The following is a 144,179-nucleotide window of genomic DNA, read 5'->3' on the forward strand; positions in this document are numbered from 1 at the left end:
CTTTTGGGATCAGGAGTGCTTTTACAAAACTGTAGCAGGGAGAGAGAGCTCCACACACATGCAGCTGTTCCTTCCAGACTGAAATACTAAAACCTTTCTACCTCTAGAAAACCATATCATTTTGCAACATGAAGCCTTAACCAGTGCATACCTAGCTTTGCCTTGCTAATTGTGGGGCTTGCTTTCAAAAGAACGATCACGAGCCTTAGAAAACTTGGTAATACTTCCAGTACACTTCAGGATCCTTGATGAAAATAAGATTTGTAGTCTACATGATAATTGTCAGTATTTCTGCTTACTTTGTGACACTTTCAAAGCCACTCCCAACCTAGCCAGTTGTTTTGAGTTAGTGATGAAGACCTAGACTAACACAGGTTGCCTCACTTGTGGGTCTCAATCCAAGCACAGCATTGGGTTCCCTTACCTACTTCTACCTTTTTAAGACCTGGCAAACAGGCATTGAAGGCAGGTTTGATGACCATATATTTGACCATTGCAGACATACCCGTCACATGCTTAAAGGCTTCATTTCAAAACCATGAATCAACTGAAGATAAGAAATGGGAAGAGTTACAAGAAGGAAGACTTTCATACACAAGCTGTGAAAAATGTGGGCTTCTCAGGACTGCACACATGCCATAGAACATGCCAAAATTGTTCATTAAAAACCAAAATTTGCTTCTGGTGTTGTTCAACTCAGCCCATCTGCCTCCCACAATGATTCAATTCTTAGTGCAGTTTCCATAACAGATACTCCCAATAACTTTAGCTAAGCATTTTAAAATAACCTCTTTTCGTGGGGTAACCAACAGGTCTTTGTGTACAGTAGTGACCAAAGAAAACAATTATAAAGCCTTCTATGACTCCTGGCTAACAGGACTAGCCCTGGAATATCTTCCTGTTGTCACCTAGCCTGCTACGTTTGTAACCCTGATGAATCCTTAACATTCCTAGCCACTGTCTGTAGGACTAATATTATTTGTTACAGAATTGATCCAGAGACCAGTGGAAATTTTCCCACTTAATAATGCCAAACAACTTCAGACCAAGCCCATGTAAACTTACAGTTCACTTGTAGATTGTGCATGCTCTAGTCTGGAAGCGTTACATCACATCTTCGTCCTTTCCTGCACTCTGAATAAGTGGAATTTTGGCATTTCATTTTTGGTGGGGTTTTTTTTGGTTGTTTTTTTTTTTTTAGTTTAAACTTCTGAGCAACTTATGAATAAAAGTGGCAAACAACACCGCATGTGAAACAAACCAGATATGAGGGGGAAAAAACCCACCCCAAATATTTAACTGGAGAAACATCACAAAATATCTGGTTTAAGATGAATTATAAGAAGCTGTTCGCTGTTGACACATGAAAATCTAACAAACAGTAACAAGTAGAAAAGGAAAAAAAGGAGAAAAGGCAAAGCTGTTACTAAGAGATCTACACAATTCTAAAAAAATCTGAGAGAAACAAGGTCACATCATGCATTACAACACCATAATTTAGAAACTTCAATTTTCCTGAAGAGCAAGCTGCCAGTTGCTCTTTATTTTCCAGTATTCCACTTCAGACAAGGACTTCACCATGTGTAGCTCTTCACAAGATGTGGACCCTTTTCCAAAGGGCCTTCAGCCTTAGAAAACTGTTAATTATCCATCTCATCCATCAACTCAAAGCACCAAATTCAAAATGCCAAAATGTTTTGGGATGCCACTTTAAATTGTCAAATGGGAAAGCAGGGTAGGTAGGCAATGGCTATTACCTGTTCCCTCATCCCGACTGCTTGCAAAGAAAGCTTTGATGTCTTAACATTGAACAAATGGCCTAAATAGTGAGCAGACAACTGCACTGCAGTGATGGGCATGACTGTCCTCAGGCCTCCCTTGAGGGGAGGCATGTTCACACCTGGTATGTGAAGAAGCAGGGGCAGCAATGTTTTTGAATTGTGTTGAACAGCCCAGCTACTTGCTACCCAGTTATTTTGATGATATCTTTGTGTTTGCTCCAGCAAATACTCACCCACATAAGCTCTGCTGAGGACACTAGCAAATATTGGATTATGAGGTTTATAGCTAAATTTGGAGATAATCTATTCACTCTTTACTGCTGATACATGACTGAATTCTCTCTAGCTGGCATCGCCAGTTTCTGCATATCCCATGAGAAGTTTTCAGTACAATAGGCCCACAAGAATCTTTTGGCAGAAAAAAACCTGTCTAGAAATCAAGAACAGTATAAGCAAATTAATAACCACATTCAATCCCAAAGATACATCCAATCAGGGTAACTATCTCTCTGGGGAAGAGAAAGGGGTCGTTTCCAAGATTAGAACAGAGTATTTCTTGTGACACTTTGATGAGAGGTATGCTTCATATCTCTGAGGAAAATCCGAAGGCCTGAGGAACCAAACCATTCGTGTGCTAAGGAAAATCCTAGACATTTACCTTCTTTCTTAACTTTTGTGTCTTTCATAACATCAGAGAGGAAATATACCTTCTAAATGCAGAACCTGCTGCTGAGTTTGCACTCAGCAAGGCGTTAGGCTCTGTTAATTAACCCTTACAGGAGCTTTTCATCACACTCTCACAGTTTAAAGTCAACAAATATATTTCAGAATTCAGCTGCATAATTCTGGCATTGTTCCCTCAATAGAGCAAAGAGCATAAAAACATCCACAAACTGATCAGTCATTTACATGATCTCAAGACCAGCCCTTGGGTGCCCTGCAAGGAAAACATGCAACAATCACTTATCAATATGTATTTCATTAACAACAAAATCTTATGCAATGGTGGTTAAAGCTAGCCAAATTCTAGAGGGTTGCACCAAGGAGAAGACTTGACTACTTTTTTTTCAGTCTTCCTACCTGGATTTAAAAACACTAGGTTACCCAAGGGCTCTCTACCTTCAAAGAATCAGCTGAAAGAGGTTGAGGGTTATTTTGTGAGATTGTTCAGCCATCAGGACAGAATAGCTGCCCTGCTGAGAAAGCTACAAAAGGCAAGGATTTATATCATGTGTTCTGACTGCACGCATTTGGCTATGTATTACAAACAACACATTAACAAAATAAATCATATACAGGACTTGTTAATTAAAATTAGTGCATCATTCACATACATCAAGAAATCATTATTTGCCCTAAGGAGCACAAAGGACGACAGAACAGACAACAGATGCCAGGCAGCTCTCAGATTCATAAAACAATTCCTTTGGCCATACTTACAGGATCAGTTAGTAGTCAACATTTGCCCCTCTTTTTCTTGTTAAAAGTGAAAAAGCAGCAACATTGCTTTGTACTGTTCCTTTTAGTGCTGATGGGAAGAAAGCCCTTGGCAGGGACCAGAGCCTCTGTTATCTTGCACATCAGATTCCCTCACCCATGTCCTCTGCACCCACAAACTCACACTCCCTCTGCTGCAGGGCAAGGCAGGTGCATCTCACGTAGTGCTGCTTATGCAAGTGCCCGGACAACCACAAGAGCCCAAGCAAGGCCTAACGCTCAGAAAGCACCGTCTCCTTTGCCTTGAAGCCTCCCCATTATCTGTTCCACCTGCCCCTGTAAGGTGGAAAGAGGCATCAATGAAAAAGCCACAGCAGTGCTTAAAGTTGTTCCCTGATTGAGCTATGTGCTGGTGGATTGGGACCGTTCCTTTCATCACCTAATTTCCTGCTCAGGTCCCTATTTCCTGATTGCTAGTAAATTGTTTTGCACCAAGCCATGCACTGATAGAATTCACCCACTTGCGTATCAGTCAGAAGAAAGCTGCTTTTTGTTTTTCCATGGGCAAGGAGTTCTCCAGCACTTGTTTGTTATTTAGGAGCAGGAGACATTCCAACCTGACCTAGCTATGGTGGCTAGTAATGCTCATGATTTATAGATACTTTCAAGTTTGGTGAGCAAGTAAAATAATTCTGATAAATGTAATGTAAAGTTCATATTTGCATTATTGAGATGTACAGAAGGGAAAGGGAATTGTTACAGAAACAGATGAGGGAAAGAAGCAATGACTGTTTAACATCAGTCCATGCAGTTTATCCACATCCTCATAATTAAAGGTTGTGCAGTAGTTTGAAGATGGTAGAAGTATCAGACTTAGGGGCTTCTGGCATACTCCAGATAGGAGCCAGTCTGGAAAAAAATATGATGCTGATTTTTCTTTTTTTGCAAGTGTTTTCAATCCTGTCTCCAACTCAGAAACACCTTCAGTAACACTTGTTTTAATATAACTTCTTCTGTATATTCACCAGAAGGCTGTGGTCAAAACTAACATAAGGCACAGAAACAGATGTTTAAAATGGATTACCCTGCATTGGGAGCGATACTGCTGGTCAGCAGGAACTGGAAACTCCTAGCAAAGAAATGAGGGCTCCATGGCAGAAGCCACTCTTGAAGTGCTGACGAGCTCTTTCTAACAACTAATTCCATTAACAGACTGGATTAATGCACCATGGTAATGCCCTAAAATAACATCATCTTGCAGCAATGTTGCAGTTGCCACAAGTCTCCAGGTTCACAGGGGGCAATAAAATCAGCCACTATGCAAGTGGAAATTACACAAAAATTTGTCTATGAGAAACTATCTATGAAATATGAAATGTTTAGAAAGATGTGAAAACATAGTATCTTTGGCTTGTAAGTCTTAAACAATTAAAACAAATAATTACCTTTTAAAATAGGATCTGCTTTGTATCAAGTTTTTTGGTTGATTCTAGGATGCTTTTCTTGTAAGAGCTTCCTGTAAATGTAGTTATGGGAATACCATGCCCTGCTTGGGGAAAAGTTTAACTCATTTATCTTGAATTGAAGCTGTTAAATAATGCGGGTGTGTTACATATTCCTTACCAGAAAAGTTCAACTGATGTCTGAAGTCCAAAGCAGAGTTAGAATTCATCAAGAAGGGAAAGGCTCCTGATTTTCTTCAGGGTGGTGGGGGCAGGCAGGGGTAAGATGAGAATTCAGTACTTTAGTAAAAACAAAGCCAATGAACCAAAAGGATGGACAGTGTCCCTTGAGACATATGCAGCACAGTTTGGGGACCATTCCCCCAGGAAATAAGGTTCAAGTGAAAACTGGGGTTGAGACTTTCAGAGAGGTAGAGATCCAATCGTTAAACCAGCACTTCTGTCCAGAGAGCCTCTCTTTTCAGCCTTATAAATAAGCAATGACAGTTAATATATCTAATTCTGTTATTTGACAAATTATTACATGTTGAAGGAAGCAAATGCTTTCAAAAATAAGTATTTTCCTATATAACAAAATTGACCTTTCTTTTCCTCCAGTGACCAAAGCAAAGCAGCAGTTATTTCCACGGTCTTCCTTAGGAGGAAAATTGAGTACCTCAGGAAAGCAAGTTTTTCCAACAGCTGCTGACTTTAGATTGTGCTGTCTGTACACCACTCTTGCTACTCCACAGACAGTACACAAATGGGTGCACAGTCAAAGGTGCCTGTTCGGTCAGTAATTCTTCATCTTTTAAACAGGAGTACTGCAGGCACAGCAGAGAGCTAACTGCCTGCTACTCAGGAGAAAGCCACCAACTAACAAGATGACCCCCCGTGCTTCTTCCCTAACAAATACCTGCAAGATCCTGCTACCTCCAACCTAAAGCAAGCCCCCAGCACCCAGGGTAAGCCCCTTGCCTCCAGACTGATGGTGAGCTGCTTCTCTGTGCCCTTTTGCCAGGATGGTGACAGCAGGGGAGGTTGACAAGACCCTGGAGGTGCACAGTCCTGCAGCCACAGCAAGCTCATTGCCCCTTCCCTGGCTGGCAGCAGACTCTCTGCCCTGTGATTGCAGATCAGACTTCTGGACGTCTCTTCTGGGTGTCTACACAGTGCTGGGACAGAAACACTCACCAGCATCAGGTCACCTCCCAAGGGCCTTACTCACAACCTGCTCATGAATCCATACTTCCAGAGGCACTGCCCTCTTTCAGAAAGGGAAGAGACTTAGTGTGCCATCTGCGCATGTCACCAACCCCACAGGGGTCAACATTTTGAAGCTGCACACTTGGTAGGTCGGCATGATCTCCTGCCCCCCTTCCTCCTTTTCTGAGTGAGGGTTTATCAAGGTTAGGTCATTTGGAGCGTGATGGAGGAAGGGCAATCAAGCATTTGCAGTCAGAGCTACAATGAGCAGGTTCTCTTTGATTGATTTTAGCTTCTCTTCCTCCTCATTCCTGCAAAACATCTGCAGTCTCATGAATTATCTCCAGCCATAATCTATCTGTGGAAGCGAATTATCCCTACGGCCTGTCTGCTTGTTTAATTCGGAATTTACTGGCTGCCTTCAATGAGAGTTTTGCTTGGGTATTAGTTGCACACTCTTAGATCCCGTAACACGGCTAACAGGACTGCAGTCCCCGCTCTCGGGAGAGGTGATGGCCCAAGACAATGCCACCCAGCCAGAAGGGCCCAGAGAGACAGCCCCCACCCGACAGGAGCACTGTGCGAGGTGCCTGTGCCCATGTCATGGCCTCACAAAAGTAACTCAGCAGCAAACACGCAGCTCATCATTAGCTCTCTTTGCAGGAAAGCTTTATCTTCTGAGCATGTATAAACAGAAAATAAACATTAAAACATGAGAGGGTAAAACTATCCAGTTCACAGTACCACCTTCTACAGATTTCAATTTAAAAAAAAAAAAAAAAGAAAAACAAAAAACAAACCAGACACATTTCTTCTTCAGGCAGCTCCTGTCCTACCCTGCCCTTGACACTGTCCATGTCATTCTTGCTGGGGTCACGGCCAAGCAAGGCCCCACTATCGCTTTTTCCCCAATGCTAAAGCATGTGATACTTTCCCCCTAACTAGTTTTAAGTTGCCGCCCAAGAAAACTTACTCTTCCCGCTAAAAATTAACTAGCAACAAAAGAGAAGCCCAGACAAATTGAGCAAATGTCTTGCAAAAATGTTTCTGACCGTGTTGCAGTGCTTCAGCAGACGGCATCCACGGGCAGGCTGAGTGCGGACCCAGCACCGGCCCAGAGCAGCTGCGGTCCTGGCTGTATCAACAAAAGCCTCATCCCTTTTGCAGGACTAATGCGAATTCAGAAACCCACCTCATTGCTTCCCTGCAAGTTTTGATTCAGAGAAGGTCAGATTTCCTTTTCTAAAGTATGTCCTGTTTTGTTACGATTTTACAAAGCAAATTGAAATTGTTTTTTGGATGAAGAGCATTTTACCCAGGTGGTATTACAGTCGGACATGCAGGTACCTCTCCTGTGTTTTTGTTTTCTTTTCCAGGGCACTATCTTATTATATGTAGAAAAAGTATGCCTCTTAATCATGGAAGATGGGGGAAGTAAGTCTTTGCTCTCACACTGGAGGACACCAGAACTCGGGCGCTGCAGTGCTCTAACACAGCACCTCTGCCTGCTTCACTGCTGTTATCACAGGGTGGCACCCAGCGTCAGGTCTGACTCTGAGACCTATAGGCAGGATCATACGCAAAGCAACCCCTATGGTTTTATGCTGTCAGCCTTGCCGAGCTGTCAAAACCTGACACAACAGTCTAATATACCCTTTCTGCTTTCTTTGAGACCATTGCAACGTTCTACGTAGACTGCCTGGTGTTGTAGCAACAGGGGAGAAAATATTAACATCCTGCAGCACTTAATTAGAAAACATGACATCATCTGACACAGAACAGCATCTTCTATTACACAAGAAGGAACATAAAACGCAGGGACTGGCAGCTGTGCCCGTGAAGAGCCACCCAGTCAGATTTATTGGCTGCCTAGTGCGTGATCTCCCATGTTGCAGCAGCTCTTCCTTTTGCAGGTTCGTTCTGAACAATTAATTGGAGTTTTTAGCCTGTTGAGGCCAGAAATTAAGAAAGCATAATGAGAAAGGGAATCAGTGGCATTTTGAAGTGTTGGGTTCACTTTGGCTTTTTTTTTGATAGGCCACGGCACTCAGTCTGAGTAGTATTTCCTACTGCTGCAGTGCTGCGGTGCCAGGAAAAACCTGGTCCAAAGGCAGGGAACTATCACAGTTAAAATGTGACATAGCTGGGAATGCAAGAGACAGTGGAGATTGTGTCCAGCTGTGTTTTTCAACTGAAAATACAAGTCAACATTTACCCACAGATACCACAGTGGGAAAATGAATCATACCCAGTAAAGAGTATGCAAAAAATCTGTCCTAGGACAAATATTTCATAAACAAATGTTGACTTTTTCTTGGCATCTCCACGATAAAACAAAATTAATTACAGCTTAAATACTGACATCTCCAGTTTAAAAATGAATACACAGCAAACCTTAAATTTACACAGTATGAGGACAAACGAGAAAACGTTTGTTGGCAATCTGAGACACTCGATCATTTGACTTGGAGCTCCAGTGTTCCCTCCTGTCCCTAGCTGAATCCTTCCCTGCCAGTAATTGTGCTCCCAAGATGGCTCATACATTTTGTGTTAAATAGAAAAGGACTGCAGGGAGAAGGACTCAAGAGTAATTACCCAAACCCCACACAGTGCCTTCATCAGGATTACTGCAGGATTATGGTACTTGTTGTACAGGCCTCATACGAGTGTCTTTTTTGCTGGACACAGGCCAAGCTGCAAGCAAAGAAGAAAGGCGGCCTACACATGTATCTATATTTGTGTGTGTATTTATAAAACCTGAGGGGTAGGATGATGTGGGAAAGGAAGGCTTTGTGAAAAGGCATGTATCTTCACTTTGTGAGCAAGTTTCTTATCCTCCAGATCATTACGTAATTGCCCACAAACACACCCATATCGTGGCAGAAGGCAACACTTTGGTTTCTGGTACAGGCTGTTAAATCTCGGAATGATTCACTATGCCCCCTGTGGAAAAAGGATATTTACTCTTCAGCCTCCTAGCACAGTTGTTTGTTTTTTTTTAAATCAGATTGTTTCTGAATGCTTTGCATATGAAAATCACCATTTGACTCGCACAAAACATCTGAAAGTAAGAGGACATAATCTGCTTTCTTTTCTTTCCAGCAACCTTACACACAGTGTTTAGGACTTGTGAGAATTAGATGTGCATTTCTTCGCAATTAGTACATTGCATATTTCAGTAAGATTTATGAAGGTGGTTTGATTTTTCACTCAGTTCATCACAACACTATGCTCATACTGACACAGGGGCTGATGCCAGCAACAGAGGTTTATTTCTTACCTGAAAACTATGGCCGTGTAGTTTCAGTGGGGATATTTTGTTGTTTGGTTTTTATTTTTAAACAAAGGCTCAAGGACTTAATTGGTGTCCAGCTCAGGATTATGATTAACACCAGCTAGGAACTGCGAACACTTTCAGTCTTTTGTCTGCACTCAGCTAAATTCTGTCCTTTTAATCACAAGTCAGTTGTTTGAGCACTAGGCAGGATACCCAGCTTATCAAAGTGTAAAATCACCTCTGGAAGGCTAGAATGACCCCGAGAACCTGGGATATAAAAACCACGCGGGCTTTAGGCCAGAGGTGTCCAGGATATGAACAGAGAAAAACAAATGTGTGCTAGCATTGGCTGACCGCTGCAAATTCACAGACCCTCATCACACAAAATTGCTTCTCTTGAAAAGTACAATTGTATTGTACCACAGAATTTGTACCAGATGCTATTTATATATTGAAATTCTCATAATAATCTCTTAAAAAAAAACCCCAAAACCAGTAACAAAGGCAATGTCTAACTTTTCAGAAACATACATGGAGCTAAAACCAGCAGTATTCCACCTCTGCTCTTCCTATGTATTGAAGTTAAGCCAGTTTTGACAGAATTCCACATGGGGCAGGTCAATGAAAACATCAGCATCTAAAAATATGGGCCACATTATCAAATGGCCTCATTGGTTGTGGAAGTCTTTATAATGTAACTTCTAAAGATTGACAGTGTGCACTTAATAAGCTTGTCTCAAGATTTACTGAAGCCTGTGAGAGTCCTTCTGCTGCTTTTCAAGCCTCGTATTAGGGGAAAAAAAAAAAAAAAAAGAAAAAGTGTATTATCCAAGAAACATTAGCAACAATCCAACTACTCAGCCTGGCACTATGAAAGCCAACCACAGTTGTATTAGAGTAGCAGAGTTCCCTGCATGGCTACAGCCTCACTTAACAATGCACAGAAATCCAAATTCTTTTGAGTATCTGAATTCGAAGGAAAGCATACACTCCAGGAGATTACAAACAGCTAAGCATTCCATAATTTGCAATTTCATTGCTGCTTTCCCCTTTCTTCTCTTTGTTTCAACTTTTTTTTACAAAAAATACTAAAATAAACCAGATGCACTTGTAAACAGACTTTGGTAATTACTCTGCCTCATGTTTCTGCTAGAGAGCTGCTATTGAAAAAATAGATCACTGCAGTTAAATAGAAGAGGCGACAGAGCACACACAAAAGAACTAAACAGAACTGCATAAGGTTTTACTGTTATCTGAGAATAATATTTAACCAAAGTATAGTTTTAGTAGCTGCAAGTGGCATTTAAGTGAAGACCAGTTCTAGTAATAAAAATGGTGAAGTGCCTAAATCATACTGGTTTCCTTGAAGTAAAAAGCTCTTATATGAACACAATATATGAGCTATTATTTTAGTGCTTTAAGAAATTGGTTATGTTACAAAGTAGCTTAACAGGAGGTTTAACAGTCTGAAATGATCAAGAAGGTAAAATATAAACTCAATTTTCTGGCATGCCATCTTCCATCATGAAGCATAATACAGAAACTTCAGTTACTTCACAGCCATTTGCATGAATTATGTCAATGCACAACTACAGCTGTCACAAACCCCACGCCTTTAGAAGTCACCATGAAAGTTTTGGTAAGCTCGATCAACTTCAAGTGCAAATTGCTGTTGTGTACCTATTAGAGTGAGGGCAATCTCTCATGGAGAGCTGGGACGTGTTGCTGTCCGACAGTGAGGCGATGGAAAGGAACGCATGTGGCTTCCCATCTTCATTTCCCATTCCTAAAGCTTTGGTTGGTAATGTACATCCTGCTCAAAGTGGATGCCTAATAATTTTTGATTGTTAGATACTGTCCAGTCCAAGAGTTTCAAGGGAATGTATACATTTTTGTGAACTTGTCTACTATTTTCACAGCATTAATCTACACATTTTGAACACTCCTTTAATCTCAGGATGCAAGCCATTAATCTGAATGTGGTAGACTCTTAGATATTTGCAAAAATTAGAACAATTACTTGATAAATTATTTAAACTTGGACTTCAAATTATGGACTGGAGAACCATACTTGTTTTGTATCAAACAATAAAATACAGCTTTCACCAAAAAGAAAATCCAAGATTTCCGTAAGTCAGTGGAAAAAATAATTTATTGCAATTTCTTTTGCACATTAACATGAAACATTTACACATATATATTCTGTGCTGATAAGGTATACTAGATATAGACAATTTTTATACACAAAGTAATTGCACTATCCTATTTTATAATGCAAATATTCAGAAATTATCAGTCAGGTAAGAACAGATATTATTCACATAAAAATGCACTGTATGTTGAAGTTATGGAAAGTCTATGCATCTGAAACCTTGTCCACTTCTACTAACTGTACCAGCTGATAAAAGATACTATGTTCCCTTACAAGCTTTACATCCCTTAATTATGCCAGGAGACCTAGAATATTATCAGGTCCTCCCAAGGCATAAAATAGTATCATTTCTGAAAATTAGAGAAATCAAATCAAAAGGCAACCATGACAACCACATCTCGGCAGCACACCTTTCAATTCTGGGGACTCCATCACAAAAGAATCAAAGCACTACAGGTGGTTGAAAATTGTCCAGCAATCTGTTATTAACGTGACAATTTAGTTAATATAAATCAATGAGAAATACATTCCAAGTGAACAGCATTTCAGTAGAAGGACATTGGCACATGCTTCAAACGGCAGTATCAGACAAACTGCCCCTTTTCAATACAGCAAATGTTTACATAGTGTCTACAAAGGGAAAATGCAGGATGATATCAAAAGAGGAACCTTTTAAAGTGTTATTCACAAAATGAATGGGAGACATGGTAATAGCAGGGCTAAATCTGATAAACAACATTTATACAGTAATTTTCATAATGCTGCTTCAGATATTATTTTTAAAAATAGTTCTTTAGGTTCATTACTCTGCCCAACAACCAAAATACCTATCTTTCCAGAAATGCCACTGATTCACATAACCACTATACTTCAGAGATGAAGATGAAGATGTGAAGCATCAGATCAAAGTGGTTAGTTGTGGCGTGCATACTACAAAATTTTATTCATTATCTGGTGGTAGGAAGGGCTACATGTACATGACTGACGTGCAAAAATGCATATCAAAAAAAAGGAAAGCTTGAAATACATGCTCACAGCAGAGATAACACCACCAAACATTAAGGGGAAAAAATAGCAAGCAAGCCTGGAGGAAAATGTTGAGTATGATTTCAGGAGTAGGGCAAAAAACAATGGTACTGCACACAGCAATGGGAGGTATGACGTGAAATAGCATCCATAACTCAACCTTACTGCCTGGCACCCTATTTGGAGACAGTACTGCGCCCTATCCAGCGTCCTCTTCCTCTTCCCTCAGCTCAGAAAGCATCTTGCTTTGTTTCCTTGAGTGCATGCAAGTAGAATTTGAGAAGTAAGGTATTTTCTTTGAAGAAACAACATGGTGGGTCAACGCAGTGACAAAATACATTTTACAACTTGCAACCAGTATCAGTAAATAATAGAAATAATAAAACACAGCATAGGTAACGCACATATTTCTTCTGTATTTGTGGTATGTAGGAACATAACAATTCCTACATTCCCTGATGAACTACTTGCTCTGACCAAGATATTTTAACATGTTCCCATCAGTAATGTGGGGACATGGCAGAAGAGAAAGGTATTTGGAAGTGGGGAATGATGGAAGTTGCAGTCAGACACATGAGGGTCTCTGCAAGCTTTATTTTTTAAAACAAATCTGTTTTCAAGAGAGGAGCTACAGCTGAACCTCTGTTAAAATAATAATGATAGTAATAATTAATCTTGTGCAAACAACTGGATGCAAAATGAGTAACAGGTCACAGTTGCTTTTGTTCTATGTATATTTCTGATGCAATCCTTATTTTTGGTGTAGTGATATCATGGAAGAGATATTTTAACTTGAAAAAAGTAAAGCAGCAGCACTCCAAACACCACGGACTCTTGTAAATCAGGTCTTTCTCAGAAGTAACTGCTGCTCATGGTGACTGATATTAGACATGCCAACTCAGGAACCAAGTTTGAGGCATACTGAGCTGCCCCAACCCTATCATTTTCTAGCCTAGCAGAGAGACGGCATATTTTAAGCCTTGGTTTCACATCTCTATGCCAGCTGTAAATATTTCGTCCTCTTTCCTCACCATGTATTAATTACCGGGCTTCAGGGTAAAATATTATGCTGACAGATTTGCAAATGCTGAGCTAATCATTCCCTGAGGGATATAATGAGAAGGAGAATATATCACTAACGTGAATCCATCCCAGATTTAAAGATACTGGAGACAGAAAACTTCACAGTAAAAGAATAATCAGCAGAAGTATCTGCAGGATGATTTAAGAAGTATTTTCGTGTTTACTTCTATAAGCCACTTCTTGCAATATTCTGGAGTGACCTTTCAGGAAATTTACCATACAGTTTCTGAATATATGTTAACATGCCATACTCATTGTTATGAACAGTGCCCTTGAAATTAACAGCACTGCAATTAGCATGGGTATGTGTTTGAAAGGTCAGAGAAAATAAGATTTTGCAAAAAAACCCCCAAGACTACACCTTTGCCTAAAGCAAAGCGAATACTCTAAGGTAATCAAACATAAAAGATTGGTTATCCGATTTCCGCTTTCGATTACAGCTATTATGTACAGCCTATAAAGTGCCAGAAGTAACATGAAGAGTACCTTTACGAGACAAAGAGAAACTTCAGTCAAGTTCAGAAAATCTAAAGGAGTAAAACTCAGTGCATTTTTGTGTATGGACAGGCGAAATTATGCAGAGAGTGAAAAAGAATTAAAAGATTAGAGGATTATATTCTTTCACTTTTCATAATCACCCCTGACCAAATGACAGTTCCAATCACCACATGAATGTATCTTTCTAGTCTCCTCCCAAACTTGGTACAATTTAGAAGAAATACCTGTGAAGGGACAAGTCCTTCTAGCTATAAGAATTACATGTATATCTGATTTTCAGAATCAGCAAAAAATAAACACACACACATTTTGAGTGTGCTTAAACTGTGAGTCTTAAGTTCTCTTGAAAATCAGGCTGACAGTATTTGTGTCAGGTTTATTCCTACCCCCTAGTCCCTCTACACAAAGCCTGATTACTAGATAACAGTATCAGCAAGTACCTCTCAGGACTGCTGTGAGGATTAAGACAACCCACTGTTGTACAAGATCTCTAAAAGGAAAGTGCAATATTTAAAATTCTAAACTATCTGAACCCTATATTCATATTAAACGGGTGACGGTGAAACAAGGAAAATACCCACCTGACTCGGTACCCCTCTGAAATTTTACATTTAAAATTACAATGTGCCCTGCTACAAATGATAGGACATAATTTATAACGCAAAAAAAAGTGAAAGGTGTTTAATTAAAATACATTTTAAATACAACTATAGATTTGAAAGAATGGTAGCTGTGTGAACTTGTAGGTAATCTTGACACAGAATAAAAATAGAAAAGTATTATCAAAATTTATTACCAGAATATGTAAGTAATACATACTACGATACAGATTTTAGCAGAGTTCAAGTACAGGCTCTCCCCTGAAGTTTAATACTGGGAGTTACCATTAAAAAGTCAGTATTCATATACTTGGGTACCAGTGGTAATAAATCTGGATTAGATCTCCTAAAGAGCCCAAACAGTTTAACAGCCCAAATTTCATTTCAGAAGCACGTGAGTATTCAGATGCATAATTAGTTTCCTGTGACTTAGAAAAATTATCTCAGCCAACGTAACTGATGACATTATTTTAGTCAGTATATTTTTAAGATTAAACCTCATTAGCTTAAACCTCTTCCATTTTATATTACTTCAGGACAAAAGTCAAGCTATGTAAATTATTTTTAGCCTTTTTTCTCCCTGTTGGCAATGGTGTAATGTATGCACCTGCTCAACTATAGCAAATCAGCTGGCATACTGTAATCTGATTCAGTGTCTGAGTTTGTAGCACACTCGTGAGTCTAGATCTCACTGGCTTTTAATGGGATTTTGGTTAATACATGCCCAGACTTCTGAAATTGATGCATAAGCTTAAAGACTCACTCAGTGCTTGAAGAGCTTTACCCTACATCATTTTGAGAAGAGGATTTAGGCCTATTTGTCAATTAGAAGAATCAGTTTTCACCCTGTATATTTCTAAAGCAACACCTCTATCATGCAGCAGTCTCCAAAGAAGCAGATCCATCTGGGGTTAACGGACCACCACACATATCAGGTGTGAACCTGTCTGCAAGTAGTTGCTGGACTACTGCCTAACTATCTGAAGGCACATTCATCCACCCACTGTAAGAAAGCACATGATGAATTCTGAAGTGCTGATAACTCGACATATCAGCTAAACAGAAACAGCCATTATATTGCAAAATCTACTACAGTGGAGAAATACGTAAGAAAAGGGAGATATAAATATTTAAACACTTGGCATTCCCTCAAGCACTTTTTAAAATACAAAAGTGTTCTTTCAGGGACTGCAAAAACTGTAAAGACAAATAATCAAGGACTTTAACGTGCTGTCAAGATAATAAATGCATTAATGAAATAGTGTTGTACAAAACTTCATTTTTTCTAGGGAACGTTTAGTTTTCCAAATGCAAATGGATCTCAGTGGTTTAGATAAAATTTGTCATGTTTATACCTTGTTTAAAAGAAAAATTACACTCTGGTTAGTCATACCTCTGTCTCTGTACTCTTTCTGGACAAAAACCAAACCTGCATTGGTTCTTTTTTACCCTTCATAGAAACTGGACCTCTGTACTCCAGGTGGAACTGAGGATCTGAATTTTCTGGTGTCATAAGACACCTGAAATTGAAAAAGAAACATGTAAATTTATGTACTATGCATGCATGCCACACATTATATAAAATATTAAAGATGCTACAGATATGTGAGCAAATTACAAAAGTCAAATCTATCTCTTTATCTTTATTATATTTGCATAACAATAACAGTATATCATAATGCAGTCTGCCATACATTTTCTTGAGGATTCGCGTACTTAAATAATGTGTTGCAGGAGTCCTGTCACTTTCAACTCCCAACGACACTTTCACATTATGCTGACAAAGTGATTTCTTGTAAGATGTCAACACCAATAAAACACTTCATCACTCACCTGTAAGTATATTCAGAGACATTGATCTTTCCCTTTTCTCCAGTAGTTTCTGTTCTGCTTGTTAAATTGACAGTATTTCCAAAGAGACAGTAACGCGGCATCCTTTGGCCTATAACACCTGTGACTACCTCACCAGTGTGGATTCCTATTGTTATCTTGAGAGAGAAAAAAAAATAAAGTTTGAGTATTCAAAATCAATGTAACTAATCTGATGCCTCTGACTAAATACAGATATTACACCATTCCTATCTACTAGAGTTTTATTTTTTCAGTGTGCACTCCTGCTTCTTCAAAACCTTGCCTTTTGTGTTTCATGTTACTGGTTTTTTTTATTGTAGTGCAGTGTCATGACTCTCCCTCCCCCATGAAAGAATAAACTCCATATTTTTCCCGCATGCATCATGCCATGCTGCTATTACATACTGTGAAATTAAAAAAAAGGGGAAAGAGGCATACTCTGCAGGTCTGTGTTTAATGAGTGCTCAGAAGATGCAGAAATGGATAGTTTAGGTCAAGGAAAAAAGGCATTTCTCAAAGGAAACGTCATGGTATTTTACATTTAAAAACTCAGAGATTGGACAGGGGTTTGGGGAAGCTCATTCCTACAGTTACTGTAACGCTCCAAATCAAACCTTCTTGCTTCTTTGCCCAGTGACAAAGTCCAGAGCTCTAAGCTAGGTGTCAGACCAGTAACATTCATGTAAATAGAAATATGCATCACACTCATTACTTATTTTGCTCTCATAGCCTTCTGACGAGGACAGGTCAATGCAGCCTCCCCAGTTCTGTATTAATGCCCCAACATCTTCATAAAATCCCGCAATGAGTGAACTTCCACTAATACACATTTTTGCCAGTAATCACTGCCATAACCGCTTATTTTTATATCTTTTTAATGCAATATTTTCTTGTGCTGACATGAGGATCTGAAGCGTCATCAAAAATATCAGTGAGGGAATATTATTGTTCTTTTCACTGAGATGAAGAAGGCTCAACAAATTGTACTTGATGCACAATGGGAATTTGTTGATTAGATTGAAATGATTGGAAAACAGACATAAATGATGTGGACCTAATTTAATCCTTTAAAAGGTTAAACACTAATTAGATTTTAAGGTCTGAGAACTGTACATGTCACATCTACATGTGACTTCATTTTTGCAGATATCAATCTCAAAATCTAACAATAACAAAGCTTGCAAGGACTAGGACATGAACATAACCATATTTCAAAGCATTACCATTTTATCATGTCAAAGAATGGGCTCTTCATTCAAGCCCACACATTCACTAACCTGTACAGGCTCACCATCCACTTGAACTTGGCCTGCTATTTCCATCATATCCAAAGCCAGGTGGCAGATAGAACGTGCATGATGAATGCAAGGCTCTGGTAGACCACTCACGGTCATATACTTGTCCCCAACTGTTTCCACCTATCAAGATACACATTTTTCAATTACTTTATTATCACAGGCTTTAGAGTACAAGAATGGAAGTAGTGCTTCTTTCAAGACTGCTTGTCTTTTCAAATAGTTTCCCTTCACTTTCATTCAAATCACCTTAATTCCCGTCACATCTGTTTGTTACTGAAAAGAATGTATTTTATGTCCAAAACGTAACAAATCAAAATGACACTGTGAGTGTGTGAACTGGAGCCCTCTCTTCTGGGGTCTTCCAAATTTCTGTAGAAACTGAGCACTATGTTTGTCTTGGCTCAGACCCTTGATTCAATTGGCACAGGACATAAAACTGATTTCTATTAAAAGCTAGGAATGAATCTTAAACATATAAACACAGAAGAATTCACCTGTCTATATATATGGGATATATATATCTATCTCTTTCTACCTATCTACCTGCTACCAGCCACGTCTGCAACTACACCTCATTCCTAATGAAGGAATGAAATGCATGTTGAGTAACTGAACAGTAAATTAAAATTTACAACCAGGACAACCCAGGTATATGACTGAAAAACTTAAAACACAGGGTCAGCAGAACCACAAACTGCTTGTGTAAGTGTTCGTATCTGCTAAATATGGAAGTAGACACATATATCCACCTAACGGGTGACTGTGCAGAAATCCTGCTGAGAACTAAAGCCCTTTGTGTTCCTTCATGCATTTAGAAATAAACAACATACTCTTCTTCAGCTAAGTATTATCAAGTAACACAGTTCAGACTGAGAACAGAACTAGTGTTTTAAAAAAGCCTAAAATACAAAAGATGGAAAAGAGTGACATGATAGTAAATTATAAAAAAGTCACAGCTTAAATACTTTTAAAATCTTCTGCTTACCTTATAAACAAATGGATTTCTTCGTGAATCAGTCAGAATATCAAATCTTGTGTAAAGATCATTTAAAAGATTAACAATCTTCATGGCTCCCTCTCCAGAGGCATGTTTACTACAGAAGGCATTGAATCCAACAATGCCACTGAAAAGAATGGTCACATTGTCATACCGCTTCGCTGGAACGGGACGCTTGTGTCTCAGCTCATTTGCCACGGATGGTGGTAGAACAGAGTACAGTAATCTAAATGTGTAAGAAAAGAAAGGCACAAGAACGTGGAAAAGGTCTTTACACCAGCACTCTTCAAATATTTACTTGGTATCTCCTATAGGGTTTATAACACACTCACATCATCAAAGAGCAATATGCAAGATGTTTACTGAAAAGTGTATTATGTGGGACACAGGAACTGATCTACATCAGTGTACCTAAAGCCACGACATTTCAAACACGTATTAATGCAGATAAGATGCCAACAAAATGAGGTAAATATTACTAATTCTTCTGACGTGATCTGTTACTTGCTTGGATCATTTTTTTTTTATTATTGCTTAAGTATTTCTGTCCTATCCTCAGTTCATATAATCTGGTTTTGCTCACAAAACCATAAAAAATACAAAAAAGGCAACAAAGGCATCGGTTTCCCACCTTTGATCAATTCATGTGTTGCTAAATGCTTCCTTTTCTGTTGAGAATGTTGCTTTTAGGGTTTATTGCATGTTTTTTTTAATAATAGACTACATGACATATTAACATTTGCTCATATTACAAATTATGCAGATAAAATCCAAATCACTCACACAGAGTTTTCACCCTATTCTTATGTGTATTCCTTCAACTTTCTAATGGCCATCTTAAGGTGCATTTCCCTCCTTACACAGCAAAGATTCACAAAAATTGAGCATCATTTGGTACACAGCCTCCTGCACAAATCCTCATTAGTTGCATTTTTGGCAAGTTCACTACTGCATGAGTTATAATTAGTGAATACTTTCGGCACATGACACAGCAATTGACACTGTTCCAGTGGCTGCCAAGAAGGCTAGAATTCCTGAAGATAAAATGATTTCTACAAAACAAGTCAATAAGAATGAACAGAAAAATATTTTTAGACTCCTTGTCTCTCTGACTCTTCTGTCCATCCCTTTCAAGTCTTTTTACAACAATTTCCATTACTCTACTACAGGAAAAATAATCTGTCAATAGAATTCACAGCACAACAAATGTTAATTCTACTACTACAGAAGTATAATCCACAAGAAAAATCTATTACAGTGATGGGAACTATGTTTTATAAAGGAGAGTCAGCCACCATTCCTCCCCTCTACTCCACTCTCAAGAGACCCCACCTGGACTACTACTTCCAGCGCTGGGGCCCCCAGTATAAAAAGGACATGGACCTGTTGGAGGAGTCCAGAGGAGGACCATGAAGATGATCTCCTACGAAGACGGGCTGAGAGAGCTGGGGGGGTCAGCCTGGAGGAGAAGGCTCCGGGGAGACCTTCTAGCAGCTGCCAGTGCCTGAAGGGGCTACAGGAAAGCTGGGGAGGGACGTTGTACAGGGGCCTGCAGTGATGGGACAAGGGGGAACGGCTTTAAACTGAAAGAGAGGAGATTTAGACTAGAGACTAGGAAAAAATTCTTCCCTGTGAGGGTGCTGAGGCACTGGAACAGGTTGCCCAGAGCAGCTGTGGCTGCCCCATCCCTGGCAGTGCTCAAGGCCAGGCTGGACGGGGCTGGTGGAAGGTGTCCCTGCCCATGGCAGGGGGGTTGGGACTAGTGATCTTTAAGGTCCCTTCCAACCCAAACCATTCTATTGTTCTATTCTATGACTCTATGATCAACCTCACGCTGCTTGTCACACAAAGTTTTGTTTAATTTATTTGCCAGTAGTCCTAGAGCTCAGCTATATAGAGACTAATATATATATGTATTATATAGACAGATAATATAAAACTATATATACACTAATGCTATGAATTTGATTTTATAGTTACCTGTAGAAATGGATTTGGGGCTATCTAGATAATATTACTATCTAGATATAAGTACAATAATAAACTGTGTGCATTGGGCCCCAAATCGATTTCTACAGGTAACTATAAAACCAATTTCATAACATTAGCCTATTGCAAAACATCACCACTACACAGACTATTTTCAAGGCTTACAGGGTATGTTTTTCTGTTCTATTAACCTGTGAGCATGGTAGATGTAAGAAAGTCTGCAACACTACTGTTTTAGGTAATTCAAAAAGTAAAAAGGATTGTCAGTTTACTTCTCATAACTTTCCTTGTCAGGGAGGGAGCCACTAAAACACCTGTGCATGTAACAGCCTAGACTGCAGATGACATTTGACAATCTAAATAAAGAAATACCCTCTCAGGCGTTAAAGTGTTCCTTCTTGACTCCAAAATTATCGACCCTGAATATCTCCTCCCAAGATTCTGTTATTTTTTTAAGAAGGTAGCTATAAATAATATATCGCTGTGGCTGCTTCAGATCAAAATCAGGATTTGGTTCTTACGTGTCTGTCTTTTTCTTTTCATCTTCCAGTGCACGCAGTGTGTGCTGCAGTCTGTCAGTGAGGATCTCAAGCTCCTGAGTCAGTTTATATTCCTCTCTGAACTGTTCTCCCAAAAGAACCAGATCACGGGTCGCATCATGCAATGGAATATCACTCAAATATAAACCTCTTCTGGTTAAATCATCCAGGTTCATCACACTGCAACGTGGAGAAATAAATAATAACATGGGTACAATTAAACTTGCCAAAGGAGCATTTAAAACTCAAATGAAGCTGCTGAATAACAGAAGGATTATGCTTCTGAACTTGTGATGAGCTCTACAACATGACCATTCTATGAACTACCTCATTTGTGTTCATTCATGTTAACACATGGCTCTTGATTTTGCATTTAAATATAGACTTCACACTGATAAGTTCCATGAACGTACCGAATGTACATACTTCAGTACACACAGAAAAGTGAGATTACGTTAAATTAGCCTCTTCCCCTTCTGCCTTCATCCACTCTCTCCCTTTTACACAGGAGATTAACATAACTGTGTAATCTGATGTGTTAGCTCAACATGCTCTCAGCTAAAGCAGCCCTCCACTCAGCCCCCATTCCAGCCACTTCTTTATAATCATCACTGCTCTGTTACATTAAGACTACTGCAAAAATGTATGAATCTGCATAGGAAATCAAATCATTGTGACATTTCTTAGCACTCTCACAGTAAGAAACAAAGGACAAAACTTGCCAAAAATAGTGGAATCGGGAGAAATTCCCATTTGTACAAAGTGGGCCAGAGCATCCCAATGTTTACATTGAATTACTTAATAATCAGTCAAGTTCTGATGTTTAAATGCTTCTCCTTCTTTTAGTATAAACACATCAAAATCAATGAAGTCAATACTTGAACCAATTAATCGCTGTAGCACTACTGTCGCAAAGTGTTCTTAAAATCAGTAATTGTAAAATAAAAATCAGTATTATAGAAGTCTTCAGGTTTCAAGTACCTTGGCGAACAAAGAAAGAGAATGCTGTCTGCTTCAGGCAAGTAGATCATTTGCCCTTTCAGGCGTAAGCAGCTGATTTCTGTGCCAGTCAGCTCATCTTCACACTCCAGCTTTTCCACATCCAACAGCCCCTCCTGGTGATGAAAAGTCACAATTATATAAGGGCAACAGTACATGTGTTACACACCAGGCCATGTACTAAGAGCCTTTACTACGAAGGCAGTCAGAATGTTTAATTGGAGTTACAGCCTACATTAAAACTTGATTAATTTCTCAGTTGAACATCATATACTACCCTTATTTTAATACTATGATTTGCTGCCTCAGAGATATAAAGCATAGTCACATTCTTGTTCATAACTGCTTGTTTTTTTCCGTGTCATTTCTTAACAGTAGTCTGACCAAAGTATTGCCTATTGCCTATTCTATGACGTTCTATCTATGCCTGGCAGCACCTCTAATAAATCTTATTAATTATTTATTTATTATGGTTTCTCTCAGGTAAAGTCTTCAATAAATAAACAGGCTCCTTGACACAGTAGGTGCTATTCTACATGCTGCATTCGTTCATCACCTGCCTCCTCTCCTGCCCTCTCTAGAGAAAAGGAGACAGAACTATGCATGAACACAGGGGTTCAAGCAAGAACACATTTCAGTTTTGTCTCCCATATCGTTATGAAACAAAAGTAAATGTATGAAAATACAAAAATTACTTTTGTACAAGTATATAATGGGTTGGCCCCTTACAAAGAAAGCATCAGACATGAAGTATCTGTACTTCACCATTCCCATGTAGCATTCTACTTAACCGCTCCACATGAATTCACACCTGTGAGTTTTTCTTGGCTCATGACTCAAAAGGGATACCGAGCATACTACTGAATTGTCTCTGAAGATTTCTGAGCTTTCAGCACTTCTTATTTCTCCAAAGCATACTTACTTAAAGAAAAGCCAGGTGAATATTGTCTGTTTACCTTGGTTCTCAGCACAAAGACTGTATTGATATGTGAAAGGATCCCATGGAAACTAATATCTATATGAGGCCGGACCAAGGAGAAGACTGACAACAGACTGCAATTTCCTGGCTGCAGCTAGAATAAAAAAAGAAAACAAAACAAAACAACAACAAAACCACAAAAAAGAAAAACAAAAGATTGTTATGTTTTATAATAAAATAAAAATATACAAGGAGTAATTACATTCAGTTTGCTTAGATGACAGTACTGAATGGAAGAGAATATATACTTTATGCATTTCTCCGTTAACACACATGGCTTTTAAATCAAGGATTTCACAACAGAAGTATATTGACTTTAAAATGCAATTCCAGTCTGCAAGATGACTTTGTAAAATTGTGTTGGACTATCACATTTGTTATCTGTCAAACCATTCTCACGCTACAGCAAAAAAAAAGCTTTCCAGTGTTTTCCTCCCAAGTGACCTCCTTCAAACTCCCTTCTCAATAAGCCAAGTTCTCTAAAGCATCAACTTTGATAGTCAGGATTCTGATAGCCATCCTCAGGAGGCTGAATCAGTTCAGCGAATGCCCTTGGGAACATTCTGACAGTTACTTACTCTTTTTTCAAACCTTTCTGCAAAATTCAGGAGAGAAATCACCAAAAACAAATTGCAGGAAAAAGCTAACATAAAACTGCATTTTGAAAGTATGTCAACGATTCAGAAACAACATGGTATGTGCAACATCAGCCTACATAATTGTAATAATGATTTGATGTCTTCACCATCTTTTTTTTTTGCCTCTCTCATTACTGCTTTTCCCTGTTTGTTGCTTATTTTTAGAAACACTGTCAGCTCTTTCAGGCAAGAACTGAGGTATCCTGTTCATATACACAATACGTGACATTAAACAGACCTCTGAGTACCTTTTCACTGTAAATAACTTAATGCAGCAGCTGCATTAAGTTCAGAAGTCATATACATATATATATCTCACATAGTTTGGGTCATCTGAGTTAATACTGATGCTTTTGATGTACAAGCCGAGAGAGAATGCTACAATTTGTGTTATTCTGCTCTTCAGTTATTATGCATCTGACAGCATTACTGTCAGGTAACAGATACAGACTACGTACCTGCTGCTACACTATATAGTAGTATGGGCAAGACCATTTCCTGAACGGCAGGCCAAGCTGCACTGATGGTTTCACACCCACTTTACAGAGTTATCTGCCACTTGCATAGCAAATGTATCTTGGAGAAAGAACCAGGTATCAAGCCAACACCTGAATTGAAGGGGGTGATCAGATTTTCTCTGCTCAAGCTTATTCTCTTTGTGGACATGACCATAAGGAACAAAGCTGTTGCAGAATTAGGGCTGTTTTCACAGTCCTTTTTCAAACAAGAGGAGTAATGTAGTAATAATTATGTAATAATTACATAATGTAGTAAGTATTATACAGTTACATAGGAATGCTGTTTGGACAGAGAATCCTAAATCTGTTTTATTGATCTTTAAAATAAAACTGTGAAACATCAACTATTAGGAATCTCTACGACTATTCATGCATCAGCATCATCTAACCTGTGGAAGGACTCTGTAGATAGCATTGCCACACTGCGTGACCACCAGATCTCTGTCAAATATTATGTGGAAAGGAAAGGCCTTGCAGAAAGTATAGGGACTGATGCGAGATTCTTGGGTACCGTTTTCTTCAAATCTGTCAAGGTCTTCATAGTAGTCCTCTTCTTTAGATTCTTTCTCCTCAATTAAAAATTGAATGTGGTCGCATTCCTCATTTCTCTGCTGAATAACCTAGAAAAATGAAGGAAAAAAATGAAAAACAGAGAACTCTGCTACTCAATAACTGGAATGCTACTATGAAGATGGGAGTACATTTACATTAGAAAGATGAATTCAAGAATGGTACCTGCATCTTGAAAAATACTAAAGTATTTCTGATTTTAGAGAGTCTTTATAATTCCAGGTGAATAATTATGTCTTTGCTTAGCCACAGTTGCTCTTTGAAGATCATCCAAATATAATTTATAAAGCTTGAGTGAAATGCACATCCTGAAATCAGGGGTCAGGGTTCAGGTTATGCTTGCTTGTACTGGTACTTGCCAGAAGACAGGACACAGAATTCTCTCCCCTTGAATGAACCCGAGGCAAGTCTTGAATTACAAAGACCACTTGAATCCTTATTTTGATGAAAGCTGTTTGCAAAGTCTATTAACACAACAGCAAACAGTGCTGAGGAGAGGATAGGCGTGGCACAACCAGCCAGGTGGATCAAGCTGATGTTTGAACATACAGCCTTTACACGTTCAAGCAGATTACAAGACTAGGACCAACAGATAAAACTAAATGCAATGACAATCTTCTCCGAGCTGCATTCCATATTAAATGAAATCACAGCAAAACCAGCGTCGTCTACATCAGTGGAATCTCAAGTAAGTGTCTTGAATATAGCATTTCACACTTCAGTAATCTTACTCAAAGTTAGTAAAAAAACCCCAAAATTAGTAGGGATTACTTTATTTGCAGTGAGAGTCATGTATTGCGGTGTAATTAAAGCTAATAACTAACAGAATAACATAATTTACCTTGAGAGGCCAAATTCACCTTTTCTCAAGCTTAGTTAGATTTAATGACTGGAACAGAACAATTCTATTTACACAGTATTGTTTAGTGGCAACTTTCTGGAACATGTTGCACCTGATTCTACTTTCATTTAGTCTGATCCTAAAGCCACTGAAACAAAAAAAGACTTCTTAAAATCTCTAATGCTTCCTGATTCTGCCCTTTACACACAGTCTAACCACAGACATTAAGAGTTTCCATAAGAAAACAGACGGATATGCACAAACACTGCACTCGATTCCTAAGATGTTTAATTTATTAAATATTTCTCCACCACAGCTGTCAGCCATACTAGCTGATGGCTTGGGGATGCTGATAACTTTATTTAGCTCCTATACTAATGGAGAAGTTTAAAACAACAAAACAGTATTTTATTGTTAAACAATGCCTAATTAAGAAGGTAGTGTTCCTTTACCTCCTATTTGACTATTCATTGAAAGGAGAGAGGCTTCTCTGGAGGACAGTTCAGAGCAGGAGCCTGATTTAGGTGCTCTATACCATGTGCTGCATTAATTTTCTCTTTCTGTTGCATAAGTAGGTAACTTAGAGACAGATCAGCCTACTAAATTTACCAACTAATGTAGGTACCTAAAGCTGGATGTATGAACAAGTTCAAATATTAATAGTGATAAACCCTAATTTCCTCAAGAAGCTGTGTTGCTAACCCATATGGCAGCATGTGACAAAGAGAAATGGGCAATTATGAGTTAAAACCAGAGGTAAACCTTGGAAAGAGTATGCGGCAGTCATTTGAGGAAAACAAGTGATGTGCGTTTGTCTAGGAAAATGGAATGTAGTAGATGGAAACCCAGCTTCCCTCTGAATTCAGGGTTTAAAGGTTCTGCATGTCTTCCTCATCTTTTAACCATAATCTCTGAAATTGTGAGAAACTGTGGCCATGCTGAGGATTAAAAGAACACAGCTGGAGTCTAGGTTCTTACTTCCTACCACTCATGCACACTCCCACAGGTTTTGTTTTATTGCTACTAATATTGTGGCCAGGGATAGTTGAGATTATACACAGTAACCTTTTCCAAATTGTGCAGAATTATCACTAGAATTGATCTATGCTTCCAGATCATTTCCAGTCTTGGATCTTACTTCAAAGTAACTTGCTGCAACTGGAAAAAAAAAATGCCTGCTTTGGATGAAAAGCTTTTATTTTGGCAAAGCAGTCCTAAAATTCATCTTTGAAGATCTAATAATTTTTAAGGAAATGTTCATATTGACAGCACATCACCTTCCAGAGATATTAATATTATTAACTAATGACCGTCTTCGTCACTACATACTAGTATTCTGTAGACCAACCTGCACCTGTACTTACATGATTTTTTCCTGCTACCATGCAGCACCTAACAGGTTTTTCATCACTTCCCATTTTGTTCCATGTATTAGAAATGAATCCATAGAAAAAACCTCAAGTGTTGGTTAAAAAAAACCCCAACCACCCTATAAAAACAGGACTCTACATGCTTCAAGACATTAAGCTAAGTTTGAAACATGACACCACAGATCCTACAACCTTGCACACTGATGAAGTCAGTCATCGCACACAATGTGCTATTTTCTTAACTTTATAGATTAGAACTGTGTCAGTAACGGTGCACAGCTGCAAATTTCCCAGGCATCTTCAAGTTCATTTGCAAAACTATTTTTGACCAGACTCCAGGGCATCTAGAAAAGTTTGCTGTATTAGTGCACCACATTAGTGCAGAAAATGAAAGACAGGCCAAACACATGGAAATGCGTCAGATCTACAAGATAGCCACAACATCAGCTGCACAATCCTGGTAAATCTGATATGCCGTGGACGTAGCTGGTTTACTGAATTTGATTCCCATCGTTCATGCACAGACCCTTATTAGCTAACCCCTCTCCACATTAAGCAAGATACCAATTCATCCTTAAATAGCTTTTCATTGGATATATAAGTTCATGATGTCTTTTCTGCTTACATCATTTATGCACTATCTTCCTATCTCATGATTACACCCATCTTGTCAGCAAATTTAAAATGAGAGCTTACGGCCATTAATATAATATGTTAAATTCTGTCCCTTCATGCTTGGTACCTACAGATCCAAACTAATTGGCCAGATACTTCTCTGGCATAAAGACCTGCCCTAGATACTCTGTAGTAAGCTTAACTAGAACAGAATTTACCTATTATTTCACTCTGCATGTGAATGTTTGTGAAATGTGAAAGTGAAGTCTGCAAGTCACAGAATTTCAGTATCATTTAAACATTGTTGAAGAAGTCTCTGTTAAATGCTTGATAAATGAAAGTTCAGTGACAGAAGCAACAAAGCCAGGAATCAAGTCTAATTCTTCCTCCCCCTGCGGTCTTAGCTGGTGAAGTGACATCAGTTCATCAGATCTACGAGTTCAATCACCATAGTAACTGCAGTTAAAAACTGAAGGGAAAAAAAATCACTCTCCTGGTTTCAAAGAGAATTTATAACATCTAACTGCTAACCTGCCTGTGCTTTCCAGAAGATGTATCTTCAGAGTCAAGTGAAAAGTCATACCAGTATTTCAGGGAAGGACAACGCCAAGAACAGTTATTTCAAAATTACTTTGGTGAGCTCCACACAAGATATTAAATCAAGTGGTATCACTGTGATACAGCATGTGTAACAAACACAAGCTGTTAAGTTTTCACTGATGTATCGACAAGAATCAGCCCTTTAGATATGAGCATGTCCCCAAAATACACTCATATCTCAGCATCAGGGAGGGACACAATGTCCTTGGATAGGGATCTTCATCCATCAGATCCTGAAGGTTAACACAAAGTCAGGTTTTTGCCATTTAAAGTTTTTGGTCGGAAGAGATCAAGAATTTAAATGGCAAAAAACCAACTGTGCAATGCTACTTGACAAATTTCACTGCAGCTGTTTCAGGGTGATCCTGAGGCAAATCAGTTCACTGTGGGAATGATACCACTCTTAGCTTTGCACACCCAAAGTTACAACTGTGAGGGTGTTTCCACCTGGTAGCTGGTTTCAAGGCAGATTGTCTCACTGCACCAAACCTCCAAGCCTGAAGATAGTGAAGTTTACGGCTGCCCTTGTGTCAGAATTAGAGGCTGATCACGCTGTACGATTGACTTATCTTCACACACAGATATCATTTTACCGTGTGGATCAGTACTGCTCGTCCTCCATGACTACTGCCTAAAGTAGTTTTTAGGTCAGCTCTTCAGCTGGTCACATTCTGGCTTCGTTTTTTATATTGCCATCAGAGAGACATCAGACAGTCTGAAATTACCATCTTGTCAAGGATTTCCCCTGGTCTTTTCTCATTTTATATTGTGAACCATCTTCCCTGTGAAAAAGAAAGGTTTTGATAGTCTGCTCTCAGATATTAGAAGCCCGTTTTCCCAACAGATTTTTGGGCTTCATAGGGTTGTACAACATTCTTCATCGACCTGTACCATTTGGAGCCTTGACGGAATCCCTGTCCTGACTTCACCTTCACAGGTTCCCCCTCATTTATACGTAACCAACCTCTGACATCCCTAGAGATAGCTGAAAGCTGTCGGAACACTGTCCAGAGCAAGTGACTGTAGGTGGCCCAGCTTGAGCAGGGGGGGAGTCGGACAAAATGACCTCCAGAGGTCCCTTCCAACCTCAGTCATTCTGTGGTTCTGTGTAACCCATGAAACAAAATCTAACTACTTAATGAAATAAAAACAGTAGCATTGTAAACAATTAGTATCTGCTACCACCTTCACAGGAACTGGTAATATGTAAGAAAAATTCAAGCAAAATTTCATGAAAATACAATCTTAGAAGCTTGCATTCTCTCAAGCAGATTTATGTACGTATTTGTTCTAAACAGCCAGGGAAGAAAAGTGGATAATAAAGTATTAAACAGCTAAATGCAGATATCAACTTTACAGTAATATGAAGAGGGCTGCAGAACTTAACAATCCAGCACAGGACTGTTTTAGTATGTAAATACTTTGGATAAAGAGATTTGGAAGGGCAACTCAGGAATCTCAGCTCTGTTCTTGCAAGTCAGAAGGCAACTCTCATAATATCATCAGGAACTTCGAGCTAGGCACTGAGGCTCTTATCAGTTCCAAAAAAAAAGTCTTCCTTAAGCAAAATTCTAACTGAAGTCCAAACTAAAAATTTTAACAGAAGAGACATTGGTTGGTCCACAAAAACTGAGGGGATGAAAAGCAGCTCCATTGTTTTTCTGTGCTGTGCTATTTCAAACAGTGTATTACTAATGAAACACGAAAGCATTCATTTACTAAATGATGAAGCAAGGGATTAAGATGAAATAAGTCAGACAATTTTTTCTCCTCATCTTTTGAACAGTATAAAACTAGCCAGGTACCACAATGGCAGACTTACTTTACTTTAAAACCCTCCCTCTGTACCATTAATGATTAATAGTTGACCTGTGGAGTAATGGAGGGACACTGCCATTGTCTGTGTAGACAAGCCACAATTTTTGGCACTCTCACCTTAGAGAAACAAGTAGCTGATTATTCTCTGCTTATCTACTACTGAAGTTTGTGAGTATGTGGAGGAAAACACTATTTCAGGTCATTAAAGGTGTCAAAGGCTATGCTTTATTAACCAGCAAAGACAAGAAAAAGTTCAGGATTGAGGGCACATGACTAATAGGGACAAGGGAAAAAACGGGGTAACAGACAAAATAAAATACAGACAATATGCACTTTGTTCAGTTTAGAAGTAATACCAATTTTTAGGCATCTATGTGCTTTTGGCTTAGATGGTCTAGAAGAATAGTTTGGGTTAAATTAAACTTTGTGCTCATTTACAATGGGTTTGACCAATATTATTACATTTCTATTTAATTACAGTAGAATAAAATTTCCAGAAAAACCTAATGAAGTGAAATAAAAATGAGAAGTAAATTTATAATCAATATTTAAAAGTCTTTGGAAGATATATTATTTGTCAGAAGTCCTACATGGGTATCAGTACTGTCCAATACAATCTTCTCAATGAAGTAAGATTCAGACTGGGGACACAGTTTGTCAAAAGTATGTTCTGGTAGCTGCTTTGCACGACCCAGGTTTCTCCTCTGCCACACTGATCACTTTTGTCTCTGCATGACCCCTTGGCTATGCTGGCAGAACTCACTCTGATAGAACATCAAACTACATAACAGAACAGATGCAAGTAAAAATAGCCCAGAAGAAAACCTGCTATTTTTAACCTAGTTAATTTCCTCAGTATAATTAATTTTATAGCTTGACAACAGCCAGAGAGAGACATCTGAAGAAGCTGTCATAGGACAGGCTTGAGCAGTAAGAGAAGGGGGACTGAATAAACTGCCTGTGCTACCACAAGAAATGCTTGTCAAGTCACAGCTTCAGCACTCTTGCAGCCAACTTGCCAACATGGTCCTCCTTGTCTGTCTCAACACTTGGAATAAACAAGGACCTAAGAGCAGGATTGCTTTGATTCTGTTGCACCCTTCCGTATCTGATTACTAATACCTGCTGTAAAAGTTTGAACTATGGATATCTAAACAAGGACACCAAGTATACCACCATCGCTATGCAGAACTAGCCGCTCACTATAATCCTGAGCTAGCTTGTAACAAGAAACCTAAAAGGCAAATACTTCATTATAGCTGTACAAATACCTTTGTCGTTGGATTGCTTGTAAATCTTTTACCTGAGCAAGATCATGTTTTTGTGATATGCTCATGAAACTAGAACTGATTTTCTGTGCCAGTACACAATGAACCTGTGATAGAAACGTAATACGACTAGGAAATAGTTAAAAAAAAACAAAAATGCTTGCTGTACCTGCTTAGATTCTTTTCTACTTCATGAAAAGTATTTTATAACAGTTGCAATATTTCTAACACCAAAAAGCTTTTATTTGCTGTTTTTCCCCAGATATATCTGCACCTGGGATCAAGCTCTGATTTTATACTATTACATAGGCAAGGCCTTATCAATTAAATCATTCTGTTGGTCTGTATGGACACAAACTAGAAGCTTCTTTCCCATTTCACAAGTGACTTAGCACACACGACACTACGTAAACTCTGTGACTGAGGAACATTTTTCCACTTCTGAGGCTGTAGGCGTCTGAGACCCACAAACACATCCTGGTTCTGGGAAGGACCCGGCATGCGGACTGGGAGGAAAACACTACGCGCCAGCCAGGCCCCATCAATGCACATCAGCCTCCCAATCTGCACACAGATGAAGAATCTAGGACACAAAGACAAAATGCCCGTGTTCTCACAGAACAAAGTAGACAGTAAGCAATATATGCCAAATATAAAATAAAGTGGAAAAAAGCACCCCAAATAACCCAGTATCTAACTTCTGTACATCTTGTCTCCTTTGAATAAAGGGATATTGTTCTGAACTGTTCCCAATTGGGTCTGTTTGCAAATTCTTACGGGACTTCTCAGCACACAGCTGACGTGTCCTTAAAGCAACACAAATGATCATGGGTCTCCCCGAGTCAGTGCTGATGCCACTGCTTCACAAAGGACAGCAACAATGGAAAATGATTGCTTGCCATCACTTCATTTTTTATTTTCGTGATTTTGCCCTAATGACACAAACTTCCAATGTGTACATCCCTTCAGATATTACCTTCATATCTATTTCTGTACCGTGGATCTGCTGAGCTACAGTTTTGATGATTCCAATGACAATATCCTGGAGACCTTCTCTTTCCGAATAGTAATGCAGAATGAGTCCCTTCCCCTTCTCCGCATCAGTGCATCTAAAGGAAGGGGCTCGCATACCTGGGTAAATAGTAGCAAGGTGGTCATGCAAAGCATCCAGGTTCTGGAAGAAGAAATTAAAAACACTGTTATAAGACATTTACTTATTAGTTCTGAAGAAAATTAGCATATATTCTGTCTAATCTGAACATCCCCTTTCTCCTACTGCTCACATTCACTGTGCAATTGCCTTATTATTTGTAGAACTGCCATCATAGCAGGCTTTTCAGGTAGCTTGCAATGTTCTTTCCATCTACTGTGGCAATATGTGGACAATGAACGGAATCAAAATTAGCACTATTAAAAATTACCCCAGATAGTAAGAATTCATGCTTGAATATGTTGTATTTTGAAACACTGATAATTTAAAGACCTTGTGTGTGTTTCTTAATCCTGTAATCTCATTCACTTTCATCCTTTCCAATTCTAGTCCCTATAATCTCTTCAGATGTGAATTTAGGTGTGAAATACAAATAAGCATGCTGAATAAACATGTATCTTTTTCCTTATTCTCAATGAAACAGCCTAGTTCTGACATCATAACAGTCAACCCAAGTTTACAGGGCCTGACAACACTTCAGATTTTAAAGTAAAGTTTTAAATGACTGAAAGATCAACCTTAAATACATATTTTCTTTGAGAATACTTTTAAAAATCCACAGAATACATAGAATTTATGACACAGAATTTATGACACAGAATTTATCACATCTGCTGTAATAATGTTTCAGAAAAGGTTATTTAGGAAAGGGAAGAGGTCGCCTATTTTCCTGGACATCTCATATATTTCACCTTAAATCCTGACCAGACAAATTGCTTTCTGAAGAGGAAAGCTAAATGATAAATTGATAGGCTATCTAATAAGGACATTAAAGAGAACAGTGAGATCAAAATCACACTTAGAACACAACACTAGCCTCTACTTCGATTGTGATGCCATTATCAAGGCTCCAGGTTGCTATTTACTGTATTTTTAATACAGAAAGAGCAACCTAGTTTGCTGGATAGTGTTGCAACCCACGTAATTATATACCTGTGGTGTAAAATTCATACAGCTCCTTTACTTCTTAAGTTCAGACCACTACTGCATATTTTAAACGTTGTTCTCTCACCCCCACAAGTAACTGCTACCACCAGGCTTTGCATATTGTTTTCTGCCAGCCCAAGGTGAAGTGAGGTGAAAATATTTGCAATGTCCTGTCTGGGCCATTCTCTACCTTTCAAGAGCATCTGTCGATCATCAGATTTGTGGAAGCATAATGAACTTGATTTCATGTGAGCTGTGAAGTGCTCAAACAGCTGCCTCTTCTCCTGGGAGGCCTCCAGAGGAAATGAGACTCTTGGAGATGAATTATGCAGGATGCATTCAGCCTGAAACTTCCTCCTTCAGTTTTTCAGTTTGTTTCAAATTCATGTTTCTGTTGCTATACCAACACCTCCAAATTAAAACTTGAAGAAGCAACAATCTAGGAGTCAATTCATTCCAGCTGTTAGCGGGCATTCAACTGCAAAAAAGTATAATGCTTCAAGGCAAATTCTGTAAGATCTTTGCAAGGTTCAAGACAATGAAATTGGGAAAGACTGCTTTGAATGAGCGTGGATGAGAAAAAAGAGCTGACTGGCTCGGAGCGAGTGCCCCACAATCTCCTTGATTGGGTGCAAAACTGCTGTTTCAGTACACATGCCTCAGAAACAGCTGGGATATATCGACCTTTTGGAAAAAACTCTTTAAGGAGATACATGGGAAAAGACAATCTTCCAGTTACAGAGTCATCAACACTCGAAGAATTTCAAAAGGACTTACGAGAAATGGCCAATGTCAAGGACAGAAGTTTTTGTAAGATGCTTGTTTAATTATTAACATTTAAGTGTGACGTTAAGTGTTGCTAACAACTGACAGCAGCTCCATTCTGCAAGACCACTTTGCCACCCTGCTACCCCATTACTGCTGACTTTGTCCAAGCAGCATCACAGGTGAGCCCATGTGACATGCCCTTCACTCTTTACTCTCGAATCATCCAGAGTGGGGGACTTGCCCAGGATGTATTGCAGCTGCTTTCCAGTCCCCAACGTGTCTCTTCTCCCTATGCAGACCGATTATGGGGCGAGCAAAGAGTTTATTGTACTCAGAACCTTGCTCCTACACATAGTCAAGAGTAGAGATGGGCTTCCAGATCAAGGAGCTGAAATTACTCCCCGATCCTGCCATTTATACATTGTCACTCCCACTTCTATTTTTTGTTGTGTTTGATCCATTCTAAACTGATATTGCAGCTTCTGGAAGAATGAATGTGTCTGCTGGGACCAGAGACACTAAGTCTAGAGCTTCAGAGAGCAGTGATCAGCTCCATGGTGAAACACAAAGGGATCACTAGGCAAGAACAAGAAGCAAACTAAATCAGGCAGATTCTGGCCTGTCTAAAAGCAAAAGAGTTTTTTTGCGATTGGCACCTGAAATACAAAGATATACTGCTCAGCCCTGTGTAGTACAGAACATCTGGAGACTTTTCTAAAGAGGCATTAGTCCCCTGAAATTTATTGTACTGCAGTTATAAACAACTAAATAGCCATGTAAATGATTCCCTAAATGACAACTAGCCACTACTCTAGCGTTCGATTTTCATTCAGTAGAAAGGTACTGAACACAACATAAAACCACACTTGGAGTTTCTCAGGGGGTACCTTTTTTCACCCTGCTTCTCTGGCGCAGTGTCTTTCAATACGATTTGCCATTTATCCAGGCCTCTTTTTCACAGAAAGTATAAACATTAGATTAAGTTGCAGGATCTTTTTCCTGTTTCATGAAGCTTGAAATACCTGTGTTTCATCTACGAATAAACTAAACTCTCTCTGAGATGTCACAGGAAACAGAATATAAATGAGATTTATTTTCATATGCTTTAAAAAGCTGCAGCCCTCAATTATTTCGTATATCCTGGACTCAGTACAGATTTGAAGAAGTGCCTCTTATGTATTTTAAGAATCTGAAAAAAGTTTAGTACATTAAACCAAATCTGCACCTATTTTTGTAATAGGTATATAAATCAGTTCCTGACCTAATCCAACTGCTGGAAGATCCAAAAATAATAAATCATGGATAATGTTGATTTTCCATCATAATAAAAAGCTAAAAAGTACAATTCTGGCATGGCTACTCATACATTAGTCCTGTTAAAATCTGCAGAAGTGTATAATAGCCAATGTCATCTGTTAACACCGAAATTCAAACAAAGCAGCTTAAAATACTGTCATTAGAAGAATATAAATGAAAGCTGTTTACACTTTTATAGATGGTTGGTGTGCCCTACTAACGTGTCCAGTCTTTTAATCATCACACATGGTAAGGAATGGAAAGAGAAGTATACTATATGTAAAAGGGCATGAGGGAAAGGAATAGGGAAGCACTGGCCCATCCACGTGTACCCAAAGTGACGAAGCAACGGGCCAGCTACACTTTTTTTTTCCTCCTCCCCTATTTTTGCTCAACCCTAACCACAACTTCAGTACGAGTCATCTTTAAAAATTACCTTTACCTGAAGGCTTGCTTTGAGGACAGCCTGTGAATGAAGCTATGAAATTTAAAGGATGTCACATCCCATAGACAGACAACAGTAAACAGATCACTCATGGTATGCACATGTTGGAGCATATACATACCGCCGGTGTCTGCCCAGCAATTGCAGTCCATGGGATTTGTACAAAAAGTCTGGGCTGACCATATCTGAGATGCTCTGGAATAATCCAGGTTTTGGGGCAGGTAGTGAAACACAGAAGTCAATATTCTAATTATCCAGCAAACGATACACTCTGCTCTTTTCACTTACTACTGCTGGAGAGATTTTAAGGAAACAGATGACAAGAGGCTACTCAATTTCCAGTGAAAAATCAATAAAGATATGACACTCAGCTTTTGGGCAATCTTCCGTGAAATCTTGATCAGTTCAGTGCTTTTAAGCTTATTACAGCACACAGTTCTCTCCAAGAGTGATATATATCACAAATCTTAAATCCAAGGTGGTTTTTGAAGTGACAAATTTTCAAGTGACAAAAAAGGAAAGCCCATTTTTTCTACACTTCGAAACCACACTTTAAAGAAGTCACTATGTTTCTTCCATGCTATTGAAAAATTGTTTTCATATTGTTTTGTTTCACAGTGCAGTATCACACAGTTCTGCAGTCAGGAAAGCAAAGAAGTTGACTTAAACGCTGCTGTTCTATCCCACCCTCAGCTCATGAATGAAGGATAATGTCTTAGGGACAAGCTGTGTATGAGTCCCAGCTCTGTACATAACATACAATTAGAATTAACCAGTATATATAAGTCAAAGATAACTTATGAGAAGAAATACCCTACAAATCTGAAGACCACATTTTCTGTTAGTATAAACAAGGTAAATCTTTTTACTCTAACACATGCAGACAATTTGAACTGATGGGTTTTTTCATGTCTCTTGTACTCCATACTTTTGTTACGCTGTTGAACTCCTGTTCAAAACTTCTCTTTGGAATTTCAAAGGACATTTCAGATTTATGAATACCTCTGCAACCCCAGGTTACCTGCCTTCTCAATCCTTATTTATGAAATTGAAGAGTCAAGGATGTTTGACAAGGGGAAATTATTACTCTACTGAATAATATATGAACTGAGAGGGAAAGAGAGCAACAATGCCAGAACTGCTGAGCAGTGGAAAGCTCGATAGAATACAAATACCAAGGAAGAAAGTTTCCAGACAACTCTCCACAAATAACTGGGAGATTATACAGTACAACCTATATCTCCAAATCTCAATCTAATCTGTTGACTAGACCGTAAATTCTGTCTGGTATCTGAAATAATTCAGCACAAAATTCTTACCTGCAAAAATTCTCTGACATTTGAGCCCAAGACACGTAGAATTGTATCATAACCCGATTCTTGACAAAACACAAAAAACATCTTTCCAAACATTTGAAGAATTTCCCCGGCATTCAGATCTAGTTAAAACAGGAAAATATGATTCAGTCCAAACTGCATTTGACGCACTTTGCTTACTATTTTAGTCTCGTATTCATAAACGAGAAAGACAGTTACCTAAACCCTACCCAGATCCAGTAGGTCAAGAATATGAGAAAAGCAAGATTCAGGGTCCACACAGCAAATTGTAAGTATTCAATACATGAATTTCATTAGGATTTACCAATTACCATTATGACCTTGCTGCATTGTGCATTTTACGCATGTATAGCATTTCAGATTTTCATACAGGTAAGAAATTACTCACTACCTGAAAAGAAAGGAACTTGGTCGTTAGTAGTGCTGACCTCAGGGAAGTCACTTCTGGTTTACAATAGCATGAAGCTACATCTGCTGCTTCAAATCAACATTACTATAGTCATCATAGTCTTATGGGTTCTTGGCTAATTACTGATTCAGAACAAATTCATACCACACTTGGGTCTGCAGATAAAATCACGCTGATAGGTATAATTCTACCTTTTAAATTCCAGACCAGAGCTGCACTGATTGACAATGAATGCAACCCAGATCAATGGCTGATGTGAATGAGATGTGCCCATGCCACAAACATTTCTGTAGCTCGGCATGCTTGGTCAGCAAAGAGGTCAAGGACTCATCCATGGGCTGCTCTTGCAGCAGTGGTTGAAACCTGGGTGTACCGGCAAGGCAGTATATATTGTTATTTCATGCCTGCTTGTAACACTGACCATGCTCTATGCACCCATGACATGGAATACTTTGGAAGTAATAAAAATCACTTCAAGGAATAAAAGGAATAAAAATATCATAGATAAAGAACAAAAAAATCTTTCTTCTGAGATTTTTTAAAAATTCTCTCTTTGATCAATACCTTGTTTTCACTTCCTCTGTGCTATATCCTCTTTCTCTCTCTACACAGATTTTTTGGGGGGGGGGGATTATCCTTTTTGTGATCAATGGACCTGTATTACTTACTAAGGACCTTGCTTGCAGCTGCAACCAGATCATAGGTTTTGGAGTCATCATAAATTATTCTGACCAGAAACTGTCCTTCTTCATCCAGCTGTGCCTCCTTCCTAAAAAGGAAATAGAATAAAATCTTCTTGGTTGAGGGAGAAGCACGATATTGATAAATTCATATACCTTGCTTGGTACTAGTCTTTTAAATATTTAAATACAATAAGTTTGTAGGTTCTATCTTTAAGAAGTTATTTAAGAAAATTAGAAATAAATCTGTTCCATATCTTAGAGTCATACTAAGGTACAATGCAAATATTTCAGACCATGTGTGTTCTGAAAATAATAATTAGCTGTGAGAAAATAAACATATTTTTTCAGTACACAAAGAAACCTCCCGAAGAAGTTGCTGTACTAATAAAGAAAGAAGTTGCATTTTAAAACAGGGGAATATCCAAGGCCAAGATGGGCTCTTTAAACACTTTTTAAGCAAGTATTTTCATTCCTTCCAATTTTGATTACACTTAATCCACAAAAGGCATGGCATGCTTTTAACAACCATTGCACATATCTTCAAAGAGGAATCTAAAATCCAGATATAGGTACCTAATCAAATCCTTTTTTCAGAATTCTGCACATGTTCAGTAGATAGGAAAATAAAAGGATGCTAGGATTTAAGGCCTTGTTTTTGCATTGCACACCAGTTCTTCATGACTGAAGTGTCACCATTTAGCTAAAGCACAATAAAAATACACATTTCTTCACTACGGGAAACAATTCTCACATGTCACATACATACTTACTACTGGTGGTAAGTAAAAAATCAAGACAAAATTACTCCTTTGCTTTTCAGGACCATTTATTATCTCTTCAGCTTGAACTGCTGAAGTCGTCAGCATCTTGTGGAAAAGGCAGCACAACTCTGTAAGCTATTTTTTTTTTTCCTGATGAAAACAAGTTGATAGTCCTAGGCAATGAACTGTTGTGCCTTCCAAGCCTTGCATTTGACACAAGTGAGTTACTAGGGAGAGCCCACAAGTGCCTTCCTCCCTGTTTTACCCCATGTGCTTAACACAGGAGCCAGGCCACTGGTGCTGCAGTGCTGGCTGAGTCCCAGCTCCTGGGAGAAGGACAAGGAGCACCTTCACGGCCAGACAGACCCCAGGACCCCAAAGGGCCACTGCCCCGTGTTGCTGGTGCTGCCGCGCACAGAGCATCCCAACGGACACAACCCAGACTCTGCCCTGTTGCAAGTGCAAGTCACATTCTGTATTTGCTCCTCATCCCCTGGCACGTTCTCCTTCAGCAGAGAGAGGGGGACGTGCAGGGGGGCACACTATGGTCCCTGATGAAGCCATGCTCTGTTTGTTGAAGTCCTCATCTGGCAAAAGAGCAGTCTCCTTTCTCAGAACATTTTTTATATTCACCTTCTGCAGTCTAGCCTACAATGACTCTTTACAGAGACAATGTGCTTTGCAGAAATAGTGACAAAAGGGGAGGCATTTGTAGGTACTCATACTCTAACTTACGTGCTTAGAATGTATATTGGCTCAGCAAAGCTAATATGATCATGGCATCAATAACACCTGTGCAAGTGAAGGGTCACAGCTACCTCATTAAAAAGAAAAGACACTGTTTCATCTAAACACAGCTCCATGCTGCAGAACATCTCAGAAAGACAAAAGAAAGGCAAAGAGGTAGGAAAGCCTAAACGAGAATGACTGAATCACACCCTCTTATGTCACAAGAAAAAAAAATTAGTACAGGGAGTTGTTCTTCTGAAAAAGCCTTAGAATTAGTAAAAATATCAAGACAGACAATGAGGCAGTTCTGTATAAAAAACTAAGCACGTCATGCAAATCAAGACATTCATCAACTCAGGACTGAAATAATTATTTTTCTAATGTACAAATGGAAAAGAACCATGATTAAAAACTTATTTACTAGCACCATGACAATGAAGGGCTTTTACCAGAGTAGGATAGAAATGCTCCTTGAAATAAGGTTCAAACACAGTTTAAGAGCCAATATTTCTAACTGCTCTAAATTTCTAATGGTCATCAGAGAAACTATAAACCTATAAGAAGTAGATTATAAAACTACTATGTAAAATCCTACATCCCCTTTTATATCAAAATCTTTGCTCCATCATCATAACATGATCAACCATCAATCAAAACAGAAGTCTTTGACCAAAAATCAAATTCTAATTTTCTAGAGCAGGCAGAATTTATTTTAAAAATTAAATAATAAAAAATAAGAAATAAAGCCTGCACAACAATTCAAGCATTTACAAGTGTAGTAGAATTATCCAGCCATACAAACAAACATCTTCCGAGTTATTCAAAGGGGAGAGAGGTCTGAGAATTGAGTACTCTTGTTCATCTTAAAACTGGTAGATGGCAAATGGTACTGCTGCTAAGGCCTGATTGCAATCTCATATGGTAGTATTCTATTGACCTAAAATAAATTGTCATTTAACTCTCTAATTAATAAACATCAGTCTTTGATAGTCTGTTCATTTATGAAATGGAAGTCTGGAAACCGTATTTCTTTTCCCCTCTTAATCTTACTTTAATCTTGCTCATTCTTACTGCTGACCAAAAATTATACTACATTGGTTTTATTTTTAAAAAATATATGTACTTTTTTTATTAATTAATGAAGTCTTGTAACTGCTACTTGAAATATACATTTTTATACTCCATCTAAGAATGAGCATAATGAGCTAAAAACAAGCTAAGCAATTTTCCTAAAGTAATATGACAAGGCTACAGAGGAGGTAAGACTAAACATCTTACATAATGTTTTTCATTCATAATGATGTTCCCTTTATGTAGAATTAATTAACTTAATGGAGGTATTTATTTTCATATTCCAAAATATTTTCATACTCCAAAATAGTACTTCTGAAGCTTTTGGAGAATGGCTGGGGAAGAGGACCAGATCAGCCTGCAGGATATCAAGTCTCATTGAATCCTGAAAACACAAATTCCTTCTTTCCTTCTTTTCCTAACTAGGAGGAGAGCTGGAGTTATTAGTGGGAAACATCGTCTTGAAGCATATGAGATCACTGAGAAACAAGAAGGTAGAGTCCACATTTCTTAAGAACTGAAATTAATATGAGAAAAGAAAACCATCTCGGTTATTTGATTCTCATAATATGATACATAACTGGAAGTCAGATACAGTTTGGAAGGAAGCTTTGCAAAGCGTGAACAAACTTTCCCACATCTCTGATACACACTGTGCTTTTAGTCTCTGTTCTCAGCCAAACCACAAGGATAACACAAACATCTGGAAAAGCAACAAACATCCTCAAAACTACTGCATACTTGCACAATCCAGTAGATACAATATGTGTGTGTGAGAGTTTTCTCTTAAAAATTGACCCAGTTTGATGATGCTGGTATCTCTTTCAAAACTTCTTACATTTCTTTCCAACTACATTGACTGGAACTTTTCCTGTTTCCTTCTATGTGCCAAGCCATGCTTCCTTTTTTTTTTTTTTTTTTTTAATTTGTCTTTAGTTTACTTTCTCAAAGTTTTTCTTCAATGCCTGCAGTTTCTCTAAGCCACCTCTTTTTAAAATCATCACTGGTTATTTCAATGCCTATTCCATTTAGATTATTGTAGCTATTTTGTTCTTCTCCAGTTTTCTCTAGATCCTTTGGGTCACTTAGTAACCATGTCCTCTGTAGCCTTGATGATGTATTTCCCATTAAAATAACTTCATTGATAAAGTTAGACAACAAATAGTTCTATTACCAGTCACATTGCATTCCCTGAATAAAATTTTTTGGGGTGAAACTCACTGCTCTAAGGCTTCTCTTCCTCAGTATTAGCAGTCTTGCTGGGGATTCCAGCAGTACGGGAAAAGGAACCAGTGCTTGTATTGCAGGCTAATACACCACCACCACAAAGTAGTCCTAGCTTTTAGTTATTTTTATTTTAGTAGAGACAGAGAAAAATATATTTTAAAAAAAATGTAATCCAACAAAAGCTAATCTTATTTGGGGAATTTTTTTCTAGAAAATTTGTCAATTCAAATATTTACTCGTGCAGAGGATTACACTCCTCACTCAAAAATATGTGGACAAAAATTTCTTTGCTTGTCCTACAAATATGGCAAATCCCATGACAATGTCTGATCTAAACCTGCATCAAAAGGTAAAAGGCACTTTTAAAGCTTGCACTTGAAATTCCAGAACACTCTTCTTCCTTTCCAGGAAAACTCCATCCCCATACCTCTAGGCTCTGTTGTGTTGGTCCATCCCAACCGTTCAGCTAGATGCTGAGCTGAAATATAATTCAGTTAGATACTCGGTTTTCTGGGTTTTTTTTTTTTTTTCTGGGTGGATCTCCCTCTCTGCTTCATCCCCTGGTCACAGAAGTTGCTGGGTGTACAGAATGTGTAGCCAGAGAGAGTGGCAGAGGACAGGACAGACGGTTCAGTGCAGGCAGCTGAAGCCTGTCCCCTGCCTCCAGGGAGCTGGGATGCACCTTCTGAGGCCTTTCTGCCTCCCCCAGTAATCTGGCAGCAGTGAGAACCATCCAAAAGTCCTTCTCTCTGAAATACTTCAATAGACTTAAGACTGAACGTGATGGCGAAATGCTGCTGTGAGCTTATCCAAAATGGCCAATGCAATGTGAAAACAACTGGGTTTACAGAGGCACCTGTCCTTCCGCAAGTCTACAAAACGGCAAGTCCTCTAACAATCTTGTTTCAGAGAGCATAGCATCACTGCTGTCAGCACCAGAACGGCTGACCATGTCATGACCACCAGCAGTCTAGGAAACAGGACAAAGTCATTGAAACGTTCATTCAGGTGAATGGGCAGTCTCTAAATTGTTTCCTCATGGCTGCAGTTTCCTCATCTCATTAGCTGACACCTACCTGATCCACCAAAGCTGCCGGCATTTACACGAAGGAACAGGTTCTACAGCTAGGCTGATATGAAGAAATACATGAGAGTGCTATGAAAATATTTACAACTAATACTAAAAGTGAGGCTGCTTTGTCAGCTTTGTGGAGCTGCTCTTGGCTGGCTGTCCATCAACAGCAATTCCTCCGGTGTGACATAGCTGTTCTTAACTCCATAATCTACAAGTACCACGTATGAAAGCAAACCTGCCGGTGTGGGACAATAAGGTATGGCTACAAACCTGAGTATGTGAAATTTAAAAGACCAGAAAACCACACCTGTTCTCACCTTCCCTCTCCTGGTTGAGAGACTGTTCACGAGCTGGGATTAGAACTGCAATATAACATGGCATCCTTAGATGCAAGGAATTTACATCTGGCTAACCATATTTCATGGAAAACTTCATAATCCATAGCTTTATGAAAAACTGTGGCATTTCCCTTGAAATGTTTTGCTGCAGTCTTTATTCCCAGTTTTTTACCAAATAAAATTATGGCAGTAAATCAGCATAGCTCTAATGTTTTCTCCAGACCACAGTGTTTGATCACAAAGGTATTAACAGCAATAACATGTTGGTGACTTTCTTAAGGGCTTGACTGGAAATGACCCAAAAGCAACAAGCTCTGGCAAACTTCCAAGCCCTAGTTAGCTCTGTAGTGAAGGAACAGCACTACAGTAGCAAACTTTTAACTTTTGTACAGCCTTTCTTTCAAAACAACTACTTAGTCAAACGTAACAGAATTTACAATTTATGTCTCATTCACATTTCTAGAGAGAAAAGAAGGGTTTACTTTGCTCCCCAGTAAGCTTACATTTAAAACTTTTTAAAAACCAGGATTTTAATGCTCTTGCCCAAACCGACTCCTAAACCGACTCCTGTTGTCAGCATACAGGATGTGGTATTTTGTGGTTCAAAACTTACATCCTATGTTATGCCTGTCCTAACTGCTATGGTCTGGCAGCCCTTTCTATTTACTCTAATTCTGAATGATTACAGAGCTATTCAAATTGTGGGAAACAAAGACTCTAGCCCAGACTTTTCTAAAATACCTTTGTTTTCCTCCGGAATGTTTGTATTATCCAGGTTAATGTGAGGAAGTTTACATGGGAAAAAAAAGAACCTCAACCATTGCACAATGGAAAATAGCACAGCTATATAGAGGCCATTTTTCACATACAGGTTTGACCTTGAAATCAATGGAAAAATTCCTATTGAGTAGATCAAAGCAGGATCAAGTATTTAAGTGGACTTTCCTCCATCAGTCATGCTAGCAGCCCCCAGACTGCTGTTGGTCTACCAGCACAGCACAGTGTTACAGGTGATACTACACGTGTACAATGGGCCCTTTCAAAGTCTTTCCCATTGTGAAACTAGTTTAGTATGCGAAAACACACTACTAACGCTCAAAGGTGATGTTAATAATTCACAGAGATGGCTGAAATATCAAGTGTGAACAAACATTCTGACAAAAAAACATTCTTAAAATCAAAATGCATCTTGCACTGCAGATTTTTAAGCCACAGACCGCATACATTTGTATTTCATATAGACGAAAAAAGTTTCTCTATTTTGATGTAGTAAGGACCTCCTCTACCATCTTTAGAGATTTTACAGACACAGTTGAACAAGATGTCACATCAGGTTGGTTTTACTTATATAGCCCGATCTGCATAACATGGATTTTGCAGTCAGATTGTAGCATTTAAAGGGAATTTGAATAAATCAGAATCAAGAAGGTTGGCTGCTGCTGTCTGAACTTGTTTATTCCTGTGAAGCAGTGCTTGCTATCCTGTCTCTGTAGTAAATCATAAAGCTGTAATAAAATAAAAAAAGAAATTCTTACAGAAAAAGAACCCTTCCCATTTCAGAACTTAGCACATGGTAAATATTGCAAAACGTAATGGATATAAACAGGAAAAAAAGATGGTACAAGACTGCATGGAACAATTACTTTGTACCCTGAAGATGCACAGGCTTCTCTGTGATATAACATTATTATTTAGAACCTGTTGGTGTCACTTTAACAGACCATCTAGTGTCCCCAAAGTACAATTGGATCTCTTCCTATCAAAATTCCAGTATGAAGTGCATGCCCTGGGTGTGTCACCTTGAACACACCACAACAACAGCTAGTTCCAAGACCACCTCTAGGACTTCTTCCATGACAGGTATTGTTTCTGTTGGGACTTTTGCCACCATTGTACTTAACTGTTCTTGGTGTACCATGGATGGAAAAAGTGCTCGTTAAACTGAAGAGACCAGTCAAAACAATCTAATAACAAAATAACACTGCTGCACTTAGGAACCCAGCATGGTTCTGATCTCACTGATAGGAGCATGTCAAGTTTAATTCAGTTCCAAGAGTAACACTATTAAACAGAATTACATTTGTCAGAACTAAAGATGGTATCAGTGAAACCAAAATCATTGTCTTTGCATCTCTTTAAAATGGCAAACTCACTGCTCCTTATATAAATTCACAGGTGGTTTGTGTTTTCAAAATACTTCTCATCTTTTTTTCATGTATTTCACAAAGATGCTTTGCTAAAAATTATTAAAAATATTGAACTGCTCTTCTCACTCCTCCCAAAAGGAAAAAAAAAAACAAAAAAACAAAAACAAAAACCAACCTAAGACTTCTAGATGTTGTGGATGGGCCAGAGATATTTCAAAACACCCAGCTGGGAAAAACATAAATTATATTAAGTTACAAGATTAAATAAAAATGGGAATCTGTCCAGGAAAATGATGTTCTGGGTAAAGTAAATAGGCGTATTTATAGACTTCAGAGTTCTGAGCTATTTCCCAGTTTCACAGGCTGGATATGAGAGTGTTTAATGTAAGTTTTCATAACAAGATAATCCTAGAAGATACAGTTAACAAACGTACAAGTTCTTTGCTACTACTCAAAATACTAAAAATATTATTAAAAATATAAAGCTAGTATTATATGTAATACTTCTTCTACGTAAGTGGACTAAAAGGAACAGTATTTACAAAATATTCTTTAAAGTGTTTCATTTATAAGAGTGAGTGATATGTTTACAACACCTGGTATCCTGGCAAGTCTAAAAGCACTTCCCGGTTCTGGGAAAACTGCAAAGTACCTGAGAGATACTGCAATAACACTGACAACGTGTCTCACAACATGCCACTACTTCCTTTTAGCCAAGTCTTTCCCAAACAAATTAAAGAATTTGACATCCACACAGTTTAAACTCCTGACCTCCAAGCAGGTCCCTCCACTGTGAGGAATTGAAGGAACAGAAGTGCAGTGTCCTGACCCTACAAGTCTTGTGAAATTAACCTCCAGGCCCATGAAGAATCATCTATTCAGCACCAGTTTTAATAAAACTTTAAAAATACTGCTTCGAATTTTGGAATAATATGAAATAAGGACTTAGAAACATAAACAACAACAAATGTTCCTGCTTAACTCCAGTTGCTAGATAAACACTCATTATTTAGATGTTATACTGTACTAATGGTTCTCCAAAGTCTCTTTCTGACATCTATTTATAAGTAATCTGCATTTTTTTCAGAACTGTTATGAGATAGATTGAACAGAACACTCCATCTTCAGCACTAGGTAAACCCACACAGTACTAAGGAGAGAGTGAAAAATCAATTTTCATGTTTTTTCACAGACCACTGCAATTAACAGGGTACTACACAACCCAAAAAAAGTATGAACTTCCAATCTAAAACTCTAGTGAATCATCTGGTTTTTCGTCAGTGTTCATGGTGAGAAAACAATTAAGATAATTAACACAGTATGTCTGCAACATTTTTGAGCACAAAAGAATCGGTAACTTTAGATGAACTGTAAAGCAAGCATTCTTTATAATAAATTAGTTGTGGGCTGGGAAAGGGCAATACCGAGCAAGCTCACAGCAGTTCAGTGAAGTGGGAGAGACAATTCACATGGGACTGATTTCCACCACTGCCATCCACAGCTATACGTGCCTGTGTGGTAAAATCCATAAGCCACTTGTTAGCCACCTGGACTTTTCTGCAGTTCCTGAGAAAAGAAGTACGTCAGAAAGGAACAGGAGAGCCAGGAAACTGATGGGAGAAACCCCAAATATGTTAACAGGATCAAAGACCCCTGAAGTCCTAGCATGTCCAAGCCTACACTTAGATGTGTAAAAGGAGTCTGGCACCAAGGTTCCCTTGCAACTCAGACCTTGTTGAAACATACCACAAATAACTGGAAAGCTTTTCTCTCACTTCAGCTACACTTGATAACTAACCGAAATCCCAGATCTCACATTTTGTACAGATCTTTGATTCTTATCTCCTGTTCAGTCTGCATTTTTATTGCCCAGGCCACATTGTGGTTACGTAGATATAACATGCGTACACACAGGCGCACACACACATGTACACATAAATATTTATATGCATATGTATCTACATATACAAATATAATTTCTCCAAAAACATTACATTCTAAGCTGATGATTATCCATCTTCTCTCCCAGCAGAAGTGACACTTTTAATACTGTAGACAGATTGGCATAGACTATGATACTGGTTTACATGCTTTGTAAAGGGTTGTCCTATATATAGAAGCTAAGGTCAACTGAAAACTTAGAAAACATGCCATTTTCCAGAATGATTATGAAGAAATAAAATTAGTGTCTCATAAAGAGCCACAAGCATTTGACGAGGGATTTTTGTTGCTTTGTGAAAGCATGAAAGATGGACTTCGGTACCGCTTGTAACAACATCAGTGAAGTCTGCTCCAAGCCATGTTCCCCTGCCTCCCCCCAAGGCTGAATGACACAACCTGGCAGTCACCCCCATGAGCCCACAGAACTTGTTCCTTTTCCTCCAGGCTACCGATTATTTCAGTACTGAGGCCAGATCCTACTCACTTAATGCACAATTATTGCATATTTTATTTTATCCCGTTCATTGATATATAACCTCAGGCTTGATTTACAACACAGGTTTCCAATCCAGCTCTGAAGACAGAATTATTCCTTTCTAGCAAGACTTCCTGTGGAATTGATCCCTATATTATTTGCATGCACAACCATTAATTAGCTCTCTAACAAGGTCATGAGGCCAGTTATACCATTTCCATTCAAAGTGGCAAGACTACCACAGATCAAACAGGTTTCATTGATTTTGGGTGCTTGCTTTGAGACAGGTGGACCTGTTTTTTCAAGGTACTCAGCACTTCTTGTGCTCGAAACCCACCTTCCATGGACTTTACATGCCACCAACATCAGACCTACACATTATCTGAATTCCAACACCTCTTAAGAGTTTACTGTTGCAAGTGTAACAATAGTCTTTTATTACAGCTTTTGTGCATATTTTTCTAAGTTTCTGAAAAGGCAAACTATACTACAGTATGAATTGTTATTATTTCTAAACATTGTCCTAAGCAACAGTAATAGGCCAAAACCTTGATTTTATAGGATCTGTCATCAAAAGTAAATTGTGTTTTGCCATATTAGTAAGAAGAAAAATAGATTTTTGACAAGATGACATTCTGTACTTGTTATTCAGACACAGTAAGTCAAGCTAGTACCTTTATTCTGCTACAAAATGGTTTTTATTACTTGCTTTGTTTAAGAAGCATAACAATGAGCAGGTTTTACTATCAAGAAAGTCCCAGGAAACAATGCACATTTTTTAAAAATGGAGTTATTTCCCCTGTAAAAAAAACTGTAATATATATTCTTAAAGGCAGAGTTGAGTACATTTGCTATTATTTGATTTTATATTATTTACTACTTTGGAATATAACTGCAAATAAAATTAATCAGAACATCATATCCTGTCAGTGAGTTCCTAAGTATCTAAATTCTAGTGAAAATCAGTGGAGGACATCATTAAATGCATAAATGAATAAAAGCATCTACCTCTCCTGACTTAACTAGACAACCCGCAACAACACGAGTGCCTTTGAAAAGTTACCCAACAAACAGGTATTCTTAGATCATCTACATTTTACTGCAAAAGCCTCACTGAGTATCTAAAGTCTGACCTACGTTAACTTCTACCGATATGATGCAGTAGTTTGTGTCTGTTTAGTTTTGTTAAAGCAAACGATAGCCCTGCAGTTCATTTCACTCCCGCAAATTGTAGAGTGTTCTCTACCACTTAAGTCAAACCCAATTTGAAACTGAGGAGAGAAGCCTTCCCCTTATATTGCACCAGAATAATTTCTCAACCCTCAGGGTTTCACCATTTTAACCCTAACAGTACAGTTACAGAAAACAAATTCTGATCACTCAACTAGCCTGAGGCCTTGGTAGGTGAGAATGTGTAAAGTCTGGGGGAGAACAACAATAATTTCCTTCCACATAGGACTAGCAATTGACTTTCACTCCTCCTTTGTGTGCACTTCGAGAGCATTGGGGCCATGTAACGTTTGTGCTACCCTGCAGGCTCCCTGGATTCTTGACATTTAAGAGCCTGTGTGGACAGTACGTGCCAGCTTTAACCCACAAAAGCAGGACAAATAAAGGGCAAAGGCAGGGTGATGCCTTAATTCTACACTAAGCATTGAGCACCAGGAAAACAAAGACAATTACTTGCTTTCTGCATCCACGCTAATGTACAGCCAGCAAAGGATACATGGGTCTTGAGGCACAAAATGCCTGTTTTGCTACTGTGCAAGTTTCGACACAGATATTATTTTCTAGAATCAATTAAAAAGTAGTTTGACCTCCAGATAGTTACTTTTTGCAAACACAGAATTCCTGTTCTAGTTTGCCCATGCTCATCAGGCTACACATGTTCTTGTGGGAACATCTACCATAGAAACAGAAGGAAGATGAAGACTGCAGTTGACTGACTGCCATTTCATTTCCCAAAATTTTATCTTTCACATACCTCTGTGGGAAAAATACTAATTTATTCTACAGTCTTGCAATGAAGCATTTTAATGCATTTCTTAATGAAATATTTGAGATCTCATTCCTTTTCTTGGCAATTTATTTGAAAGTGCCACAGTTTGAACATCTATCCTGGCCTAAATTCAGATTTAGGAGCCCATGGGAAAACCCTGTATTCATTTAATCAAACACAGAGGGATACTGTTGGGAAAGAGAGGATAAATGACTATTTACATACTTCCTGCTGACAACATTGCTCTAGCTCCCAAATATTATCCTGGAGATGTTTCAAGAAGACATCCTTGTTAACATTCGTTACAGAATTAAACTTTTCAAGCTGCTGAATGGAGTGCTCAGATTTTCACATATATTGGCTGTTCAGCTCAGCCAAGTGTGACACCTGTTGCAGAAGAGCTCAGATTTTATCATGATAGAAGTCCCTTTTGAAAATACGTAAGCACACACCTATTTAAATATGCTCACCACAAAAACACACCAGAGAAGACAGAACTTCATAAGTCTTGGATTTTTCTTTTTTTTTTTTTAAATGTGGGTAGTCTCTCTTGTTTTGGACAGGTACATAGACAGTAATTCCATGCATACTACCTAAAAGAAACAAATTTTGGGGAATTTATGGCTGAGAAAATTAATAAAGGCTCCATAAATCAAGATTACTTTTCACCACTCGTATGCCAGCTTTCTTCACCTTATTTTGAATGCAGCCTATTTGGGATCAACAGTGTTGTTTCAGAAATACATGGCCTTGAACTGTTTAGGGTTTAAGCACTTTAATTCTAGTTCTTCAGGAAAACGAAGACCTATTTCCATCGAGCTGACAAAAATTATATTCAGTAAAATTTCAAAGTACATACTTTAATTTTTCCATGAGCTTAGTGCCTCATTGTAAAGGTTGCCTGATGTGTAAAAAAGAAGTCTGTTGTTTAGTTACATTCTGTTTTAAAAATTGATGAAAAAACCATGGCGTCTAACTTTCCCAGAATACCACTCTGGGACATTTGAAAACAAAATCAGTATGTATATTTTTCAGATAGATCGGATTTTCACAAGAATGTTGAAAAATGAATGAAATAGCAGAAACAGATACTTGAAATCATCACCCTGACTCAGGTAAGAGTAAGTGATGGCAATGAAAACACCACTCTCATAAAAGTATAAAATTCAACTATCTGGTCTCTCAAATTCTGTATTTAAGAATTTCACACAGTGTCACTTTTGACTGAAGAAGCCAGAGAAGACAAGAGTCTTCATGCTGCAAATGAAGCATACCCTTTCAGTTCAGTATTTAACTTTTCTGAACATACTTTTTTGAAGAATGACCTGGTTTCATTATTTTGGATTATTCAGTTCTATGTTTTCTTTTCACTTCTATAAACATTAACTCCAAGTTCAGCCACTAGCATTTGGGAATCACTCAGCAATCACAATCCAGAGGTCTGCAATGCTGATTTACATCTTCTGCAATGACTTCAGGGAGAACAGAACAGCTGTATGTGATCATCTCAACATGCAAAAAAAAAAACCAAAGCAGAGGCTTTCCTGCTTCACAGAAATGCTTAAGTTGTTGCAAATTCAACCACACAGTGCAAAGCGCCTCTCGCTTTTTTTTAAACAGCCAAAGACTGTTGACTTCAACAATTACTCCTCCAAAACAATCACGGGTGATTCAACTGATTCAACCCACCATGCCACAACACTGGTCTGTATCTTCCCATGTTTTCCTAAACGATTAACAGTTCTAACAAAGCCTTCGAAAGAAGTCTGTATTTGCTTACATAAGGTAAAATATCTAACCTCTTCCGTATCTCTGTAGGTGCACCATAGGAACTTAAAAGTGCCAAAAAGAATAAGCATTTAGTGGCTCTCAGTTGACCCTGTAGCAACTCCTAAATCAGCACCACTATATCTATGTTCCACTGAGATATACAGGAGTTTGTTTGCTGGTTTCTAAACTCTATAATATGCTACTTTTAAAGAAAAATCCTGCTGAATAAATACCCTGTTGCAAACACTTTTTGCATAAGGAGCTATGGCAGCTGTTGCGTACATTTTGGCTCTTTCTTGCAGATCATGTTCCCCTCTTCTTCCACTCTTGGGTGGTGGTGTGGTAGTATCCTTTCAGAAAGCCATCTTCTCTGTGAATTAATAGCAGAGCCTAGCTGTTGGGCTACTACAAGAAAGAAATGTCTCTCAGCTGAGAAACAGAAACAGGATGTAGCAGCTTCTTGAAGCTTCACAGCTGACCTTAGCAAAGTATTTTGTATCTTTCCATTAAATTTCCCAAAAATGTTAAATGAGTAATACTCCTCATCGGTTTTAGTTACCTTCAGTATACTAATAGGTGTGCATCAAATCTTAAGAGATAGGATGCATCAGGGATTATGGCCGGGTTCTCACTGTCTGCAGTATGATTGTGTACTAGAAGAAACTTTGTATCTTCTCAGATGGATTAATCTTAAATAGAAATTCTGTTAAGTGGGTAATCTGGACAAAAACGGACCATAATACTCAAAGACAACTTGGTAAGGGTTGGCACACCAGGAAAGAGTGAACATTCTGTATTATATTCATATATATATTTTATTATAATTTTCATGGAAAATGACCAATGTGTTTAAATAAGGTATGTAAGAAAAATAAACTTGTATAACTCACAACTTACGGTACAAAACTATGTGGCATTCACTGAAGACTCACCTATGCAATCCACAGAACTGCATTTGCAAAGCATAATTTATAAAGTAACTGTCAGGAATCACTGGAACAGTGAATGTCTGTTGAACCAGAACTGTGGACTCTCCGTCTCTGGTGATTTTAAAGACTCAGCTAGACAAAAGTCACAGCTGAACCTTGATCTAGTGCTGGTAACCTGGTTAGAACAAAGACTGGACTAGATGACCTCCAGAGGTCCCTTCCTACCAATGTTTCCATGATTCTCTGATTTCACGGTACTGTGTAAGATTACCACATTTTCAATGAATGGATTAATGAAAAAAACTGTCACGGTCACAAAAATTTCACTGTCAAGTGAAGTCCTTTAACTCCAAAAACTGTATTAGGACAATGGCAAGACAGCTATAGTGACATATTAAAATTGGCCCAAAATAAATGGGAGAGTAGTGTAAAAGAAGGCATCCCACTGAAAGATGACTACCTTCTCCAAACTGGATAATACAGTTCTCCCTTAAAACATACAATATCAAGAGATTATATTAAACCCTTTCTTCTGACTACATAGTTACACAAAGCCCTACAAAGTAAGCTTACAACTCTGTAAGCATTTATGGCTTTTAAAATATATTTCTTGTAGTTCTGCCCAAGTATCCAACCCACCATATTTATGGTAAATAGAATATTGTTTGCACTACCCATTTCAAACTTTTTGTGCTATCTCACAATTAATCAGTTTAAAGTGAAGACAGTCATCTCCTTGGAAAAATGTTATACTGCCAGACAAGCAAGGGCTGGACACAAGAAGTCAGGTTCAACAGCCCAAAATCATTCTTATACGTACTTTCTTATATGCATCTCTCTATAGCCGTGACTTTTAATTGCAAGCTGCGTACATTACCAAAACCTTACACTCATTTTAGACAGTTTACTAGGTAAAAACTGTATTGCAGTTCCTCAGGAGCGCACAGAGAGTGAACTGTCGCATGGTTCACCTGGTGGTCTGGCCCAAGGAAGGGCTCCCCTGGTTTCTGGGACGTTTTGCCTGCAGATGATTTCTGCCGCACGCGCTGTATAACGGAGGGGGCCGCAGGGACGGATGCCACCCCCGCTGCAGCTCCGGGAATCGGTGAGAGCGAGCAAGGCGGCTCTCTGCGGCGTGACAGGCCCCGTGCGGGACGAAAGGCGGGGAGGGCCGTGGTAAGGGCCGTGGTAAGGGCCGTGCCCCGGCCGAGAGCCGCCTCCCGCAGACCGCTGCCACCAGCCACGGCTACACATGCCGGGCGGCCCCGCGGCGGCCATCGGGGCGCGCCAGGCTGTGCCCGCCCTGCCCGGTCCCCGCAGGCGGCGGCCCCCGGCCCCGCGGAGGGACACGCACAGGCACACGCACTTACTTGATGTCCTCCCAGACGGCGGGGCCGTAGTTGCGGATGACGAGCAGCTCCAGGGCGTGATTGACGAAGCCGTACTGCGGGCAGGGCGCGGCGGCGGCACGGTCAGGCACCGGGTGGGGGAGCCCCTTCCACCGCCCCACAGCACCCCACGCCTCCCCACCGTCCCGCTCTCACCCCGGTGCCGCTCACCCCGGCGGGAGCAACCGTCGCCTCACACCTCCCCCATCTCCCCCCAAACCAGCGGGCCGGGACCCGGCTCCCCTTAGGGCTCCCTCTGCCTAAGCGGGTTCAGCCCCTTCCCTTCCCTCCCTCCATGGACCCGGACCCGGACCCGGACCCGGCCAGCCCGGCCCGGACCAGACGCCCTCCATCAGCCCCGCTCCCCCGTGTAGGGAGGGCGGCCCGGCGGAGCTCACCATGATGCCGCCGCCGCCGCGGAGCAGCAGATGGGTCCCGGTTGCCTCACCACCTCCCCCAGCCGCCACCGCCCGAGTAGCATCCACCGACAGCCAATGGCGAGCGCGGCCGCCACTCCAGTATCCAATGGGGGTCGCCGTCGCCACGCTTTCCTCCAATCGGAGGCGGAGGCGGGACTGCGGGTGGCCGGGGCATGCGGGGGCTGGGAACGCGGCCGTGGGAGCGGCGGGCGCGGGGGCCGGGGACAACCGCGCCCGCGGAGCGGCCTGGGCGGCGCTGCCTGCGCCCCGCCGGGAGCGGGGGCCGGGGGCGGGCTGGGCTGCGCTGCCCTGGGGGCTCCGGGAGCGGGCTGGGCTCCCTGCGCGTACCGGCGGCTGGCCCTGCCCCTCCTCCTCAGGTGCTGAGACGGTGGCCGGCGGGATAACGGTGTCTGCTGCCGCCCCAGGCCAGCGTGCGTTGGGGGCGGGCAGGCCGGGGGAACGCACACAGCCCCCTCGGGGTGGTTTGTTCCCGCTGCTCGCCGTAGCCGGTAACCCTTTGAACCTCTTACAGTTTCCCACGCATCGGATGGGATTTTCCAGATGCTTCTCTCCAGCTGGAGTCGCTTGGGACTGGCCTGACACGGGTTGGGAGGTGAATCGAGGTGCGCGGCGGGCCCCGGGGCTGGGCAGGCCCCGGCGTGGGCCTTGTGTGCCCCGGCGCCGGTGCCTTCGCTGGAACAGAAAGGCTTCCTCGGTTGTTTCGTGTCCCAGTGGAGCCGCTTAGCTTTTAGGACTATAAATACCCCCTAAAAATTGAATAATCTGAGGGACAGCGCAGTCACAGACATTTTGGTCACTGCGCATTCATCGTTCAAAGGCTAGTGAAGTTAAAAGTGTAACAATGCTTGCAGTAATTCTGTGTGTGGTGTTGGGGGCCTTGTCACCAGCCAAGGTGAATAAACACTGCACTGTATCAGTAACCTGCTACATACGGATTCTTAAAGACTTCTCCAAGTAAGGTATGACCCTTACAACGGGAGTTTTGGGCAGATGGCTGCTGACAGCGTGCCAAGGACAGCTGAGAAAGGACTGTTGCGTGGTCTCATCGCATACCTATAAAGTAGTTTTGAGGATACAAAATGTCAAGGAAGTCCTGACTCCCCATCCCAGGCAGGAAACAAGAAGACTGTATTGAAAGTCAGCCTTAACAGCATCCCCATTCTTCGTAAATTTCAAGGGAGTCCACTCACCCTGTGTGTGGGGTAAACCCTCATGCTCATAACATGATACTAGAGAGATTACATAACATTATTTTTGGATAACGGTTTTTGGAAAGTAGATTATCCTGGCAATTTTGTGTACCTGAGTGACACTTTTTCAAAAGCACTGATATGTACAAAGGTCAAAATTGCTTTTTTCTGATTTGGTTCAGGTTTGGTAGGTTGCATTTGCAGGCTGTTCTTGCATTTAAGCCGTCGTAACGCAAGCAGAAGCTCTAGCATCTGAAGTGAGGTTTGTAAAATATGAACTGAAAACAGCATGAGCACAGTTAAAGCAGACAATGATTGATTTACTTTTCTAAAACAGGTATCCTCTTTTAAAAATTTGGAAGATTTATATAATTCAACAAAGTGATTTGCTGAGAGGGATCAGTGACAAAGTATGTGTTAGACTAAGCTGTTAATACTGGGCTATGTTTTCAAAGCCTAACCCCTCAGCATCGGGACTGTTAGATCACATGCATTGTGCACATCACACCTATTTGGACTGTAACTGATACACTTCCATAAAGCCTGCAGCTTCCTCACTATAGCACACAGTCTCATCCCCATCTGGGAACCCTCATGCACGAGGTGCAGCTCATGACCTGCTGCCCAGCTGTTTTTTGGTATTCTGGAGTGGAAGTGAAGCTGTAGCACTAGCCACAACTGGGATGTATATAGAATGCTGGTGTGAAAAGAGCTTTTTAGAAAGCATTTTCTGTAGCTGAAATCGTACAAGGCAGCTTCTCCACTTTGCGTCCCCCCAAACATGTTTCTCAGGAGGACTTTCCTGCACTGGCCATCAGAAAGCCAGAAGAGTTGCAGTCAGTGATTAAAGGAGAAAAAGTACTGCTGTACCTTTTAAGGGCATGTTTCTTCCTGACTTGAGATGCTAACTTCATCTGGCAATTCTTGTTGAGATCCATGAAAGCAAAAAGTATCATAGGATCCTTTTATGCTGTATGAAAGGACAGTTGCTGAGACAATAATTTTGGGAAAACCACTAGCTAGCCAAGAACATCTACATTCAGTTCAGTATGGTTTGTTTTAATACACGAGCACTATAAACCAAAGTATTTTAATAAGTTGCATTTTTTACTTTTGACAGTTTATATTGTTACGGTAATCCTGATTAAAAATACTGCCTTATATGGTATTGCTGGGTTTTACTTGCTGAAGGTGGAGTTGCTTTCCTGACATCAAACGGAATTTTGGGTATTTTCTAGTTACCTGTTCCAAATCATAATGGTCTTGATTGGAAAACTTGACATTTGGGATTGACATAATAGTACTCCTCAGGGGCAGAAATACGCTCTTTAAGATCACTTCAGCAAGAATCATTATTACTACTCTACCACTATACACTATTGGTGTTGACAAGCTATGACTAAAACAGCCCTCAATATGTCAGTGCTGTTCTGTAATGCAATAACCTGTGTGAATTTGAGAAATTCTGTGGTGTCTCTTGCATCCTTCTGTAAGGGGAATATAAACTTAGCAATGCAGAAAAAAACTAATCGTGTGTCCAAATCTTCCCTACAGCTTCCGCTATCAGTGGAAAGACTCCTGCTGATTTTTGTAGGGTTCTAGTCCAAAGCCCCTGGGAATGTTATTGTCCTCAATATTTCTTTAGCAGGTTTTGTTTGGTCTGAAAAAAATCGAAAAAGTGGACGTGTAGCTATGACTTAATCTGCCGCTTTTCGTATCCTCGGGACGTTGCTGAATGTTTTCCTCCAGGTTATTTCCCATTACACGCTGTATGTGCAGGATACTCATATAAACATGGCATTTCTTGGTGTAGTGGCACAAGAATTTGTGACTTTGTACTTCTCAGAAGACAGGAAACAATTTCAGCACAGATCTTCAAAGGAAGACTTGTAATGGAGCTGCAAAGCAATGTGCTCGTTTCTATTTATATTAGGAAACCACTGGCTCAACTTTACTGTTAGCATCAAAAATCTACTGAAGCTGATGAGACACACAACTTTAAAAGGTTGTTTATTTTGTTTTTGATTCTTTCTGTTTATTATTTCTTTGACTGGCTCTCCAGCTTCATGTTCCAGCCTAACTGCGTATTTAACATTCAGATCCTACTGTTTGTGCTCAGAGGAGTACATATCTTAAACTGTTGTGTCTCGACGTAGCAGAGGTTCCAGAACCACTGATTGCCTTCCATCTTTTATTTGTGCTTCAGTACCAGAGCAATGCTGAGTACAACAGGGAGTTTTATGCTCTCCCTTTGCTCTACAGAAAAGGACTGTCAGTGAACTCATGCAAATGGGATTGGAAAATCAATCAAACAAACAAGCAAAACAAAACAAACAACAAAACCCCTTATATCTGATTATTTCCTTCCTATGCAGTTGTAAGCAGCCATAACATCAGAGGTGGTTTTATAGGTCTCTAAAGACACTTGTGGCACCCATCTTGAAGATTTTAGAGGTGGAAAAGTCCTACCTTTCATTTCAGAAACAGCCTCAGAGTTAAATTCAGCTCCTGCCAAGCTGGCTTGATAAACTGGAGCAGGGCCTTGAAAGCAACACAGTCCCTTGAACGCTATATGGCAAGTAGCCACAAAAATTATTGCTGTCACAGGAAGCAAAAACTCCCCTTCCACTGCTTTTGCAGAACAATAAGCAGGCATAAAAAATGGTAGCAGCTAGAATGGTCTGCTAGATTATAAGATGGGTGGGGTTTGTAAAAGGGTCCTCTTGCCAAGAGTCAAGAGAAGTTCCCCTTAATTCTGATAGCTTTCAGCTGGAAATATTGAGTTTGCCTCCCGTACTATCTGTTGCAGCTGTTTCTGCAGAGAATGCAGAAGAAAATGATGGGAGAAATAAACTGGGTTTGAGGGAGATCTGGATTTTTCCTTTGTAAGACTTCACAAGAAAAAGTAGATCTGTCCTGGGGCTCTGTTATCTGTTCACTGTTTTGCCAGTTTCTGTGAGTTCGTTTCCTTTGTTTTTGCGCAGTAAGTAGTTCAGAGAAAGAATCATCTCCATACTAATTGCACTTCCTCTGACTCCAGCAACGAGACTTCTTTTCCAGCATCTCCCTGAAATCTTACCAGGTCTTGCCTGAATGAAATAAAATCAGTGGAAGTCTTTTGCTATAGCTTTCACTTTAGCTATGTCAGTTCAAAGGACTCACTTTTTATTTATTTCAAGGGCCATTTACACCTCTTTGGCAAAGAAATTGCAGTGTGATAAAAATGTATCTTCCATCACATAGTGTAAATGTGAACAGGAATCAGCCCCACAGAATTTTCGTGAAATAATAATATAAAAATTCACATAATAACAAAACTGTTTCTGGTCATACTACTGAAGTATTTGTATATTTATATAGATAGCATTGCATGGTCTCTAAACACTTTCACAATATCATACAACATAATACTATACAAGACATCAGCTTAAAAACAACTGTTTTATTTCCTTGCAAAATCTCCCAGTATTATATCAGTTAAACTTCCTTCCTTGTGTTTATCTCAACAATTTGCATATTGGATTTCTGCTTCCTTTTTTTCCATTAGCTTTATTTTAAGTGAAAAGATTAGTTAAAAAGTGAAAAAACTATTTAAAGTCCAAATGAAAAGATTAATTAAAAATAATTGTCCCTTTTTAAATACACATTCATTCAGCAAAAAAACTTAAAACAGAGGAACAGCTTCAGTGAGACCTAAATTACTAAGTTATGCTCAAAGCTAAATGTAGACTCGTGGGTTTTTCTGCAGAACACGTCTGAAAACAAGTACATTTTAAAGTACCTTCTTGAATCATTGTCTTAAAATGTGTGCCTAAATCCCATTTATTCCTCTGAGATTCAAGTGTATTTCTTTATGAACTAAAGCTGAAGTAGACGTGGGAACATTTTGAAATTTTCAGGCAAAAAATTAGTGAAATAAGAATTCTACAGCAATTCTATCCTAGCTGGTAATGTAGCTTAGGGTGTATTATAAAAAGAAAATAAAAGAGTTCTAAAAAGCAATATTGGAAGATCAATTTGATCTGTGATAAGAACTTTGGCCTAGGGTGTGTTTTATTTCACAGAGATACACTTAGGAACGTGTCAGGAACTGCCACGATGAACATCCATGACAGATTTGTATGAAATCTGGCTTTGAGAATGGTCATCATCCAGTCCAGCAATAGTTCTTTCCTAGGGATAAAAGGAAATTCACTCCTAAGAATCTTTCCCATTGCACAGAGAGGGAAAAAGAAATCCTTTTTACTTAAAAGCCTTTTTTAAAAATTTTTATTTTATTATAACATTCAACAGATAACAAGGATGGATAGATTCCTACTGACTTCAGTCATTACTGGCTTAATATCATGAGTCTACTGAGGAGTCAGTAGTCAAATACTCCACAGTTTTAAATGCAGGAGCACCCACATGGGACTGCTACTAGCCCCTGGGTATTTATGTCAATTGAAGAGAATTTTCCAACCAACATAATATTACAAAGATCAGTGGCCAAGTTTCACATAGTCCTTGTTTCCTTGAAACACTGCTGTTAAAAATGTTACAAGTACATATGCTTGCATATGTGCGTGTGTATATATGGCACATGCAAGAGAGAGATGTGTGTAACATGTGGGAAGAATTTCAGGTGCCATTTTTGTGACACAATTATTTCTAAGCATCTTGGATGGATATTGGAGATCTCAAGCAATAGCAGGATTCAATATTTCAAGTTTTGTTCAAATGCTGCTAACAGGAAATCTGCATTCAAATATGCTTTTAAAACGTTCTTAGAACTAGTCCCTTATGAGAATTTTCTCAAGGCTCTGACGGTACATGTTCTGTATGAGTTTCTACTGCAAAATAGGAGGATAAAACAGCATACACAGCTGCTGAATGAACCAGTCAAGTTCAGAAAACGAATGGCACCTCGGTCTAATGTAATTGCTCCCTGTAAATATTGAGAGAGCAAAATCCAATTCAGTGGCAAGTAGCCTGAAGAAAGACTTTTATGGCTTGATGTGCTGAACCCCAAGAGTTTCAGAGGTTAGGATAATAACCAATACTGCGTGACACTACTGGAAATATTTGTACGTATGTAAGCAGTGCAGTTCTCTCAGCCTGCATTTGGGATCAAACTGTGTGGCACAGAGAAATTTCTGTGCAGATGGATCTAGTTGGAGAGGCAGAATCCTAACCACAGGATTTACTATAACTCGTAACTATATTCTGCCAGTTCTAGAGGCAGACCACTCACGTTTCACCATCCACAATAGAAAAGCTGGTACTGTAGTAACGTTAATACTGCGTATATGTGTTTGTACGTTGTGAAGCATTTCTGTTCACCTGTAGATTCCTTTGGCAACTTTAAAGTGAGTATACCATAGGCATTTCACCAACATGTCCTACCCACGTTGCTGTCCCTGAATAAGGATCACAGCTTTAAACTGGTGTGCTTCTGTTCCTGTTTTATACAGTCTGACTGGAATTTCCTTTGGAGCAAACACTTCAAAGCATGTTTTATTACAGTTCTTTTAAAACATTTCAGATTTAAATGACAACAAAAAGAAAACATTTATTGCTCTAATACATAATAGCAAGTGGATATTACTGTTTTTGTAAAGTATTTAAAAAAAAACAAGAACTTGATTATTGTTTGATGATTACAGAGACTTTAGCATGTGATTATACAGTGCTTTAATCTGTATTTGTTTTATACACAAAATAAAGTACATGAAAGAGTAAGCAGCAAACTCTGCTACGTTTATGTGCATTAGCTACAACTAACAGCCTGATCCAGAAGATGCTGAGCACCCTCAACACACTGACTCCAGTCAGTGTTGTTAGCAAATGGTCAGCAGCTTCTAGGATGGGGCCCAAAGGATGTACTGGAAGGAGTATGAGATAGCGATGACGATATTTTAATGGATATTTTCTTATGGAATCACTAAGAAAATATTTTTAATAGTCATTGATAAGCACCAGCTCACAACACTGCATGTGGCTGCATCACTTGCACATTACATTTCCTGACACACGACATGTAAAATACATCTAGAATCCTCAGCACACAGAGAACCGAGAGAGTAGTTACATAGCACTTACAAATCACCACAAGGAAAATGTAATTTTTAGTAGCATTTTCAACAGTGAAGTTGCAACACTGTTTTAGTGCCTATGTTCCTTATGCAAAGGAAAAATAAAAAGTAGTCAGTGACATACTTCCTGAAATTTTAATACTGGCTTTCAGGTGTTAACAATCTAAAGTGCTTTCATGTTTCATACATTTTTAAAAATTTCCCATTTATACAAAAAACTCAGAATATTTATAAATTTATTCTATACACTTGTGAATGTACAGTTTAGTCTATTCCTGATTCCTCACCCAAAAAATTGGCATTGCCATCTCCCAAATCTCTCTTTTGAAACCAAGTCTGTGAGTTTGTTCCTTGAATATAAGCATCCAGAAAATAGCAAATTCCAGGGATATCACTGGGAAAATTTGGTGGAAGCTCTTCTCTTGAGCGAGGTGTGAACACAAAACCTGGATACTCCTTTAACAACCTAGAACAAAAATGAATCATCTTGATTAAAAATGAATCAGTCACTAATTGTTACTACAAGTACAGACATTCAATGATTCTTCAGGCCCAGCAGGGCAGAATCTAATGTAATATTTATGTTATTTACTTAAAATATAAAAGAAATACTGTTCATTTGGTAACCTTGATAACTTGTGCACCAGTGCACACAAGATTATTGCCTCTCTTTTTTTTTGTCATGTCAATGTTTTGCATGTAGGTGCTATGTTTATTGTAAATGTTTTCAAAAATCATTTAGTACTGAAAGCTAGCTCACACTAGCACATGAAACCGTAATTAACGTTCTAATTAATGAAATACCAAAAAGCTTATTAACTGAACTATTCAGATCCTCTTACCAATTCTAATAATTTGCTTTTTCACACATGTGTTCACTAAACTCAGTGGTCTTCTGTATCTGAAACACAGATTACTAATCTGTAGGGATAAATACAGATGACTGGCACCTAAGCTTCCAAACAATTACCGCAATATACAGGAATTCTGTAAGGTGCCATAACATTATCAATATGTGTTTAGAATTGGTGTATGCATTAAAAAGAAAAAAAACACTAAACAAAAAGGAGATTAATACATCATTCACTCAGGGGAAAAAAAGCAAACATACAACAATAATAATAATAGTTTACCCTTTAACCAAATTGCCTATTTTATAGGCACTCAGAGAATTAACTCTTTTTTTTCCCCAGCAGTATAGTCATTTCAAATATTCTCTTGAGATGAATACACAGACATGCAGAAACCTACTTACGCCACAGGTTATGAGCAAGTCTCGTGTGGACGAAGTGTCTAATGGTTTTAAGAAAGGACTGTAGTCAGTATCATTCAAAATTATTTTCCATATGGATATGGAAAAAAAAATATCACTGTTCTTCTGACATACATAAGCCCTGGTGATGCCAGTGCTATCCCTGTATTTGTATAGAGCGCATGATCAAAAAGGTTATTACTGCGTGCCCTAATACCTGTGCTACTTTTCTCTAAAACACCTCTATGGGACAATCTAAAGCGTGGCACCCTGTGGATCGCAGAGTGCAGTCTGCAGGGGCTGTCAGGATCCTGTCCCACATCCTCTGGCTGACCTTGGATGCAGAACCTTGCCCCAGGGCAGTATCAGACACACGGCAGTGGGTACAAGCCGAGTAGGAACAACTGACCGTCCAGGCTACGCTGAGGGTAGCAAAGCTTCCTTGAAAGGAAAAAAAAAAATTATATCCATATTTCTGGTTATTTTACCTAGCCAGCCATACCACTTTCTACGAGTAGGTTCACGCTCTACAGTTCATTCTTATAAAACTTTTGGCCACTGTGGGAGAAACAATAGTCACTGTCAGCTCCGTGGCATCAAATTCAGTCAAGCTGGAGTTCAGATGTAGACTGAATTGTTACCATCAAATTCAAAATGGTTTCCTATTATTTTTCCTGGCACCTAAAAGCACTATACTTGGCCATGAACATGTTGCAAGGTGAATTTTAAGTACAATTACACAAATAATACAAAGAGAGGATCGGGTTCAGAGGACAAATGAGAGATATTGTATTTCCTGTAGGAGAGACTGCTTGCAAGCTGTCTGCAAAATTATGTCGTACACATCACCAAAAATGTGCCCCGAGTGGATAAATAGTACAGCCTGTGTTTCATACTAAAAGGTTTAAACCGAGTTGGGATCAAGATCTATATAAATTAAACAGCTGGTGTGGTTGGTTGATTGCAACCTATTCATTCATCTCCCCTAACCAAAAGAGAACAAAGATGTACATAGGGTGAGGTTTAACCATTCTGCAGATAGTTAGGTTGCTATTTTCAATGGTACCTGCAGCCAGTTTGGCATCCATTCACACTGAAAACCACACAGCTCCAAGAGGAGCCAACTATATGAGGGAGAAAAACAAACAAACAAAAACCCCAGACAAACAAGAGGTATACAACTGCAGGACAAGAAGAAAAACTGGTCCAGACAGTCCATTTATTTTAAATGTAACATCTGAAAAATAAATAGCAGCTGTTCTGTTTGGCCCTTTTTTCTTGCTGCTGCTGCTGGTTGCATTCTGACTAAAAATAACCACCAGCAGTCAGATAAAAAGAGAACGAGGAAAATAAACAGCCGTACTTCAGACGGGGAAAAAAAACCAAACAGGAAGATAATGAACTATTACAGTAACTACTTCAGGTAGACATTGTATAGATATGAAGCACTGTACCTGTAAGTTGTTGGGCTGACATTTATTTTTCTAGGTATACTGCAAGATTCAAACTTATTGGCAAGGGTTACATTATTTCCAAAAAGGCAATAACGAGGCATTTTAACCCCAACAACTCCAGCAAAGACAGATCCAGAATGAAGGCCAATACGCATCTTCAAATAAAAGATAGAAAACAGCATTATTAGGTTAGTCAGTTTTACAAATTCTTCCTCTGTTAAAAAAAATGAAATAATGAGCTACTAATCTAAATTGAGTTAGTACAGTCTCCTTAAAATGTCTGTGTTCTGGTCATCACTGCTTGCAGAGAGGAAATAGCTGAAGTTTACCCTGCTTTGCATTTATAGTAATTCTTCATCTGCTATGACTGTGATAATTCTGGTCCCTGTGGCAGTAAATTGATCTAGAAACATCAGCAGGAGTTACTATGACACTTGGATACTTTCCTGAGAGGAATTACATGACACAACGTTGTTAAGACTGGTGACAGTCAATGAACACTACTTGCTTTGCTGTTAAGGTCAGAAGACAAGTCTTAGTGAATAGCAAAGACAATATGTATATGCTGTAGTTCCAACTGAACCATATTGACGAGGTCACAGAGTAAATCCCAATCCCAGAAATTTATAATTGATCAAAGAATGCAGCAGTTGAAACATTTTGATACCTCTTCTTTGTTACTCGTACTCAAATTTTTGAGTTTTGCTTAGCTAGTGCTGCTTTCTATGTTCCTTCCCCCCCCCTTTTTTTTTTTATTTGAGATGTGTTCTTTTTCTTATGTGCATTATTATACATACATAGACATGTTTTCTTCAGAATAGCACTCTGGCACAATAATGGGATGGTGCTGGGAAGCTAGCATCTCTACTATGTGTGCTACTCTTCACGTACCAAGAGAATATCCTATCATTACAAAGAAGTCACCATTTCTAATGTTGAGTGGAAAAGCAGAAAAGCCTGCAACAAAAGAAAAATCCACCCACACAGCAAAGATGGCTAAAATATGAACATCAATACACAAGTCTGATTTAAAATGGTTTGCAGTCACATCTTTTTCTTTGACAATCAATATATAAAATGACAGTAGACTGTGTGACGTATTTGTTGCTTTGCAAAACAGCCAATGCTTTCACGAAGAATTTCATTAAAATAGAAGCAAGCTTTCATTAAAAATAGATTGTTTTCTTCTAAGAAGCTTCTAGCTCATACTTATACAAGTTTTTTCTCTCTGCTTTAAAATTACTTTTTAAAATGTAATAGCGTTCTTCATTCAAAATCATAGAGGCAGCATTTGTGTGGAAATTATAAACATGTTATAATACTGTCAAGATGTATCCAGATTTTTTAAGTGTAATTTAATTTGATATTGTGAAATATAAAAAGTATAACATTTATTTGTAATATAATACTGCTGTTCTCTGTGATAGATGTGGAGCATGTAATCCTCTTAATAACCATTTTCTTTTTCTTGGAATACAAATATTCCTTAATCTAAAATCAAAGAACTCTGAAGTTTTCTAAAGGACCAGATGAACAGATACCTGTTAAAAATGAGCAAATGAAAGACATAATGAACTGAGACACCTATATTAAAAATAAAAGGACCCCATTCCAAGACATCTGAACTTAGCAGAAGGTCTACATCATTTGTCACGCACACAGGCCTTTCTCTTTTTTTTCTCAGCGGGAGGTAAACCTGCATGAATAGTTCAGTACATGTACAAGTCCTCACTGAAAGGAAGCCATAAATATAACTACCACTGAATCTAACAGTGGCTTTGACAGCTTTAACACCATTATCTTCTGGTAGTGATTCAGTATCTGACTGTAAGACAAGAACAGCAACAATCATCTAAAGATGTGTGGAGTACTGCAATCAGAATGTGTCTTTGATGATTTGTATTTATACCTGTTACCTCAAAAGACTTAGATGTTCTCACTGGGTTTAATTTTGAGAGAGGATTAGTCTCCTTATTAGAAAACATTAACAGAATATTCCACGCTACTGTTAAATGTATTGCTACTGAGACAAAAACTGTGGCATGTCAGTGCACACATGTTGATTTGACGGCATTTCAGTCTTTTGGGTTGACTTTCAGATCTCTTTCATCTTTACCTCTCTACAAAACTCTCATTCATAGCACTACAAAGGTCAGCTTCTCCAGCCATACAAACTTGACTTCCCCAACTTGCCTGAGTTAATGCAACGATGCAAGATTTTCTTGAGACAAAAGCCCCAAGGGCAAAACAAACAGAAACACCCACTTTAACCATATAAAATACAATAAAATATATGACCTTGATAGGCTCTCCATGGGGAGACACCACCTCATCTGACAGCTCCATCATCTTCAGGGCCATCAATGCTATTTGAACAGCATGCGTTTCGCTTTCTTTGTGTAAACCTCCAGCGACACAGTAGGCATCTCCAATAGTCTCAACCTAAAACAGGCATATTTGTTCCTTACTGTTAAGACTGTTTGACATACAAAAGGATAGTTTGTGAGTATAGTAAGAACTGTACCGACATATTGACTGAATCTTATCTGTCCTGCTAAATTATTTAAGTCCTGGGCAAATCCTGCAGTATCATTCAAAAGGAAAAATTGCACTTTATTTATGGCTGGGCATGATGCTAAAATACTTTTCCCCGCCCACCTACCATCAGGCACTCATAGCTACATTGAACACCTATTTACTACAGATTCACAACACGGTCATTGAAATTAATTTTTAAAATTAACTCTTAAGTTTTGGTGGGCTTCTCCCTTGGCTGAATGAATGGCTGATTCTGTTGATCTTTTTTTTGTTTGTTTTTTGATTTACTTTAATATGTCTTTCTTATAATGAAGATTTAGGGCAAAATAATTTTTAGACTTCTATTATCCTCGGTCCCATTTAGTCTTCAATTCCATTCCTGCTCCAGAACCCCACAGAAATGCAATAAATTGTGTACCTTGTAGACATCTAGCTCTCCACATTGGTAATCAAAGCGAGTATAAAGCTCATTAAGCATGGTGATAACCTGCATAGGTGAGCATTGGGAACAGATGGCAGTGAATCCAACAATGTCAGAGAAAAGCATTGTGACATTATTAAATTTCTTGGCTTGCACAACTTGTCCCTGCCACAGCTGCTGAGCAACCTCTCCAGGAAAAATGGAAAACAGAAGATCTACGGTCTTCTTCTTTTCTTCTTCAAGTGCTTGATGGGCCTGCTCGAGGGTTGCTTTTAGCTTTCCTAACCTCTTCTTCAGTCCATCCTGAGCTCTGGCCTGCTCTCCTATCAGGACAACATCTCTCAAGGCATTGTGAATGGGAATATCTGAGAGGTACAACCCACGTCCTGTAAAATCTTCTAGTCTATCCACACAAGGAGATCCCAAGAACAGGATGGCACTGGACTCAAAAATGTAGATCATCTGGCCTTTAAGGTCCATCACCTGAAACAGTTAAAGAAGCAAGAATTCATGCAAAACCTGCATGGGGATGATTTAGAAGCCAGAAGTTTTAGAGGAAATAAATTCTGCTGAAACACAGGAAAATCAGATCAGTCCACAGTCTCTTCATTTTCATTTAGTAGCCTAAGAGAAAACATGGGGTGCTAAAACATAGAGCCACCAAATAAGTTTATTTGGCTTGAGCCTTCTGGTACAAAAGTTAGACCACAACTTAAGGATAAACTAATGATGTTTGAGTATCAGGATCAGTTTTAGCTTAGGAAGAAATGAATTTTCTGCATTTTCATCTATTGATAAAATGTTACTGACAATAGTGGCCTATGAACTTCTGCTAATAACTCTAGTGTTTAGTTCATGCACCACTTTCTAAAATAAAGTGATAAAATCTGCTTAAATTTTATCATAGGATGTCCAGTACTCACTGCAATTTAAAATTAAAGGCATAAATGGAAGAAATATCCCATTTTAATAATTAAAAAAAGCAAAGTATTTTGTATGAAGTATTTTTATGTCCCTTCTGAATTCACTTGTGCAACGTGCAAGGTGCTGCAGTGCTCCGCTTAACATTGCTTTGAAAGACCATTTTTTAAAGAAAACCTGTTACTTGCAAATAGAGATTCGTGTATGTTAAGTATGTGCAAAAAGCAAAGCGCAGTCTACTACCCCTTGTAATCATTAAACTGTTGCCTAGCGCAGAAACAGCTCTGAGATGAAGTAGCTAATCAGTGCTACACTTTTTCACACTTCATTATTAACTAGGCAAAACCTTTATTGAAGTTCTTGGAGCGCTGAGTCTGAACTGGTGATTTATCCTGGAGTGCCCCAGGTGTACATAAACTGGACTTCAGCTAGAGCTAGTGATGAATAAAAGCAATCATTGGATATTCCATGTTTTTTACTGTCCCGGGCCATTTGCCACACACCCCAGCAAAGGTAGTGAGTAATCCCATCAGCTAAAACTATGTGCAACCTTTGGCAATTGCATTTGATGAAAACATCAGAATATCAAAGATACCAAAACATCAAAGAAAGGAAAGGCTGAATGAGCATAAGGAATGGCTACTTCTTTCCCCAAATCCCAGAGCTGTTGTTCCCATATGACTGAGGGGTACTTTAGTAAAGCTTTCCCTGCCACTGTCCTTGTGTTGGAGACGCCCTTATTCTCAACAGCATGGCATGTCATTGGCTTTATCTCAGTTTACTGAGTTTATCTCAATATTTCAAACTTTTTTTTTTAATAAAATCAAGTTAACAGTCGGGTTTTACTTGTGTAGAAGTCCTAAAGCAGAATATTGCCTGAATATTGGCTTCAGAATCTGAACTACATGAGTGCCTTCAATAAATCATTATTATTCAGTTGTATTATTAGATGTTGAAAGGTAGACCATGAAAAGTGCACCATGTTTTGTAGCTATTTTAACTCTAACAAATTCCTCACAGAAGTAATGATTATAGAAAGTCTCTTACCATGGATGATTTCATATCAGTATTATCCCATCTTCTGACTCGTACAGTAAACTGCATATTGAGCATTGTCATTATTCCACTAAAAGTGCAGCTTACTTTGGGGGTAAGAATCTCAAAATACTCTTCAAAATTGGGCTTCGCTTGAAATTCTCTCCTGGTCAAAAGTCTTCTTATCCCATTTCCAATTTGAAGAACTGACATATCCTTGTCAAACATAAAATGAAATGGGAAAGTCTTACAGAACACAGAGGCAGGAATCACAAGTGAAGACTGTGGTTTACATGGAGATAAGGAAGGTTTTGCACTTTTGACTTGTATAGAGTACAGCAAATAAGGCTGGTTTGCAAACTCAGTGCAGTCATTATGGAAACAAGGAGGCATGAGCATCACTTCCACCTCGGTTTCATACAAAATATGAGCTGCTGCTTTAATAATGCCAGATAGAATAAGACTTGTGATTTTCTGCGGAAAGAAATAATACACATTTAAGAAGTCCTGATCTTTCTCAAGGCATAATATGGAAGCATCTTCAAGTCTGTCCTTCTTTCCTGCTTCTTGGCTGTGGCCACTCTGCCTCAGCAGAGTAGTGAAACTGTTCAAGAAGTCCTTAAGGGTTCCTCCAATAACCCCTAATATGTGTTCATCCTCTTCATAGCATATTTTGAATAGCTCTTCACCAAGAGATTCCTGTAGAGACTCCACGGGAACACCTGCATGGAACCACATTTTAGTCAGAACTGCACTCATCACACAGAGGCTAACCTCCGCTTTCTTTTTATCCTAGACCAATCTGAATTATCAATATCCTTCCCTGACCCAGCCCTGACACCTGAAGGCCCTCTCCTACAAGAGTCTTGCTGTAACCAAAGGCATATTCGTGGTGCCTGGAAAACAGGCAGACAATAGGTTGCAGTCTGGAAAGATCCCAGAATCAGTGTTCTTTGTAGAGATGGAGCCAGAATGAATGCACGTTTTGGCACAGGATTTAATCCAATTCCTCTAGCTTGATATAAAGAAATAAAAGAAGAATTTTAAAACTTAAAATAAGAATACAAGGTAAGAATAGAACAGGATCTGTGCACACATGCAGATACAACTGCTATGCCTGATCCAGTAAATTCAATGGCCCTAGGAATATTCTGGGATGCCAAGGCCAACTGGCACAGAACAGCTCGTATCTTTGCTAGTAGATTTGTTTTAACAGGACAGCTGCAAGCAGACTGTTGGGTATGTTCCAGCTCTCCAACCATTACTGCGAATAATTTGGAAAAGTGTTATCTGTCACAGGTGAGCTGTGTGCCAGGACCAGCTTAACAGTTCAAGTGCACAGAAGACCATGTTTCAGGTCCTGGAAATGTTAATTTGCTATTATAGATGTAGCCAGAGAGTTCTGTATTGCAAGTTATAGCAGTTCTCTTCAGACAGACTACAGTCCTTCAGAAGATGACAAGGAGCAAACTGTTTTTCATGAGTATAAAACTGTACCTCACTACATAATGTATGTTAGAACTCCCTCTAGATGTTGGATCTTAGGGGTGGGTGATTCTATGGCAGCTCAGGCTTGAGAAACTCTTCTCTTTAGCTCAAATTTTGACACTCTGAACTGTTAGTGTCAGAGATCACTGTTTAGCCTCTGGTCAGCATCACTGCAGCCCTTGCATGGGGAAAATATTTTTTAGTAACTAGATTAATTTATATATACATACATTAGCTTATATATATAACTTAGAAATACTTTAAATATATATTATTAAGCAAGTTTACCTGCTGCATTAGCATGATCACTGATTATTTTTTCAAAATCTTCTCTATCCCCAGCTTTTCTGTAAAGAACATAAAAATATAAATAAAACCCCTGAAAAATCAAGATAAGCATGGCAAAAATAGTAACTAACAGAAGTTACCTACCCTATCTTTAATGTGTACAGACCAAGTTTTGCTGATCAAATAGGCAGTTTTCATTAACTCAAAAGAGGGTCTTGGTAGGATCTTACGTTATCTTGTGCATTTGCGCTAAATTAAAGTTTTAGTGGTCTGAGCTCAGATTATGGATTGAGGCCAAATGCTATTGCCTGTCATTGATTAAAAACTCTTATGTTGCAACAGTTCCATTTTTGTTTGGTCTGAGTCTTTTGCTTGAAGCCATAACTGAATTTCATAATGTATAATAACTGTATAATATAACTGTATAATATAATTGGACTTTATATTCAAGCATTTATTGGAATTACGTTGCATTAAATTCAAAAGAGGTGAGAAAGTATTTCTGTTTTGAGAGGAAATACCGATAAGAAATAGTGACTTCAAAATCACTTGTTTCTCAGTAGTAATCCAGATTCTGTGACACAAAACTGCAGCCCTCTGAGTTCTCTGAGGTCAATAAATGTCAACCTGAATGTCCAGCCCAAAATGATGAGAAAGACACGTAGCTTAGATTAAATTCCATATAAGCAATAAGCTTTTGATACATGCTTTCTGAATTTCTTCATTTGAAATACTTAGATGTATTTACATACAAAAGCAATACATTTAGATTTGGCTTACATTTGCATTATTACATCATTCAGAATATGATAATTTTTTGTTTCAAACTAATATGCCAGGATGCAACACATAATTAAAGATAAGGAAAATATTCATATCAATAAGCCAGTCAGCAGTTGCAACGCACATCTGACTAGCTATCTTTGGTTCGGTCGATGCTGCTTTGAAATTATCAAGTATCATTTAAAAGATACATTGCAATTATCTATTCTTATCATGGTGAGCAACAGTGTAGTTTCCAACTTCATTATTTTTCTCCACTGTTGAAAGAAGATCTAAAATAAGGGGCATATTTTTTCAGATGCATTCAATAAATCGAATCCTCATTGTACAATGAGATGCTAAGAAATCCTCGCTCCCTACAAGGGTCAAATGATTAATATTGTGTTAGTACTAAAGAATGATGAAAATCAAGCTGAGTTCCTTGGAAACAGAAAGCAGAAGCCAAGCGAGCCCAAGACAACACGTATGTCAGTATCTGTAGTGTATGATCATCCACTGTACCAAAAGCCAGATTATTTTGTATAATACTAACCCTTTGCATCTTAAAAACACCAGGCTATATCCATGTACAATTATATCTACCTTTCTAGCTATGCCTGAGTACTCTCTGAGTTCCTCCAAAAGACTTGCTCATTTTAAACAAAGTCCTTGCCTGTTTCCCCGCACAAACAGCTAAATTTGCCCACTAAGTCAACTTCGTGATTTAAATATTTGCAGATATGTTAAAATAAACTAAATCATTATTAACTTACGTTACCTTAAATGTTACACACCAATTTGACAAAGATAATTGAAAACAGATTCCAGAAGTCCCGATTCTCAATCACCACCCCAGTCCTTATGAACTGTCTGCAAAGCATTTTTGCTGAGAAGTTAGTTGCAAACCCATTACACATACGTACCTGGCTTCTTTTATTCTGTATTTTGCAAGTGTTCTCTGAACTGCCAGATTTAGCCTTTCAAACTGGGGAAGGAAAAAAAGGTATATTGATTAAAATGTCATTGCTGAACATTTAATCATGAGAAGAAAATTTTTATACAGAGAATTACTTTGCTGTCCTTGGGACTTTTTTCAAGATGATGTAGTTGTTAGAAACAGCATGTCATTTCTGTGTTTGGGATTTAGTTTATGTTGATGTCTTCAGCTCCAGTACCACTACATTTAAGCCCCGTAGCTCATGTGTGCCAGCGGTTGTGCATTTTAAATATAGTGATGTGCGTTACCTCCAGTTTTTCAGAAGGCAATAAAGCCAGTGCTGCTAAGAGATAACTAATCCAACTTCCTATTATTACCCATCCCCTCCCCCTAAAAAACACCCTGCCATGGATACAAAATGTAGAAAGAAATCTTTTCAGTTTAAAATACATTCTCCTAACAGAAAAAGCCAGTTATATTATGTATTATGCATAGAACAAACGAGTATAAAGTGGCTCTTCTGCCAAGTAACTTTTCTTGGATATTAAGACTTAATTTTTTTTTTCCAGACAATTTTCAGAAGTGTCAAGATTGAAACTGCAAAAGGTAACAGAGTTTCAAATGCAGCTATGAAAGAATCCATATAGCATTCCGTGCTTCGGATTACCTCTTTTTCTGTTTTCAAGACTACAGCATTTCAAGACAATGTTAAAACCATTTATTTTTTATTTGTAGAAAAAGAAGAATTTTGGCTATGTGTGCTGCAAACCCAAAATCCCCTCTAGATGAAAATCTAGCACTGTAGATAAGCTGTGTAAAAGGACTCCATAATAAAATAAACTATCATAAAGATTTACCTCCATTTACCTCAATCCTGTGGTTCCATATCCTTTCTGTAGTTCCTAATTGGAACAATTACACTTTCCAAACAAGCATATTTCAGACTGTTGGGGCCAGTAAAGCTCCCTTAGGTATATAGACTGATCATTTGAAACCCAAACGTCCCAAAAAGAACAGTGCTAAACTGCTATGACGGAATTTGGCTGTGGGGCTTGCTGTGGTCTGCCTTGTCTTTGGTTCTCACTCCTTGAAGAAACCAGCATTTTCTGTGGCATCTTTTACTTTTTTTATTCGCAAAAGGAAATTTTGCACACCCAAAGAAAATATCAGGTGAAAGAAAGGCGATACATTCTGGAGACTTTTTCCAAGCAAAAATCTAAATTGAGGAACTGTTTACGTATATGAACACAATGTAAATTACACCTGTGTATAAACTGGTACAGGAAGTGGAACACAATCCAATTCATTACTTATCTCCAAACAATGTCCTGTATGTTGCTGTAAACACCCAAAGAAGCAAATAAAACAATCACTACATTATATCTCAAATTTAATCAGAAGTTTTTTCTGGATGCACTATGTCCTGGACTTCCATGCAAAACTCACTCTTTTCATGAGGAGCTCATGAAGCAGTCGGGGTCACGATGCAGCCCGCTGTTTTGGAGTTTCCAATTTGAAAGAAGATGGTGGTATAATTGCTGATGGTTAAGTAAGGCACTATCAAGTATCTGAGCAATGTGAAATACATTTTTAAGCAAGCAAAACCTTTCTAAGGAGAACGAGGATTGGGAATATGCTTAGGTCTGGACCCCAAATTAGCATGAGAACAGACTATTATACCTTGGACAAAGCTCCAATGAATATTACTTGAATAACTGTAAATAATAGTGGAAAAAAACCTGGAATTTCAGTAGCTCCTGGGGTACCTGGTCATAATATCCTTGATGGTACCAAGTTTTTGCCCCAGCTGATGAACTAGCCTATCATGATTACATAATAGGCAGCTGCATACATTTATACCACTCTTTAGAGAAAAACCGTACCAGTTATCTATTTAAAAATCCCTCCAACAGCTATACACTAGTGACTTCACGACACCATAGAAAGGGTGCTTTGCCAGATCATTCTTGAGTTAAAAGACCTTTCCTTTATATATTTGAAGATCAGTTTAAAGGGATGATTTTTTTCTGTGTAATGCAGCAGAGGTAAAAAGGGGGTCTATCAAAACCGCAGAATTTTAGCAAAAGGGTAATAGATGAAGAGTTGTGAAAACAGATCTGCAAATAGATTTAACAAAACTCTAGCTCTTTTAGTAAAGTACACTGAATGTCCAAGTAGTAGAACTGTAATGAAATGACTACACAGAGTTGGCCATTTGCCATTTGTAGTCTCAATATATACCAGCCAGTTCGTTCACATTTCCCACAGAATTTGAAGCAAGCCCAAGTGTTGAATGTTATGGAGCTGCATTTTTCATGGTTTTTTTTACAGAGATAAACCATGGTATTCACCTCCAGCAAAGCAAACCACTGTGAATGCCCTGTACCTGTTTTCACTTGAGTTAAGCACAGACATAAGAACACCTTTGCGGTAAATGCAGACAGTAATGTTTTCTAAAATAGTGTGGCAGAGGGTTAGCATCACAGCAGATGAGAATAGCTATTTTAATTTTTTTGTGATAATGAGTAATGCACTTGGCAATATGGATTCAGTTAGGTGAACTGATGAGATGACCACATTATTTACACAACTAGGTAACAAGGCAGAGTTGCTCTAATTGTATCTTTATGTAAAAAATACGTACAGAAATACAGGGATTTAAAAGGAACATTTAAAATGATCAGTGGGAGGCTGCAAATACAAAACAAAAACATCAATCCAGAAAGAATGGAAGAGGATGAAATGAGGATTTAAACTATACAGAACTATGTAAGAACACAAACTTTGAAGTTTAAAGGCGCACATCCAAAGGCTGGCATAAAATGTTTTTTAATATTTATAATTAAATGCTATTAAAGTATTATTATGCAGTATCTGTTTACCTCAGGAAAGATTAGTTTGCAGATGCTTTCAGTCAACGTGTGCAGGTACACTCTACTTCTGCTCGTTTTCCTTTGTGGCAGGTTTCCTTGAGCATCTTTTTCATGGACTTCTTTGCAGATGGGCAAAGCCGCTCTAGAGCTGTTTTCTGTGCAATCCTTGTCATGTTCCTCAGGGATGTGACTTGGAGTCAGTAAGGAGAAAGGACATTCCCCTGTGATCTTCAAGTCTTTCAGTTTTGTACAGAACATACTGTACAAAGTTTCCCTCTTGAGAATAAGAGTACTTGGCTGTGAGTTTAATAGTTCTTTTCTGTTTATTAGCAAGAGCAGAAGATGCCAGAATAGTAGACAGGGCAACCACTGTGGAAGATTACTGGTAGCTATAAATCACCACAGGAACAAATATGTGCCCCTACAAAACAAGAAGAAAGATAAAATAATTTAAAATATTTAAATAATAATTTATTTTCTCTTTTAAATTCCTGTGACATGCCAGGTTTATCATATGTGCATTAAAATAATGGCTTTTCTAGGACTTTGCTCCGGAAAGCATATGTGCCATTTTAAGCATGTAATCCCTACTGACTTCAGTGCTTCAGGTAATTAAAAGTTACATGCATGGTTAAGTTCTTGGCTAAATTGGGGCTCTAGTGATTAAAGCAGAGGCGTTGTTTTATCTGGTATGTCTTTGGTCACATTGATGGATGAGGTTTCTGAAAAAGTAGAAAGCAGAATTCTAATCAGAAAACCTTTTTACTCTTCATAAGCAGCTATTAAAAGCCACCTGATACAGCACAATGAACCTGACTTGTTACGGATACTTGCATCTCAATTTACTTGATGATCCCTTTTGTGACAGAGAGGTATATGACTGAAGTTACTACTCGCCCTCCTGGAACAGCAGACCACCCGAGACCAAAGGTCCATGCCTTGTGTATGAGCTACTGGCTGGTGACAACTAAGATCGTGGCATTTTGACCACTGACTTATATCTGTTGTATATATATATGTGTGTATATATATATAAGACCATAACTGAACTTGCTTGGAAACACCAAGGGATTTTTATGCTTTTAAAGGGGATATCTTTCAAACAACAGATTTAAAAAAAAAAAAAAAAAGGGGGGGGGGCTGAACTTTTCATTTTAATAATCATTCCATTTGTTACATTTATTTCAGTCAGACAAACTGAAAAAGGCTTTTCCCTTAAGGGCTTCATTTTCTATTGACTGTATCTCATTGCATTGGATCCTCTTATCCTCATAATAATACTTTAAACCAAGGTAAACCTTGAGAGCTTTTGGTGACTCTGGAAGCAGCTGAAGTATCACATTTGTCTCTCTGGAGATACAGGACAATAACGATTTCCTTCAGGCATACTACGGCTTTAATCAGCCTGTGTAGCACACCGCTTATTTCTGCCCCTGGGACACCCAAAGGGCTTTTAGGGTCACACAGCAACTGTACCAGGGTTAAAAATAACTAATTCCTTGATACAGGCTATCAGCCGCTTCTTTTTGAAACTGCTGGAATGAATGGCACAGCAGGGCAGCGCTGCAGACCCAGCACACGTGGCGTGGCTGAGAGGAGAAACGGGCTGGCCTGGCTGCTGCTGGGAAAAAAAAATATATTTGGCAGAAAAGGCCCTTTCAAAGTATGCTGTAATACCGATGTGTCAGACCAGCTTCTAGGAGACATCTATCAAAATTATTAAAGCATTATTTTAAGAATCAAAAACCACAATGCTAAGAACAAAAGGCTGAAGAATGTTTACATAACATTCTATATTTCAGTTTTTACATAGAAACTCATTTGTTTCTACTGCCTGGACATCAGTAACGCTTTATGTTTTATTGCTGAATACTGTTGTGTAGCAAATGAGGCGGTGAAAAACTTCAAGCAAGAACCACACTCTCAGTACAGAAATATACTTAATAATTTTCTTTATAATGTCAGCATTTTTACATACATGTACAAGTATTTTTATTCAGGAGTCGTTATATAACCTTGCATTACTTTACAAAAAATGCAGAAAATAAATACCTTTTCTGTAGTTAGACTGATCTGTGTACTGAAATAAACTGTTAAGAAAAATAGTAAAATTAATATATATGTGCACCACTACCAAAGGATAAAAAAATTTACGGCTTTGGCATATATTACATATATACTCACATGCTTTGCTGAATTTGTCCCTTAAATTTCACGATAAATCTTGAAATTATAGAATAGTAATACTAAAACATTTTAAATCAAGTATACCAGCATTTTGGAAAGAAAAAAAACCTCTGAAATATTTTTGTGAAAAAAATGTGTAATAAAACATTTAAAACATCTCCCAGTGAATGTAATAATGCATTTATATGTGCTGCTATTTAAAAAAAACAAAAAGTTGCTTTCTCTGTGAAGACTGTAAGACTGAATTAGGGGTTAAATTACATACCAACAGATATTTACTGCATTTGCACTAAACTAAGAACAGGGGAGGTGAATGACCTTCAGCAATTACCAGTGGATTTGATGGGGGGGTTTTCTCCCTGCTGGTGAAACTGTTTTCTGTTTCTAGAAGACAATCAGGAATTATTTGCCAGTTCACTTCCATGCTAGCATTTTGTATTTTAATTAAATTACATTTGATGGGTTAGAAAAAATATCCAGGCAGGTAGAATCAGCTCTGTGAAGGAAGTGATGCCATTATTTTACCCTGGAAAACCCGAAGTCTCCACAAGCTGCCAAGTGGGAAGGAGAGGTCCCAGAAGATGGTCATGTTCCCAGACTTATTTGGGGGTAAAAGGGGCACTGATGTGAAGATCCCTGAGCTGACAAAGCTGCTGGGCATGCAGCTACCATGTCTGCAGCTTCTTCTTGTGATGCAGCCTGCCATCCTTTGTGCTGCACAACACCCACACGCAGCCTCCTCCTGCCCTGGTGGGGGCTGGAATCTGTGCCCTTGCTCTGAACATGACCTTAGGGTCCTGCCAATTGCTATTTAGGACAAAATCATCATTGATTTCAAGATCTATGATGTTTCTAGTAATAATGATGTTGTACAAAACCAGTATCATTAATGTGCACATCTTTAAATTCCAAATAATGACAGTTCCTAACGAAAGCTTCCTGCAGAGCTATTTTCGGGGTAACCTGAAGTTCTTGTTTTCCCAGAAACAAATGGGATGGTCCTTTGGTAACATATATCCCAGTTCAAAACCTACATCAACTTAATAGACATAACAATTTTCAAGCAGTGGCCAATTCAAAACTCTTTGTGACCTCTGCAATGACAAGACCTCCTAAATCACATCTTTAAAAAAACAAAGCAGAAAACCTAATTCCATAACACTTCAGAGGGCTCAGACACTGAAAAAAACCCAAGCATGTACTAGGTCTTCTTTTATTAAAATATCAGGTTTGCATCTGGTATCCTAAGTGCATCTCACACTTAGTATAACTAAAGTTCAGGAAAAAAAATAATCTATTGTCTTACAGGAAAACCTGTCTCACTCAACCGGCAATTAGACAGTGGTTTTAAAGGTCTGACAGGAGAAAGGTGATGAATCACCAGTGTAGAGTTTACAGAAGGCGTTTCAGCAGTATAATAAGCCTTAAAAATGTATGAGAAAGGTGATGGCACACATCACAGGCTAAGTCAAACATCTGCAGATGTGTTTCAAGAATGAGGAACACCAGCCCTCCCATTGTTCACAGTGTTTAAAGACATTTTCCAACCATAACAAAAAATAAGGAACGTGAGGAAACATGGGAAAAGTTTCTGGGTTTAATTCCTCTCCAAACATGCTTTGAGAGAGCTCATCCCAGGGGAGCAGCAGCGCTTCATGTGAGTTCTTCATCTCTGACATATTAATTGATGTCATATTTACCTCGGGAAGCAAATTGAAAATTAAAATTGAATAATCTGCTGTGAGATCAAACTACAAGCAACCAATTTATTTCGTGCCTGGCTGAATGCAGCATGGCACTGTGCCACTCAGAAAAACGAAGATGAATTTACATAGTATTGTCATAGGAGCAGAATAACTTCACAGTGCTCAAAATGCTTTGTGCAAACATTTCATTGTATATTTACATCTATACTTGTCTTGCAGCCAAAATGCCTTCCTGTATGCTTATTTGTATCAGTTGCTTCTGAATACTTCTCTGCTAAAACATTTCCTTGACAGTGCCATGAAATACAGTGCAATGCATCAATCATACAGTAAAAACCGCTAATATTCACAAGAATTAAGCAATGCCACTTGGTAACAGTAGTTAAAGGTAGTTTATAATCTTAGCTTATTGACATGGCACAAAAATTAGAAGCCACATTAAATACTTTCGTCTTACTACAAGCAGAGCCCCTTGCTCATAGTAGGGCAGAATATGGTGTTACACTATAATGTCACTTTTTTTAAATCACACCTATCACTTTGCTAGGTGAACTGCCACATGTTGAGCAAGATTTTTTTTTAAAAAAAATAAATAATTAGTTTGTTTTGCAGCAGTCAGAAGACACCACTGACTGGATCTAACTTTCTCCAGCACAAGAGTGACTGCAGCGCTTGCAGGAGCCCGGCGTGGTCCGGGTGCTGCTGCCCCAACAGAAGCAGCTGTGACCTTCTGCCTTGCCCTTCGGTAAAACGATGGAGGCTGTGCAGTTCCCACACAGCTCCAGTCTCTGTGTGACGCCTTTTGCCCCTCGCCAGTCAGCACGCCTCTGCCCACAGCAAGGCAGGGACTGGGACTGTTAGGCACAGGCAAAACGCAGGCAGCTTCTAGCAAGGCAGGGTGGCACCCACCACCCCAAGCAGCAGCAGCTCACTGCGGATTCAGCTGTCATGCCTGTGCGCAGGCAAACACGGGGAAAATAACGAAATCCTATCAGTTTGTCTTATTAATCTGAAGTGCAAGATGTGCACTTCGTTTTTTCTCCTTCAAGTGCTGTGTGTAGCAACAGAATCAAAGCCCTGGTGATGTGTCCATTTCCAAGGATTTTAAGGAGGCTTCTAAGACAGAGAGAATTGCTCAGGTCCACTTCAATGTATAAGTTAATATTTTAAGAAGTCAAAGGAAGCATTTACTAGTCTTATTAAATCCTGTACAAATAAGTAAGCTTTGGCTGCTTCACTGTCAACTTAAAACATGCTCAGAGTGCCCACACTTTCAAAGCATTAATTTGTTTGGGTATTGCTTTGGAAAGCACAAGATGGAACTAACCGGAGGAGATAGGCAAATCTGCTTCCAGATTTCTAAGTGGTAGTGAGTCATACCTATCAGAAAACTGCTAATTGCTGGCTTAGGTCGAGGACATCTTGGAAAAGATGTGTCCTTGTGAAGAGGAGTGAGATGTTTTCCTGCATGTCCCCAGTCAGAGACTAACCCATCAACTGAAATTTGAGGATGCCTCATTTTTCCCTTTCCAGTAATTTGGTCTGTTGTTAGCACAGTAAATACATTTGCTAACCAATCTGGGGATAACTGTGTCATTACATAAGAATAATTTTAAAACTGTATCATGTGTAACTTGCATATTAGGTAAAGTACACAGTAGGGATAGGATTTATAAATCTCCAGCAGCAACAGAAATGTAATTAAAATATTACTCAGACTGAATTGCATAAAGAATATAACTCTATAAAAAGAAAATTGCAAAGGCAAGGACTTGAGCTCTAGGAAATCCCAAATATAGGTGATCAATCCTAAATCATTACCACCCTTGTGTGGATATGGGTTTTACTTACACTACAAAGTAGTAACTTTTTTTCCAGCAGGATTCTAGGCTCTTTCACAGCGCAGGGTTTTGCTGCTTGAACAAAGGCAGTAACTGATGAAAAGGTTGTTACCCTCTCTGTGGATCAGGACGAGACATGATATTGGAGAGTGAACTTTGCAATAATGAACTGGTACCCAAGAAATTACCAGATTCAGCAATCTCAAACTCCAGTCTAGCTCTCAAAAGGAATACGCTTTGTCAGGCATTAACTTTCCTGCTTGTTCCCCAAAACATCCACCCTTGTTTCTGACAAGCCATCCCTAGTTCTGACCTGTCCGTACCCCACGGGCCTTTAGAGTAGTCTGACAATATTTTCCCCAAAGCACGAACTGCCGTTGTGTGCTGTGCAAGCCCGGTTCCAGTGCCCTTACTGCCAGAGCTAGCCTGTTCGGGGCTATTTCTGAGAAGCACACTTAAACCTTTTCTGCCAGGCACAGCAAACTTTTGGTAGTAAGGAAATATCACAACACAACACAGCACTTGCAGTGATTACCAAGCCAAGTACAAGGTGGTAAGGCAGCTATGATAAAATAATACGCGTCATAGCAACCAATTATTATTTTAACAGTCCAGACATTTTAGGAAATCCCAATTCCGTGTCATAATTCATCCCAGCAACTGTCCTGCATGACTGCTCAGGGCAAGCTAAAAATCTGGACCTTGCTTACAAGAAAGACTCTCTCCCCACATAATGTGGAATTTCCTCGCCTCTCTACTTTTTTTTCTTTATGAAATGTTTTAAGAAACAGAGAAACACAATCAAGTTTTCCCTCTGTGCTCCAAGTCGAATGGATTGTGATCTGTGTTGCTGCAACATCAGACAGCTACCAAGCTAGGAGATCAAGAAAGTAATTACCTTTGTTTTCAGAGAAGAAAATGTTACCTCCTTTTCCATCTTGTCCCTATTGTAATCAGCAGACAATCAGTTTCACGGAATACATAAGTAAACTTCAGAACTGATGATATGTCTCATTTTAAAGTCATCATGAGACAGATTTCTGCTGCTTGAAAAGTTCAGCATTCGTGCAGTAACACCAAGCTCTACAGCTTGATATGAAACCAGTGTTCTCCAAGACAGGGGGAAACCCTGGTTTTAAAGCAGCACTGAATTTCCAATAGTGACTGTGTGACTGACTCATTTCCCTGTAATGGTGTGAAGCAAATCCCTGGACACAAATGTAGCCCTGGGAGAAGCCCAGACTCCACATGCAAAAGTTATATTGCAGCCACATCTCTGGTTTCAATTAAAGGCACAGGGGGAACCCTAATTGCTGCGCCCGTGTTCTGGCATGTAGCTAAAGGAAGGACTGGTTCCCAAATGTTCCTTATGAAATATATATTTGCCATTTTAAGTATCACATGTACTTTCATAGGGTAAATATTTTTCCTATGCTAGCACCAAATAACAGGGAGGCATGCTGAGAAGATAGCGTGGGAAAAATATTCTCCTCCTGCGCGTCAAACCCAATGTGTGCAAACAGCCCAGCGGGCAGCCCCCCCGTGCCCAACACCCCTTCCCCCCTCACGCACTCAAGAAACCCCAAATAGAGGTGATTTTTGTAGCCCTTGGCCATGGCACATCCTCGCACCCTCACCCCTGGTCTGTAGGGTGGCTTGTACCACCAGCTAAGCAGCTCACGATGAGGACACTGCCCCCGAAAACCCCCGCCCCGATGGGCATTTTTCCTGAGGCAGAGCTAGAGACCTCCCTAATGGTAGAAATAACCTGCTGTAGGTAACCACAAGACATTATTTAACTTGGTTTGGGTGGGGGTTTTTTTGAGAAATACTGATATTGAACCAAATAGCTGATGATACCTTAAGTGATCCGGGTACCCAGATGAGGAAGCAATCGCAACAGAGGTGCTGCAGTGAGGACAAGCAAAAGCAAGACCAACACAAAGTGTCTGGCAACTGTTCTCACACTTTAAAAGAATAAATTTTAAATTTAGCATTTAATCTGCATTTGCAGCCTGTGAAAGTACAATATTTCATGAAAAACATTTAAGAGGAAAACTAAGAAATACATTTACATCTTCAGAACTCTTTCTTTTCAATAATTAAAACTTGCCCTGAGGACATGCAGTGCTCATGACAGCCGGCAGGAGTTAAACGTAAAGATCAAAATCTTGACCACAGCTGATGGAATGTGAATTAGAAGTCACAAATGGAGAAGCGCTTGGTTCTAGAATATGAAGTAACTGTTAATTGTTTTGTTTACTGATTTTTCCCAAATACCTACTTACAGCTGAATCTTTCAAACTTGCCAACGCATATAACTTTACTTATTTAACTGAACCTCCAACTCCAGATGCCTGCAAACTCTGATTTTTTAGTTCATGGTGCAAAAATTCTTTTAGGAACAAAGAGAGTAAAAAATAATTGTAATTATTCTGTAATAAGAGCAAAATCTAACAGCTTTTTACCTCATGCTATTTTTTACTGAAATCTTTAACCAGTGTTCATGACTTAGCCAGGATTGCTGCATCATTCATAATAAATGAAACCATAAACTATTTAAGAATTCCAAATTTGTAATGCATGAAGTAACTTCTCATTTGAGAACCATGGTCTAGATTAACTGTGAAGCATCTTCAGAGATGATAAAATAATTCTCCTACATCTTCAGAAACGCTTATCTTGCTGAGAGTTGTGGGTAACTGTTTATGCCAGTGACTCATAGGTTTGCATAAATACTATTACTGTTATTTTCCCAAAGATACTGGAGCATGGTAGAGCAATATAAGACATTGATTGTAGCGTCTTATGAAAGTGCATATGGTTAAATATTCCCTTTGTGTTCACAGCTTTAAATTATAATGAACAGCAAGGTCTATAAATAAAAGTACTTAAAGTTTTATAGATAAAAGTACTAAAAGTTTCCCTGAACTCTATAGATCTTAGAGAACTGTTTGAAAACTAGGTCTGTAGAAAGCAAAGTGTTCCATTAGTAGACTTCAACTGCGGAGTTTTCTGACTGAGTATTTGCCACCTGCCACTTCTGTTTACAATGCCTACAAAATCATTTTCACACTGAAAATCACTGACAACCACCTTTCATAGTCATAGTTCAGCGCTCAGGCCAACTCCCACTGAAGTCAATAGCAGGATTCTGGACGCAGCAGGAATAGGACTAAACCTAACAGGTCTGTGACTGTTGTCCCGGAAATACGGATTTGCATGTTTTCTTATTTTTGAAGCAAAATATGGCCTTGGTTTTTTTTATTTGGGGTTTTCACAGGTGGGTGTGCAGATGTGATGGTAAACACAGCACTGAGGTCACTTGAGATTCTGGAGAAGTTAAAAACTGTGCATGGGAAGCCAATAACAGGAACTTCTCATTAGTGAAAACGGTTTATCCTGGAGCAGCGAGGTCATGTCCTTGTAATTTTTCTGATAGGGAAAAAAAAAATATTGATTGAAGAGGTGTATTCAACCAGAACAGATGGTTGAAAGGTATTTTCACAGCTATCGTGCAGCTACTGATTCTGCTTTAGCTATGGCCCATGGCAAAGGATGCAGCTCTGAAGAAGAGGAGAAATCAGCTATTTTCCCAATTGTTCCCTTCCACGGTATCTGCAGGCCAAGGACCAGCAGGCACCTTCCTTTCTGACTAAATGATTACAGACAGCTTTGGCTACAAAGCGTGTTTAAAAGAACTGAAATCTGTGACTTGGCCATGTGCACTGTACCTTCAGTACACTAGTACACACTAGGACCTTAATTTTTATTTGTAAAATAAAAATTGTCATTTTTCATACAATGTACGGGCAGTTATAGTTATTCACAGCCCACTCCTTTCAAAATCTGCTATTCTAAAAAAGATCTGAGTATGCAAAAGCAGTAGACCTTGCCTTCGAAACTGGGCTTTTCAAAGGTAATCAGCACACCCGGTGAGCCTGGATGCTCTAGGAATACATTACAATACTAATTTCCCTGTTGAGTCTATCACTTGGTTCTTTTTTAATACTCTTCTGGAAAATACAGTAGATATACGTTTAAAGCTGAGAAAGGTAGGTAAATATGGTAAACGTGTGAATTTATATCATCTTTAAAAACACAGGCTGCTTCTTTCACTAAAATGGTGAAGCAATGTAAAGAAGAGATGTTTTGTGAAATACTGTGGTTGCACTTGTGGTATTAAGAGAAATTAATGTTGTTTAATTAATCACAGTAAATACGCACTTAATGACTAACACTAGCCTGCTGTTAGTATATACCATCTCTGTAATACAACTGAAAATTAAAGAAATAAAGATGTAGATTTTGGCTTACTGTAGAATGTTTGATCCGTGACGCTTGTTAACTGTCTCCAGTGGAAGCTGGAATTATCGCGGCTACTGATCTTTCAAATCCTCCCGTTCCATTTACTCTACTTTTTTTTTAAGCATGTGAAAGAAATCAAATTGCAGAGTGTTTCTCAGATTACTTTTGCACAGGAAAGGTCAGCACATGCAAATGACAGCAGCAGGGAGAAGGTGGCAAAGCAGAACTGACTCGGAGGTAACCGCCGTGCTCACCACATACTCCATGTGGAGCTTCCCCTTGGCCTTGGTGGCAGTTTGTTGTTAAAGACTAAGGTGACAACGTGGCCCTGCAGAAAAATCAGCTGAAAATATTTATGGGTTATTCAGCTCTGACACATCTATTTTGAAACAAAAGGAATGCATGGGACAGACTCTAGCAGAAATCTAGGTTATTCAGATCTAGAAATGTGAGACCCTTCACAAAGAAATTTCTCAAGTCAGTATTAAACTGTAGCTTCTTGTTTTAATAATATTTTCAGTGAAAATCAGAAGATCATTGAGCCACTGATCACGATGCAAAGAAAAACACATGACATGTATGCTACTTTTCCAAACCGTCAGCAGAGCTAAACAGCAGAGAAAAGACCCATTCTGACAGCTACAAAATGTTACCAAATAGTAGCAGCCTTGGTCAGTGCTGCTCTCCCAGTTGTAACAGCTGCATTTGGAAAGATGTAGCAGGTTTCAAAGCACGCATTATACTGATTCAAGTGCATTAGCTGTTGAATTGCAGCTTTTTGTAACAATATCAAAGTTGAATATTAAATCCCACAAATAGTGTCATCCAGCTTTTTTGAAACTAGTATCTGCTTCAGTCCTGGCTGTTCTAGTGCCAGAGTGCTGGGCACGGACTGGCACAGGAACATATGCGTGGCTTGAAACGCTTGTAAATTCTGTTGAAATTCACTGATTATTTCTGTGGCAAGCATTTCAGATTATCAGAGATTAAACAGGTTAAGAGATTTGGAGGAATGGAAATCCAAGCAAGGGTCGACAAGGAACACAGTGCAGAACCTCTCATTGGATGTACCAGCCACTGGCCTCTAATCCGAGGTACAAATTCAGGGTTTAAATATGGAGGTAAATCAAATTTATTTTAACCATAAGGGTTCTGCTATTTTATCCCACAAACTTCTGTGACTTTTTGGGCAAGGCCCTCAGGTCTTTCTCTCATCAGGAAAATGCAGATATTTTTTTCCATAAAACACGGGAGATAATTTTACCAGAGGACTTGGATTTTCCAAATGTCTAGAATCATACGGAAAATTCTTAGCAAAGAACATACTTGTCATCCAAACTAATATGCTTCTGTGATACAAAGCCTGAACTTTGTGCACTGTATGAACCACGGGGTAATCTTCCTGGAGTTACTCTAGGTGGAGCATCTAGAACTGTCCACAGCTCTCCATCTCACACCTGTATAACTACCTGCACTGCCTGCAGTGACGTTAACATCGCAGTATTCTTGCCAAAGCCTGAAAGATCAAAGCTCTGCTCCATTTCTCAGGTAGCATAGTTCTTCTCATTTATCACAATAACTGCCGTTCTCTATTAAGTAAGAGATAAAAAGGAGGCAAGGGAGATACAAACAGAATAAAGGAGCAGGGAAAAAGAAACAGAAGAAAGCAGAGAGGGAAGCCTACAGAAGGACACAAGAATTAAAAGACCCATAAGGAAGAAGGAAAACATGGGCAATGGAACAAAATAATTTGCAAAGGTACAGACAGTTCTCATATTGATATATTGCTTTTTCTCTACTACAAGTCTACTGGAGTATGGTGGGTACTTATGCAAATAATTTTTCTGTAAACTGCCAGTATGAAATGATAATTTCAAAGAGCTTTTCAGCAATATTCCAGATTTTAGGGGAATTTTGTTCTGTGGTAGTTACAGCTTGTGTTTCAACCAACTCTGATTGTTATATATATTACTCTCTGTTGCACTGCTAGGGAAGGATATGTATTTATCACCCTGATTTGGCTGCCAAGACCCAATTTCTAGTTTCGGTGTTTTGCTTCACCAGCACCTATTGGGAGGCAGGGAGCGACATCCCTTGTTTTGCTGCGTTGTTTAGTGAAGCTATCCTATGTTAATAAAGAAGTAAACACTTTCTACACTTGGACATTTCAAAAGTTATTTCCTAGTATTTTGTTTTAAATGACACCGATTTACAAGTTAAAGGCCAGACACACATTGTTTAAGATTTCATAGCTTGATGTTTTGGTTTTTTTAAAGATATTTCACTTCTCTCTTGCAATATGTCTATAAGGAACCTCTTTCCCCTCTCCATTGGGCCTTCTGACATACCACTTAGTGCTGCACGTGCATCCGAGATGCCAGGACAGAAGCACGACTGCCCCGGCTTCCTTGCCCACCCTGCCCTGCGTTCCAGGGTGGCAGCACACAAGTAAGTGCACTGGTGCAGCCAGGGCCAGTGACCGCGAGCCAGACCCCTCTCCCACCGTGCCACCACGGCGGGTGAGCAACTGTACGGGCACCCAGTTCCCAGTTCAAGGTGTGGCAGTGCTGGGAGCCTCTGGGTTTCAGTCCTCCAGCAAAACGAGTAAGGAACACAGCTTGAGGGTCTCACTCTAGAGGCTAGGATCCCCCCAGAGAGCAGCAGCTACAGAGAAGCAGCAGCGGGGGCGTGCGGACACGGCAGCCCACCGACAGGCACTGTGTGCTGCTCACCCCGGAGCGGCAGGTCAGGACCGCAGGGTATCTCAGCTGTGTTACCTCTACTGAGGTGACCAGCTCATCGCAATTTACTTCACTGAGAGCCAAAACGAATATCACATGCCATTGATAAACACCTTTGTCCCAACACTTCAGCTTGTGCAGTGACGAACGACCCAAATACCGCAAAGTTTGCTTTTAGCGTGGGAGCTGCCCCACACCAAGGGCCCCTCAAGTACTGTTTCCTACCAAAAAGTTGAGAACAACCACTCTGTGTGTGCCGTTTTCTAAGTCTGTAAAATGGGCATCCACCACTGAACAGCTTTTTGGGTTTTTTTCTTCATTATACTAAGAAATCATCTTCATTCCAAAAAAAGGAGCCAGATAAGAGGACATCTCCAACCTGCTACGTTGCATACTGGTGCCATGAATAGTGGCTCCAAGCCAGCACAGAACAGCTCAGCTGTTTCAGACATGAATGGGCAGAAAGCTGGACAGTGAACTGTGGGAGAAAACTGAAAAATTAACCAAAAGCAAATTCCAGCCCTAGCAAGTCCATATGTACTTAGAGGAGTACTTCAAATAGGTTTCGAATGTTGTTTTTATATTTTCCTTAAAATAAATGCTCCTTTGACTGGAAAGTTACATTTATCATTAACCGGGTTCTTGATAAAAGAAATCTCATAACAAATAACAGGTTCCACCTCTGTGTTTATCTGCTTATCTTCTCTTATCCAGATAAGAGGATGTCTCCAACTTGCCTTTTTTTTTTTTTTGTTTTTAAACCAAAAAGAGGATGCTACATAGCAAGTTCCCTCTTTTTCTAGAAATACATGAAATTCCATGATGAAAAGGCTGAGAGACCATGTGTATAGCTGGGGAAGAGGGAGGGAACGAGACGCATGAATTCCCAGAAGATAACACCAGAGACCTAAGTTTAAGGATAAAGGAAGGTGGCATTTCCTCCATGAAAAATTTCCTGCCAAGATGAAGAAAACATTTTTTTAAGCCTTTTGGCATGCTGAAGCATCCAGCAGCACCATGAATCAGAGTGTACACCCTCAGCAGGTAAAAAACCACAACAAGGAAAGCAAGTCTACTGCACCATGTGTAGTCTTCTTACACAGGGTTGGAAACATTCACCATTTCTGCTTACGGTGCAGGTGATGCTGAAAATTCAAAACACTTGTTTTAAATATTTGTACCTGGCAAGTTCCAACGAGACAAAAGCGCTAACTTTACAAGTATCCTGACACTGCAGAAATGAAGTTCTCACAGTATCACAAGTATCTCTGCAGTATATTCATGTTGTAAACCTTTGCTCTGGGTTTTCAATTCTGTTTATTACCAGCATCTAAATCCCACAGTGCCCATACTATATTAAGCTGACAACAGGATTGCATTCCTAAGTAATGCAGCTTCTTTGTTAAGAGACAGAGTACCAACCCCAAGTTTAGCATTACAGATCTTAATGTGTTTACTTATATTTTACTAAAGATTATGAATATTTTTCATGATTGTAGAGTAACAGTTGGAAAAGAAAACAGTGAGGATATGTTACATAAAAACTTGCACAGAAAACCTTTTATGGCATATTTATTCCAGCATCAGATAGGTCAGCCATTTACAGTACAGTACATTACAGCAACTGCAAGAAAATCTGGGGTTTTTTAAATGCATCAACCCCAATAGATGCTTTTGTGCCACTGCTGCTGTCGTTTCGATTTATTTTTTTCCCTGTTCCAATTTATTGCTAGCTAAAATCTGCCCACAACATGGGCAGAGATGGATGTTCTTTTTTAGCTTTTGCTACATGTAAATCATAATCCTGTATTCCATCAGTGCTCCTGGTTCTTCACCGCTTCAAAGCCTATTTGAAAAGATACTTTTACCTTTTAATTCCCCTTTATTGTTTAAACCTATCTTTGCTTAGAACTTAGTGTTGCTTAGAAATGCAAATTACTTTCAAGGAGAAACTGGAAGGAAGATAGCATGAAACCATATTTTATATATTATATTAAGCTACCATTTAAAATGGTTTTACTAGTGCCAGTCACTCATCTTCTAAGAGCATAATCATTGTCATGATGCCCACCACGATCTCATGCATGGTATAGCTGCATACTTCAAACCTCGACTAAGCTGTGACTCTGTTGGTTCTAAAATTTACCAGTTATGGTCAACGACTTCTTCCACATACAGTTCACCATCATGCTGCATCTCCCACACATCTGGAGCATGTGACACGCAAAGTAAGTCCAGAGCTGATCTAAGTTGAGACTGATTTTCAGACCAGCTGTAGATTTTCAGCGTCACACTACACACGTAGCCTCATGAGCCCATTAAAATGCCTAACTGCTTACTGGAAGCCAAGTCTCCTCTACGCTGTGTCACTTCCACCACACAAACAAATGTTTTTGTCTGGGAAGGGAACTATTTCATTATCTTTTAGCACTCATGTAGGCCACCACTCAGTCAGTGAGATTGATACTTGGTCAACATGTGAAAATTCTCGTGGAGCCTTTGCTTAAACTCAAATACTGGCGTTTACACCCCGGTCTGGTCAGTTCATCCTTGAGCAGGTTGCTCAGCACAGAAATTGTGCCAACGTTATCTTGCATTCTTTTTCTCCATCACTGTTGCTAGATGTATTGTTTATTTTAAGTTTCCAGAAGGCCCAAAATAAGATCAGGGCTGTACACAAATATACAATAAAAAGCTGATGTTTGATCAGAAGGGGTTGCCTTTGAATAGCTCAGACAGGAGAATGGAGGATGAAAGGAGGTGTTATGATGCCTCTTTTAGATGTGGGGAAATCAGGCACACTGGAGATCGGACTGCAGCTGAGCTAAGTGTATCCAGATCTCTTTAACAGAGTTACACAAGTATTTTTGTCCATGAGTTTAGTAGATCCCAGTGATTTACAAAACTCAGGTCAAACCTTATAAAAATTTGCAGACAGATTTTAAAAAATAAATATGGGATCAAAACACTTGCACATTTCTACAAGTGAAATGCAAATAGATTTTGCAGGTAGGGTTCAGAAAAGGGTGTAGGTGCTATATATAAAAGTAGAACAAGGAAGGTATCCTCACCTGATAGCTTCATGCCTAACACACACCAGGTTTAACTTCATTCTCTCATTTCTGAAGACTGTACTTGCTTATAGGAAAGGCATTCCCTCTTGGCTGGTTTTAGTAATAACATGCAACCTGTTTGGGAACCTTTCACTGCATCAAAATAAGCATTTAATTCAATCCAACATTACTTGTAATTATTCCTGTCATTATTTCCTGAAGTTTTTGAGGAAAAATAAAATAGTTCCACATTGTCTAAAAGCCCTGAAAAGTTTCTTAAGCCACAAGACTGTCCTTCCCTTCATACCATTCTTTCCATGTGGAAATTCTAACATCCTATCTCTAAATATGCTTTGTGAGTTCTATGGACTAATGGCTATATTTTCACCAAAATTGGAACCATTTATCAATCCACCAAATGTTTTTCTCAATATGAGGCAAGTGGTTTTGCACTCTCAGCTTGCCAGTGCAAACAGACAGCTATGAAGACAATTTTGGCAAAAAGTAAAAAAAATTTTTTTAAAAAATTAAAGTTAGATTGATGCACGCTTTCTTCAAAGACATGGAAATTTTGCCATTTTTAGCAGTGCTATTTAAAACAGGGACTGCAGTGAGTATTTTAGGCTCCAGGGTGCCTGCAGCCAGGACTAGGGAGCCACCAGCTATTAATACAAGCAGGTACCCCTCCCTATTAACCAGAAAACAGCAAGTGGGTATACTGCTTTGTGTTTTCAAATCACGGAAATAATTATGAGCAAATACAAAATCCCAATTTTTCCATGCAACAAACTGGAAATCTTGCTGAGGTGTTCCTCCATTGTAGTCAGGCTTTTACTAATGCTCTTTCATGTGTGAAGAGTTTCTGTATTTGCTGAGGAGGGAAATCAGCTTTCCCTGAACAACTTTTGTCAGTCTCCATCTGTATCAAGCGCCAAGTGAAATGAAAGGTTAAAATAAAATTAAACACACATTTACCTTGGTCAGCATTAGAAAGGCAATCATCACTGTACAACACACCCCTTTCTCACACACCATGGAGAAACCTGTTTCTGGGATCCCAAAAATAACTGTGCTATTACTTATTAAAAGTGGAGAGCTGAGCAGCAACTACTGTATGTGGCATCATGGAAAACTTAAGTTTTACTGCACCCTCTGGAATCGACGATGTTCTAGAATTACACCTAGTGGATTCCCACAAAATATAGTTTCACCAAAGGAGTGATATATTTATGTTCTGAATACCTTAGAACGGGGCTGAGGAAGAGAGTCACTTAATGAATGTATGTTTCTTTCAATTTCTGTTTGTGGAGGAGAAAATAATTAAAGGATTTTAGGACTTCACCTTCTAGGAAGAAATTTTTACTCACACTGAAACAATCGGATGACTTGCCCGGGTTATTCCCTGCAACCCTCTCATACCAATAGCTGTCTAAGGGCTAGATTCTACAATGCTTTATAACATCTTTGGAACTGGTTCCAGCCTCCTCCATGACGATGCACACACCCTAGATCACACTCCCCACAATTAAAGCACTCTTCCCGAGCCACTGTATGGCTGACCTATTTTCTATATGGCTTCAGCCGAAACAATCAATGGGCATAGCCATGCGTAAAGTGCAAGGCACAGTCGAACAGCCCCAGGAGAGGGTTTCAGACAGCTCTGTGCCCCATAGCCCCGTGCTGGGGTCCAAGTCTTCATGCCTTTTTCACTGTGCCCTAGGGCAGAGAGAAAGTGGCCTTGGCACTCCAGCAGGGACAGCACAGCATCCTGTCCCGCTCAGACAGACACATATGCACAAGAGGTATGGACAGGAGGTCTCGTCACAGAAATATCCTCTCAGAAATAATGCACGAGGTCACAGCTCGGTTATCATCCAGGCCTCGCGTGCTCCCTGTAAGAAATCATCCTACTGGTGCTGACTTGCACGAGGCTTGTTTGAATACTTCTGCTAGCAGGGCACCGTCCTCTCGGAACAGCAACTCCTAGTATGAATGTGGAAGAAGGAAATCAATTCACAAGTTGGCCTTTAAGTAACGCAAAGGAACTAATTGAAGGAGTTGGAGCAGTAAAATCAAGAATAATGTCTACCACAACACCACTGAGCTCAAGGAGCAGGGAGGGTGCCTAATGCACCGGTGAGGGTCTGAGCTGCGGAACCGGGCACTTCAATCAAATCATAACATGAGTTAAAACACTCTGCAGTTAAACGTGAAAGCAGTAATATTCTTAGCAAGGGCACTGATTCCACTTAACAGAACTATCACATGATAGAAAATGCAATGAAAAATAAGTAGAAGTGAGTCTCACAAAAGACTGCTCTGATGGGGTGGGATTCTCTCAAAGGCTGAAGGCCTGTGGAAGGCCTAAAGCTCAAATTTACTTGGGGCCTGAAGCCACAAACAGGACTTGGCGACGTCTCTCTACGGTAAAATAAAATTAACCCCTAGAGAATGTATTTGCTCTGACTTCAGTCATGAAGCAGCAGAACAACTGACAGCAGTAAAACCTGCACCCCTGTGAAAGGGGAGCAGATGTCAGCTTGCTCCAGACTCTGCCATCCACAAAAATAACTAAGCATCCCGTGTGAGCTACAGGCCATAAACCAGGAGCCAAAATGATACGAAGGCACTAGCCCTGACCTAAGAGTGGCATCACCTGAGTAGGACAACCAAAAAACCCAGAAGAACAGCATATTGCAAAGTAAGTTGCAGTCAATACCTGTGTTAGAAGTAAAAGGCTTCATCAGAGATATTAACATAGTCTTTTTGATTGTTTCATAGCAGGTGGATCTATAAGCAAAAACCTGCACTCTCTTAACAAATTTTGTTGCCTTTATTACAAATCATGAGCTAGAAGCCGTAGTGCATTTATGCACATGCTTAGATCCTATCAGAAATTTAGAATTAAATAGATACTAACATTCTGTCCTGTGTTGCTTTCTTGAACAAAGCTTATGCCCTGAACACTAACTTAAAAATATAATATCTGTTCAATGATAAACTTGAATATCCACTCCTGGTACAACTAGTCATGCAAGACTTGCTGAATATATATCATATATGTTAGAACCGTATCTCAGATGCTCAAAATGTGCAGAAAGGAATATTCAAAGTAATGTCAAATTTGGCTTAATTTAAATTTCAAATGCTAATAATCTGAAATGCAATGCTAAGCATCTAAATAAATGTCGTGAATTTTAATAAACCACAGACAATAAAGGTCTTTAAAAATGAAATAGTACAAAATGTGCAAGGAATTCTAGCAAAGAAACTAATGGCAGCTCTCCATGGCTCCATTTTCATTTGCTAATAAAATGTGCAAGCTGAGAAATAATGTTTTCTGAATACCGTTACAACAAAATTCATTCAAACACGCCCTGAGGCTTCCAATAACTATTTTAAGTCGTCTTTTTACCCAGACTGATTTTTTCTTAAATGAGTAAGTTTGTATCAGAAAAGGAAACTTGCTGCATGTCTACAGAGTGGATACAAAACACAGACAGTACCTTCTAATAAATATTTTCTTGTTGATAATTTAGAAGGTTGTGTCTGCTTCCTTAGATTACTGTGGTGCTTTGTTATTTTTTTTTTTTAAACTAAGATACAATTTACCACATATTTTTGTTCAACAACTCCTTTCAGTTAAGAGCAAAACAACTGTATTTGCTACAAACTCTACCTTGACTTCCTGGATTCTTATTTTGAGCCTCTCTCTCTCCCTCTCTCTCTTTTAGAATTTCAAACAGATGGCATTTATCTTCATAATGGCTGTGATATTTTGCCTTTTATTACATGACATAACCAGATTTTGACTGCTACTGATATTTTGAGCATTAGATTTTATTATAAACTCTTACTTATGTTTTGATTTCACTACGGGATCTGTTTTGAAACAGACTGTCACAGAATGCTTAAAGACATTTTTTAAAGGAAGCATTAATCAGAATAAGACAAATATACAAGACTTCAGTACTTACTTTTATGGACACAACATTAAAGACTAACCTTGACTTCTCATTTTTAATGGGTAATTGAAAACTTAATTGAATAATTTAGGCAAATACCCAGTAAGTGAACCAGGGGGAGAAGGGATGGTGAGCCATTTTATTGCTAATGTCAAAAAAGGGTAAGAAACTCACTGCAGAAAAACTAAATCCCTTACTTTCTCCTCCAATGTTTGCCTCACGATCTTACACTGTCATGACTCACAATAGCTGCAAGCTACGTAACTCCCCAGAAAAAAAAAAAATACAACCAAGAGATCTCAAGATGCGATTTCCTTCTTTCTCCTCTCCTGGTTTTCCTGCCTGCTTTACACCGGCATGATTTCAGCAGTTGCTCTTCTCTTCTGAGAACGTGAAGCATAAAGTCTTTTATTTCACTGTTACAGCATTCCCTATGCTTCCTCACAATCACCTAGTTCATTTAAGGTTCTTGCTATTGGCAAAGCAAAGAGAACAGTCATCACAGCTGCAGAATGTATGGCCATACGCAGCACCCCAGAGCAACACAATCCAAGGAAGAAACTTCTCTACAATAAAGAGAACTTTCCATGCTGGCATTTGTAACACATTTGCATGCATTCTCTGGTTGCTTAAATTGCTTAACTTCTCTGATTAATTATGTAAAATAGTTTGTTACCAGAATCTCTTTCCAGCATGAGCTGCCACCACCTTTTGTTCCTAACCCTAGAAAAGCAGCAGACCTGTTTATGCGATTTGAAGTGTATGCTTCCTTGCACCTACTTTCTGTAGTTTGGAAACAATCTTAATCATAACTACATGAAAAGGGAGTTGGCTGCACTGGGAGTTTTGTCTTGGGAAAAACTGTAAGATTAGACCATTTCCAAATAAGTCAAACATTTTGTTCTATTCACAGAAAGATAATTAAAGCCTTAACACTTGTTACGCAAAATCACTCTGTTACATTATTCTGTAATTCTGTATTCAGAGGCTTCACAATGCAAAACTGGAGTGGATAAGAATTTCTTTTTTCCTGCTAATATTCCACCCATTGAAAAGCATTACCATTTCCCTTTAGACCAGCCCGGACACAGCACCGTGTCACCCGCAGGCCGGTGAAGGTGCACAGCCCAAACACAGTATCACGAGCAGTGCATTGCACCACCACACTTGGTTTTAGCAATACTGCCTTGCTCAGGACTTTTTTCCTGTTAATTCACCCTTCGAACGTAGAACTCGCCCTTTGAACTTAGAAAGTCATCTCAGTACAGACACAGACTAAGTGACCAGTTGCTAAAATAGAGCCATTTTAGGAGCAGCATTACATCAAGCTTGAGAGAATACGTAAGATGCTTTACATACAAGAAAAACTTTTCAAGTGTCTCGTGTTTATACTAAAGATAATTTTACAAAGGGACTACTAGGCCTAGGCGAGTAATGGTAGCTGAACCTTAGCCACAGAAACAACTCCACACACTCAGAAAGGGAATTACAAGCCTAAAGTACTGGGGAAAAAACAAACAACCCCCCCCCACACACACACACAGAAAGAATAGTGGATCTAAGAAAACCGACCAAAAAAGTAAAAAAGTAAACTGCCAGTCATAATGAATATGACACGGCTTGTGGTTTCATTTATTCTTCCTAGAAAAAAAAAAAAAAAAAAAAAAGAAAGAAAAAAAGAATTGGAATAGTAAATGCAAAAATGAAGTTATTGTTAGAGCATCGAGTATGTGATTAAAAGCCGGTTTTGTGTCTAACTCGTGCAGTGCAACGGTGCTAATTACTGTGAAAACCCGGTAAGAAGCCTCACCCAGGTGTAATGCAGTAAATCGAGCCTGAATGGGTTTAATTAGCTCGACGGGCACCAGCAGCAGCGAATTCTTAGAAAGCCGAGGATGCACACAGGCCGCCGACGTGCCCCTGGCGGCTGCTGCCCCTGGCGGCTGAAGCCCCCGGCCCGCTCCCCGCCCCGTTATCTCGCCCGATGCCGCACCTGGCCGGGGGCACGGCGCCAGCGGGGCTCAGGGTGCCGACGGCTCCCCGCGACACCACCGCTCCCCGCCCGCTCCCGGGGCTCAGCCCCGCACCGCACGGCCGGGCAGGGCCCGACGCCGCCCCGGCCCCCCAGCCCCGCTCCCCGCGGGCACGGCCGGGCGCCCCGTCCCAGCGCTGTCCAGGGTCCCCGCCGCGCCGCTCCGCTCCGCGCCGCGGGCGCCGCTCACTCACCATGGCGGGGGCCGCCGCGGCCGCGCAGCCCCACCGAGGGCTCTGGGCAGGCGCCGTGCGCTCCCCGCCGCCGCCAAGGTGTATTTGGGGAGCGGGCGCGGCGCGGCGGCGGGGCCGCCCGGGCGGGCGGGGGCGCGGCGGGAGGGGCCTCCCCGCGGGCCCAATCAGGGCCGGGGCGGGCGGCACCGGGGGCGGCGGCCGGACCGGGGGAGGGGGCGGCACTGGGGACGGCAGCGGTACCGGGGGAGGCGCGCTGTCCCCGCTGGCACGGCGCGCCCCTTGCGCGGCCACGGGTCTTCCGCGGGGCTTGGCGGAGGAGCGCTGCGGCCGGGCTGCGGCGGAGGGCCGGCGGTGCCCGGCGGTGCCCGGTGCGGCGGAGGGCCGGCGGTGCCCGGTGCGGCGGAGGGCCAGCGGTGCCCGGCCGCCGTGCGCCTCCCCCCGTCTCCGTGCGGCGCCGCGCGGTTCGGATGTCGGGCAGCGCCGGTTTGCGCAGAGCCAGCAGCCGCCGTGTGCGGCTTCCGCAGCCGGTGTCACCAGGGGTGGCAAGGGGCTGTGGTGACTCGTGTGTGTCCCCAAGCATCCCTCCGCCCGCCCTGCCAGCCTGTGCTACCGCATTCGTTTTACTCACACTTTACTGCGGCTGTGGTTTACTTGTTGCTGGTGCTACTATGCACATTTGCAAGATACTCATTGTTCCTGCAGCTTTGGGGTGCGACTGTTGAAACCAATAGCTAAGCAATGGCAGAAGGGGAACGGCACCTTCCCCAGTCGGCACAGAAAACAAGAATCGTTCAAAAAACTTCAGAATATTGGACAGCCAAGTTCAATTTAGAACACTAATTCATAAAACACTTTTTCTAGCATTGCCCGGGTCTGAAATCATACTCTTGATTCTTGTGTGCCACCATTGAAACAGAGCAACTCCACAATTTTTAAATCTTCATGAACGCCATAGCCCATTCATCATACTCTCACTGTGAAAACAGTGGTTGGTGTTTGGAAGCCCAGGGTCAGAAACAATTATCTTGTAGGACAATTAACAGTGACTGACCTCACAGCAGGATTAGCTGCCTTGTCAAGCCACATGGCAGCGAACAGATTTCACCAAAAGAAACAGCTTTTGTGAGCTGAGGGATGAGTTTGGAGCAGCACCATACGTACCTACACAGCAAGAGATGAACGGGTGTAATTTCTCGTAGCTCGCTGTTGTAGCTTCACAAGCTGATGAGGGAGAGAGGGTTGAAATCAACCAAAACAAAAGCAGCACATCTGCAAGTGGTTTTGAACAGACCAGCTCTACATGAGCCAGGTTATCAAAGCTCCAGGTGTGACTGTTTTGTTGCCTCCTTGCCTGCCAGAAGTGAAAAACGATTTAATAAATACATCTGCTTCACACCATGCATCCCTCCCTGCCGTGACAGAAGAAGAGAAACCTGTCACCTAAAGAACTGATGAATTTCTTCAACCACCGGTTAGTCAGCTGAAAATAATCTGCCAAAGCCCATTTTGTTGACATTTCTGAAGTTGTTGACAAGCAACGTGAAACTTAATCAAGTGCTAAATAGTCTAGGACACTACACATCTCATAAAAGTATTGTATTAATAGAAAATGTATTGGCGCAGCCTCTTGCCTACAGAAACAATGCTTAGTCTCAAGGCAAGGCACGATCTTGCTAATGCTTGCCCTCACCTGCAAACTAGCCAAATTCTTGCTGCTCAGCCTTACTTTTCTTGCCTCAGGGAACCAGCTTTTTCTGTAAAAGCCAAACCAGCTTCTGAGACACCAATGTAAATGAATTCCATTATCAAGTTCCTGTGCCGAAAAGGAGTAAGAGCCGCTTATTTCAGGGTGCGCTGTGCAAATTTAGATATGATGATCACTGCAGTGTAAAGCTGCTGGGCCCAGTGTGACAAACTAATGCTAGGCAAGAAAGGTGAATTTGGACATTTGGTGAGCGATGGGATCATCAGCACCAAAAGGTCTCCCAGACTTCTTGAAAAGCCACTGTTTGTCCCTATCACATCTGTCGCTGTGTGCCTACGAGTAATGACTTGCAAAATTGCACCAAATAAAAAACAAAGAAAGCACTTAGGAGTAAGACATTTGCAGTGATTAACTGGAAGACGAAAATAGTATTTCAAATTTTATTAATTAAAATAGTAATATAAGGCAGTATTCATTTCACTTTAGCCATTGAAATGTTAGTTCTCCAAACAAAATTAATTAGATAAATTTCTTCCATAAGATGCTACAAATACTAAAAAGACATAATGTTTTCATCAAGAAACACTTATGTCCCACTTAAAAATGGCTACATTTTATTCAGTTTCTTCTTTACATTAAAGGTCTCTTTTATTAACCAATAAAATAGAAAGATTATATTATATGTAATGATGCTAAGATATATGTATATATACATAGGCATGATATATACAAGGGCATGATAATTCAGAGCAAAATTAGCACTCCTAAACTGCCATTTACTGGCATCTGCTGTATTTAAATCAAGTTTGCCAAATCAGATGTCTTCAAAGAAGCACCTCTCAAATTTATCATCTCCCCCATGGCAACTGACATTTCTGAAAATGCAGAAAGCTGCAGCCCCGAGCTGTGGTGCCGCGCAACAGATGGCTCAGCCCTGATGGCTTCAGGCACCAGCCCCGTGGGACTGGAGGTGCTGGCAGATCACAGAACTGCAGAAACATGGAGGCTGGAAAGCACATCTGGACCTCAGGTAGTCCAACCCTGCTGCTCAAAGCAGAGCCACCTTGCGCAGGACAGCATCCAGTTGGGTTTTCAGTACCTTCAAGGGTGAGGACTCCAAAACCTCTGTAGGCAAGGTATTGTTTGGAAACCCTCGCAGCAAAAAAGTTTGGGGTTTTTTTTGTGTTGAAATGGAAGTTCCTGTATTTCAGTTTGTGCCCACAGCCTCCCATCTTCTCACAGGATGCCACTGAGAAGAGTCCAACTCCCTATTCTTTCCTTTCCCATCAGGTATTTATACACACGGATAAGGCCTCCCTGAGCCTCCTCTTCTCTGGGCTGCAGCAGTCACAGCTGTCTCCACCTCTCCTCGCAGGCCAGGTGCTGCTGTACCTTAATCACCTAGGCAGCCCTTTGCTGGGCTTGCTGCGGTTAAGTCCATGTCTCTCTGGTGCTGGGGAGCCCCGACCTAAACCCAGCACTCAGACGTGTTTCACCAGTGCTGAGCAGAAGGGAAGCGTTACCTCCCTGCAGCTGCTGGCTGTGGTCTTCCTAACGCAGCCATATAATGTTTATTGCTGCCCAAACGATATTTGCATTTATCACTGGCACTAGAAACAGCATTGTTGCACCTGTGCGGTGCTCCACTTCAGACCTTTGGCTGTCGTATTGTGACCATTTAGGTTTTCAGCTTTTCAATTCCATCTGGTCAACCAGAGACCTCATGGACTTGCTGGCTCAGTTCACCTCTAGCTGGTGGATTACTGAACAAGGGGGTGATGGGGCTATGCTGTGCGTCTTTTTTCAAGATATGGGCAAACAATTCTTTCCTTAAGTATAATGCCTGGCTTTGTAGCTTTGATATTTTTATATTTTTTTTCCATCCTGTTTCTCGTTTGTAATTGAAATTTCCACTCCACTCCATAATGATACCTGTTCAGTATTGCCATTCAATGATATTTATTGGAGACTCACATGAGGAATACATTAGCTTTTCATTCCAGTGCAGAGGAGGTGCACATGACACAGAAAGGTGACAGTCACCTGATCCATGGCACTAGTAATCAAATTAGGTTTTACAGAGCAAGAAATGACAATCATTCCTGAAGGCAGGTGAGAATTTCAAAAACCTGAAAAAAATTGTATCATACACTCGATCTTCTAATGAGCTACCTAAGATCAAAGCGCCAAAAGGTGTGCTGCCAGCTGAAGAGTTTATTTAATTTTGCACTATCTAAAATACATCTGAACTGAAATTAACTGTGGGTTTTGGATGCCTCTGCCACCTAGTTAGCATTCTTTTATTGCTTCACTTGTTCTTGCTATAGGGAGTTGAAAACACTGTGGAAAACACGACCACTGATGTGCCTGAAAGTGTCTACTGGACCTCTTATAAAAATTCAATCATATTCAGAGGAGGTTTCAGTGATTTATCCACATCTAGCTCAATTTGTCACTTTCTGAACAATGTTAAATCATCTAATTTAGAAATTATTTATCCTTAAGGCTCATAAACACCTTCCTTAGGAACATGTGTCTTGCTGTTTGCAAATATATCACATTTCAAAAGGGTACCAATATCAAAAAGTTTTCTTTTTGCCCTTTCCCACTGAAAGACTCCTTTTCAAATAGTACATATCCTATTTTTACTGTTACACAGCTTTGGTCAGTCAGATCTGAGTATTTATCAGCAGTAATGTCCACACTGCCACCAAGGAAAGTTTTGTGCAGAGTTTCAAGTCTGCCTTGAAGAAGGGTTTTGTTTCAATGAATGAATGAAAGCACAGGTTCCCCATCCTTTCATAGGCTTCATAGACAGGCAAGCAAGCTGTCCTGGAACACAAACTTTCTGAGAATCAAAAGGGGTTTTTTGCTGCTATTGTAAGTTTTCTTGGTAAACTGCTGTTTCCTGAAGGGCAGGCTAGATTTACAGTGTGTCCTCTGACAGTATGCCTGTACCTTGTACAGAAAGACAATTTTGTAAAATTCTTATCGTCATTTACCATGGAAAGCCACAGAAATACTGCAAAGGTTCTAACAGCAGCGACAGATAAACAGGACTCACAGCCTTCATCTTCACTGCAGGTGACAGGCAGTCAGGCTTCCTGCGGAAACATCCTCCTGCCAGTTGGATTTGCTTTCTTGCCCAACACTCATATTTTCAGTTGGAAGATGCATGTAATGCTTGTTTGTACCGATCAGGTATTAATAGCTCTTTTTAGGCAGTGATATTTGGCCATAGAACAAATTTGTTTCTTTTCTGGTCATATTTAGGAAGTGCTCGATTTTAAATACAAGTTCCAGCTTGGGTAATTGAGAACTCTTTGCATCCTCCTCTAATTTAAATTGTTATGGCATCCTTCCTGTCCCGAGCAAATTGTTATGAAACATTTGTCCTGCGTTCTACTAAACTTTGGCTGTGCCTATGCTACGTGATCCAGAATCCTGTTTCAGCTCTCTGCTCCAGGCGTGCGCCCTGACAGCACCCTGACTTTGTCTTGGATGAGCTCTGCAAATGCATGCTCTTCCATCCTGCCTTGATTTCCCTTCCAAGGAAGCCTGGGCAGGCCGGCAGGCGGTGGGAAGGCAGCTGCAGAGAGCTCCCTAAGCAACTGCAGAGCACAGGGAATTAGGAGTGCAGGGAGCAAACACCATAATGTGCAAGTTTTAGCCTTTTTTTTGCAGTTTAACTTCAGATTAGTGGATTGGTTCCTGCAGGTACAGGAATTCAGGTCTAGCAAAAGTTTTGCTATTTCTTGATATATAAGAAACTTGATGTATGAAGATTAGGTCGTTCACCTAGTCAATGCATTTTTTACTGCTAGGAAGACACAGCTATATTCGAGGGCGGTGGAAAACTTGTGCTGAGACAATGCAGCCATCCCAAACTGATTTCCCTGCTATTTAAAAGCCTTTCACTGATACTGTAAGTCAGTTATTATACAGAAAAAAAAATATTTCTAAACCGCTTAGTTTTTAGAAATGTCTGTTTTAAGCACTGCAGTCCACTGCTGTAATGGCACCCTTTTCTCCACAGTCTCTGAATATCAGCTTAATTCAGTTGTTAAAATGATGTGAGAAGAAAAATCCTGTGCACACGTTGGCAGTCATATCTGAGGCACTCATTTTATCTGTTGTCTTAGCATTATTGAGAATAAGATCAAGTATTATTCTTGTCCATAACAGTAGTTCTCATTCAGTATTTAAATTTCTCATCTTCTAAATTAGATAAAATTGCATAACGATGTCATTATAAATATTACTCATTTGCTTTTTGTTAAGGAGATTCTGTTTGCATTGTGTCAAGTACAATGGTTTCCATTCATTTTTCAGATGTTTGGATGCTATGAGAGTGCAAATGAGATACAACTTCCTATACACATAATCTCTCACATTTCTATAGATATTTCATGAAAACATTCTTGAGCGATTTCATGAAGCTTGTCTTTTGGATTTTTTTTTTTACAAACATCTGGATCCACTCTTGTGGGAAACTATCGTGAGCAGTTAAAGGAACTTTATTCCAGAAATCCTTTTTTATCAAAAGAAAATGGACCACGGCACTGAATCATCATCACTGAGAAAGCAAGAGCATTGCTTGCAAATAAAATTAGGTTGACCTCAGTTTTGCAAATGCTGGTTTGTACAGATGAAGGTTGTTCTTTAATTCTGATTACCTACCATGGCAAACGCCTACTGATCGTACTGTAAACAAGGTAGGGCTTCTTGCTTTCAGTGTTTGTTCCTGGATCATTTTAGTTTGAAACCTCTCAGCTTGGTTCACATAGAGTTAAAATGAATGTGCTACTTAGAGAGCAAAGGTATTATCATCAACAGAATGTGGCTCTCAGCAGTCGTTACTGAATTCTGGAAATCTTGAATAGGCTCATCATACTGCAAAGAACTGATTGAAGTTGGCTTTCTAATGCATCATAAAAAGCCTGCTACCCCCCCTCCCTGCTCCGCTAAACTGTGTTGCTTAATTTTAGTAAATGCAAATAAATACTGAGCTACAACGACCTCATTAACCTCAATTCATCTAGTCAGAGAAATCATGGTTAGATAATGGAAACCTAGCTCAAAATTCATATGGAGAAAAAAAATTATGGTTCATTCTTTTTTCAGGTTATTGTTTTTGAGAAAAATAAAAAAACGCCAGAGAAGGAACCTCTCTCACAGGACTTCTCATGTGGACTACACACAAGCAGGCTATCCTATTTTCTTCGCTGGGAGCTCTCAAGCAGATGGGATGAGCACTCTTAAGGAGTTCCCTGTAGTTTTCCTCCTGCCTGTCAGATTTTTCCTTTTTTTTCCCTTTCACTTCCCTGCTCCCTGCTCCCTGCTCTCTTCCCCTTTCCACTTCATCCATCCCATTTTTTTCTCTCTTTTACTTCCCAGCAATAGTGCAGGCTGCTGTCAGGTAACTTGCCTTATCTTTCATTGCTTCTTTTTCACTTTTCTTTTCTGGTAAGGAATAACCAGTTTGTTGTAGGGAGATAGAAATGGAGTGGCTTACAGAGAACTGACAAAGGAACTGCCTACTGCCTCTCTCTGTGCCCACAACAGAGCACTTCCTATGAAATAACATGGGAAAAAGTCATTCCAATAACCTTAGTGAAGCCCAGTGCATTGTGTCAACTGAGTACTGATGGCGTAAGAACAACCATATATTAATTACTTCAAGACTGGCTACAGATGAAAGTGTATTGTCACCTGAATTTGACGCATTAAGCTTTGATTTTTTACAAAATAAAATGTAGACTTCTGCCTACCCACCCCCACCCCCCACCCCGCCCCCAAATCTATGTGTGTCTTTCCCTTATTCTAAAACTTCCTAAAGTCATTTTTAATATGTCCCATATCTTGGCAGAAACCTTCTGGTTTATGTTAGGCATGAACATTTGTCATTTTCCTTTTCACTTCACACTTGTATTCATCACAAAGAATTAGTTCTTTGCAGTGCACATTGTCCTATAACGAGCCTGACACTCCTTTTGTTCTCTAGACCTTTCCATGGAATAAGTCTATGAGTAGATTCTTTGTATAAAATCAGTAAAAATTAACACCCTGCTTTCACTTTTGAATAACTAAATATGATAATAAGACAACAAAAGAAGGGAATCTGAAATTGACTTAATATAATGAGTGGAACCAGAAAAAAGGAAAAGAGAAATGAAGCCAAGTTCTGAAAAGCCAGAAGAAGAGCTACCTGGCAAAATATAAAAATATAGGTAAGAAGAATAAAAAAAGTGAATAGTACTAAGAGAGCAACAGCATTTGAGTGATTTTATTCTTTTGCCTGTGAATTTCAAATTCCATACACATTAGCTGTTCTATGAAAATTTCCACTACTCGGTTATACCAGGTGCCACTGCACTTGCTGCAAGATAGTCAAAAGCAAAAATTCGTCCCTGCACTACCTAGGCTTATAGTGTCCAAACTGCTGCTCACAAAGTTAATGGGAAGAAATGAAAAAGCTTCAAAAGTGTGTTTTGATCTTGCCAGTCCTGTAATAACTAGTTTGATATGAAAAAGGTCCTGAAAGTTAGAGCTCTGTGTTAGAGGAGATTTGCACAGCTGGATAATGCATCTGTACAACTGAAGTACAAACACATCCTTCAGCCAGCCGACTAAAAGGCATCCTTCCTCAAACCCTGGAGATCATACACACCTGTTGTTAGCCTCATCACTTCCCCTAGTACTTCCTTAGTATCACTAGGTTTCATGGGATTTTCTTGAGGTAGCTTCTTAGGTGAAAAACATGAACTAAGAGAGGTGAAAAGTACATTTTATTACGTTTGTAATATTTTCAAATTACATACTTTACAATTACAACCAGGAAAATAAAAAGCACATACGTGGTCTTGCAGACGCATGCACTGATGTTCCCTCTCCTCCTGCACACCCAGAAGCTGCCACCAGGATCACCCCGTGACATTTCTTGTAACAGAACCGCACGGCTCCTTCACCTCAAATCAAAAATGGGAGTCTTCACTTTAAAACCTGCTTTTAAAGTGAAATGTGGAGGATGGGAAAACCTTCTATTGGGTATTGCATCAGGGTTGGTTTGTTCACAGTGGGTTTAGGTATCTGGGCAGGTTAACAAGGCTGGGAGGTTGGCTGATCTTCCCCCTAAGGAAACAAGCCCCCTGTATAGCTATCACTGGCAGCATCACCATGGACCAAGTTAAAGCGATGGATTTTTCCATTAGCTAGGCACTATATAAATATCATTGTAGCTTAATTAGTATCATTTGTAGGTGGTATGTGAAAGCTTGTCTCTATAAATGCTTTCCTAACCTCAGAAGTGTATTTAGAAAAAACATAAATATACAGCCCAAAACAAACAAAAGCCAAGGCAAGAAAGAGGTGTTGATGTAATTAAAGATAGTTTTATGATCCTGGTCTTTCCTTGTCTCCTTTGGTTTGATTTTTCTGTTGTAAGACTTTTTAATTAATAGACCTTTCCAGTATGTATCCAAATAAGGAAAAACGTTTCAGGACCAAGGAGAAAAGAATCAAAAAGATTGTTTACCTGCCATCCCTTCTAAGAAAAAAGTTTAATTTAGCAAGCTTTAGAATGAAGAATCACTTCAGAGGCTCTGGAGGTGGTGGGTCATCTATTTGAATAGCTGCAGATAGGAATGGCAACATGACCTTGACAGTGATTTAATTTTATTTTTTCAGTTTCTAATATGTAGATTAACTTCAAATGTAATTAAGACATAAAATTTTCATGTTTTGTTCAAATCTACAAGTGCATACATCTTGAATGCCAATTGCCTAAAAAAGACAATAATTCTGCACTTTCTAAAAAAGTTACAGTTCTGGTAAAGAGTGGGCTACTGAAAGCATAGGAGACGAGATATGGGCAGGCAGTATACCATGAACCAGGTGTTAACCTTTCCAAATGGGAGGCCATCAGCTTTACAGATCTACTGTTTTTGACTCTTGATATCTCCTCAGCCACAAGCAAGTAATTCTTTGATGAGTATAAATTTTTGCATCCCAGAACAATAGTGATTTACAAAGTACAAAGCACTGTAACTTCCTGAAAGTCAACATACAGAGCCTAAAGGCTGCTTTAAATTATACTCAGTTTTAACCACCCTATTACAAAATTATAGGAATCAGGGATCAGTGGAAGTATCAGAACTGCCATACTGAAATTATTTTTTACTATTGGCCTACATTGACTTTAAGCACAAAATTTTCTTGTATTGGTATCCAGAATGGCCACATCTTATGCTCAGATCTGAACCGTTTGGAGCTGCTGCTGTTGGAAAGGAGATTTTTGTGTTGGTGGGTTTTGATTTTATACTAAAATAACTAAAACCAGAAATGTTCTAGAATAGGCTGAGAATTTACATCCACTTCTTTTTTTCCCCAGATACTCTATGCTTAATTTGTACCACTTGCTTGCATTTTTAAGTTCTTTGTAACTGCTATGTGAGTTTTCCTAGTTAACATAAGATTGAACGAGGCAACCTTACCAGCCAGCCTACTCGGTGTGGTGGAAATATGTCTAGAATCAGATTACCATTTAAATAGTATATTCCCAACCCTTTCCCTTGCTCAGGAAGAAGCCTGACAAAATCTGCTTTTCCTGTTCATATACCACGAACTTCAAGTAGCCAGTTTTTTGTTCCTTTACTGCCCTGCACAGATAGTCAACCCAGTTTCTGACCAAGTCCATAGCAAATGGATTATTTGTAACTGATTATAAATGTTCATGGGTAAAAAAAAAATAAAATAATAATTTCTGCTTGCTGCTTTAAGGAATGAGCTGAAAAACTGAAAAACTGAACATTATCTATTTTCCTAGCAGCCATAGTTTTAGAATTGCCAAAACCGAGATGTTATTGCATTGCTTCCTTTCTTTTAATCCTAATGTTATCACAGAGCTCACAATAGCACAGAGATCTCAAGATGAGACAATTCATATGCATAGGACATCTAAGCAGGGGTCGAGTTTCCACCATCTGCTTTAATTCTCTTTCAGTTGTGTGTGTGTATCACACAATGAGATACCACTTTTAAAAGGTTACAGAGGGTTCCTCCTAGGTCTGTTCACAAACATGGAGTTTAATGCAGTATTTCAAGAGAACGTCAGTGAAGGAGATCAACACAAGTCTTTTTCACCTAACAAGACTACTGTAAATTTCAAATTTTGGCTCTTCATTGAAGCTTCTAGAGAATTAAAATAGCTAATTGTTATAGCCATCAAATATATTATCTCTTAGTATCCCATGCATTAACAGAAGGTCTTTGAATTTCAGATAATTGCTGTATTAGTTTAACAAGAAAAGTATTTTAAATAGCATGTTAAATTTTCTTAAATTATTCTTATTGCCTTCCAGTTTTCAAATAAAAAGTAAGACTGAGATGATACCTTTGACTTCAGAATTGCAGCCTAAAAGGAAAACAATCAATTAACAAAACATGGAGAAAGTTTATAATAAACGTTTAGAGGGTGTGTGCCTGCTAATCTCTGAAATTTAAGAAACTTTTTGTGTCCTACCTATAAAAGAATACTAGGATTTATGGAAATTACTGATTACCTAATGTGTGAGTCATGGCTTATGTTTCTGTAAGTAACAGAAATTTTTGATCTGTAGAATCTTTATTAGCAATGGTTCACCAGAAAAAAAAAATACAATATCAATGTTGGAACTTTGGTTGAGTTTAAAAGGACATAAATTTACCAGAAGGAGAAAAAAGTAGAAATTACATAGAACTGGCAGAAAATGGGAAGTGTGAAAGGGAGGGAGGAGAAGAAATAATTCTGGAGATTTTTAGTTCTATTATTTGATCTCCTCTATTTATTCTGTAAAATATCACCAGCAGAGAAATCATGTATAAAATTTCACAGAAAGAAGAAAGCAAACATATGCTAAATATAGATACAATGTGTAGAGTGGATTTATCGTATCTTTTACTTCCTGGTGTAGTTAAACACCTAGATAGACATATTTTGAAATGGTTTTGAAAAACGGCTGCTTAATAGTTTTATGGCCACTGAACTTCTTGTTCATTAGAAGAGCTCCATATCTAACCTCCTGAGGGAACAGCAGATGGGCAAACTAATTCTTAAAAATGATGAGGGAAATACACTCAGTAGTGTCGTAAAAGTTTAGGAAACACAATTGTGTATCTGGGGCAAATCCTGTCTTTTAAACAATGCAGCATGTTGGTGTGATGGCCTGACTGCAACTGCCTCCTTCCAGGCTGGTCTTTTCCCCTCCTGCCCTCCCTGGACTTGGACCTCTCCAGACTTCTACCCATCGGAGGAAAAGTCACCTGATGTACTTTGCTGGCTTTTTACAGAACTTCTTTTTACAGAACTTTAAACCAGAACTTGCTTGGTAAATGGCATGTGCTGCTCCTCACTTGTGACACCACCAGCAGCTGTCTCCATAGCAGGTCAGCTTTAGGAGAGCTTGCTTTGTGCTTGTGGTTTAACCCCACCAGCAGCCAAGCCCCACGCAGCTGCTCGCCCACTGCCCCCACGGTGGGATGGGGGAGAGGGTTGGAAGGGTGGGAGTGAGAACTTGTGGGCTGAGATAAAGACAGTGGAAGAGGTGAAGCAAAAGCCGCGCACCAAAGCGAAGCAGAACAAGGAATTCATTCACTGCTTCCCCTCAGCCGGCAGGTGTTCAGCCATCCCCAGGAAGGCAGGGCTCCGTCACGTGTAATGGTGGCTTGGGAAGACAAACACCATCACTCTGAACTTCTTCTTACCCCAGCTCTATATGCTGGGCATGACGCCATATGGTCTGGAATACCCCTTGGGTCAGTTGGGGCCGGCTGTCCCGGCTGTGTCCCCCCCAGCTCCTTGCGCCCCCCAGCCTGCTCGCTGGTGGGTGGGTGGGAGGCAGGTGACACCCTGACTCTGTGCAAGCGTTGCTCAGCAGCAGCTAAAACATCCCTGTGTTACCAACACTGTTTCCAGCACAAATCCAACACATACCCCCATACTGGCTATCTTGAAGAAAATTAACTCTATCCCAGCCCAAACCAGCACATTTGTATTTCCAGATCTCTTCTAATGAAACTCAACTGCTAGAAAATAGGAGTGGACAACATCACTGCCAGCTGAATTTCTGCAAGCCACCAGCAAGCACTCTGCAGAACCTCAGTGGTTCCTAGGCTATTGTTTGTGAAATTCTGGCCTGTGAAAAATTTTGTGGTCTGCCTACCTGTTTTGGCAATACTTGTTTGCATTCAATGGCAAGTCTCTTTGGAAGAAGATATTCCTTACTGTGATGCTTAGAGGAACCCTTGGTGAAGACTGTGCAAAAAGTAAACTGTAATTATAGGAGGCATTGACTAGTCCTGCCAAACCGTTTCTTGCCATGATCACTTCATTGTTTTATTTGGGTGAAAAACTACTGCTTTTCTCTGTTGTTTCTTCTAAAGAAGTAGATGCAAAGTGACAGCACTATATTGCATTGCACTACTACACAGCATATTGTATGTATCTCAGGTTCCAAGCAAAACAATTATTTCCATATGATTTCTGTGTTCCAAAAGGTGATTCACTGTGTCCTGCTCTCATACGCATAGAATTGGAGCAATGTTTACATTTCTTTCACGGATCAGAATGAATATGCACATTGCAATGTTCATAATGAATGAGGGTTTTTTCTGTGTAAAGGAGTATTTTATAGGATTTAATGTAGCTTACTTTATACAAGGAGTTGACAGGCACTGACTAATGCTATTTAACTATCCTGGCCCTGGATGATATCAGAACAATGAATTTATTTGTTATCACAAAGGAAATACTTTTACTTCTGCAGTCCTTAATGTAGATAAACCCTTGAGTTTAGCATGTGAAGTGGTAATTACTTGAACCATATTTGAAGTACTTATGCTCATATTGCTCAGTATTTTGTTAAATGGACTGTACACATGAAGTGCTTTGATATTCCTGATGCAATGTGTAGGTGTGGGTATTTACAGCTATGGCACAGGCTGTCATGTCACAACTAAATGCTAACCTTGGCTGATCAGTCTTGGATCACGGAAGACTATGAAGCTCTGGTTCAGAAACGTTCACCTGCTTTCCCATCACTGCTTCTCTTAACAGGGAGGATGTCTGAGCACTATTCATCAGTCAGCATAAACTGTATGGCCATAATTATCTCATAAGACTTCATCTGTAGTCTCTGCATCTGAGAGCCAGATACTCTTTAAGAAAGAAAGACATTTTGTCTTATGATATACTGCTTTGGTCTGGATTAAACATTTTCCCAATGTTTTTCTCATGGATATTTGTTAAAAAAAAGACTCAACGCAACAAAAACTGTTCAAAAACTGTTGTTCCATTTCTGCAGTTTCAGGTCTTTACTTATGAACTTTGTATCTATTTTTCTCACCTCAGCTCAGGTAATTAGTTTCCATACTTCAAGACTTACTTAAAAGCGTACTTAAAGATAAACAAAGACTGACACCATTCATCTGTGTTGCCTTCTCTCAGGCAGCTGTTCTGTGCATTGCAGGCACACAAAATGTAGTGTATATAACATATAACTTCTTACTTCCATCTGACTTTTTGGAAAAGAAGACATTTCATGTAGATACAAAGTGCTACTGCTAATGGACTAGTTCCGTGCTCACCTACCATTATCATTATATCCAAAAGAGACTAGCCTAAGAAAGTGAAGAGCAAAACCCTCTTCACAGCACTGAAATGCTAGGTTCAAGGACAGTCATGACATATATAGATAAGGCAAAGACATAAGGCAACATGTAAATTCAATATCTGCTCTCACTATTTTGTTTCTATTGAATGCCATTGCTCATTGACTTCAATAGTGCTCTTCCCATGATAGATGGATGGAACACAAGATTCATTGGGTTTCTGTTTTAGAAATTTAACTGAAATGAGAAGCATAGGCTGTCAAAGACCCAAGATCTCTGTGCTTGCTCTTATAGACCAGAGTGACTTGCAATGCCCTGCTAGGCATGCAGCCAGTTCTGTAGGCATGAGGCTCACAGGCTGTCTGCTTTTCCCTGAAAGGCGAGGAGTGCCTCTGGAGCTGCAGTTTGGGAACCTCTGTATCTCATTATAGTGCACCCTAAATAGTGAGCATCCAAAGTACTATTAAATTTCTGCATATTTCTGTTGCTGGCAGGAATTCAAGTTGTAAGAGAAAACAAAACTGTAATTATTGGGTCTTTTTCTGCGTCTGCATCCTGGTTTCAGCTGGATGGAGTTAATTATCTTCTCAGGAGCTAGCACGGTGCTGTGTTTTGGCTTTGATGGGAGACTCTGCAGTCCCTCCAGCCCTGCCAGGGATAAGGCTGGATGGGCACAAGGAATTGGGCAGAGACACAGCCAGGGCAGCTGAACCAAACCAGCCAAAGAGGTGTTCCATACCATGGGATGTCATGCTGGTATATATGTACCTGGGGGGTTGGCTGGTTGCTGCTTGGGGACGGGCTGGGCATGGACCGGCAGGCAGTGAGCAGTTGCATTGCACACCTCATGTTCTTTTCCTGCTGGATGTTATTCTTTCCCTCCCCTTTTTCTTATAACTGTTATTGTCATCATCGTTATTATTGTTCTTTCATTTTTATTCTATTTCAACTATTGCATCGTTCTTATCTCAACCCTCGAGTTTTACGTTCCTTTCCAACCCTCCTCCCCATCCCTTGGGGGGAGGGGGAGTGTGCGAGCAGCTGCGTGGTGCTTAATGACCAGCCAGGGTTAAACGATAGTTTGTGAGCACAAACACCTGGTTATGATCACCACAGCTCTTTTGTCATAGAATCATAGAATAGTTTGGGTTGGAAGGGACCATTAAAGGTCACCTAGTCCAACCCCCCTGCAATGAGTTAAACCTTTAACTGGCTGAGGTTGCTCAGAGCCCCGTTCAGCCTGACTTTATTATGTGCTTTGCTTAAAAAGACCATTTGTTAAACAAAAGCTTGATGCTTTGTCTCCCTTTGCTCCCAATACCTTCCTTTAACAATCCAATTTTTAATTTTGTTTCTAATATCACTTCAGCAGAGCAATATTTTCACAGCTGTCAAGGCAATTCTAATAAAAAATCTTGACTGTGTGCTAACAGAGAATGTAACTATGTCTTAGGTAGTCAGCCTTAGTACATGGCCTTTCTCTCTAGGATCCAACAAGTGGGGGTCCTAACTGTACAGCAAACGCTTGGCATTTATCTTTTAGTCAGGAAATATGTATTTGTTCAATAGGTCTTTTTAGCTTTTTGCCTTAAATGTTATTCAAGAAAAAAAAGTTCTGCAAATGCTAGAGAAATTAGCTTTGTTACAAAGCAAAACTGAGTCAATTATTTTGTCTGTTTGATATGTTCCCTTTATGCAAACCTGTGCAAACAATTAAATTTGTGCAATCAAACCTTCATTATCTTTACTGATTTATCATTGCATTAATTAATCTACATTTTGAGATTGTGGGAATGTTGATGAGTATAGAAACATTAGCCTTATTAGGAGTTGAAGGCAAGGATTTTTGAGATTTACCCATCCTCTTTCTGCTGGTCTTCATGTTCTTCCCTATCTCAGTGCTGGAACTCAGAAAACCCCCTTTTCATGCTGTCCTACCACAAAACATGAAGGAGTATCACCACCACATTGCCTGATGCAGAGCTTCACGAGGCATGTTTGGAACACACGGTGTGACCGTGGCTATACACCTCTTCAACGAGAGAAGGGCACTTCTGTCAGACACCCCTTAAGAAACCAAACGATTCCAATTGTAACTAAAATACACTGTGCATCTCTTCCTGCCCATCAACAAGATAGATTACATTCAATTTTAGGATAAAATTGTGTATAGAAAATCTATGGGGAAATACATTCTTTGTAATATCTCTATAAATCCAAGATGTGTTATAATGCATGTTTTCTGAAGCCAAGAGCCTTCACAGAGAATGCCCAACCTGCTAGCACTTTCCTCCTATGAGAAGCTGTGTAGTCTCTACGCACGTTTGAGATGCAGGCTTAGGGGCTCAGAGAGATGAAAAAAGATGCTTTTCCCACTGATTTCTTTATGTGGCCACACTAGACCGGGTATAACTTTTTCCCTCCCAAAAAGTTTGGTCTTCTGTGTTTCAGTCTTCAAGAGCCCCCTAGATTTTACATGTGAACATCTTCCCATATAAACAAGGACTGAGTACTAATATGAAGGCTTGCATTAAAAGAAAAGAAAAACTGGAAAAGGCACAGAAGTATAGAAGTAGAAAACTGCATCCTCTGATGCAGCTGCCAGAGAAAACCCTTCAGGATGTAGTGCTTGACTTCTTGACCTGTTTTGTACAAGGAGGGGACATTCTCTCAGAACATATATATATATTTATGTAACTCTATCAGTGTGGATGACGGTTGGCCACACTTGATGACATGTTTGAGAACAAGGGTTTCAGTTGTGCACAAAGCTGGAGCTTATTAATTTGCAATGTTTGAAGAGGTTCATGTTTGCAACCCCAGCCCTGCTGAAAATGATGTTAGTGAGACCAGGATCAAACCAGCTAGGCTTAGACAACACAAGAAAAGGCAGAGAAAAAGGAAATGGGAAACTCGAGAAGCTGAGATAACTTCAGATATCGGAGATTCAGGAATATGCATTTTCCCTTTATTTGATAGCTCAGTCAAATCTGATTAGTTCAATTTTTTAGCATAATCTCACCAATCTTAATGAGTTGATCTGGCATTTGTACAGGTGCCATGTGTTTCCAAGACCTATCAATGCTAATTGCCCTGGCATAGTGGACCTGACATAAACTCTTCCCAGCTTCAAATCAGCCTTGGCAGCTGCGACACACACACCAGATTTCTATCCCTTGCTGCTCTGAGAGATATCCCAGCCCTGCCAACAGGGAAAACCATAAGCTTGCCTCAGCCAAAACCTTGTCATTCTCAGATAGATGTGTTCACATAGCTTATCTTCATATATTGTTATGCTAGCTAAAATAAGTAACAATAAGTTACATAAGCTTCCACCTTACTTAAACTGTAAAACCTAAAGATAAAGGATTTGATCATCACTTTTCAAGATCCCTGTCTGGAAGGTGATAAATTCCCCCTGTTTCCAAAATAGGCTTTTAAGGCTGCTCAAAAATGGCAGATGAACCCAGTGCACAGCAAACAGAGGGAGACGTCAGTCTGAACTGCTGGGTCCTAGGGACTGTGCTGGCCTGACAGCTGTATTACCCTCCCCTTCCTCACCACACTTGTGATTCTCCCCCTTTCCCCAGCAGAGGAAGTAAATTAGGGGGAGGAATGAATGTTTTGTGTGGGAACAAAATGTAAAATGAGAAAAGAGTATCCAATAAAAATTCCAAAGACCAAGCTGCCACCAGTGTTATATTCTCCTCCTCTTTTGAGCACTGGAAAGTATTAGCTGGAAAACATTTATGAAAGGTACCACAATTATTTCTAAGGAAGCAGGAAAAGGTCAAAAGATATGAAACACTCTATTAGTGTCTGTGTCTGTTATGCATTCTCTTCAAGGAGGCTGAGTTAGAAATGAAGGCTTTTCTGTCCTTCCATCAGAGCAATGGAAATATAGTTTGCCATTCTGGTAAACCTGGATAAGATAAAAGCAGAAAATAAAGAACAGTTCCACTTCCTTGAGTACTCAGGTCCATTTGGGAAGCCTAGTTCTTATTACACAAGAGAGGGAAAAAATACGTATGTATATTACATGCTAGAAATATTTTAGTTCACACTGTTTCTTTTCTTCCCCACCCCCCCCACCCCCACCCCCCACCCCCCTAATGTTGCAAGGCAAAAAAGAGTGAAAGGCAGTAGTTTAGAATTCCTCCACTCCAGTGATATTCAAAATAAACCTTATGGATTATTCTTCTTACATCCTCCTCAAACAAATCTTTATTAATTCTCTGTTTAAAATAGAATACATTGTGTGTCCTCATAATGGGCCATATCCTGCTATCAATATTTTAATAGATCCCCCATGGACTGTAATGTGGAGTCTGCTAAAAAATTGATGGCACCATTATGTTCAACTGCAAGTATATTTATAATTAAATTACTTTTCTTTGTATTCATTCAAATTCCTGTTCATGAGAAACAAAAGTCCCCTGGCCAAACTATTTAATAGTGAACACATTGTGGTTTTTTTTATTTTGGTAATGTTTGCTTCAGTCTGAAAACCTGTCAAGAATGTTCATGCTTTCCTGCTATGGATTAACCCACAAAAGTACAGCAGCTTAGTACAGATTCAGAAGATGTTGCAAAAGCCATTTGCTGTGATTACAGGAACAATTGTGGTACCAAAGTATAATATATGTACAAATACAGCCTTGTTGAATAAAGCTGCATAATAGAGAGAAGGAAGGCCAGAAACTGCCGAACAGTGAAGCTATGATAAAAACTGAAATAGAAGAATTTATGGAAAAAGACTAATTTTGCCCTTCTGACTTTCATCAGGGTTCACAGAGCTAGGGAAAACATTCCATGAAATTTCAGTAAATTACTATGAAATCTCCACTCAAGAGTGATCTGCTTTAGAAAAAAATTCTCCATGCCATTTAAAAGTAAGCACACAGATTTACTGTGAAAAATACACTGAGCAATTTATTTAATGGGGAAGCCTTTCTAGCGTAAGAGAAAGATTAGAGTAAGATTAGAAAGATTAGAGAGATTAGGATCTGAGTTGTGTCACACTGGAATAAGCCTTTTAGCTACTATTTTCCTTTATTGACCACCTTAAATTCTTATTTCTGATTTTATATATATATGTATATATATATATATATATACTAGTGACGGATGAAGTTAAATGTATTGCTAGCTGGATTTCAGCCTGTTCTGTCTTTCTCTTTTGTTCTCTCTGTTTCCTTTGGTAGCTTTCTGAGTTTTTCTTTCCTTCCCTTTTTAGTGCTCTGCAGTTTCTTTTACCATGTTTGAGCACTTCAAATTCTTTTAATCTACTAATTTTCAGGAACCATCTGGAAGATAAGGTATGACTGGGTAACTATCAATGCATAAGATGATCAAAAGCTTTGTGAATATGATTGCTGAGAAAAAAAAATTGCATGATTTATGCTAAATATAATTAGGGTTTCTAGCCTTTCACACCTCAGAAATACATATGTAAGTCTGCTTCCAAATGTGGGTGGTATTTTGGGTTTTTTTTTATCAAGTGTTAAGAAAGAGTTTATCATTATATTAGGTGTATATACCTATATATAGGGTTTTAATATACTTTTTTTAAAGCACCTGATTTTGAATATCTAGATTATTGTGTGTCTCAGATATTTATTTTTTTTCAGCCCATAACAGAAAGCAGGATAAACCAACTGAGCAAAACTGAAGAAGAGAAAGGATATATTGCTTCACTCTTCTGCAGTCTTTTAGAGAAGAATATGGGAAATATTGGGCAAAGCTCTCTGAAATGCTGACTACCTCTCACCCAAACATTAGAGAGAGTGGAGAGTTCTGGCCATCTTGATTTTAAACATAAAATCTCTTCTTTCTGGTAAAGTTTCTGACGAATGGAAAATGGCAAGTTTTGAATTATAATTACTGTAATGAGAACGGAAAACAGCTCTGTCACAGCTTCCTGTCTTCACCATATTAAAGCTGAGCTTACGCATCCCTTCTTGGATGCAGCAGGAGGACACATACAGGATTCCTTTTTATGCTGTAGTACATTCCAATAATTATTCCATAATTACCACTGGAAGGATCTGTTGCAGTGACTACAAAGATTTTCAGTGTTGATCATCCACAGTGTGACTCGGTCTATGTACACAGGTCCATTTGGCAGGTGTTTTACAGAGGTACTTACTCCCAAAATCAGACCTTACCTTTGTATGGCAACTAACATTAATTTATTAGAGAACAGAAGCCAAGCAAAATATTCTTATCTTTACTTCCTCACAGAAAGTCAAATTCAACATGCAAGTTTCGGAACTGTTTCTCTTGCTTTGTACAGCTCTACAGGATCAATATAGTCAAAGTCAGTTGCTTCATGAATTCTTTGGTCTTGCAAACCACACAAGACACCCAAGAGTTTAAACAGTTGTCTCGTTTATGTGTAGAAGTAAATTTATAAATGTGTGTATATGTGTTTATGTATAGAAAATCATGTAATCTGTTTATCCCAGGTTATAAATGAACCCTGTTTCAGCAAACCAAAGAATCCAATATCCCATATACTTGAAAAGAGGTTGCAGCAAGGTGGGTATTGGTCTTTTCTATGAAGTAATAAGCGATAAGACAAGAGGAAATGGCCTCAAGTTGTGCCAGGGGAGGTTTACATTGGATATTAGGAAAAATTTCTTCACTGAAAGAGTTGTCACACACCAGAACAGGCTGCCTAGGGAAGTGGTGGAGTCACCAACCCTGGAGGTTTTTAAAAGAAGTGTAGATGTGACACTTAGGGATATGGTTTAGTGGTGGACTTAGCATTGTTAGTTTAACAGTGGGACTTGATGATCTTAAAGGTCTTTTCCAACCTAAACAATTCTATGGTTCTATAGTAAAGGAAAGTTCCAGCTCTTTACAACTGCACAAACAAGATATCAGCTGCTCAAAATGGGCAGACTGAAGAAAGAATCCTCCTTCTCTGTTCCACACCCTAGTGCATGAGAAGTGCTGCAGTGTGGGTGGTGTACCTTTGCCATGTATTTTTGGGCCACCAGTATGAGACATGCATCTCAGAAGGTTACAAAAATATTTGCAGCAAGGTCTTTTTCTGGAGTCTTTATCTTTATATAGCTCTTTCAGTCTGCTAGTTGGTGTAAACCTGCAATATGAGAAAATGTCTTGAAAAATCTAAAAAAACCTCTATATACAAACCTAAATTTATACAACACAGTGCAAGTGAACATGCCTAATCTAGTTTGCTTATAGTTGCTTTCAGCAGATCTGTGTAAAAGTGCTATGTGCTGATATATTTACTGATAAGAGATGGGACAGTAATAATCAGAATATGCAGGGTTTTTTATGATTATCAGAGGCTTGAACTTAGCATTGTCCCGTTTGTATCTATGACTTAAAGAGGAACTTGGTGTTTATGCTGTGACATAATATTAAGTAAACAGATCAAAAAGCCTAATTCCTGTTTCAAGACAGATGCACCAGTGTCTGTTATTGTTGAGATGCAGATTTTTGTACACGTGCAAATTTTGAACTAAAATATAAAATAGACAGACGATGATCTTTAATACTGTTTAGGAACATCATACATTTCATATAAGCTATTAGATTTACTAATTTTAATAAGGGCACTAAGTTTCTGCAGTAAAGCTGATCCTACTAGCTACATGATCATAAGCCTCACTTCTGTATCATTTAAATGAACCGTAATTATAGTTAAAGCTGAATCCTAACACCTATACCTTAGCAGATTACAATACAAAATCAACAAATAAGCATGGCTTCAAAGGAATAAAATTAAACCTCTATCACCTACTTCATCCCTATGACTACTCCAGCAAAGCTGTGGGAAAAGGGTTATAAAATAAATCGGTGAGATATGTTGTGAGACAGACGATACAATGTTCCTTCTGTATTACATGGTAGAGCACAGAAGCTTTAAAGCTTGTATCTGACAGTTCAGCTAGTGTTGAATTGCCCTTGGCTGGAGGAAAGCCAAGGGAATGGGTTCTGCATCTTCTTGGTCCTCTAGCCCAAACAAGTACCGGTACCCATATCCTACACTCTTCTGATGCCATCATGTAGAGTGCATGCAGAGTTAGAAGAGAGCCCAAATAAAGCCTCCAAGTTTCAGGTATTTACTACCTTGCCTGTGGTAAATGTCCTGAGATTGATTTTTGTCAGTTTGAAACAAAATTACATGCTCCAGATATGGGTGAAGTAGGAAAAATTCTAGTAAGTCTTGTAACAGTTATAAGACAGCTAACACTGGTGTTATCTAGCACGTAATGTTAACTTACTAGTAGCAGTATGTACTTATCCTCTAAATGCTCCACTCTAGGTAATACTGTGGATTTTAACAGGACAGGGCTAGGACTTTTTTTTTGTAAGAATCTGATGCAGATTTTATATATCAATCATGTCTTAAAAATGAATCCACCTAATCAAAGGCTTACATTCACCTTGTCATCTCTTACTCTAAACTTAGCATTCAAGCAACGCAGCAAAACCACCTTTGTTCTGAACTCAGTGGGATGTGAAATGCCAGTATAGCAAGAAAACACCATTCCTCCATGTAGAAAGAGACCATCAAAGATGTCAGGATTAATTATAAAGTGAGCTGTCAGAAGTACTATCTGCACTAAAAAAACAGATAGCAAACAGATTTCAAAATGGAAGTAAAATGCATTTTTTTTACCCATAAAAGACTGGCTATGAGTTTATTTCTGTGTCATGAGCCAAAACTATGCCATCTGGTAGGAGAAGAAAGCTCTTTCAGGTTCTATTCACAGCAAATACGATTGGCTCAGCTCAAGATTATATCTATACTGAACATTGCAGTACAATATAGAATTGCCAGAGTTATGTATAAATGGAGAAGCTTGAACACCAGGAGTAATAAAACCAAACTAATGAAGATTTCTTCTTGGATTAATAGATACTGCGTTTCCTCATAGGAGTTGTGCATGAAAATGCCGATTGGATTAGCTTCAATGGAAATGTTGCTGTACTGCTTCTAGGATCCAGTCTAGTGCCAGCCTGGCTGTGTGTAAAACAGCTGGGATATCCTGAAGCAGATTTTGTAGCACATATGTGCTACTCCCATTATAGAAGAGTCAATTTACCCCTACAGTAGTAACCTCAAGAACACCGTTGCTTGTCACAGGCCCAGACCGAGGATGCTGCAGGGCCATCCCCATGGCATTATCGCATGGGAACCATTAACCTTTGCCGCTCACAAAAAAGCATGGAAAGCACGCTCAGGTAGTTAACAAATGGCACTAAACTGGGGGAGCGATTTTTATGCTGAAGTGTACCTGTCTGCTTTCGTGCTTCCAAAGACATTGACAAACTGGAGTGAGTCCAGTGGAAAACCACCAGAGCATTTGGCAGGCTGCAGCACATAATGTACAAGAAGCTGAAAGACCTAGATTTGTTCAGTCTAGGGAAGAGGAGGCTCAGGAGGGTCTCATTGGTGTCTTTACTATTTCATGGAAAGCTACAGAGAAGACGGAACCAGAATCTTCACAGCATGCACAGGAAAAGGAGGTGAGATAATAGGCAAAATTGCACCAAGGGAAATTCCGACTAATAAAAGGAAAAAAAGATCTTCACGGTGAGGGTGGTCAAACACTTCAGCAGGTGGTCCAGAAGTCTTGCAGTGTCTCCATCTTTGGAGACTCTGAAACCTCAAGTGAACAGGGGCTTGAGCAATGATCTAGCTGAAGTTAGCCCTACTGTGAGCAGGGGGCTGGAATCACCAGGGCTCGCTTCAAACTGAAGTTATTCTGTGTTTCTGTGATTTTTAATGGACTCTGGAGTTTTCTCTGACTCTAAGACATACATACTCATCTCCATGCATCTAAACTCCTTTACCCTCAGAAGGTAACCACATGTAGACTGATGACTGGGAACAATCCCTGGCCCATGCTGTCACCTGAATCCTTTGGGGAAAGGTTAGCTGGAGCAGGTCCAAAAAAACCTCAAAACTTGGTAACGTTTAGAACTATGGCAGTTGATCAGCCATTGGTCAACCCTGTGGTCTGATTGCCACAGCTTATTATTAGTTTGTGTATAATCATACTAATGAGGATAAATAATGTAGTTTATAATCACACGTGATCCCCTAAGTGAGTACATCTCATCTGTATATGTTTTATATATAAAACATTTAAACAGTTGCTATAGTGTCTCAATTCCATTAACAGGCTTTCTGCTATTAGAATCTAAAGAAGAATTAGTAAAGTGCCCTGTAAATATAATGAATTCCTATCTAGCTGAAAATAGCTATATAGGTCATGGATGCTTAGCATTCCTCTCATTTGAAGAAAAAAAAAGAGTATTTTAATACAAATATGTGATTTTGTGGTTTTCCTCAGGCTGACTTGATTTGAAAAAGTATTGTCTAAACAGAAAGTGTGGTGATTCATTTTGGTAGAAATACAAAGGCCTTTGGTACAAAGTATTTATCCACCAACTGGTTTGAAAAGCTTCTTTTTGTTTTTAAGCTGTCAGAGAGCCAAATTCTGCTTTCAGACAGAAGCATGTGGCTACTCTGCTGTCAGCAGATATGAAGTCATTGGAAGCTGTATGCAAACTTAAAATGGTACAATTTGGCTCAAAGTTTTCAGTACCTCTTCCTAGTAATTTCCAAAAAATTATTAAATACCCTCAATGTAAAGCTTTATTCTAACTGCTTTTTGATGTATTTTGTGCAGCTGACTGATACTGAGCATGTCACAGTAATGAGTGGCTGACCTTGCGGTATGATCAGTAATGACGGGGCTCTGAGATGAAAGGCCCTTTGGGCTTAGCCTTGCAAAGTGCACAGTACTATGTATGTCTCAGTTCTGCCAACTTGGTCAACATATACTTGATATTAAACATCTGAGTCAGGTCACAGCAATAATGAGGTTGCTCTTGCATTCAAAGATAAGCACACACCAAAATGCTTCTCTGGGTACAGCACATATCTTCCCACAGGACTGGCTTTCTGTCTTATCTGCTTATGCATAAGCATCAATTTGGCTGCTAATCTAGTAAACTGCAGTGGTACTCTTTTCAGAACGACTGACAGCAGCTTGGGAAATATGGATTATAGTACCCGTCAAGAATTTATATTACTGTTCACTGAGTAAATCAAAAAGGTCATAACCACAATCAATACTGATGTACAGGCTTAATCAATTGTCTGCGTTGCAGATTCATACAGCGATGATCAAGTCAGAGGATATTTCCTGTAGGTCAATGGCTAGCTGATGGTCCAAGCCAAGCCCATTTGCAGTTATAATGAGAAACATTAAGTAAGTTTGATTTTAATAGTGCTGCAGCTACAGTGCTAGATGTACGTGATACCCAGAGCAATGCTAGAAAATAGAAAGTGTGTGGTTGAATTCTCTCTCACAGTTGAAGAGTGAAGACTGCTGTTCAGTGAAGATGCAGTCAGATCCTTCTTTCCCACGATGTATACACAAGCCGTGACTTTTGGAGCTTTTCCAGAGCTGCAAGTTGTCTTTCACCTGTTTTGCCTTTTATTTCAGAGATACATGACTGCATCAGACCCAGACCACCTAGGTGAAAGGAACATGAGGTCTTTCACTCTGTCTTAGTACTTGCTGCTCTTACTGCAAGCTTTAAACATGAACCGCATCATTACTTTTCATCAGAGTAGTTTATTTTATAAAGCAACCGCAGCTTCACATAGAATGACATTTAAATAATCGTGCAAAGCTTGCTTTTTCTGTACATGTTTCCAACTGGCAGTGAGAAGATTTAGAACATTTTACTGATTTGTTTTGAAATCCACGTAGCTGATAAGAAATAGGTCTTGTGAGTTGCTGCAATACAGGGTGTGTCTCTGTCCTCTTCTGCAAGGACTGGCTGGATGTCCTACAGCAAAGGTTCAGTTGTTGTGCTTACTCCTCCTTTAACGCTTGGCTAGCAGATTGGCCAAGGCACACTTCCTGAGGGAACATTATAAATGCATTTCCAAATTTGAAGAGCATAATGATGAATTAGCATATACACTGCTGAAGAGGTTGCTGACTGAGAATTAGCAAGTCACAAACCTTTACTGCTAACATTGTCATCCATCAAGAAAACGTTTGATCTGTCCGTCTCTCTCTCCCTGTCATTTCAGAGTACACTGTGGGAAAGAGAAGTTCCAAGTGAAACTCAAGCCAAGTAAAACAGAGGAGAAAAATGTTGTTTTCTGTGAACTGAAAAACTAGGTTACAAGTTTGCGTAGATGGAAGGGACTCCAAAGGGTCAAACTTTTGAAATCTTTCATGCTGTTTGACAAATATCTAAAAATACCAGCGAACTTAAGACTTCCATACTTTTTTTTTTTAACTTTGGCAGTTCTGCTACAGTTTAGGGTATTTGGCACTGATTGCAATAAAGAAGTTGTCCATAATATGGTAATTTTTTCAAAAAAACCCACTTTAAGTCATTTTTAAAGAAACCAGTGTACTTACTCATTTCCATGTAATATGTGTATATATATCGTGAACATTTTAATATCCCCAAGTGCATTCCTGTGCCCACAGCTACTATTAGTGGATGCTGATGACAGAGCTTGAGAACAATTATGGAGTATCGCCCAGTTTAGCTGGAATGCACACAGTAAAGGGTCTGAGAGAAGCCACCATACTTAGTAGATCTGTAGAAAATTTGATGAAGATTACTAAAAATCTGTGAGGGGAACACTATAGCACATTAGTGGTAAAGGGACATATTGAATGATGTAAACAGAACATTTTTCCTGTGATTTGCAGCCTTTAATTATGTTGACTAATTGCATAGCAGGCTTCAGGGATAAAAAAAAATGAAAAAAAAATATTGTTGGCAGATCTTCTGATAATATTGCTGATGGACGACATGCATAAGCATTAAGAAATAGGACTTCTATGATTAATGCAATTTGCTTATATACTAAATGTAAACAAGAAAACATGGCTGGGCAAGAAATTGAGAATCTGCCAGTCTCCATTTACGGTTGCAAGGGCAAGGGCACTACTTGTGGCTTATTCTTAATTTGCCAAGGAAGGTTGGACCAGATGATCCTTGAGGTCCCTTCCAACCCGGTATTCTATGATTCTATGGTATAATTTTCTACCAAAATATCGCTTGCATCAGAAGACCCCTGGCCTACTAACTCCTTGATCTTTATTTACACTGAGCTATGGCTGACATTAAGGTCTTCCTCAAATTCATACTCAGTGACCATTAATGTTGCAATGACTCCCCTCCAGTGCCCCAGAAAACCAGCTTAATTTCTGGTATCAGGTAAACAACATCCCTTTTTGCCAAGTTTTTAGAATTTGTGTATAAGAGTTTACTTGTGCACATGAAGTTTTTAAACATTAACAAAAAAGGTTAAATCCTCTTGACCTGAAGCACTTCTCTTCCCCACCCCTTCTCTTGACTGTTGCAAGGAGACATAACTCAAGAGGAGAGAGGAGTCATCCACAGACTGGTTCCTGAAAGTCTTGCCATGAGGCACAAACACAAAAAATGTCTTTGTATAAAGAACAAATGAAAAAATATTTGCCTGGGCATGTTTGGATACATTCCTGTTCAGTCAGGTACATAAATGATGCTACTTAAAATAATTTAAAATACTCTTGAGCAGTTAAAAGTAACACTTCTTGAGAAAACCCAGAGAGCACAACATTGAAACTGTGTTCAGAAAGGCTGCTTTTTCCGTCTCTTTTAATTTTTCATCAGGAACATCAAAACAATGCATTTCTATTCAGGTTGTTTGACTTGAATTGGTATGGTACCGTATCGAACCGTATTTCATTTGGCTGCCTCCAGCTTCTGGCGGGGGTTAGGGGAAGGTCTGCAATGGTGCCCACAGGTTTTGCATTTTGGAGGGCAATTTTTTCCCTCTACACTGACATTCCTGGTTGAACTTCAGTAAATTTAAGGCAGATTACTTCCTGCCTGAGCGTCAGAGTGCACAGGAGAGGCAGCACAGCTGACTGTGAGCCCTGGAAGGAGATGACGCTTTGACTTTAGTACACCTTGGCTGCTCACGGGGCTGTAGCTGAGCTAGTACTGACCTGACCGTCTGAGGTACTGACAAAATGTGGCTGTGGCAGCAAGTAACAGTGCATGTTGACACCACCTGACAAATTCAGTAAATACTTGGGAGGCGAGTTCTCTGTTGCCATGACTACACACACTGCCATCTTCTAAAACCAGTGTCATTATTTCGGTCCTTTGTTAACATCTGCAATGGAATAAACCTGAAAATAATAACTAAAAGTAAATTTCATTTCACTTGCTGCTGGTACTCTAGATTATGAGAAGTTCTGAAAGTATATTTTGTTTAAAAAAGAGAAATCACCACCCAAGGCACTAAAATGCCAGAGTCAATTTCCACATTTGCTTAAATTGTATAAATGGTTTATTTAAGATTTGCAAACATTGTATCTTGAGTACCACTGGTTCTTTCACTTGCAGCTATTCAAACATGACATTATTATATATAATAGGAATAGCTTTTAACCCACATAAAAATAATCATAATCTGACAAAGTGCTTCATTTGTCCTTTTGAGAGACCAAGTGAGATGACCCAGAAGCTTTCTTAAGATATTAAATACAACATTTTAAAGAATTTGCTGAAGCTTATGCAGTAATATTTAGCCAAAGAGTGACATAAGGCCTTGCTGGTGGCGTAACATGAGAAAATATAAAAATATGCAGCTGGTTATAAAAACATGGTAGAGGAACTGCCTTTTAGGTTGTTTCTGAAGTGTCAGGCTTAAACAGTTCTTACAGATACGGCTGGAAAGCAACTATGGGAATATAAAAACCTATTACTTCTACTGGACAGCTGTCATCATTGGTCTGTGTATTTTGTAGCTAACTGATTATTATATCCCAAAACTTGAGGACTAGCTAAGAGAGCAAGAATCTATGACCAGGACACAGGGACAAGGGACCCAGTGTGACAGTGTTCTGTCTTCTTGGAAACACTGTGAAGGTGGGACACTCCTTCTCCTACAGCAACAGTGCACTGCAACCTAGAGAATACATTATTACCTGGTTTTACTTTTTTTAATATTAGATATAGTCTAAGAAATACAAATATACTCATTCAGAAGAAAAAATAGGAACTTTTTAAAGTAAAAAAGCTCAAAGCTTCTTCTGGAGCTGATCTGTAACATGCCTTTTTTGCTGCTTTTGTGACTATCCATCTCTTAATTAAAGTATTAAGACTCAATTATATTAAGAACTATTTAATTCCATAAACTCCTGGGAAGCTCTCTTTTTAGGGTATAATCAGTATATGTACAAGAGCTCAGGATAAAACAAAATACCAGCCATGTAATCAACTTGCTGAGTTATTTAGGCAAATCCAAAATATCATATCACCAGAGAAACTCAAGCCTGGTGGTCACACTGGAAGATCTCAGATATTTATATAACTCTTTTCAATCTTTATGGAAAATCCAATGGAAAGTTTTCTGAAATTTTCTCCTGGTTTTTGCTGGAATTTGGATTTTTTCAAGCCAAGCTCCTGTTTCCTGCGGCTGTTCTGTCTCAGTAGAAATCAACTTAGATCAGCCAAAACTAACTAGTAACCAGCTGAGTAATTCCACAAGTCTGCTGGTATATGAATTGACAAAATAAATTTCTTTTACCAAAATAGGAATAGGTGAATAACATTGTTAATAGAAAGCAGCTTCTTCTTTTAGCTAAGTTTGGCTCAGGAATGAAATACAATTTATTTATCTGACTTGCACCCTTAAAGCTTTCATGTGACATCTACTTAACCTCAACCAAAACTTAACTGCAGGTGCGCTTGACCTGCTGCAAGATATTTGCTATTCAGATTAACAAGTCCAAAGATTCTATATTACATTTAAGCAATTATGTAAATGAAACAGCTTATAAAGACTCGGATTCAACTAGCTAGCGTCAATGCAGATCTCTATATCTAATGTTTTGTATTGTTTGGTGCTAGGACTTCATGATGACTTTTAACCATACGTGTGTAAATTCACATAGGTTTGTATTAGGAAGTGAACACATCAAACAAATTATTAACAGAACAGAAAAAAAGAACTAATCTATTATACATGGAGTGAAACTCATGCTTATATATAAAACAAAAAAGTTTAACCCTGTGATTCATTGGGGCATATAAGGAAAATATTCATAATCTGTTTGAAGGGTACTGCCTCATTAACAGAATTCAATAGGTAAAAGAAAATATTCTTTATTAAATGAGTTCAGAGCACCCGTAATTTGTACCTGTATTTTCTCTGACACACTTGTCCGTTTTTTCATAACTTTTGCTTTGTCATACAAAGAACTTGAAAAGTCAGGGTAATATGCAATAAAGAAAATACACTTATAGCAATTAATTAATTACACATTAAGAGTAATACATTTCCTCTGCTGATTTCACATCTAAGGCTAGCACTAAAATGTGAATTTCCTTCCCTATCCATAGCATAAAGCATTTCAATACAATCAGTTTCAGCAAAAAAATTCACTTAAGGAGTCAGGTTTTGCTCTGACTTTGACAGGGTTGTGTAGTGGATATGTCACCATAAAACTTGTCTCAAGAAAGTTCTAATTGTCATTTAGGGAATTTAAAATAACTATAGTTGAATCAAAGAAGAGCTTTGATGGCAGCTATTATGACAAGTTATTTAAGTGAAAAAATTGCTGGTGAGAACTGAGGAAAGGTTCTCACGGTAATTAGATGTAATAATAGAAGTAGCTGGCAGAGCAACAGAGCATTTTAATTGCCCTGCAGTTATTTTTGGACTTAACTGCCCCCCAACCCAGCAGATAATAGTCAGATCCAAAAGGAAACAGTGTGCCTCTTCAGAGGCAAGGGTATAAAATTGGCTGGTTTACATCCACAGTTTGTGAGACTGCTTCATTCCTGGAGCATCGTTTAAAGTACGATGCAAGGCACTGGGTCAAAGACAGTTGAGGCTAAATCCAGCCCCCCCTAGCAATGGCTGGCAACTGTTTCATGTAAGACTAATACTGTCTGCTCCGAGGTAAAGAAGCTTCCTGTGAACAAGGCTCAGATATGAGACTTACTTTATGCTTCCAGTTATTCATCAAATACATCTGGAAATATGAATCCCATGAGTATTTGCTAGTTACAATGTAATGCTTTCAGCTGAGGAAAACTGTTAGTCAGAGACAGCAAATTCACTTTTAATGTATAAATTAATGGTATTGGCTGGTGCTCCATTCAAAAAACCCAAATCTTGGATGACTCCACCAGATAGCAAAGGGTGCATATACACACATAGGCGTACAAGTAATGAGTAAGTAACAGCTCGCAGTGAGAAAGGAGAAAGGCATGTACTAAGTTGGAATGGGTAAGTACATAAAACAGTACCAGCCTGTGTAGAAACAAATTAAGCAGATTTAACCCATACTACCATTTGTTTTCCTTTGTTTCAGGCAAGATACATGGTTTTTATTTACAGAAAATGAAGTTGAGGTTAGATCCACAAAGAAATTCAGTGAAATACATTTGGTAGCTTTGGGGAGATGGGACTCATCAGCGACTGTTTGGTACAGGGTGGAACACTTTGTTGTCCTCCTGCCTGGGGTTGTTGGGCACTGCCAGAATTACAGTGATCATATTCCAGAGGACAAGCCTTGGACATGGGGTAATGGGAATACACCTAGTACTGCTTCTGTTGTCTGTGCAAACATCCTTATTGAAACGCATAGCAGAAGGCATATATAATAACTTCAGTGATCAAGCTATCTGTGACATTTCTCCGTCAGAAGATCAAAGGATTATACTCAACAAAACTGTGAGCAATATCTATTTTCAAGAATATGTAGCAATGCATGTGTTGTGACATTGCTTGGAGGGGGGAATTACAGATCTAATATTATAACCTTGGTGAGCAGAGTTGGAAGGTAGGGAGGGGGTTATTTCCTGCTACATTAGTCCATTCCCCTTTAACACAACAGCATGCCAGGATTTCTCAGTTTTCATTTATTGTTTAGACACCAGCAAGAAAAAGTGGGTGTCTTACACCACCATATGACAAACAACAGATGATATTGCATGGTCACTGTGTGAACTGCATTGCCAAAAAAGAGGTTTGTATTTGTACTTTTGTAATGAAGGTAAACCATAGCATTTTCTAAGTGTCCCTATTGTTACTTTGATGCCAGATTGCCAGAGTTACAAGTAAAAAATAAGGTGCAAGAAATATCTGGGATTCTACACCACCACCTGCCCCGCCCTTTTTTTTTTTCCCTTGAGGTCATTAACATAATTCAAAATTTAAAATATGTGATATTCTACATGGAAGAAACAGATTTTCTAGCAAGAATATAAATATATTTAATTAAATACATTCACAGATCTTGATAAAATCCATTGAAGATGACAGAACGCACTTACCGCTGTTAATGGGAAGTGGTCATCTGATCTATGAAGCAGATTAAAAAATATACGTGTTTTCCTCCATTCTGAATTTACTAGGTATTAATCCAGTAAGGTCGTACAGAGAGGGCTACGACTGTCAAAAAGCCTGACAGTGTAGTTACAGAGTAGGTTGTCATTGTCCACTGTACAGCAAAGTTCAGTACCGTCGTCATAAAGGCATGAAACTCAAGTGGAAAGCATTCTCTGCTGAGGAATAAAAACTCCACACTGGCCAAGGAAGTGTTAATAGGCTGCTACAGATGAAATTAGCCCTGTCCTAATTTACTTGTGAAAGTTACTGCAGAGGAGGAGTGTCAGTTCACCTGACAGGCTGGAAGGAAGTCTGGTTCTCCTTAGCTTGGTGCCTTTGTGGAAGTATGGGGTCTGATGGGCATGGCCATGTTTTCTTACCAGCCAGCTACTGCCAGTTATGGTCACATAGGTACATAAAGTGTTTCTATCACTGCGGGGGACTTCTGACACATCAGCGTTGTGGTGACTCTATTATGCAGGTCCACTTCAAAGAACTGAAAAAGCACATGTAAATAATACACTTGGAAGAGGTTGTCTGTCAAGCAGTCTGCAATTAAGTGGTGCGATCACCTCCACTGCTGCCAGGTTTTTTATTATCCTCCCTTTTGGTGAGTCTTAGTTACCACACTCAAGTCACATAAGGCCAAAGCCCTGTTGTACGGAAGCTGCATCTGGGCTGTTGAATGTGATGCTGATCTGGCAGTCCTGGAAAGGAAAGAAACAGTGGCAATATGCCACTTAGGCTGGGCTGTCCTCTGAGAAGCAGGATTAATTGATCTGAGCACAGTAGTGTGCTAATGCATGCCTCTAATATCTCAAATAATAGCTTCTTGCAGTGATGCACAGTCACACATGTGCAACACTGCAGAAGTTTTTAGTGTTCAAGCATGGATCTCTCTAATTCACTTTGGTGTTTGTCCACTGCAGGAGGAAAAACATTCTTTAAGTGCTGAGACTTCTTTTATGATACAGAGGGATTGCTGGGGCCTCTTCAAACAAATAAACAAAAAACCTGAATGAACCCTAACCTGCCCAGCTGGGAACATTGTGGCTTAAGTACCTAAAAGACTTTTCCTGTGTGTCTTGTTCAGCTGCTGCCAAACCCATGAGAAATCTGTGTGTTACTTGAATGCTTTGGTAATAAATTTCTTGTTGCACCTGAAGTTCTGTTTCTGAATATGGCAGAAGCACCTTCATGGGTCAATGGGTGCTAGTGGCTAACCTCCAGATCCACAAAACTTTACAGGGATGCTCATATTGGCTAATCTTGTGGCCTAATAGGGCTGGCTGGCATCAAGCCCTTAATATCCACTGTACAATCCTCAAGGGGTTTTGCTTCAGTCAAGATCCTGTGGACTGAACGGTCAATTGTGGCCAGAGCCCATTAAGTGGTTTCTACGGTCCATCTTCATCTTTCATTTCATCCAGAAGGAACACATTCACATACTTCTGTGATATATAAACAGTAAGTGGGAGCAATTGGGAAATTTACTTTAAAAGTGCACTCACTCCTGGTATGAACTAAATATGTGGATGCACCTTTGAATATCCAGAAAGTATCCATAACCAAAAGGGGACAAGTTATGCTACAAAACATATGCTGCAAGCTGCTGACAGATGATGAAGAGCTGGATGAAGAGACAGGGCTTGTGTTTTATATCACAAAAAATTTATCACATTAATAAAATAAAGCATGGTCTATATTCTATTTTTCCCCCCCAATAAGTTTGTTTTGAGAAGATTGTTTGAATTTTCTGTACAGCTAGAGATATACTTAATCTGCTAAAAATGCTTCCTGCCATTATAAGAAATAAAATTGTGCTATAAAAAAAGACAAACATATGAAAAGAGTCTTCTGTTTTCTAGTTCTGTGTCACAGCACTATCCAAACTAGCCGGCTGCAACAAGGCTTTTACCATCCCATCCCAGGTTAACTTCCATAAGCAGCTCCCACACCTTGCCCCAGCACAGCCACCGACCCCCCATAAGGCTTCAACAGTTCATCTGCTGTCCGGGATGCTTCTTCAGCCTCTTCAGGCCAGCCCACCCTGCTTCACGCCCCTGCTGCATCCAGGGTCTTCCTTCTCCAGGCTCCTCTTCCAGCCAGTCTCTCCTCACCCAGGCCCCCTTTTTCTCCTAGGGCTTCTCCTACATCCTGGGCACACTCTCTCTCCTCCCTCTGCTGCTTCTAAGTCTCTTTTTACCCAGTGCTCCTCTTCACAAGATCCACCTCTTCCCCCCTCCCCCCCTTAGAGCTATTTAACTACTCAGCAGAACCAGCCACAGCTGCACCTTGTCCACATCAGCCAGCCCACCGCCCCTGAAGCCAGCCCACAGCTGTATGTCATCAATATTCATTAACCTGCCTTCATTCCTCTACAATTCTTCTACAGTTCCACAACTTTTTTTGATTGATAGAATTAACTAATAAGCTTATTTAATTTCTACAAAAAAAATCTTGATTAATAGAGGTTTCTGTCCCATTAACCTGGACTGGAATTACTTTTCTGTGTAAGGAAGAGTTCAGCTATAAATCAAAATGAAGGGAATACTGGACAAGTCGTCTCCTTACTGCATAGATGGAGGGATGGGGAGTTTGTTGTGCAATAAGTCTCAGAGACAAGTCTCCTATGAGACAATAGTGCAACTGGGCTTTCAGGGCTCCTCAAATTCAGAACTCATTTGTTGAGCCCTGCAGTGGAATTATTCAGATGTTTTCTGTGGTAACAATGATGAAGCCACAGAACAGGGATATGGAAGGTACAAAGTTTCATCTCTTCATCTGCAGAGTATTTCCAGAGATGAATTAGACACAGTTCCTTTGCCCAGCAAATGAATTTGAGTTGACCTGCATATAAATTCCAGTTTCCTTATGTTCTACAAATACTTATTTGGTGTATAGCCAAGTATTTTGCATATCATTTGAACAAAATAGCCTGCTGGCAGTGCACCTGGTCTCCTATGCAAAGACCTAAATGAAGATTTGCATACAAGCTGTCAGTTTGAGTCCAAAATTTTAATACTGACTTTTAGTATGAAAAGGATTCTTCATACTGTGTGAAGAACCAGAGCTGTTCTCCAGTCTTCCACAGCACCTTCAGAAAATGAATTTGTGTGAAAAATGGCACCGCAAGGTTTCAGGCAGGTATTAGCATTAAAGAAGGGGGCTTTTATTGTTGGATCACTGCAGGTATATGTAGCTTGGAAAAAATACACCATTTGGTAATGCAATGTGAGTTTTTCCTATTGGTAGAGATTTTTTTTTAAAAAACTACTTGGAGACCATTAGTTCAGCATTTCATTTGGGTGTGACTATCCTTGTTTGCAAGCAGTTAGTGCCTTAGCCTCTCTTTGCCAAAACAAACAAACAAAAAAAAGCATTACCTTATTTTAGCCCTCAATAATGGTGTGGAGAGCTAGAGGAGAAAAAGATATTTAAAGCTGTAACTTGACAAATGCACCCACCACTGCATGTTAAACATCAAGCAGTGGCTCTGAAAATGGCCTTTCATTAAGGTTGTGTTTCACTTGGTAGATATTTGATGTGCGCCATCATACAAGGAGTAGCTCACTGTAGATTTCCTTTGCTTCCTCTGGGCTATACAGCTAAATAGCCTTAACAGTTATTTTAAATATAGCTCTGCTGCCCCATTCTTGCTTAAGATTTATCTTCCCAAGGATGGAAAAGAGCATGCTGGAATGTAGCAGCTAACAAAGATCTGAAGCAAAGCCAGAGCAGGCCAGGCATTGTATATTTTTAGTGAGTACCACAGGGCACATAAGAGTCAGATAATAAAACCGGGGGGTAAGGGAGCTGATCTGAAATGGAGCTAGGCACATAAATTCTATTTAAATCCTTAGCAGTTATTTTCAGACAACTTGGTCCCTTAAGTCCATCGCACATTACTTTTGACTTTAAGGTCCTTGCAGACACAGTTATGCTCCAATAGTCCAAATCTATCTCAGTTTTTATCCTTGTCTCCAGCCGCTACTTTCACGTGTCATGTAACTGGTGATAACCCTCCTTTTCATTGCCAAGGGGCTAGACCAGAAAGTAGACCTAGTGTCAGATCTTCTTGAGCCTGGAGGAGTTCGAACTCAAATGTTCCACTTTGCATTAGAGTGCTATTCCCACAAGCTATGTGCTATGTTATTCTGGGACAGATGCTTTTTTCCCCTGGTTGGATTGTGTCACAGTGCAGGAAACTCCACTGGATGAAAGAGCCCCGAAATGAAGGCTGTTTTACATTAAGCAGTTGATTAATGTGGACTGTTCTGAGAGCAGGGGCCAGTCCCTTAGACTAGACTGTATGATAATCACCAGCCACGGCCACGGTTAGGTGAACTTTGTTTCTGGACCTTGGGAAGGTTTTTTTAATTCTTGAAATTTTCAAATCCTGATTTGTCTCAGTACAAAACCACTGTTAACATCACCTGCAGCCTACATCCACTCAAAACAGGTAATTATTTGTTATTTTTTTTTAATATAATAGTATTTCAGATTTAGCGTGCATTGTGCAGATTAATCGCAGGCAGATTTGACCTTGTCACATGGCTGACCAGAGGAGAATTTGATTTGGAAATTACTGTAAAAGTTTCAAAAAAATATTTTTTCACCACAGTCTAATTGGGGTTGCAAGTTTTTACACAAAACAGAAGGTTTTTATAAATTGTCATTTCCCCACAGAAAACCGGGAATTTCTTTTTCTAGTCAGGATGGATTGGGCAGTCCGGGATTTCAAACTTTACTGATACAGTTTAAAAGCTTTGAAACCCAAAATTTTGGCTTAAGTGAAGTTGCAATATTTGAAAAACCACAAGAATGACATATCCTAAAAAATCTGTCATTGGCAACAATCCAGATGTGGTTTTTCATGTCACAAGTGCTGACAGAGTATATGGAAGTGAGGGAGAAAGAAGCAGTTTGGTTTGTGTGATGTATGATAGGCTTCTCTGTTATGACTGTAGTACAGATAGGCTTACGCAGCTGTAGTTGTGTCCTGTTTTAGCTGTAAACACTCCGCTTTTGCTTGTGGACATATTGATTCACTCTGAGTCATTCCTTCTCTGTCGGAATTGCCAAGAGTGATAATTACCCTGAAAACAAACAGAACTGGAATCAAGGCTTCCACATTTGTTTTGTTCTGTGGTTTCTGAGATGGGCAGTCAGATATGAAGGTATGTACACCAGTCCAGGTAGTTTTGATACTAGCTCTGATTCTGCTGGGGGAAAGGTTTGGCTACAGGTATCACAATGGCACTTTTAATGCCTCTGATCCTTACTAATACATTCCCGAAGGAGCCCAGAGCTCTAATAGGAGCAGGGGGTTGGAACCAAGCAATATGCTTTTGTAATTCCTCTTAACTTGATCAGTTTATGAGTCTTGAAACCGACTAAGGGTTTGGGTTTTTGCCTGGCAGGACTTTGATTGGAGGACTGTTCCATGCCTTGCTGCTCTAACGGAAAGGAACTTCCTTCTGATTTCCAGCCCAAAGTTATGCAGAGCAAATTTGGGCTTTTTTAATTTTCCTCTGCTGTTCACATCATTCCCGTGTAATTTCAGTAGTTCTTTTCTTTGCTGGTATTACTTAAAACACATCAGGCAGTATGTCTATTAAGAGCACTCGGCTTTTGATGTCTATTAAGAGCACTCGGCTTTTGTCTGGCAAAGTTTTTTCGTTCCCCGTAACAAGAATTTTAGTTCTGCAGAATGAAAAGCAATGTGCTTGCACCCGTGTCCCTGATTTTCACTCTGAATCTATTAATATACCTCCAGGCTGCCTGCATGATAGTTTGGTACTCCTGCTGCTTTAATAAAGTCTTCAGATTTTGTCTGACTCTATGAATTTCTTTTGTTACTTATCATCTTACCATTCAGATTCAGTGGTTAGTTGCCTTTAAGTTAAAAAAAAAAGGGGTGGCGGGGTGGGGTGGGGGGGGTGGGGGAAAAGAAAGTATCAATATTGCAGAATGTCACTGAAAATAGGTTTCAAAAAATGGCATTGTTTTGCCATCCTTGGGGAACACAAGTTCTAAAATGATCATCAAGAGAAAACTTGCACTTTACAGCTGCACTGTGTGATTTTTACAATGAGAAGAAAGCAAGAAAGTATCTTTTTATCCTTACACTTAAGTAAAAATAGATATCTATTGTGTCTGCCAATAGAAAAAGGTATGTGCATGAACACCTTAGGAGAACACGGTTCTTACAGCGTACTCTCTTTACCAACAGTTGATCCACTTAATGGAAAAATTTTAAAGGGTCTGGGACAGGGAGGTTATTACTCATCATTATATTGAATGAGCCCTTTCAGATTTGCTCCAGCATCCCCCGAGTCCAATAGACTGTCACCTCATGTGCACAGCATGTGCACATCTTTGTACTAAAATGAAGGGACTTCAGTCTGTACTTCCTTTACAAAAGTAATTGCACTGTACTGAGGCCAAACTTGAGCAGAATATTGGCATTTTATCAAGTTATATATTCAGCATAATGAAATTCAGCGAAAAATGCAAGTTGCTGGCTTTGACAGGATGGATGATACTCAAAGTCTGTGAAAAGCAGAGTTAATGTGGAAGCCTTGATTCTTGATAATGCAGCTAGCTTTGCAATTTGGACAGAGCAATGTGAAAAGGAGCTATTGCCCGACTTTTTTTAGTCAGTTAAGCACATAAATGCTTATGGACTATGTTCCCATGTTCCACACATATTTTGTTACAGCTCAGGGTAAATGCAGCAATCCAAAGGAAAGCTGTAAAAGCTGTAAAGTACAGGCTTGCAGAGGAAATACTTGCTGGTGTAATTGATGAAAATGCAGAATCTCATCTGGCTAAAGCACCAACTGTTCAGTTTCTGATTTCTTACTGGAGAGTTGCAAAATTCTGCACCACAATGTGAAGCTGGAAGTTATAGAAATTACCAGTGCTTTATCATCAATACTAGCAATAAACTAATATTCAGGAAGAGAGCAAAATGTAGAGGTGAATGAAGATAATGTTACATCAGTACTGACTTTTAAAAATCTTACTATTTCTAGTAACATAAATAGTACAAAGCCTCTTTGCCCAAACATTGAGTCAACAGAGGAGGTTCAGATAGAAAAGAAAGGGGAACGTTTGCAGCAGATCTTAAGGCTGATATTGGACATGGTCATGTATTTCTCTTTCGCTACAGAGGACCCTGAATTGTGGAATTCAACATGAATAGGACAAATACATGATTAAGAATCTATTCCTGTGGCAGTCAGAATTGTGTTTAGGACATTATAGTAAAGTTACAATCATCTTTTTCTTACAGTTCCTTTTCTGGACCAAAGTCACTATATGCAATTAGTAATAGCTCACCTATAAAATAACTTAGCCAATCAGATGAAAGTAGTAAGTTTTTACAGAGAGTAAACGATGTAGTAGAACAGCTTGTACAGTATTAGTAAGCATACTATATGCATTTATAAAAATATTATTTTAGCTGGGTATGCTCAATATGAATTCTTGCTCCTTATTGCTGCCATTTTGGATTACATGACAACAGAGAGTAGGAGATAAACTCAGCACATAGGAATTTTGCTAGGCCAGATCTGAGCATCTTCGATTCTATGCAACAAGATACCACTAGCTGCTCTGTAAAATGGGAAACTTGTACTAGTTGTTATCTTTTCTGTGGCTTGCTATGAACAGCCAGAATGTTTTATGCTGCCAATGATATAGCTTTTCATAGTTTAAATCCCTCCTCAAATACTAGCAACCTGATAGTTAAGCAATAGGATTTTTTTTTTTTTTTTTGGGGGGGGGGGTGTCAGGGGAGATCAAGTCCATACAATCTCACATATGGAAGCAGTACACACAATGACACAGAAAAAAAATATTTGTTTTAGAACTACTTTCAGTGAAACCTAGCACACAAGCCACAGACAATTCTTCAACTTCATGCAACAGGCTTTGGATCAATGCTGTTTATTAGTGCTGTTGTTACATGCTTCTCAAATTGACGTTGTAGATAAAGCATGATTCACTGCACAGGGCATTTGAATTTTTTTTTCCCGATGAGAATATCCTGCAGTAAGTATTTTTTTTTTTGTTGTTCTTTGTTACTGTATTCTGCTCTAGTGCAAACAGTAACTCAGACTTTCCAAGTAGGTGTCTATATTAATTTGATAGGACATTCATTTTCCAGTTAACTACTTTGCCAGTGACTAGGGGAAGGAAGATTTCATTCTCTAATATGAGAAATTGCAATACAAGAGAAAATCTTCAATGTAATGTGCAGGAGCGGGCTGGAAATTAGGACTATGTGTGGCAATCAGTTGGCTGAGGGGAATGTGCTGAAGCTTGTAGGTTACTAACCCTGGGAGGACAAGGAGTGTGAATAGACACAACAATTAACATGATGAGTCATGCTGAGAGAGCATAGGGGAGTGGGGGACGGATGGTGCCAAGGATGGCGCCAAGGAAAGGTAACACCTTGCTGTTAATTGCTGGTAGTTAACCACCAATCGGGGATTGCCTAGTATGCAATGCTTAGCTTCAAGAACCAATCTGTTTAAAACGCGCAGCTTCTGAAAGTATATATAAACTCGTGTTTCTGTACAATAAATCGACATTTGCTTGCATCAAGCTGCGTCCCGTCTCTCCATCGCATCAGTAATGTTAAGAAGTCTTTATTTACATTGATCAGATTATTCATGTAGCAAAGAACGTTACCTGAAGCTTTATAAAAGCACACTATTTCTTGTATATGTGGTGGCCTACAACAGCAGTACTCAGGGTGAACTCAGGAGCTCCAAAGGGAGTTTATAAACATTATGGGAGTCAGAGATACTTTCAGTATGGAGAACTAGAATTTGTGAATGCGATTTTAATTAACACTTATTTCTTACAAACCAAAGCAGTATGTGACTTCTTTCAACAAGGCCATTCTGGCCTGTCTTGCATATGTGTTTGGAGGGAGAGAGCACGGAAGGTCTTTCTGCAGTGGAAAGACGGAGAGGAGTAGGTGATCTGTTAATTTATTCACCTCATGCTGTGTTTTATAGTTCTGTGGTATGTGGCCAAGGACACTGCTAACAGTTATCAGGGTTGTTAACTGCTGACAACATATAGCAGGTGCTACTGGATTTTCATTTTTATGGTTTTGGTTTAGAAGTATCAGTAACACTTCTATATAAAACCATGCATTCTCCTTCTGCCATCTCAGCACTGCTCTTCCTGCTGTCATTGAGAGGAGTTCCCAAATTGTCATCTTAGGTTAAGTATCTGTAAATTACTAACTTTAATTTTCAGAGGTACTGAGGTGAAAATATTCTTGCATAGATAATAAAACTAAGAAAACCTATACCAGAAAATTGCCACTTGTGAAGCTGTGCTGTCTTATATACTATTACAGTCACTTCTGCATCGTGGAGAAATAATCTGTTTCAGGGATCATATGATTACATTCAATAACTTGATATGTCCTAATGTCTCTTAGCAAATAAATACTCTCATGCTTGATACAACACCTACAACAGTTCCCATTAATCACTATTTATAGTGTACTTGTGCATGAGTGTTAATCATGGAAACCGCTGTGAAGTTTGACAGACTTTTTCCACAGGTAAAAGTGAAAAAAGTAGCATTACTCATATAACATATAGGAAGCCAGATAGCTTAAGTGACTAGTAAATTGATTGTATGCTGTTTTCAGTTCAATTCAGATTTATTCCTTGGAGAATACTTAAGTATTCTGGAAAGATATATACTTCATGTATGAAGAGACTTGATACACTATAAAATTGACCCAGTGTACATTAGAACAAAGTAATAAGAAGAACGATAATTTCTTTTTGCTTGAATTATATAGCATGCAGCATGTATTGACATAGTTGACAGAACATACATATTCCTGCCTCCAAGCTTTCTACCTAAATGAGGAGCAAATTCAAACATTCAGGGAGAAGAGAGGAATCAAAGTTTTAGGTAAGCTAGTCATAACCAGGCAATATTAACATATATTAACATATTTAAAATATTGTGCATGATGCAATAGTTGAATAGATACCTACTTAAACAGTAAGCAACAAGATAGCAAATACATGGCGCAGATGTCTGTAAATCATTGGAGAAATAGTTTTTTTCATTTTCTATGCAACATTAACCTCCCTTTCTAGATAAACTGAGATGATAAGGATTGGAAAACCCTGTCTGCAAGTATTTATCATCTTTCAGAGGCAAAGTTTCTCAAAAAATATTGTACTACCAGACTTTTCCAGACTTCAGTGACTTTCATTGTGGGTTGAGCCTTGTGCACTTGTCATGGCTTGCTGTATTTTTCATGGGGAAAATCAGACCTGAAGGAGGGTCAAGTAAATGAAAGGAGTACTAAAATAAACCTGGTGTCACTTCACCCACACCCTGTGCACCTCAGGGCATGCATACGGACTCTGCATCTGGTGCCTGGTAGAGCTCTCAAGTTTACTCCTAACTTCTGTGACGCTAATGAAAGCACAAAGCCTCTCTTTATATATGTAGAAGCCAAATACCTTTTAAGATCTTCCAGAGCACTTGTTTACAAAGAATGTTTGATCGACCTGTAGACCTTGATTTTTTTAAGAGAGTTTTGAAGGGCTGTGAGAAAGAGGAGGGTGGGCTGCCCGCCCTTTGGCTGCGCTTGGCCTGTTTGGGCACTTCTGCCCACTAGGCCCCTGACGTTGGAAAAGGCTGTTCTCTTTCCCAGCAGTTATCTCTTCCTAAAAAAAAGCATATCTAATGGTAACAGGCTAGTTTTTAGGAAGGGAAGTAGACTGTAGTGAAAAACCTATGGCATTGACTGAAGAGTTCTGTCACGTTACAGGAAGGTGCCCTGACTGGTGTGTACGGGAGTGTCTGCTGAGGCGCTGACGCTGCCTTTAGCTACTCAGTACCGTCTCCAAGTGAACTGTGTCCCTGCAGTCCTCGGGATGGGGTGCAGTGAAATCTGGTGCTCTCCTTTCAGCCACCAGGAAGTGCTGAAGGTGACAGTAAATAAAGGCACCTTTCTGGGATACCTAGTCCCCCATGTGCTGTACAGGGGAGCTCAGGGCCTCACTGAGCTCCAGGCTCCGAGAGAAAGGCTAGGTCCCTGAGAAAGCTGCAAGCTAATGCTAAAATAAACCAGGGTATTTAAACATCAGGGTTAAATGTTCAACTTTTGAATAGTTTGCGAGACTGGTGGTGGATCCCAGTATGTCTTGTGTTTTGTGAGCTGCCAGAAGCCTGTCAGAAGACCGGTCTGTTTGTAATTGGATCTTTTGTGTTTGCACACTATCAGTAAGTACTTGGTGTGATGTTGTTTCTCTCTGGGATGCAAGAGAAGTTTGTTATCATTTTTGTAAATAAAGATGCATGAAAACTTATAATGTTTACAGACAAACTTGCACCAGTTAAAATAAACTGCCTTAGCATTACATTTTTCATTAGATCACTGCAGCTCCTCTGTATACACGTTCTCAGGTATTTGTAAGAAAATTAATTCTCTTCACTGTTCCATATAAACATGTAATCAAGAGGCAAGAGGAAAACATTATCGTGGTCAGATTGCCCTGTGAAACAAGTACTATTTCATCCAAGGAACAATTGAGAGGGTATTCCATTATTAAACCTGTAAACATATTCTGAAATTATCTCCGAAAAGGACCTAATTGTTAGAGAAGTTGATGACAATCAACTGCCATCAGTGCAATGTGAATCATTCAACAAATATTAATTTCCTTTAAAATCCCAAGTTGTTCTGTCTCATGCCGTCCTTGCTCAGGCTGTGGTCCAGATCACCCTTATAAGACTTGTTATGTTTCACTTGATTCTTTTATTACTTCTATTTTGTTGACACAGGCTGCCCAGAGAGGATGTGGAGTCTCCTCTGGAGACATTTAAAGCCTGTCTGGATGTGATTCGGTGTGACCAGCTCCAGGTGAACCTTCTTTAGCAGGGGGTTGGACTAGGTGACCTCTAGAGGTCCCTTCCAAACCTCACCATTCTGTAATTGTGTGGTTCTGTGCCACAAATGTTGAACTTAATCTGATTCTGAGTTTAATTCCATTATGTCAATATCCTTCTTTCAAATAATCACTGAGCTGACAGGCATCAATAATTTAGCAAGCAGTTGAGAGAAATATTTAGGAATATGTCAATATTACTCATTGCTCAAAGTCTCCAAAAATCCCTGAAGGCAGGGTAGATCTGATTTATGTGAATACTGATATGAAGAGACTTATGAGTACCACCTAAGCTAATGATAGTTCCAAGCAAATTACACAGTCGTATTTGAAACATTCAACAACAGAACAATTTTGTTTCCCAACAACAGAATAATTTTGTTTCCATTTGGGCTATGAAAGCAAGATTACTGCTGCTTCACCTTAATTCTGTACCCTGATTCCAGTGATATCTAGGCTATTCATATGTCTAATTCTTGGTATTGTTCATTTACTGTGTAAGTGCTTTAACATTTGGTAGTAGTGACTGAAAATAGATTACTGATAGAGTTTTAATCACTATTATAAATGTAATTTTTCTGGCTAGATTCCTTAAGCATGTCAGCCTTAGCTTTGAATGAGAAAAACACTAAAAAAATTAGGGCACAAGCTACTGCGTACAAGAATGTGTACAACAAAAATATGAATCAACAGCAAACAAAAATTTCTTAGAGCCACCATGTCCATTAGTCTGATCTTTTACAGTAACATACAAGGAAGATTTGTGAGTCAGTGCTGAAGATTACATTGTAGGCTGACCATACAAAGGCAGTTCAAAGACCGTTCCTCCTCTTTACCACTCCAAGACAATTCCGTTTTGTATTGTTTGTCAGTAGATCCATCTTTGGAACAAATTCAGGATCCTGCTGATGTTAACGGTGGATCAAAATAGGACCAAATTAAATATATATCAGCTCACCAGAACATAAACATGTTAAGTGATGCCTTAGTGCTCACATTCAGACCTAATATGCTTTCATGATTCAGAACATTTTGGAAACCCATAAACAGATAGACTTGCTTTACTCTATGATTGTTTTCATGTTCATTACTTGTGCAAAGCAGTCTTAGGTTTCAAGGTTAATAGGTGCCTGTGACAGTCTTAGACTCACCCTTTCTTTGTCACTACCACTCTCAGACTTTGCCCTCCTCACTAAATGGGATCTTTATCATTCTTCAAAGGACAGCAGGTGTAACGATATGCAACTTTCCTCCCCACTTTAGTTTGCCTCCCATTCTTTCTTATTTCTCTGCTACAGATGTGTATGTTTTCTCTGTTCTATGCCCATCTGCAGATCCCTTAATTTTCTAGCTTTCTGCTTGGCTCTTTTCTGTATTGTATAAGCTATATATATATTGTATAATCTTGCCTGCCTTTAGAGAAAAAACAGTATGT

The 144,179-nt window shown here is 39.4% G+C and overlaps 2 protein-coding genes across 3 annotated transcripts; both read right to left on the bottom strand.

Annotated features, from left to right (window-relative positions):
• Nucleotides 1-11,277: 11,277 nt before the first annotated feature.
• Nucleotides 11,278-54,783, bottom strand: GUCY1B1 (guanylate cyclase 1 soluble subunit beta 1). 2 transcript variants are annotated; one of them, XM_056347927.1, is made up of 14 exons: nt 54,715-54,782; nt 54,299-54,372; nt 38,452-38,552; nt 37,357-37,475; nt 32,368-32,565; nt 24,699-24,929; nt 23,131-23,247; nt 22,157-22,290; nt 21,158-21,355; nt 18,636-18,873; nt 17,630-17,770; nt 16,335-16,489; nt 15,895-16,021; nt 11,278-12,575 (listed from the first exon to the last, which is right to left on the bottom strand). In XM_056347927.1, exons 1-14 carry the CDS (start codon nt 54,715-54,717, stop codon nt 12,552-12,554), a joined length of 1,860 nt encoding a protein of 619 aa, XP_056203902.1. In that variant the 5' UTR covers nt 54,718-54,782; the 3' UTR covers nt 11,278-12,551. The 2 variants fall into 2 exon arrangements, with proteins under 2 accessions (XP_056203902.1, XP_056203901.1); XM_056347926.1 differs by lacking the exon at nt 54,299-54,372 and having other exon boundaries at nt 54,715-54,783.
• A 6,694-nt stretch (nt 54,784-61,477) lies between these two features.
• On the bottom strand, nt 61,478-98,154 carry GUCY1A1 (guanylate cyclase 1 soluble subunit alpha 1). Its single transcript, XM_056355508.1, has 9 exons — nt 98,017-98,154; nt 75,999-76,410; nt 73,103-73,164; nt 71,418-71,476; nt 69,654-70,363; nt 67,683-68,168; nt 67,025-67,168; nt 64,727-64,881; nt 61,478-62,486 (listed from the first exon to the last, which is right to left on the bottom strand). The coding sequence occupies exons 2-9, from the start codon at nt 76,245-76,247 to the stop codon at nt 62,285-62,287; spliced, it is 2,067 nt and encodes a 688-aa protein (XP_056211483.1). The 5' UTR covers nt 76,248-76,410; nt 98,017-98,154; the 3' UTR covers nt 61,478-62,284.
• Between the last annotated feature and the right edge of the window lie 46,025 nt (nt 98,155-144,179).

Source organism: Falco biarmicus, chromosome 1, assembly GCF_023638135.1.
Source record: "Falco biarmicus isolate bFalBia1 chromosome 1, bFalBia1.pri, whole genome shotgun sequence".
Taxonomy (NCBI): Eukaryota; Metazoa; Chordata; class Aves; order Falconiformes; family Falconidae; genus Falco; species Falco biarmicus.

Excerpts from the sequence above, each read along its gene's own strand:
- GUCY1B1 (XM_056347927.1), bottom strand. Across the intron at positions 22,291-23,130 it reads TCTTTGTGCTGAGAACCAAG|GAGGGGCTGTTGGATGTGGA; the intron begins GTAAACAGACAA and ends TTTCATCACCAG. Across the intron at positions 17,771-18,635 it reads GAAATCCATTTGTTTATAAG|GTGGAAACAGTTGGGGACAA; the intron begins GTAAGCAGAAGA and ends GTATCTTGATAG.
- GUCY1A1 (XM_056355508.1), bottom strand. The coding sequence starts at position 76,247 with ATGTTCTGTACAAAACTGAAAGACTTGAAGATCACAGGGGAATGTCCT. Across the intron at positions 73,165-75,998 it reads GCAAACTAATCTTTCCTGAG|TTTGAAAGGCTAAATCTGGC; the intron begins GTAAACAGATAC and ends TTCCTTCCCCAG. Across the intron at positions 68,169-69,653 it reads CTGATATGAAATCATCCATG|GTGATGGACCTTAAAGGCCA; the intron begins GTAAGAGACTTT and ends TAACTGTTTCAG.